This window comes from Centruroides vittatus, unplaced genomic scaffold (assembly GCF_030686945.1).
Source record: "Centruroides vittatus isolate TY-2023 unplaced genomic scaffold, ASM3068694v2 scaffold_2520, whole genome shotgun sequence".
Lineage (NCBI taxonomy): Eukaryota > Metazoa > Arthropoda > Arachnida > Scorpiones > Buthidae > Centruroides > Centruroides vittatus.
Genome location: NW_027122689.1, coordinates 1,656,209 through 1,778,104, shown reverse-complemented (window position 1 = coordinate 1,778,104; position 121,896 = coordinate 1,656,209). Strand labels below are relative to the sequence as shown.

At 32.1% G+C, this 121,896-nt stretch overlaps 2 protein-coding genes across 4 annotated transcripts in view; one reads left to right on the top strand and one right to left on the bottom strand.

The window, feature by feature from the left end:
• Positions 1-18,871: 18,871 nt before the first annotated feature.
• On the top strand, positions 18,872-88,393 carry LOC136987574 (transcription factor AP-2-beta-like). 3 transcript variants are annotated; one of them, XM_067285328.1, is made up of 7 exons: positions 18,872-19,052; positions 71,339-71,848; positions 81,178-81,241; positions 82,192-82,396; positions 85,068-85,186; positions 86,345-86,486; positions 87,232-88,393. In XM_067285328.1, exons 1-7 carry the CDS (start codon positions 19,017-19,019, stop codon positions 87,527-87,529), a joined length of 1,374 nt encoding a protein of 457 aa, XP_067141429.1. In that variant the 5' UTR covers positions 18,872-19,016; the 3' UTR covers positions 87,530-88,393. The 3 variants fall into 3 exon arrangements, with proteins under 3 accessions (XP_067141429.1, XP_067141430.1, XP_067141428.1); XM_067285329.1 differs by lacking the exon at positions 18,872-19,052 and adding an exon at positions 43,771-44,460; XM_067285327.1 differs by lacking the exon at positions 18,872-19,052 and adding an exon at positions 70,139-70,556.
• Positions 88,394-107,471: 19,078 nt separating this feature from the next.
• The window catches only part of LOC136987608 (orexin/Hypocretin receptor type 1-like), a 26,889-nt gene continuing 12,464 nt past the window's right edge, over positions 107,472-121,896 (bottom strand). The window contains exons 2-5 of the mRNA XM_067285371.1: positions 110,713-111,097; positions 108,785-108,950; positions 108,588-108,700; positions 107,472-107,659 (exon numbers count right to left, since the gene is read on the bottom strand). Of these exons, the coding sequence (XP_067141472.1) occupies positions 107,556-107,659; positions 108,588-108,700; positions 108,785-108,950; positions 110,713-111,097 (768 nt within the window). The 3' untranslated portion in view covers positions 107,472-107,555. The remainder of the gene's footprint in view (positions 107,660-108,587; positions 108,701-108,784; positions 108,951-110,712; positions 111,098-121,896) is intronic.

The following is a 121,896-nucleotide window of genomic DNA, read 5'->3' as shown; positions in this document are numbered from 1 at the left end:
GTGTTATTGTTGTTTAATTTAAATAGTTTCTATCGATTCGTTTCGTAGTTAGAAAAATATTTGTTTTATTACTTCGCTTGTATTAAATGAAGAAATAAAACTGTTAGAAAAGTTTAGAGTAAATTAGGGGCAAGTCTCCTGTTTTAACGCACCATTTACATCAGATTAAAACCTCTGTTTTAATAGAGGGATCAACAAAAAACTATAATTTAACAGAAGGCTTATCCCTGTTTAGTTTCCAAAGCCTGCAGTTTAACAAAGGATTTATCCCCGTTTAGTTTCAAACAATTTTAAACAAAAAGTATAATTTAACGGATTTATCTCTGATTTAATTCTACTTATTAAGGTGAGATTTTTGAATGTAAAAATCAGAGATAAACTTTGTGTTAACAGAGTATATATTTCTAATTTAATTCCAAACTATATTTTCGATTTAGAATAATTTGAAATTAAACAAGGATAAATCCTCGTTTAACTATAATTTCGGTTAGGAAAATTTGGAGTTTGAGTGCAGTCAGAGGTAAATCCTCTATTAAACTGCATTTTTTTGGTTGAGATAATTTGAAATTTCAAAAGGATAAATCCTTCGTAAAATGAGGAGTTTTTGTCCAGAAAACCCTGAATTAGATTATAAATCTAAATTTAGTAATATTGGTAGGAGAGTTTGGAATTATGTCAGAGATGAATCCTCTGTTAAATTGTAGTTTTATTAAGGTTATTTGGAGTTAGAAATAATTTTTCCTAAATTGAGAGTTAAAAATAGTTTGGAATTAAATTAGAGGTAAATCCCCTGTTTAACTGTAATTTTGGTCAAGATAATTTTGAATTGAACAGGGACGAATTCCTCTTAAATTCTACTTTTTGTTTAGGATGAAACCAGAGGTAAATTCCTTTGAATTGTACAATTTTGATGATAAATGTCTAGCAATTTTCAGAAATTTGAACAGTTGCTAGTATTAATCTTTTTCTGAGAGATGAAACCTTGTAAATGCTTACAAAACAGAGGAAAATCGCTCACCAGCTATAATTCTAGTAGGAAAAAGTCTGATGTTTATACTTTTCACAGTTGATACTGAAAGAGAAGTATCATTCTAGTAGCATAAAAACAGAGGAAAATCCCGTACACAATAAATTAGTTAGGAAGAGGTCTTCAATATTGTTATACTTGATCACAAAGGTAAAAGTATCATTCTAGTAGTACAAAAAACGAAGAAAATTCTCTACGATTTAGGTAGGAGGTAGTATTCGATATTTAATAACCTTTACAATAGATATCGAAGTAGAAATATCATTCTAGTAGCGTAAAAAAGAGGTTAAATCCTTTACGATTTAGATAGGAGTTAGTATGGAAAAAGAAGTATCATTCTAGTAGCGTAAAAACGGGAAAATCCTAACGAAGCTGCAAATTCAATAAGAAAAAGTTAGTCAGATTGAAGTTTGGAGGTAAGGTTACGCGTAACCATTGCGGTTAATCTGCATCTATCTCCACTTAGTTGCGAGTTTGAACGAAATTTAACATAACTAAATAACACGGATGACAAGAAGTAGGAGGGATGGGAGAGAGAGAGAGAGAGAGATTTTTCGACGCCTCAGTTAAATATTGAATCCCACGAAAAATTAACGTTCGTACAGTCAAATGAAATTTTCTGTGCAGCAAGTTTCCAAGTAGAACGTCTGTTACCATTTAGCCAGAGGCAAGATACACGGTCTAGCATGTTTGTCTTGCTGGCAGACCGGCCGTTTGATTAACAATGATTCATCTATCCATCGCACAGTTGCCTGGAGACAAGAACGTGCAGAAAAGGGTGTCCTGCAAGGAACCAATAGTCACAACCATTGGCCAACTTAATGATTCGGTGACATCACGTCAAACTACACCGGGCACGTCCCGAATTTTTCTTTTTTTTTAATTTTTTTAAATAAAAATCGAGTAAAATAAAGGTAGGTAGAGGTCAGCGAATGCTAAGTCCTCTTTAAAACTAAGTAAAAGTATTATTTATGGGCGAAAGTTTTGCTATCCTACAATAGAAAGTAAAGATACGACAGCGAAATGAAACTCGAACAAATATTGTTTCGGTGGACAAATCAATCGTTTCTATGCACTCCATTAATTTTTTAGCTGCGGGTCCTTCTGCATAATAAATGTTATTTGCTCGACAATGTTAGGATGTCCGATTGCCTCCAGCGTCATGTGTCTGGCTTTTCTGTTGGTTGACGTTTGGAAAATTTGTCCTCTCCGCCCTATATCTTGCCCTCTTAAACGTCAACGTCATCTTAGAAACAGGAACTACCCCTAGTGTAGCACCACAAAGCATTATTTAGAGAAATGCGGGAGAAATTTTCTAATGGAAGCACTAAATCAGTCGGAGGAATTAAACTCAAAAGACGAAGGTAGTAATAATGCACTACCATTCACGAACTAGTATCTTTAATGCTACACAGTTTACCTGGGTTGCAGCACTTAAGTATTATTTGAACGGACGTACGATACGTTTTGTGATATGAAACTAAACCCGAGGAAGCTTCGGCTTGAATCTGCAGTGTTTACTACCAGAAGAGTACTACCACGAAGGGTTTTATAATAAATTTTTAAATTCGGAGACGTTTCCTTTCGTTTAAATACATCTTAGAAGCAACGTGGGAGCGTAAAATCCGTTTGAACTGGGATCGTAATAAGCTAGAAATAATAGGATCTTCCCATTGAAAGTATCGTAAGTTGGCATTACGCTATAGAATTATAATTCTTCTTTACTATAGCCACTAAATTACAGTGATTAATCCTACGCAACCGAGTTAAAACACACACAGAATTTCATATGGCTCGTAGATATTATGGCGTTATACATTGAAGATAAAGATAGGGGAGGAGGAAGGAGAAAGAAGGCAATATCTAGAAAAGACATTTTACTAGCGAATAATGTATAAATCTACGAATTTCTACTTAAAAAGAATTGATAAATAAACCGAGAGAGAGAGAGAGAGAGAGAAGATAAAAACCGGAGCGATAAGAAAAGTAATAAACGATATTTAAAATGTTTAACTTTGCCCTCCAATTAAGCAGCGAGGAAAAAACCGATAACGGAGGGAAGAAGAAAGAATGAAAGTGTAAAAAAAAGGACCGTAAAACATCTAAACACGTCCAGGACGTCGTTTCATTGTTGGCAAAGAGCCTCGAGGCTCTCCCTCCATTACGAGTTCCGATTTAAATGTGAGAAATTATATTTTGAAAAGATGGCCATAAAGCAAACGATCCCGCAAGAAATAGTTAAAAAGAGAACTCTGATGCTTCTAAGAAAATAAATACATTATAATCAGTATATTAGGCAACGTTGCTTCAGGCTAAAAACAATACGCGATACCAATGACAGTTGTTACTAGTACGTGTGTTCGTCCGAGTCGCACCGGGACATATGTCACTGGTGCTATTCGTGTAACATCTGTACTTTCCCTCTGGCCTGTTTACTTTCCAGCAGTGTACATTTAGTGCAATGGAAATGCCATCATTTTTTTCTTTTTTCCCCCTTCTTCGGATGTATCTACAGAGATGCGTGCTCCGCACCTTCATCTCGCTTCCATATTCGTTCCGCCGCGCGCCGTCGTACGCGACGTTACAGATAAGACCCACTTTAAAATATAGATTAATAATTAATGATGGGAAATCATTTAATATAACTTCCGCTTGTTCGATAAAGTAGCTTTTTATTAATTTAATACGTTCGAAGGATTTGAATTTTATGTCGAATAACCGGGTTTTTTTTTGTTGTTGTACGGAGAGACGGGAATCGTTGAATTTAATTTTTAATAAAAATTATATATTTAAAAACTGGAAAATTGTATTTTTTAAAATATTATATTATATAATAAATTTTAAAAACATTTTTTGAAGAGATTCTGAGCTTTATTCATAACCAAATTCAGAGAAGTGAATTTTAAAAATGATTAATTCTTTTTTTTCCATTCAGAAAATAACTTTTTTAAAATTTAAATTGTAGATTTTTTATGCAGAATTGAATAAATAAACTGTAAAAATTAAAATATTTCATTCAAAGACATTAATTTTGTAGAAATGCGAATTTTGCAACAGCTCTTGGATATTGCAAAAGTTGCGAAATAAATTATTTTCATTGAAATTTTGTGAATTTTTCGTTAAATTTCCTTTATATTTTTTGCACTCGGAAAGGAAATTACAGTGTATTTGTTTTGTATTTAAAGAGATTCCAATATAAGGAGCGAAGGGGTCAGTTAAGTGCGAGGACCATCTGGTTCCTGAGGGTCAACCAACAGTCACGGACCTAACTAATTCTATCAAGACAAGATTCGAACGTACCAGAAGGGGTTTAGTACATAAAAGAGTTATCTTACTGCGTTGAGTATTGAATTAATTTGTCTAAACTTGATTACGTCGACTCTTAATGCCCGCTCTTAGCCCGTAAGAACTTACTTTAATAGGATGAACGGGCCCTGGCATTGTTTGATATCTACTCGGAAGGAACTTTAACCGAATTAGGCAACTGATAATAAATACCAGAATGGGTTTTAATTCTCTTAATTTCATACGCCGTATTTTGATATCAAATACGGAAACTCGTTTGAATCGTGTTTTCGCTTCCATTAACACGAGCGCGCGCGCTTTGTGCGCACTGTTTTAAATGGAAGCGAAAACACGATGCAGAAAAATGATTTTAAGGCAAACGGTGAGTTTACAATACAGGAAAGAGCGTGGAGTAGAAAGAAGCGGGGCTTTAAAAATGTAAGAGGCAGCGCGTGACGATGTGCTCTATTTTGAGAGTACAAGTGGACCAATATTTCTCGACAAAGTCAGTCACAAGCAGCGTGTCCGGAAATGATGTTTGTCATTTCCGCATGGAATTTCTTGTGCCACCTTCGGGGGACAGATTCACACCTATGCAGGCAATTCGGCGCGCCAAGGAGATATAGCCGCCGGTTCCAACCTGTCTATGTACGTTGCCCACTTCATTTCCAGCTGAATATTTACGCAGAGCGCAATTTCCCACTTAGTTTGACAAGTAAATTGATTTCGTGTCACCGATAGCCTGTCCCCGTCCGTCGCTACCCGGTTTGTATCACCTCGGGCCAGGATCCGTTTTGGCGCTGCAGTCGGCCTGGTGTGCGAACCGACGACGACGACGACGACGATCGCGGATCCGACACCATCCGCACGCGCCCAGCGCGAATTACTCCAACGAAAAAATGGCCGCCGTCCTCCGATGATGATGATGAAAAATGGTTCCCACACCGAGAACTAGTAGTTGTAATTGCCGAGTTGCTTTTCTATGCTCCTCTTTGTCCGCATTCGGGGTTGGCTGTTTTTATTCCTCCTTTGTTAACAAGGGTTTTAAAGGTTGGGACGAGCCCGAGGCAAGTGGGAAGAGCCAAATCCAGCCTGCTTCGTGTAGGGAAATCTCTTCGCACCCTTGCCACAGGCGACATTTGTCACCCGTGCTCGAACATCGACACGTGGCTCCGAGTGGCCACGCTCCGTCATCGACAAAGAGGACACGGGCGGAGCTCTTGACTGGCTGAATTTAGCCTGTGGTCAGAAGGGATCGTGTGTAGTGGTGAAAAGCTATTTCTTTTTTACCTTCCCCATCCTTCTCTCGCCTCTCCAAACATCGACTGTGAGAAAAAAATAGTTTAAAAGTAACCTTCTTTCTATCTTTAATTATACCCGTTGACGTCACAATTCCGACGCCGCGTTAAAAAAATACGTTGTATAATAATAATAAAAATAATAATAACAAATGCACAATAGTTACATATCTGCTATCGTGGACTTGAAGTGTCATTTCCTTTAGTTGAGATATCGAATTGTTCGACGTGTCAGCCATCAAGTACTTGACCTTCCTGGACAAACACTCGAAAAATGGGCGACTTAAAACAACACACGTGCCTAGAGGTGGGAATGGACGACACCTAAACTTCCCATCTATCGTCTATTGGCCACTTCGTCACTAGCAAAATTCATATAAATTTCTCTCCGAATCGTCTTCGTCGTCCCTCTCTTACATTAAAAAAACCTGCAATTTAGAAATATTCCCTAAATGATAGCCCGAACTCAATGTATGCAAATAAAGCTCTAGGCCTTTAGAAAGTATTTCGCTTATTAAATTTTTGCTAAATAATGCGAGAAGGGATAATAATTAAATTTGTAAAATAATATTTGAAATATTTTGGATCCGAATGTAAATTTTCGTTTTATATTCATCGAAATGATTGGTTATAACACACGTGTTTACTTTCACTTTGTTTGTGTAACGAAAAAATGTCCGTTTCACTTTACACGTGGTAATATTAAATCAGTTTCATTTCGTTCGTAACGATGTAAATATCCATTTCATTCCATTATTATATAAATGTCCGTTTCATTCTGCAACAATATAAAACGTCCATTTTACTACGTAACAATATAAAAATCTTGTATTTATTTCGTAACAATATAAACAACCGTTTCACTTCGTAACAGAATAATTTTTTGTTTCGCTACGTAACAACGTAAATGTCAATTTCATCTTTAACACAAGAAAAACTTTCGCCGATTTTTCTCTACTTTAAAATTCAAACTACTAGAGAAATGTCGAACGGATTTTCCAATCGATGCTAAAAACTCCATTTATAATCTAAGATCTCATTGGATAAAGGAAAAAAAATGAAAAACATCGAGGTCAGTTTATAAACTTAAATATTTAATAAATTAATTGGAACCGTCAGACACGAAAGGAAGCGAAAGAGGTGATGCAACGGAACGAAATTAACGCATTGTTAGGTGGCAGTAGCCCGCTTGAAAGCATACAAGGGCCTAAATTAGGCTGATTAAACTGGGCCGTATCAGAATAAGTATATAAAAATAAATGAAAGCAAACTATTGGACTGCTTAACTTAACTGGTTACATAAATTTACACGCAATTGATGAAGTCGAAGATAACTCGACAGTATAAACAAGAGTCCCAGAGGTGTGTTGCTTCGATTTGTAAATCATTTGACAATTTAAAAAGCGCCATCTGCTCGGATAGGATGTAATTAGTTTGCTGGGCTTACATAGCTCGTGTATTAACAGTCCATAATGGGGAGCTGTTGAAAATAGCAGGTGTTGAGCGCGCATTTCTATAATACCCAACCTCCTCTCACTCACTCTCTCCTCTTCTATATACCGCTTTGTTAACCCAACCGTCCTGTTATGCAATATAAACACCGTCTTTCGTAAGGAAACACTGTTTATTTTCTTTGGCAATATGATCTTGATAAGGCGGCTTATTTAAAAGCATGAAAACCACACACGCATATACACACGCGTGCGGGGTTATACTCGGTCTCCAAGTATGTTTATCCCTAGTGCTGCTTTCATCTAATACTAATACTACTACTCCTACTAAAAATATGATCTAAACATCTACAAAAGATGGAAAAAATTTCCTTTTTTCCCCTACCTTTTCGAGTGAACTCGAAATGTATTTAGTACAGGAAAAATGGAAGAAAGTCGCGCACATACTTTGCGGTCACCCCCTAACACCTAAGGCTATTTAGTGAATTTGTCGTAAAATTTTTTGAATAATCGAATAGGAGATAAGCTTAATGCATCGAACATGGAAAGAAACAGGGGAAAACCCCCCAAAATAGCATTAATACTTACCATTTTTAATTATAACCCCAATAGAAGGATGGCCTGGAGTGTTGCCCGGTGTCAATCTGGAAACGTAGAAAAAGAATGTGGGATATTTTTGACTTATATTTTTATTTCGAGATGTGAATAAAGATATACATCTAAGTCAGAATTTCATTTCATACACTCATCAAGATGTATTGGTTCTTTAATTTTTCGCACTGCTGTATCATAGTAGTCAGCAAATATAAAGATGGCCGCGGGGTCTTGTGGTGTTCCTCCCCCGAATTCTCTGTGGTAATGACTCTATCACGCTCCCTGCAGATTATTTGAATCCAAAATTGACGTCTATCAATTGAATTGCTGTGTTACAGTACCGGTAATAAATGAGTGTGGTGCAACTCGTAAAGGCTAGACTGATGGTGATGCATTCACTACTACACACGATTGAGTTACTATTGGGGAAAGTGCGTAACGTAGCCTAAGCCATTACGAGCTTTTGATAGAAAGAAATAGAATGAGTCTTTCGATGAAAAGAATTGGTAATTTTTAAGAAATTTGCATATATTTTCCAACCAACAAGAGCTTTGACTTTGTTAAACTATCGTAGGGTTGAAGCCGAAACCCGAAAGACTTTATTCTATTTAGGCTGCTTATATCGCAAATAAGAAATTTCATATGCAAAATATAAACAATGATTCCCTCTCTCTCTCATTCTTACTTTCACTCTCACTTTACTTCTTTCCCTTTCTGTATTCTGGAGTTAAAATCATTTGCATTTGAATTTATTAATTTCTGCTACACCCGAAAGATTCTGATTAAAAGAAAAGAAAGTGGAAATGTAATTCTTTTTTTCTTCTTCTTCTTTCCCTTTTCTTCTTTGTGATATAATGGATTTTTGACTAGTTTTTCTTGCAGATTATACAATTTAATCTTTGAGCTGTGTCTGGATATGTTTCCGCACTTAAAAACGCACTGAAAAGAATACAATGGCTGCAACTGTTAATAAATAAGTAACAATCGGGCCGAACCTTCATCTCCGAAAAGAAAAATCACTACCGTGGGTCTGGACCCTTGGTAGTGATCCGAACCCAGGTTCATTTTTTTCTGTCTACATTGTTTTTCTTCCATATTATACAATTTAACTGTGTTTCTATAGATTAAAATGCACTTAAAATTGACCGAAACGATAGAACCGTATTAAATAAACGAGTGAAGAACTGTATCTCTGCCATTAAAAACATAACTTGGACCAAACTGGTATCGAATCTCTCTCTGTACAGACACTAATTTAACTTTGCATTTCATTTAAAAATAGGATTGGGGTCGAATTCTCGGCAGTGATCCGAACCACGACCATTTTTTTTTCCTGTATTTCTTTTTTCTTTCTAATTTATACACTAGGATTTAGGCATTTGGCATTGTTTTTTTTATGAAAAAAATAATAATTTGTCGGTTTTTACGGTGGGGAACGTAGTCGAGTGAATACTTAACATTAACACTAATGAGCGTTACCAATTATTAACTCTTTAAAAATCTGTCTGCGTATTTAATGATGAAGATATTGAGATGTAAAATCTTGGATTTGCTCCGATACGTGGCGTGTAACAGCCCCCTTCTGTATTTTAATTATAATGAGCGGGAGCAATTCCCATCAGATATACGAAAGGAAATGATGTAGTTTAATGGCGAGAGGAAAGATGAATAATTTTCTTGAGAAGGTATCGAGTTGTCACCAAATCCAATTAGTTGAATTTAGTAGAAGACAGAAGCTCTGTAATCACCAGCCTCAGGTATATATAGACTGTTCGCTAAGTTTGGAACAAGAAAAAGCGCAGCGTCGAACGAACGGCAGAAGGGGGGGGGTAAAATAAGGAAAGGAGTATATGGGGAGGAAAGAATTTGTGGCAGAGCGTCGAAAAAACACCGTCCGTGCCAGAGAACTTAATCAGAGAGTTGTTATCTGTTGCCCACTGGCTAAGCCCCGGGTTGGACAGACTGCCAACTTCACCCCCCTACTCTTTCACGAACGCCCGAGGCACCGTAAGAAATAATTACCGTTCATTCAGGTGAACTATTGTGTCTTCGATAGTGCTGATAAAGACATCTTCCCGTGCAATTAGTGGAAGAGACGCGCCAGTCGAACAAACTGCTGCTCTACCTTCCGACTGTGTCTTCCAGGCACGTTCTGCCAACTGCAGAGAGTTTTTGCCATCTTCCATCACTTTTCGGGGGACAATCCGTTTGACGAACACCCCCAGGTTAGGGTTGCATTCGCTCTCTCTTTCCATCCATCCATCCCGTTATACGCTTGTCGCTAGGTGTGCAAATGCAGCAAAACTCGCTCTTGCATGCACCGTTCCCGGTTCATTTCGCGTCGCAACTTTCCCCATCTTCTCTTCCTCCCTCTCTCTCTCTTTTCCAATCCTCCTCCTCCTCCTTTGCCCTCCCCCTCCTCGCATACTGTTCCTAACAGAAGAGTTTCCTCCAAGCAATTATCGCAGCGAAAAGTTGGTAAAGGTCTGGATTTGATTGGGTGGTCTTTCTTGTTTGCTGGACTTTTGCTCAATAACGAACGAAACAGAATAAAAGGTAGGAGATAGGGAAAAAGGAAAAGAAAATCTTGATATTTGCATATTGGCAAAAGGTTCAGGTATTGACATGAGCTACGTCTTGTTTGTACAAGTTGTAAAACTAGGCGCCGTGCTCCCCTCAACTTTTTATCATTTCGGTCCATTTTTCTTTTTTTCTTCTACGCCATTTTTTCTGGAAATTTCTTCCTTCCCTCTTCCTCTTCCTCCCCCGTTCGAATTTATAACAAAACTTTTAAATCCAATCTTCATCTAGATGCGTGGAGTAACGCGCTCAAATTGCTTCAATTAAGACGACGATGGTAGAAACCACGAAGAATGGATGGCGGAAGAATAATCAAAGATGGCGACGCAACTCTTGACCCGGTTTTCCTTTACGGTCCCCTCCTAAAAAAAGGAAATATAACAATATCGCACTTAGGGAGAAGCGAGAAGCATTGTTCGTAGAGCTTTATATTCTCTTGTCTGTTCGATCACTTCTGCTTCATCAAACAGCAACTCCGGCTGCTGGCCCTGTCTTGTTATCCTACCTGTTCAATTCTCCCCTCATGCGGGAACACTTTGAATGCCTCACAAGTTTGTCACATCGTCAATTTTCTTTGTTGTAACCGAATCAAGCATTCATAGTGGAGAAGATCTCGTAGCCGCGGCTCGAAGGTACCAAAATTATACGCTTTGCAAACGTTAAAAGACTGTTTAAAAATTGATTATCTTTAACAAAATGGATACTTTATTAACAGGAGAGTAGATTTTATGAAAAACATTTTCAAAATTAAAGTTAATAAACGAGAGATAAAACTTTTAATGAGTAGTAACTTAATATCGACGATGATAAATCGACTTTTTTTTTTAAATACAAAAGACGGATTGTATCGCACGAAAACTGTAAGTTTCTGTCTGTCAGCAGATCTTTAGGAGGAAACAGAAAAAAAACCAACTAGCTAACACTAGACAGACTTATCAGCACTACCCATCATTAGTAATGATGTCTCCAGGGGGTAAGGAAAGTGCACGAGCTACCCCAATGTTCATAACATGCACACATACTACTATGATATGTCGTTGTTTGGAGCCCGGGGCAGTGACGTACTTTCTCCACTTTATTGGTCCCTGGAACACGTAAATGGTTGAGATGATGGCCTAAATAATGTGTTCTCCAGGTCTTCAACCAAGAGCACCTTCTCCCTAAACTTCCTCCCTCGCTTTTGATAGTATTTTCATTTCTACCAAATAAACCATCTAAGCGTTGTCGGTTTATCTCACTTTATATCTGATTGTTCCCCCTATCGGGGTGTTAAAACTTAGTTACAATTAAGTAAAGAAAACCTCCATTCAACGCTTTCAACCCTTATCACTCGCAGCAAAGCGAGGGGTGAAGTTTCAATTCAGGAAATTTTCTGCAGAGTAAGAAAATTTCAACCTGGTTTCTAAAGACAGATATTCAAAGTAGAGATTCGTATCTAGGGGTGAATTAAGTCACGTGCCTTATTTTTTGAATTTCAAGCAATTCTGGACGGCAAACGTCCCAACAATAGAGGTTAAACCGGGCACGACCTTTGTTCCGCGGACTTCCTGCTTAATTCTTTTAAAGGAAACGTTAGAAGCGAAGTTTTATTTAAAGTTAAAGACGTAAAAAAAACGATTTAAACTTAATTGTTTATCGGAGACGAGAGAATTTATTCTTCCTCATCCTCATTTACTTCTATAAATAGACAAATTGAATGTTGAAAGTGGAAATGAATTAAGCACTCCACCAAGGGATGGAGTCAGACACGAGATTTCTCTAAAGCAGGAGTTTTATTAGTGTTGAGAATTAATTCTTCATCTGTGACAACATGGCAACACCAGTGTCGAGTGCACATCTTACATATTTTATTGAGCTGGATCAGCTGGATGCTGTAAATGATTAAAAATTAAGCATCTTCATCAACAGGAGAAGGGAAAAATAAAGTTAAATATAAGGACTTTCTAGTATAAGAAACTTTACAGGACTCTAAAAAAATAGGACTTAGTACTCCTTTAAAGCAGTCAAAACAATAGAAAATATTACAAACACTAGAGACGAGCGCAACAGATAGCAATTTTTTATTGTGTGCATCAACTGGATGATGATGATGATGATTAAAACTTAAGCATATTTATCTGCAGGAGTGAATATAAATGACTTTCTTGAATAAGAGACTTCGTAGGACTGAATTTAGGTCCTTTAAAAAGTTAAAAATCCTACAAACCTCTTGTTAAAACACCAGAATCGAGTACAACACATAGCGTGTTTTCACTGTGTTGCATTAGCTGGATGCTGATGACAATTAAAAATGAATCATATTTATCAACAGAAGGTAAATATAAAGGACTTTCTTGAGTAAGAAATTTTATATAACAGATTTTAGATCCTTTGAAACGCCAGAAAATCTTACAAATACGCTGTTAAAATACTAAATCGAGTACATCTACTGTGTTGCACGTAATGATTAAAAACTAAGCATCTTTGTCATCAGAAGCTATTCTCTAACGAGGAACTCGATTTAGATCCTTTAAAAGAGCAAAAAACACCGCAAATCTCCCGTTAAAATACCAGAACGGAGTGCAACGTCCTGTATCAATTCAGCACTCCCGTCCTCCTCACACCTATGCACGCATCCTACAATTAAGTAGGAGCAAAATTAGAGAACTTCTAGATTAAATCAGCGTGGTAAAAGAAGAAGAAGAAAAAAAAACACGTAAATATCCCGCCACTAATTTACTGATTTGAAGAAGACATCAGAAGGGAGATCAACGTCCTTAAATATAAGTTTTTATAGAAATTCCAAGATGGAAGAACCTCAGAAAAATATATGCACGAGTTGTCAGGTGAGGGGTAGACGGTTGCAAAGTGTGTGATATTGTAGAGGCACGCCCGTAACACACTGAAAAATCGGCACTCGTAAATATTAATGTTATGTCATAGAGTAGGGCAGAGATATGTTAGAAAGAGTGAGGGGGGATTGAGATCTTTTATTCTATTCTGAAGCGAATGCCTGAGGAGATTAAGGAAAGGTTTGTTTGCTAGAAACGGAATGACAGGTTTTGGTATATTCTTGTGTATCTTGTGTTTGTCTAGAGAGGGAACAAGACGAAGAAATGTTTACATCTTGCGACTTTTGAATCATTTTTAATATCAATAGATAGTAATTAGAAATTTGCAAATATGCCCTTAAACGAAAGGATGTGATATAATATTAATCATCATCATCCTGTGTTTGAGATCATTTTCATCAAATATTTTTACTTTATTTGCCTTTAATAAATATTTAATAGAATTAAATACTGTATAATTTCTATAAAATTATTCTTCTTGTTAAATTGTATTCATATTTTAGTTTACATTTTAGAAATATTCGTTTTGTTCACTTGTAAATTGCCCGATGTTTTTGTCGCAGATTTTCGCGTTTTTCGCCTCTTATTTTTGCGCGTTTTTTTTTTGTTTTATTAATTCGTAGCCTTTGTTTTAAGAACGTTTATTACGTTTTTTTACGCCTTAATCATTATTTTACGCGTAGTTTTTGGTTAAATTGCGCATTGTTCCGGTAACTCTCGGTGGGGGTTCGTGCATTGGAAGTCGTGTTTTTTAGTGAATTATGCGTAAGATTAATAATTTTTTCGGTGTTTTTAGTGTAAGACGTGGGTAAAATTTATTTTGCGCGTGTTTTTCGGGTAGGGTACGCGTAGAATTTAATTTTTTCTGGATGTTTTTGTGCGTAAGAAAGTTATTTTGAACTCGATTTTCGAGCGGGTTATGAGTAGATACACATCGTTTTTAATGTTTTTCAAAATAGTTTATATTCAAAATTTTTATATTTTTTATGTTTGTAGAGCTAAATTTTCTCAAATTCAATTTTTTCCTATTTTCTACGCGCAAAAAAGCGATTCCGCGCTTGATTTTCGATTACATTACGTGTATAAAGACTTTATATTCGTGTTTTTTTCAATAAAATGCGCTTTTAGTTACTTACTTAGCTTAAAAATTACATTTTATCCAATTTTTTGGTAAAACATGCATAATAAAAGATTCGTGTATGCATCACTACAAACGTCACCCAAAGAAAAAGTAGTGTGTAGGTCAAGTTTAAGGCTAAAATTTCGAATAATTTAATAAATTTATGTATAAAATCTATTGGAAATTAGATAAATAAGTATGTAAACTAGTTAAAAATATATCGTTTTTAATTTTAAATCGTTAAATTGATAGATTCGGAGGGGATGAAAGAGCGAAGTTTTTGCGTGTTGTGTTTAAAATATTTAATTTCTTTTCTGGTTGTTTGATTTAATAAGCATCCGATATTCGTGGAAGGGAGAGATAAAATGATTGGTTGATAGAGAAAATTTCGATTAAGAAGCGAGTCGTTCATCAGAACAATTTAAGCAGAAACGTAAACGTCTTCAATCCACACATTATTGACTTCTGTACAAACTACTACAAACGACGACAAACTTTACTTCGTGTGTAACAAAAACTAACAAATTCTGTTCGATTGTCGAAAGTCTTTCATACAGGAACCAACCGGATTGTCAACAGCATCTGCGCTTTGTGTGCTAACCATTGGAAGCTTGAAAGAAAGAAGGGAGACAAGGGGGAAAGGAAGGACTAAAATGAAGGAGGAGAAGATGAGGAGGATTTAGAGAAGAGGAGGAGGAGGAGAAGAAGAAAAAAACCTAACCCCTCGACTCTAATTTGTCTACGTTAAAGTCGATTAGAAGGCGGTAAAAAGTGCACGTTGTCGTAACAATTAAAAGGTTGTTTCATTCAATCTGCCCCTAGTTGATTGGGATTTTTATGAAGCAGCATCACAGACAATGCTTCAATTTGTATCTTCTGTACACACCTAGAAGTCTAAGGGCTTGAGGCAATGGATCGAAACAAGTATAGGAGGAAGGAAAAGTTGTCATTGGAATCTCCGACCATCAGATCCGAAGAAGCATGATTGTTTGCATAAGAAATTTCATCAACGTTCTCGTAGCTCCAGGTGAAATACTTTCGACATTTCCATACGATTTTCTCTCTAATTACAGACTAGCTACAAGATCTCGGACACAATGTCTTAAATACACATAAGTACTGTGCCAAGCCATATAAGTGTGCCTCAAGCTATTGGACCAGACATCGAGATTCATGCAAATATCTTTAACAGTCCCCCCTTCTAAGTCTTCTAAACTCTATGAATTAACAGTATGTGTGTGTGTGTGTGTGTGTGTTTGTCTAGGAGGCAAGGAACGTAAAGAAATTATATTTTGAAGCACCCCTGCCCTGGGTTCTGTTGTAATTCGTGTGTTGCTTCAATGGGGTGCATCCCGTGTACCAATATTCAGGTTGAGTTTCTGAAAATCCGAGATTAATCTGTTACTTCTTCGTGAAGATTTTATAATTGGAACGGATGTGTAGTGATATTCTTACCTCTCCTTCAGTTTTATAGGGAAAAATCCTCTGGATTGTCGACTAAATAAGCGATAATTACCCTATTTAAACGTCGAGAAAATTATTGAGCAATTTTAGGGAAAACCCTGAAAAATTTTCCCCCGAGCGAGAAGAATTTGATTAAAATTCCTCATTTAAATAGTTTAATAAACGGAGAACATTCTTATTTAATGAACTATGAAGGAAAGTTGTTATTAATCCTTACTTTCTAGGGGAAAATTTGGGGGGAAAACCTCAAAAAATGCTTTCAAATTAAGAGATTTTTTTACTAAAATTCCTCATAAATTAATTGAGGAAAATACACTAAATTTATAGAAAATTAAGAGGATGCAACTACCCCTTCCATAAATTAAGAACAAAAAAATTGATCCGTTTTGAGCGAAAAAATCACAACCAATGAAAGAAAATCTTACAGAAATATCTTAAAAAATTATAAAAATTTGGAAATAAAATAAATTCCCATTCGTTAAATAAAAATTTCATTTAAAAAAAGCAAAAAATTACTTGATTTAAATCGTTTCTATATATCAAAGTTTTAATTAAAAATGAAATTTGTTAATAATTAATTGTAAAAAAATGGACAAGAAATAATAATAATAATAATAATAATAAAGTGTATAAAATTCTTATCTTCATTTGTTTATCGGGACGATTTTGAAAGATTAAAAACTGTTTAAATAAAAATTATTTATGTTACTACAAGATAATAAACATTTATCGAGTAAACACGACTAAAATGAATTATTTTTTCTCTTATTTTTTGTGGTTTGATGAACCTTTTACACTTTAAAAACATAAAATAAATAATAAACTCACAAAGCATCTCTTCATCTTCATCCTCATCTTTCGTCTCCAGCATCCTGTGGAGATAAAACAATTTTTACTGTTTCACACTGAAACACGTTAACCTCCTGTTTTCAAATATCAAAATTTTAGTGTTTTATACAATATATAACGTATTAATCACGAGAAATTTTATTATTTAGTTAATTATCTTCAAACATCAGCATCACAACTTCAGGTTTTTATAGATATTAAAGGGCTTGAAACGTTCCATCCTGAAACATGCTAATCTATGCGCTAGTATTGAAAATAATTATGAGTTTAAGATTTAAAATGCGCATAAATTAATTAATAGCAAATTAATTAATTAATTAATTAATTTAATTCGTTAAAAGCAGATAAGACGTTGATGCTGCATCTCTATCATCAGCATCATCCATGCTTCACACGTTCCATTATAAAATACATTAATTCATTTGTTATAAAATGTTTAAAAAATGTGAGATTTAAGTGTTAAAACTGTTAATTATGAGCGAATTTATTGTATAATGGTGGAGTTTCTTGGTACTCGACCACTATTATGTTTGTTATGGTAGGGAAGTTGACATCTATTCATTGTAAGATGTGGAAAATGGGAGAAGCTACGTCCTGTCGTGATATTGTTTACTCTGGTTAATCTGTCTGCGGTTACAAAACCCTGTCTGTGAATGGCTCCCTATTGAAAGTATAGTGGCTAGGTAACACCGCATAAGATCTCTCAATAGTCCCTCCCTTATAGTTAGCCAAGGAGGCGGTCGAGTGGAAGTAATAGCGAGGTGTCTGCCATCACACCCCTCCTGTGAAGATTCCAGATGGTTTTCCCGCTTGTGTAGTAAGTACAAGGTCGGTTAGTGGTGCCATACTAAACGAGCTTTATTCACTTCAATTGTGGATCCACAGTTTAGCCCCTCTCTAACACCGGATATCTGGTACAGTTAGACGAATTAGATTGGTGAGAAACAATCAGTAACGTTACCTCATCAAGCGGAAGATGAGGGGGATTGATCTCCAACGCCCGAATCCTTACCCCCCATAAATGGTTCCTGTCTTAGAATATTTGGGCCTTCTTTTATTAATCATGAAGATAAAAGTGACTCACAAACGAGGAAAACCTCGGGTTTTACGAGAAGAAAACCAGTGAGAGTTGTGTTTAATGTGAAGTTTTGTGTGATTCTGGAGTGATTATGCGTGAAGATTCGTCGTCGGAATCAATGAGGAGGTGCACAAGTGCATAGACGTGTAGCATTACACAAGATATGAATCTCGTACTAATGAGGACATACTTATTAATATTGCATTAGTGAGGAAATGCCTCTGGATATATTCGTTAAGAAGACGTCTACGAAGCGAGTTAACGAGGAAATGCAGCTGTTTAACCATAAATAAGAGATACGTCATTATAAATTATTGAGGAAACAAGGTAATTTAACGAGGAAAGAGGTACGAATCGAATAATTAAAAAAAATGCATAGATGGGCCGAGATAAGTGCGAATCTACACGTGTAAGATATAGGATAGATGGAGTTATGAAGAAATTCGTGAGGAAATGCGTAGATTTATATAATTATCGGAAGGAATGAATAAGGTGAATCAGCGAGAGAATGCACCGATACGGATGAAGGTAGTAATGAGATGCTGCAGATAACGAGATGCTCAGGAATCGAATTATTGAGGAAAAAACGTGAATACGAAGAGAGGTTTATTATTTAGAATTTGCGTGACATTCCACGAGTGTTTTATATACTTTAATTGGATTGACAGTATTATTGAGGAAATGAAAGAGGAAAAAATGCAGATGGAATTATGTCGGAGGTTGGAGACGAAACGATTGGATAATTGAGAGAAAGAGCCAGACTTCCGCACGTCCATTCTAATTATTTAAACTGCTAATGACTAATTATCAATGCAAACGAGATGGAAGGAAAATGTAAGAAAGCGAGAGTGGATTTTAAATGATGTAAACGAGACAATTTACCTGTTACCTTTTCTCCTGTAAATCACACATTCCCGCAGAGCAAGGAATTGAGTGTATCTTGACCGAAAACGACTCGTATGGCTGTCGTTTTAGGCCTAACTCGTCCAGCCATGTGGATAGAACCGCCCCCATTTGAGGAGAAGAGACGTTTCGTCGCCGCATCATCCAATCAGCAGTCGGCAAACGTCTGCCATCATGTAAAGGGATGCGGTGCTTCGTTGACGAAGAGGATCAAACATACATTTGCCGACAGTATCAGCTAGATCCGGAGCATCGGGGGGTGTCTGTGTTGCTTCTCGCCCACGTGATCCGGTGCACGTGTCCTCCGGGCCCCCCGAGCCACGCCCCGCACGTTAGGAGGGCCGAGGTGACAAGGCGCGTGTGCGCAAGTCCCTGCGGCGGACTGTCTGACTGGCCGACGTCACATCTTGACCACTCCAAGCCAAAATTACCCATCAGAAGGTATTGTCTACTGCCAACCCGCCGGCTTCTGTCCAAATACTCGGCCTGCGGGCTTCCTCGACACACTTCTCCTATCGTCCTGTTGTAAGTCTGTCATGTCTTTCTTGGCGTTGGAGTCTTGTTCGTGGCAGGTAAGGATGTAGCTTTAAACCTAAACCTGCTTACTTTACCTACTCTTACTAGTTGATTGTAGTGTGTATCCATTCAAATTGGTGGCATTTATATAATCCCACGCGCTGTTTTTGCCTGGAGTAAGGAAGAGGGAGGGGCGATGTCTTAAGCTGTCATGCCCGAAAGCTAGAGTCCGAAACCGAGGGGGGTGTTTGTAATAGCGACCTGTTGGCTGTCACTGTACCCCGATTACGATCCGAGCCGGGGATTAAGCTAAGGTTACCGGCCACAAGAAGAGCCCTAGAGCGCTGCCATGTCTACACTGGTGTTTACTCAACGTTCCAGTAAATGTACGTCAACAAAGTTTAGCCCCTGGCACACAGTCGGCGGCATTTGAGGAGGATATCTACAGCCGGACACGGACAGACAGACAGCCCATCGTTTCGTTATATAACACTTGGTCAAGGTTTTCTAACAAAGCAAGGTAAGGCATTCAATTGCTGGCCAAAAATGGCCTTCGTCTTCTTCGTGTAAGCTGCCTTTCCCTCCTAGCTACCGTGCTTCGCAGTCAAGCTACACGTCTCGCCTTCTTTAAATTCCTTCTTTCCGCTTATTTCTTAACTTTATCGTAATTTAATTAGCTTAAGTACTTATTTTACTAATTAGCCTTATTTATTTTCGTCGGTCATAATATAAATACGCACACGCAACCGATTAACGACGAGTTTTTAATTATCGATGAGCCAGGCTCGTCGAGGGGCACAATGCTTGTATTAATTATAATTGTTTTAAGAACCTAATTTGCGTCGATTTTATATAAATTCGCTACGGTCGAGTCGGTTAAATCACGTAAAACGTTTAAATATCAATTAGCCTAACGAGTAAATGACGTAGACTCGCCCAAGTTGGAAAAATGGGCGACGTTTAAGTCACCCTTTGATGCAAGAACAATTAAGCGAAACAATACGTATCAAACGTCATTATTAGCTAGATTTAGCTCGGTTCACCCTCCCAACAGATTTAGTGGTGTGGTTTTCATAACAGCTGCTCACTTGGGTAACATTCACATGGAAAACTGCATTTAGAATTAAGCTAGGCCGTATAAAGACCAGCTTATCTATCTTTTCATTCTATTCAATGTCGTTTAAGCTTTTGCTGGTTCCTAGCCTACACAATTTTAGCATTCAGGAAGGCCTTTTTTTATAAAGTGGACCGGATTACATGGCTACCAACAGTAGGGTCTCTCTACTTTCCCCACCATTTCTCGATCTGACAGCAGCACCTGTATTTGATGTCTTATACAGGAGTGAATATTGAATGTTAGATACGAGAAATGAGGGCTTAAAGTATATATTCTTTTGCATAACTCGACGTGAATGGGGGTGATGTATGTGTGTCAGGTAACCCGTTTTTTATATTTAAAATTTTCTTAACGTTCTTCGCGCATCTACAGCATCACTGCTCCTTCTTATCTCGGCCATTGTCGATAACTAAATTGATAGTAACCCGGAGCTTAATGGTCCTAATCACTGCATTTAGCTATGGCTATGTGATAGCCAACGAATTTCACGCTCTTCTTGCTCCCAGCGGTGCCTCCCAGCCAGTAGATTATTCTTTTGATGGTTGATTTCCTGGCTTTGCAACTAACTTCATACAAACATTGCCGACACGATGATTATTTGTGAGTAGAGTGTTTAGTTTGTCTCCAATACTTTGGCAAGTGTCAACATGGCTTGACAAGAATGACGTTTCAACATCTCAAATATTTATGGTAGCATTTTTTATGTTTTTTTATAGTTATAAAATTAAACCTATCAACGTTATCTTCCTTCATTATCCGTATAAGGATAGCCTTATTATGTCTGCGATAGGGTCGTAAATTAATAAAGATAGTTTGCTCTTAATAGGCCTTTAACTGATAAGAGTATTAACGAATAATTTGCCTTTAAATCTCTAATTATAGTTAATTTTAATCTTCCACTAACTATTTTGTACTCAATTTTTCCCTATTTTAAAGTCATTTTTTCTTCCTCCTACCTATTTGTGAAGACCTTTGTTTTTACCAATTCCCTTTTTTATTCATTTTAAAGACTATTTTACTTTTTTTTAATGTAATCCTAAAGTATTTTCCCTATTTTGATAGTTATTTTACTTATTTCTACAAGCAACTAATTAAATTTATTTATTTATAAAGACAATTTTTTTTCTTATTCACATCCAATGTGTTTGTTATAGACATTTCTTTCCTGTTTGTCAGTGCAGAGATGTTAAAAGCGAATTTAGGGATATATCGCGAGGGTTTTAGGAAATTTTCAATGTTCTCATTCAGTTTGCGAAGAAAGCCATCTTGTTTAAGTCCCTACAGTTTTTAAAAGTGATTATTTTTATCTACTTGTCCCTGAACATCCCTATTTATTTACAAAGTAAATAAAATGTGCCTTGTAGATATTCAATTCAGCTCTGAGGATAACTTTCTTTCAATAATGAAGCATTCATCTGTAAATATTCGTCTCCAATTTTACCTTTATAGCATCTCTTCAAATTGAAAACAGAGCCCTACAGAACAACAGAAATTTGAAAACAGTTACTTTCTAATATTAACAACAGTTTGAACTCAGTTACCTTTCCAGCATTACCGCAGCTTGTAACTGGTTACCTTTACAGCATCCTTCCAAATTAGAAATAGTAACTTACAGCGTTATCAACAGTTTGAATGTAATTATCTTAACTGCTTTTAAACGAAAGGATGCAATAAATTTTCTAGTGCATTAGAAAAATTTTCTACAGCATTAAGAGCAGTTTCCTTTACAGTGTCACCACGTTTTAATGGCAATTTTCTTTATAGCATTATCATAGTTTGGAAATAATTTCCTTTACAGCATCACTGTAAACGTAACTGTTTACAGCAACTTTAAAATACACTAACCTACAGAACCACTATAGTTTGAAACTTTAACAACACCACGCTGAAAAGTTAGGTATAATTCTCCTCCAACAAGGTGCAACACTACATTTGCTCATCAGAATTTGCACCCGTTACCCCAAACAACATCCCCAACGCATTTCTAAACTATTTTAAATCCCTATTTACACAGATACCCCTGCAACCAATTTAACAAAGAGACTTTTCCATATCAACAGATACCTTTACCTTACCAAAAGCTAGGCGCGTGGGTATTTATCCATCATAAATATCACCAGTTTAATAATACTCTCGAATGGCGGACATTATCTTAAATAAATAATATAAAGGGGGGAGACACAATTTACATAGGATAAAATATATCAAAGTACATTTATTGCCAAAGGCAAGTAGCAGACAACAGGTGAATTAATGACAGTTTTCTCTTCTTTTTTTTAAAGTTCTTGTGTGCCAGAATGGTAGTTAAGACGTAAATATCTTAAGTTGCAATGAGCCAAAGGCACAATGTTACGCTTCTCGCCTTTACTTTGATCAATGACCTTGAAGTATTTGGCTACCAACGTTCTTACAAGAGTAATTTAATTTCGTCGCTTCTCTTAAGTTAGCCTGTAATACCCTGGAGTACACTCTCTTGACAGAAGTAACCTTTTTTTTTTTTTTTCTTTTTTTCTAGACACTTCTAAGGCGGAAGATAATACGAGACGTCAAGTAATCAATGAACACTTGTCTACGCATAGACAGTCCATTCCGTTTTTCCGATTTTCCAGCAATTTCCACTTTGCTGTCGAATTTTTCTCCTACTCTTCTCGAGTAGTTTGTCGATAGAGTTTTTAGCGATTCGGGTTAAAGGTCATTCTTCGTGCTAAACTGGGCATTTCTCTAGGTGTTTTGCTTACGCGTTGTCGTCTTCAGGCCACCTTGCTCGAAGTTTTGTCGACTTATCTACATTGCCGTTAATGTAGGTGAACGTTTCACGCTTTCAAAATCCCTTAAAAGTAATAAATTTTCGAGTTTTTTGGGAGGAAGTTTACGGGATCGACTTAACACCTACCTAAACTTAGGCCTCTTTCGCATAGGTTAACACACTGTTGGGTTGTTTGCGCGTAGGGAAAAGCAGACTAAATATGCATAAAATTTTGAATTTTTCAGGTAATTTTCTTAAAATATTCATTAATTTATTATTCTATAAGCATTTATTGTGAATGGTGTCACGGCCTTAACGAAAATAAGCCTGACGTAACAGTAAAAATGATTAAATTTAAGTTTATTCTCCTGTTTAACCCGAGAATTAAGTCATATTTTTACGTATTTTAACTGAAGACTTACAGACTTTTAACTGAAGACTTACAGTAGAATTAGGGTCTTTCTATTTATAAAAGTGTACAATAGGCCTTACAACTTAAAAGCTTTGAATACATTTCATTTAGACTGGTTAACTGACAGATTTATTTAAATTTGCGAAGAGCGAGAAATTGCGAGAAATGAATTTAAAATGATCAATTATAACAATAGTAAACGTTAAATGTTGTCACGTTTCAATAGTTAAACGATTAACGTTTGACCGTTAATTATAAATTTGAATTTTTAAAAAATAATTCGGTTAAATCATTTATAAATTTCCGTTTCACGAATTAATAGGATTAATTCGAGTTGGTTTTGTAACATTTTTTGAGTAAAATGTAACTGTTTTCTTAGACTTAACACGAACCAAAGTAGAATGCGTAACTGATTAAAACTACATTTTAATTTTCTGCCATTTTTACAAGGTTAAGCTAACTTATAAACGAGTTACGTTTTATTAAATTCGGGCACGTAACTGGATAATTAATACGAGTTACTTTACCTCCATTCTTATAAGTCAAACCGCTACTTTTTGCTTATTTTACGCATTACTACGTAACTTATAATGATTTTGCGCCATTTAAAGCCCGAAACTCCTTTAAAAATCCACAAAAATACGAATAAAACTTTAAAAAGAACACAACTTTTACAAGAAATACAAACTTCCATTGTTAAATAACGTTTGAAATCCATTTATTGGCCATTACTTTAAGCAATTCTTTTAAAAAAATGCAAATTAAAGTTAAAGAATCGAAATTCTTAACACGAGAAAAATCAGTTAAGACGATAGAAGAGAGAGAGAGACAGAGAGAGAGAGGAGGAGGAGGAGGAGGAGGACGAACAAAATGTTTGTCGTTGACACAACAGCTGGAAGTGGATGCGATGGAAGAAGAAGAAGAAGAATAAGAAGAAGAAGAAGACAGAAATTGTGTCCGGTATATCCCGAGGCGTATTCGTCGTTCTCCTAATGCACATTGTCACATGTTGGCCTGTACTAGCTCATAGTGACGTACAGCATTCCATTTGGCTAAGTCCCAGTGTGACTTGGCGACGGTAAATGTAATTTGTCAGAGCAGAAAGTATCTATGAAGCTTTACCCTTACATATATACCTAACATGACACCAGTTCTAGCAATTTCCTCTTAACTCCCATGCCATCCATTTGTTTTATCAATGGCGACAGTTGCGTCAAACAGGGGAAGGCAAAGCTGTCATATCTAATGCTTTTCTGACAACCGACTACACTAACCCAATGGGACATAACCATTTAGTTGGAACGATCATTATGAATCTTGATTCGTTCGACCTTTCGCTTACCCAATAATGCATCACATGATTGGTGAGAATATTACTTCATTTCCATGTTAAGTAACCTTTGCTGCGACGTGTTTGTATAACATTTATTTTCCTACCCCCTCACCCCTTTCGACTTTCTACTCACGAATTACTACAATATTTTCTTTTGTCACATAATCCTTATCCATGTTTAGCTATAATTAAGTTGAGAAAAGTCGTTTATCTATTAAGATGTGTGTTTGTTGTTTTTTACGTAAAATTGATGTGTTTTTTCCGTGTTTTTCCTCCGTAAATCTACTTTGTTTCATCTTAAATTACTTTAAATTATTAAATTTTATTTTCTGTACGCGTTTTAGAGCCACGTTTATTACCATTTTTAAAGGTTTCTTTTTGATTTTTTCGTGTGAGGTAACTGATTCCTCCACACTCGGTGGGCTAAGCTTGCCTGCTTCACTGTAAACACTTGGTGTGTTCCCCAAAAAATCTCTGCACTGTAAACATATCATGCGCTTCCAGACATGTTGTGACGTCACTCTCTTCCCTCCACACACGTCGTCTTAATACTTGCAATCACTAAAACTCTTACAAATCACGATTATTCACCATGTCGTGTGCCACCCCTTTAAATGACTACCCATTCGAAAAGACGTCGTAAACAAGACACACGATATAGGTCACAAGAAACACACATTCGAACCCCAAAACAGGCGACAATTTTCTGTGTGTCAACCGAATCGACCCATTGAAATGTCGTGTATAGAATTAAGTAGAGAATCTCGAGTAAGGTCGAAAGGATCTTTCTAAGAGGGGATGACACGCACGAGACTAATCCCTCACTCAACTTCTTTGTCCGACGACCGAGTTTAATCCGAAAAGACTTAAAATTCTCATCCAGTCATCGGGATTTCTGAAGAGACGTCTTCTAAAACCAAGTCGAGACGAAGGATGGGACGTTAGGAGACTTTAAATCGTACTATAGATGTTAGGCCTAACATATTGGATTAAGGTGGGGTGAACAAAAATCTCCCGATTCCCTTCCGTTTGTTTATAAAATTATCACTGTCTTCCGGGAGATTCCGTATTCACTGACTGTCTGTGGTTACTGGCTTGTGTGTAAAACCCCCGGGAAAAGTCTCCCAGCCTGGGGCTTCCGTCACTACTGTCCACCGAAGCGTGTAACTAGGCAGATGTTGTGATACTGTCCCTCTTCTCTGTTACGTGACATAGCAACTAGGCCGGATAATTAAACACCTGTTTCGTTTTCTACTTCGTCACTTCTATTGTTATCTACTTGGCACCGCGTTAACATCGGGCGCCCATCGCCTTACCTAGAAAAAACAACCCACCCTCTCATCATCCTATGATAATTGGAGTTTGCTACGTTTTCGCTTTTGTTTCCTTACTTGGCGCCGAAATTCCTGGCTTCTTCCTTCTTTCCCTTCACCTTTAAAATATTTACTTGGCACCTGACGTTGAAGTTTAGTGCATTATACTCGGCGCCAAGTTTAATACGTTAAAATGGTGCACACTTGGCGTTAACACCAAGATGAAAACTTTTCAGCAATTCTGAAAGTTTTACCCACCTTCTAACAAAATTATGGATTTTTTTATTGTGTAGTAACTAGAAATTTAAGATAACTTTAGTTTAATATTTACTTGGCGCCGAAACGTCGCCAGAATCGACCATATTTTCCACATTGTTTACTTCTTAACTTGGCGCCGAACGTGTCAAAGTTTAACTGGCATTTTACTTGGCGCCGAAAGGTGGCAAAACGTAGCAAATTAACACACACGGAGCCAATTAGATTCATAAATGACGTTTGACGAAATGGAAATGGAATTTTCTTTTTTTGACTTGGCGCCGAAAGAGTCGGAAGAATGCTCAGTTCCTTTTTTTTTCTTTCTTTCTTTTACTGTGTAATATCAGTTGATGCGGTCTGTTATGGAGGTCGAAGTTGTCCACAAACAATAGGGTTTTCCGGCGACTAAAGTTGAGGAATTCGATCGATAGGAACGTTGTCAGTAAAGTGAAGCGAGGAACAAAAATTTCATCCAATACTACTTGTGATTTGGAAAGTCGAGTTGCATCAGCCTGGAATACAATGCCTCTTCTTCAACAATTCTCTCATCTAAGCGAAAGGGACCGTCTGAAAAATTCCCTTACAATAATTGCATTTGTTTGATATATATCTTACTTGAATATTCGATAAAATAGTTTGCATTCCCTTATTTCTATTGCGGGTTTTTTTCTCCCTCCTCCTTCTTCCTCTTCTGTATTAATCCCATACGACTTCTCGTCTACCTCTTCTTGTGTTATTAGTATAAGGCCAATTCTTGTGCTTTTTATAAGGATTTTTACCTTTCTTTTTGGGTTTATTACCGTTTTTATCTCCTTTTTTACGGTTTTGCTATTGTTTCCATCTCGAATAGCCTTTCTTTACTGTTTTTCGGTCTTCGATGTCCTTTCTTCATGCTGTTTTTTCCTATCTCTACCGATTTTTCTGTCAGGGTTTACTGATTTTTCGTGTTGAGTAATCTTTCTTTACAGATTTATACTGTTTTATTGACATTCTGCTCTTACTTCTTTACTGTTTTTCATGTAGTTCTTACTCCACACTACTCGCGCTTCATACTAATGTTCTTACCCTATCGATTTATACTGTTTTTTAATTGTTTTGTGTAGGTTTATATTGTTTTTCCAATTCTAAAAGGCGCTCTTTACAGATTTATACAGTTTTTTCAATCTTCTAAGCATTATTTTGTTATTGTACACCGTTTTTCTTCATCTCCCTGTACAAGTTTATAAGATGTTCTCGTCTCGAGCGACGTTCGTATACAACTTCACAGAACTTCTTACATTTTTACAGCACAAAAGTATAGAATTTTAATACATTTCGCCCATTTAAACATTCCTGCACCATTTTTTCTACTTGGAGTGACGGTTTTCTCCATTTTCCAACCTTCTTCGCCGCATCAACAATGGTTTATACCATTTTTTCTATGACTCATTAACAAATTTCTCGTGTAAAGAAATGCCTTCTGGCTCCATTTTTACCAAATAATTATTGTCTCAACGGAGCCAAGCGTAAGAAATAATTGAAATTCTATTAGAAAGCCGCTCATTTTCGCCAATATCTGCCAACAGTATCAGTATTTTTTGGTGAAAAGCGAATGGCAAATATCGAAACGAACAACACAAACATTCCATTTGTTTACATCTATTCAATTCTGCAGCCATTTACATGTGAATACCCCATTATTTCTTTGGTGAAGAGTGAGGAGAGAGAGGAGTATGTGGAGTAGCGTGTGAGAGAAACCCACTGTTAAATTTTCTACCATTGGAAGAAAGTAATAATCTATACAAAAGTACAATAATTTTTCCTTGAAATGTTTGCGTGTTTTTCAAATATCTTTGATTGAAACGTACACTAAAAAGCATGGATATATAACCTTAGGCTAAAACTTTATTCGCATCTCTTCATGAATATAACTCGAATGAATATTATTCTGAATAAAAGAATGTTCTCTGTAAATATATAACTAACGATAATTCTATGTAAAATCCCAATTCTCTATAACATTTTTTGTTGTTATTGTAATATTTTTCGAATGAACAAAGCATTTTCAATTTTTATCTTTACATTCTCTGATGGAGATGTTCTTGTACGAGTGTTATGTACGAAAGACGAACTCTGAGCCATCTTATACAGTTTTTATGTCGTTCTAAGGCAATTTTATGCTTCGAATAAGCTTTAAATTTAAATAATTTTATTAAAACTGCTTTATTTCTCCATACTTATCAATAGATAATGAGAATTATAATCGTTTTTACGCTTGATAAGGATGCCTTTGTTATGCAGGAAAGGCGACTTTTAAGCCGTATTATGCACTATTTAAGGCAATTTTACGCTTAAAATAAGCTGAAAATTTAAAGAATTTTATTAGTTGTTTTGTTTCTCTCGATTTATTAATAGATGGTGAGAAATATGAACTTATTTAAGGCTCAAACGTGGCTGATGAAGATGCTTTTGTCGTGCAGGAACGACGACTTTTAAGGCGTTTATGCAGCATTTTTTAATTTTAAGGTAATTTAAGGCTTAAAATATAATTAAGTTTTTAAAATTATTATTTAAACTGCCTTCTTCTTCCATATTTTTTAATAAATGGTGAGAAATTCGAGCATACTTACTATTCCAATTCGACTATAGCTATGTTCTGTCGTGCAGAAAAGACGAATTCTGAGACATTTTTTACAGTTTTTTTGTACATTTTATGCTTAAAATTTTTAAAAGTATTCCTGAAATTGTGTTATTGCTACAGATTTACTAGGATATGATGAGAAATGCAGACGTTTTTATGACTCCAACTCGACTCTTTATGACACAACTGAGAGTAAGTTCGTGACGAAGAGTGAAAAATCTATTAATTAAATCGTGATTATAAAAAAGTGAGATAATCATCTTTATCGAAGGATGATGCTACAGCATCTCTACGTATTTAGCTTATAAACGATTGGAGTTGCAGCATCTTACTGCTAGATCTGCTATTAACTATGCAACTTACTCTTAATTAATCCTTACTCTTAACTTTGGAGAAAAAAATCTAAATATAAGATAATATTACAGACATTCAAGAAGAATTTAGTTTAATTTGTATCATAAATTTTAATTATTTTTGATTATTCTAGCACATTTTAAGATAAGTTACCTTTCCTCACAAGTTAGGCAATTATAGTAGGAATAATATTCAATTAAAATACATTAGATTATATCTGTAAATCTCTGAATATTTTCGTGAAAAATAAACTTAAATGTGTTTAAAATACCAAATTTTTAGCATGTTTTAAGGCGTAATTCTTCAGATTTCCGAAGATTTTTATCAGTTTTTCTCGGTTTAGTATTGAAAACTGATGTGTTTGATCTTTAAAATGTAGAAAATGATAGAAATTTTAAGTATAATATACTAAATATAATAGTTTTATACATAAAATAGTTATTAATATGTGTTCTTAGCTAAATATAGTTGACTTTCTACTAAAAATCTGCTAAATATGGTAGATTTTCCACTAAAACGACTATGTGTATAGTAGAGTTCCAGCAAAATCTACTGATTTTCTATCAATAATTTATTAAATACATTGTTTTAAATCAAAATCCTACTAAATATATCTTCCTTTATAAAAATATCTTTCTTTGTAAACGTTTAAAAGTGATCATATTTCCCAATAAAAATCTATTGAATTTCCCTCTAAAACATACCAAATGTGGTGATTTTATGCTTTAAATGAAATACTTATTATGATAAAACCCATAAAATATAGTTCTTAGATTAAGAAAATTCGAAATTAAATCCGCTAAACAGGGCTTAGATTAGGAAATTTCGTCCATTATAGAGATGCGAATTGCAGGGATGCGGAGGATGAACTATAAACTGAGCATCATGATGTGGCTATAGGAAAGGAAAATTTGCTACAGTTCTGCTGGCAATTTTGTTATTAAGAAGGAAGAGAAAATTATATTTTAATTTACGAATTCTCTGATCTTGCTAACGAATTAAAATTATTGATCAATTCAATTGTGGTCGCTTTAATATAGGAAAATTGCCGCTAGTAGTCAGGTGATGCGGAATGACAAAATTACAATATAATTCTACTAATATGCTGCTAATAATTCAATATAAACCCAAAGCGAAATATCAGGAAAATGATCTAAACTTAATAGTGATGGTACCTTCATATCGTTTTTCATATATTTTATAAATATACAAAAGGTTCTTTTCACTTATCCTCATCATTTCGTATCGTATTCCGGTGCCGTGAAATAGGGAAAATCATCTGTTCAATCAATTTGTAGGCCTCATAAATGTTTAGTAAACTTTTATTCAACTTTTAGGATCATTTTAAGGTGTTTTGATTAATTTAAAGTATCAGAAATTGAACTTGAGAGCATCCTTTAACACGTAAGATCATTTCTAGACGTCTGGAGTGATTTTTGTATCACTCCAAACGTCTAAAAATGATCTTATAAGAAAGTATGTCTCATTTTAAGAAAATTTGCTCCTCCTCTTCATGTTTAAATCATTTTGAAGATGACGATGAGGATATCCGAAATCATTTTCTAAAACTTGCATCATTTTAGGAGCATCTACATCACATCTTCTGAAGCATCCTAAGAAAACATAAGAGGCTTCAGTATCTTCCTCATTTTAGATCATATTCAACCGCAATTTCTCACAATCTGCAGCGTCATTCTCATCATCTAAGACAATTTTCATAAGCATATGCATTATATCTTTAGCAGCATCCTCATCATTCGATCGTTTAAAAAAATAGATCAGAAAATGATAACAAGTAGCATCCTTATTAAAATCTTCAGCAACATCTTCATCAGGCGAAATTATTAAAAACAATACAAGAAATCAAAAAATGTTCTCAATTAGCACCTTCACATCATCTTTAGCATCATCCGCATCACCGGAAGACGTTTCTATGAGTTTCAGAAAGTGACGGTAAATATTAGCACTCTCATCACTCGACAATGCTTTATAGATTATTTTTTTAAATTATTTCAATTAAACTTATTTAAAAAAGTATCATTTACCCGCTGAAAAAATAAAAATAAAAAAATTCCTGATATTGTTTAGCATAATTATTTTAAAATTGGTGCAACGAGTTATTAATCCAATTCTACTCATCTCTCACTGGGAAAGGATAAATGAAGTATGACAAGGCTTTTTAGCTTAATGAAGCGAATTTGGAGCCTCACGAGCGGGATAAATGCGAAAAAATATGTATATAAAAGAGGATGTATGCCTCAAAAGAGGCATTTTATGCCCGAAAACCTCATCCAGTGCTCGGAAAGAAAGGAAAAAAATCTCAATAAGACACGTATAAACGTAATTTAAGGCAAAGTTGGGTTGAAGTGCATTATTAGGTATAGTTACCCCACGTTACACTGATTTTAATAACTGAACTGTGTGCATGTCGAGAACCTTGAAGGGGGGATAAGTGAATTGCAAAAGGGGGGTGGAGAGAAGCTTAGAGAACGCACTTTGGCGACATGTTTGGAAGCTCGCAATCGATATTCCCTTTCGTTGTTGGCGAATTGCCTGGAGGCAAGGCACGAAACTGCAACGGACCAGCAGAAAGCTTTAATCATGTGCTTCTTGTGTCTGCAACATTGGAAATACCTTGGCATCTTTGTGTAGTTCAATGGTTGCTATCGTTAGTCTTATTTTTGATACACCCAATTCTATGTCAGCAGTTTTATCCAGGGAGTTACAATTTTGCCACTCCGGTGGACGAATAGGACTTGGCTTTAGATACACGTTGATCACCCAGTCCAATAACTCCTATACGTTGCCTTCTTCTCCTTTTTTTATTTTTCAAATTCCGCCCCCTCCGACCTTCCACCCCCCGCTAGTCCCCGAACGACGCTAAAGAACGATTGGGTAATTCTATTTCCGCTCGCCGACGCTAGATGTCGCTCGCATGTTTGAACTGAAGCGCCAGGGGATGCTTCTTAAATTGTTTGTTCGTCATTATCATAGTTTCCACATTATTTTGCAAATTGAATTATTTCACGTGTCGGTGATTTGTTACATTTTATTTATGCCAAAACAACTCGTAAACAACGCGTTGTACATTTTAAACTTCCGATATATTTATTTATATTCGCTCTCGCCGCCTTTCTATTTTTAAGTATAAATGCATATTCAACAATTCTCGAAACCGGTTGTCGCGGGTTCGACTCGATAATCGAGAGTCGAACCCACTCCTTTAGGTCGAGGGTTCGGTCCCCGAGAGGATTAAACTCGCATTCTAAGTTGTGTGAGTTCAGTCCAAGTTACCTTAAAACGTGTGGCTTATGTATTAGAATGTGAACCGTAGTTTATAAATCCCACTTGTAGTTTTTCCTTTACTGAAGACTTGGTATCCTTTCGATATTTTTAAAAGTTTTCCATAAAAGAGAAGAGTTTGATCCCCGATATTCGAGTGAACTCACATTTTTATGTCGCGGGTTCGGTTCCAAATCGAATTATGATACTGTACCGGTGAAAATACCCTAAAATCGCTTCTTTGAGTAGCGGCATTGTTGGTGTACTAAAAATGTATATAAATCCCGCTTGCATTTAGACAGTTTATACGCGTTTGGTGCACCTATTTGCTCTTTCCTACACTCGACACTCGTCAGTAGCTTCGTATATGTCCTTTGCACACGTCGAACGAACACATCATTAATTAATTAGCTAAATGTTAATTAAAGGGTGCTCATACGCGTGTCGCCATCTGCTGTCTATTGGCATAACTAGCGAAAACAATTTCGTTACCGAACAAAGAGCACAAGCAAGAAAACCAATCTACGAAATTCAAATTAAGATAATTCGATAAAGATCCGCTTCAAATGATAAAATTTTCGTGTTTAGTTAAGGTTATTACATAATAATAAGAATCTTTGATGTATATTTTTGTAAAAAATATGTGTATATATATATATAATTTAAAAAATAAAATTAAAAAAAATAAATTATATATATATTACCCCGTTTGTTGATGTAAATGAAAGATATCTTTAGTTATTTGATTATCCAATTTAAATAATTTTCTTCATTCTTTCCACTCAGATAATTTCAATCGCCATCTGTAATGACGATAGGTAAATTGAATTTTAGATTTCTTTCATCCTACAACATGTCTGAGTGATCCCATAAAAGATCTATAGCAGCATCTCCAAACGACACAATTTAAGTGAAAAATTGCTAGTCTCTGAGAACTGCACTTTGATATTAGATAAATAATGCTTTGCTACATAAATAACCTTTATACTTCTGTCACCCCGTGGGGAATTGCAAAAACCATCAAAACACTTTTAAAAAAAGATGCCAACTGAAATGATAATCATTCGATTTTTAAATTAAAAAACATATAATAATATCTTCCTTTTATTACACTGACTTACGAATAAACACTTATCATTAAAAGTATATAATGTAAATATAATTCTTTTCTTTGTTACGACGACAAATAACAAGATTTTTTTTAAACAAAAAAGTCGTGGGTTCGATCCACATTCGGAGGACCGAACCCACGATTTTTTTAATATAACGAATGCGACTTCAAAAACTTGTAAACCTATAAATCCCTACTGTGTCCGTCCGCCTGTCTGTCTTTCCTTAATTTCGAGAACGGAGTTAGATAGAAGAAAGCCGAGACCAGATGTGGAAACTCTAGGGACAGAAGGCACCAACTAACTGTATACGAACTTTCGATGCAAACCGGAAGTCATGTTATTTCGATTCAAAATTTTCTCTTTAAAACAGTTATTAGATGACCGGCACGACTCTATTGTTAAAGGAAAAGTATGATGTACAGGGGCAAGCCGCTACTAATTTGAGGTCGAGAGCATATTTTAAATTAAATAAATAAAAGATATGATTAAAAATTACAACAATAAATAATTGCAAGTAATTAAATTAAATCTCCTTTCTATTTAGTTAACAAGCCTTAATTTATAACAAAATTAAATAAAATTGAGAAAATTTTTATAAATGAAAAGTCGTGGGTTCGGCTCTCGTACCAGGGACAGAACCCACGAGTTTTAATTTTTATTAAGATTATACTGTTAAATTTTATCTGTTATAATAGATATACATATTGGTAGATTTTTATTAGAACGATTAAACTTTTTATTTAAAAACAATTAAATATTTTTAAGGGGTGAGATGGGTTTATTATTAGAAATACAATACATAAGTTATTAATTTTTTACATAATTTGCACACTTAACCTAGATTTAAAGAGTTTAACACTAAAAATAGAGTATTTTCTCTTATGAAATTGTAAATAAACTGACGTTCTTTAAAAATTTTATATCGTTATTTAATATTTTACAAATGACAAAATTAAAAAATAATAATTAAATATTTTAATTAAATTTTTAAAAATATTTACTAGATTTAATAAACACGAAGTATAATTTATAAACCGGAATAAAAATAGAATAAAGTAAATAAAATCAAGATTTTGTTTCCTAAATTAGATCTGAATCAACGTTTCTGAAATCAGACACTTAAAACCCTAAATATTTAAGGTTTATTCCCCGAAAGTTTTGGGAAATTAACCTAAAATATATTAGGGAATAAAAATTCTCAAGTGTTAGGCAAATAAATAATAACCATCAATAGCACAGGCATTTAAAGAATGATAAAATTAAAATTGAAAGTCGTGGGTTCAGATCTAACAACCTGGACCGAACCCACGACTTTCAACTTTAGACCATATATTTGATTGAGTAAATGTTTTAATTTAGCATAATAAGTAGATATATTTTATTGTTAAATATTAATAAAATTTAATTTGAGGTAGATATAACTCATACACTTATACAAAAACCTTCCACGTGTTTAATGACTTATCTTTGCATCTACTTTTATATCTAATGATAACAATTTAAAAATTAAAATATAAATAAGAATTACTTATGGCCTTCAAGGTTAAAGCTATGGCCTTGTAATCATAACGTCGTAAACACATAAACAATCGTTGCTTAAACTCGGCGTAGAAAGTACTTTATAAAGATTTAAAAGCTAACAAGATAACCCTTATAAGTTAGTTTTTCCTTGAATGTTTTTGTTCATTATAAGGAAGATCACACCCCACTCTTAGTAGAGCAGTAGCAAAACTTCCTACCTGAATTCAGTAAGCTTATAAACGACCCGAGGGACTTTTTAGAAGCTTGTATCCAGATACGCAATTAGGGTATGTCCGAGTAGGGTGTGGATCACTAGTCCTGAGCTTTGCCCTATGGTCAGAGAGGCACCTTACTGTTTTAAAACGGCAGAAAGATAGCAATTATGATGAATGCCCTATATCACCTACGGAAGCAACTTAGGGTTTTTTTTTAGGAAAAAAAACTTCTGAAAACTTCAAGTGTTTTTTGAATTATCCAGGGTTCGGATCACTTAGAGAATACGTTGAAGGATTTAATGGGCAGTAGAAATTATCGTGTAAGTGGCTCAAAGAATAAAAATATCGTTAAGAATATGAAATATACATTTACTAATTAAGGCCTGTATTTAATTTCGTTCTCTTAAGGGGGGTTTATTGTACATTTTTAAATTACTTACATTAATTACAGGATACGGGATAATTCTTCTGGCAGTAATAGCTTTAGTTTTAAACAACTATTGCAGTAAAACGATGAGAAAATCGAGTTAAATTTCCATTTTTGTTCCATTACTGAAACACTTCGATGTTCCTCGGGTTGGAAAGAATTGCACAGACCTGCCCTATGTCTTCAAGGTAGGCATTAAGGAATTTCTTTGCACGCGATACAGCAGACCCTTACTTCTTATTACAATCATTAAATCTTACACACTGTGATTAAGGTAAAAGGTCGACGTGTGTAAGTACGAAGACAGGGTGAGGCAAAGTCGTGGTCGTCTGGTGTCAAATGACAATGGTTTGCAGTAGTTAACATGCCGTGTCCACGTACCTCCATTGAGTTATTTTTCTAAATGGTTTTCAGCTGTAATTAGGCTTCGTTTGCTCTCTCCTCTCTACGAAGCTAATGACTTTCTGAAGTGTAGGCCTACAGCTCCGATCCCAGGTGATTTGTCTGAAGAAGACTGAGAATAACAACATCTTGCTTGTTTCTTCTTTCAACAATGAGAAGTGCTCCTGCTATAGAAATGACGTTCTGCAACTAATGCTAGTTTATCCGGAATTTTAAGACCCAACTTGCACAAGATGCACACCCCTAAACGCAGATCACTTTAGATAAGTCTTCCAGAAGTTTGCATTGTTTTTAAGCAGAAACACTGTCAGAAAAACCAGATTTTTAAGAGTATTTTCTATAATTAAGTTAAAGGCCTAGAAATTAATTAAATTCTAGCACAAATTGTAACTTATTTATCACATTTTAGGCTACAAAGATAGCATTTTTCAAGCTTACGTCACAGAAATTAATTCAATTTTCCAATGATAAATTACAGTTTAAATTCAATAACGAGCGAATAAAGTTACGAGCCTTGAGCCTTATTTTTTTTCTTTTTCTTTTTCTTTACAGAATCTTAAATCATAAGTTTATATAAACTCCGTTATAAGAGAGGATAGTTCATCGGCACGTGAAGTATCTACGCCCCAAGCTACATACTGTATAGCCTAATGATAGTAAGCTATAGCCTTGATGGACGATCTGTCTATTCTTTGCTCTTATCTGAAAAACAATGCTTAAGCGTTGCAAACTGTCGCCTCTCTGTCCGATGAGCAAAGTATGGAATAACAAATAGCTTCTCATAACCTTGAATGTAGATTAAGCTTAACTTTATGTACGAAATATACAGGCCCATCTGTAAGTTTCCCTCCGTTAATATAGCGAGAGAACAATAAAAAAAAATCGTTACAAATTTAAATTTTGTAACGGTCTAAAATCGCAATATACGTCTTAAAATTTAAACTTTTTTATATATTATTTTGAAGTGAAGAAGAAAAAAGGGCCCATAGCAAATTCTAGAACTGTATGGCTTAACAAGTGTTTAATAACTTTACACGTTCGATTTTAATGGCGTCAGATTTTTATGTTTCTTTGTATAATACCTGAACAATTTTTACGATCGACAATAAATTTAGATCACGTAGAAAACACTTATACAAGAAAAATTCTTTCTAACACAAAAACAAACTCATGGGAGACATGAAAATTAAGTCGAAGAGAGGGGTAACCTTAGGATTTTTCTATACCACCGAAAACAAGACGTTAGATAATATGTAATTTTCTGTCAAACTAGATGCCATTAAAATTATGTCTTGCCCCATAGCTAGCAAAAGACGGTGACGACACTTCAACAACGTCACATCACATGGGGATACTATAGACGGTTAAGCAACAACACCCTTGTTTCTCATTTACCGCTCTACTTGATTGGATTTGAAATTTTATGCACGGATGGCGGTTTTCCGAAATTGTGGTGGGAAATTAATCTGTGGTAATTTAATTGTGACGACGGCCTATCAACGGGCTTGCTGCCCTAGGGATCCCTGATTAGTGGCCCGAGGCTGCTACCACTATTGGAACTTTTCTGTCCTACCTATTCGTCTGGTAGTAGATGGGTTGTTACAGAAAATTCGACAAAATTAAACTGATTGATCGATGCTACACTCTTGCCATCGTTACTTTAAATATCTAGGCCTACTATACTTAGTTGCTATGATAAAATCTCCTTTCGATTTCCTTGAATTTAGCGATTTTTCTCATCACTCAAATGCCGGCTTTGTTTTTTCTCTCTTCTTTTGCATTTCTGCAAGATTCGGGTGGAAATTTGATGGTTTTTCACCGCTTCAATCACGTTTTTGCCCGCCTTTCATTCGTATTTTCTATTTTTCTGCATCTGTGTCAAATTTTTAAGCGAATTTAATTATTTTGTGAAAGAAAATCCCTCTTAAATTAGGGATTTTTCTAATTTGGTATCAATTATTTTTGCTTTGTTACCATTCACAATTTATAACTTACTTTTACTCAGTCACCTTAAATTTTTACGTGAATTATTTTAGGGAAAAATCCCTCTTAATTTCTCGAATTGGAGATTTTCCGAGCTCTGACGAGAGTAAAACATTATTACTTTTCGATTACACCGTTACATTTCAGGATATCTTTTTAAAAATGTAAATAAATTGAGTTAGGGAAAAATCCCCAAATTCAACAATTTTTCTCCAACTCAATGAATAGGGAAAAATTCCTAAATTGAATTTTTTACAACTTCAATAATTATTTTAATATGAAATAACACATTTAAATGACTACGAATTTTGGCAACAAGATAATAATTTAATTCAATTTTTATGCTAATTTTAATGCTATTTTAATATCGCTATGAGCTAAAAATAAGAAAATTCTGACGCTATTTTTATATAAATTTTCAACTTATAATAAACACATTTGCACGCTATTTCCGCGCATAAATCGCTATTATTTTCACCCACAAACCTGTACAATAGGCTATATAATTTTAATTAAACAAATTATTAAAAATATTAATATAAAATGAATTAAAATTTAATTAATTAATACTTTTAATCATTTTTAAAACATTTATTTATTTAAATTATTTTAAAATCTTTAAAAAAATATCGCGAAAAAGTAAGACGAAAATCCAAAATGGCGACCGAATTATGTTATGTCGCTTAGAGGCATCGAAGTAATTCGTTTACTATTTACAATATATATAAATTTAATAGAAGAAAATTAAGTTTTATAATAGAAAAATAATAAATTTTTAAAAAATTAAGCTCGAAAACTTAATTTTTCTTTTTATTTTTTGCGGCTTTGTATTTGAATATTACATCTTTTCGGTTCGTAAATTTTCGGCGCATTTATAACACTTTATAAAGTAAAAATAATAATAATGACATTACAAAAAATGTACATAAAAATTAAACGAAGCACACATTTCTAGAAAATGTTATTAACTGTATATTAATTTTCTAGATTTTGCCACGAGCTATTTGAAAATGTTTTGAATGTATTAATGAAAAATGTTACGAAAATTCCTATAAATTAACGAAAAAATAAATTATACAAATTTAAATTTAAAAAAAAAAAAATTATTATTTTTAAAAATATATACAGAAAAACGTTTTTGCTGACGGTTCGAATGACGTTTACGCAAATATTATCAGTACTTTAGCTGATTTTTTACAACGTTTTCGTGTAAATATTCATGACTAAATTCGTTGAATTCTGTAAACGTTTTCGTATAAAAATCTCATAATTGAAAAAATGTAAAGAATTTTAAAAAGTAGAATGTCTTGTCTATAATAAACTTTTACGTTTATTTATAAATTTTTTGTAATGCAATTAAGAAAGCTTACCGCAATATTAAAGAAAGTATCGAGCAGACTGTGTAAACGTTTTTGTATAACAATACTCGTTAACGTGCAACGTCGCAATGATTTGAACAATTGACGATAAGTAAAAACCGGAAAAATTCTGTATAGAAAACTTTTTTTTAACATTTGTTTGTAAATATCGCCAAATAAAATCAGAAAAAACTGCCGATGATTGGAAAATTTCGTCAGACTTTTTGCCGATTATGAAAAACGTTGTCGCATAAAACTCATTAAGCGTCAATAACTAGATATGTAAATAATACAAAAAAATTCATTTACATTTTTCTTTGCCGTCAACGTTTTTTTTAAAAAAGAAATTATTATTATATAACTTATTTGTAACTCAGTAAAATTGAATTTGTCTGATTTTTGTCGGAGTTGTAGACAATCGGAAAACGTTATTCTCTTAGGATTTATTCTCTTTACGCCATTAATTCTACTTCATTTTATTACGCAATTTCTTTTTCTGTTGGAGTAGTTAGATTTTTATTTTAGTTTTTTATTTATTTTTTTATTTTTGTTCTCCCTCTCTTCATCGATCTCCGTGACGGTGGCTGCAGAAAGATCATGATATAAACCTGTTAGTAGCGGCTTCAATTTCCATATTACGCACCTTCAAGCCTTACTGAATCAACAGCTAATCTACAGGGGACCCAAATCGCCATTTTGTACCCTTATTGTGAATTCGGATTATATAGTTTGTGTCCCATCTGCGCAGGGCGTCTGGAGTGTAGATAATCCGACATCCACGTGTCTGTAATCCACTTTGCTCCCACTATTCCCCCACCTGACCGTGACACTTCATGCCTCCAATCATTCATAATATGCATCGCTAATATATGTTGTTCACTTTGAAAGATCTACTTCACTCGGGTAATTTAATTCTTCGCCAGAAATATAGAAAGTATTTTTTCAATAAACTTAAGATTACGGGCCTCTTAACTCCCAAATCCTCGCTCCTTATCATCTCTATCCTCCTTAGTTTTCGTGAATCTAGGCCTTTTATTGTTACGAACTTATGCGTTAAATCAACATGAAGATGGAGTTCTTATTCTTTGTTACCCTTATTTAAACCTGTAAATCTCTTATTTTTACTTCTTTACCATCGTTAGCATATCTTTTCTCAGTTTTCTAAATACAGTCCTTATATTTTTAATTATATTTATTAAAATTGAGGCCTGGTATTTTTAGTTACCATTTTTTAACTTTGTTTGCCCTGTAAATCCTTACCTTTTCACTTCTTCGTTATCTTTAGTATGATTTTTTTTCCTCAGAAGTAGGCCTTATATATTATTAATTAGGGCTCATATTCTTAATTACAGCTTTTAAATTTATTATCTCTCCAAATATCTACTACATATTTTATACATTTTGACTTGTTTTGCATCAGTAGTTTTGCTTAAAATTCTTGAATTCACTTATGATAGAGGCCTCATATTTTCATTTATCTTTTATATAATATTCGACTGATAGTTTTAAATAGCCCATATTTTCTGTTTCCAAATATATTTGAACACTGTACTTGTAGTTTAAGCTGATAGTTTAAAAGTTTTCTGGGGTTATAGATTCCATATTTTGCTTATAATTGATATATTTTCTCATTTATTGAATGTTACACAAATTATAAACGTTATCCAGGATTAATTTTACAAGATTTTTATTATAAATTTTTGTAAATAATGTGATTTATAGTAAGTTTATGATAGACAGGATTAAACGTATGAAACAAAGATATACGTTACACGTAATTATAATTAATGTAGAGCATACACCTCATAGGCCTTAATTCACTTATAATGCCTCTAGCATGTCATAAAGCGCCTCAAATGTAGCATATTTGTTCCACTTTTAACATCTGGGTAACTTTTCATTTCTAACAACTTCCAGAAAGCCTTTCCTGTTACCTTAGGATCCTATAGGATACATTTATCACACGTACCACTTAAAACATATTTTTAGCGCTTTTAACACCTTTAAAATATATCTACAGCATAATATTTATGGTATAGCCTACTATAATTATTCCTAAGTATAACTAGGACTAAGTTATCCACTCATAGACTCCTGCAAACGTATTCAAAGATTTTCTAGGATACACTTGTTATTTCTGAATCTCTAGAATGCATTCCTTAGCTCTAGTATAATCATAGGATAAGTATTGCATTCTTAACAATCTCCAGACATTCCTAGGGTCTTCTATAACAAATTTTTCACTGTTTGAATCCTTTAAACATGTTAATTAAACTCTAAGATTTCTAAATCTCTAGAATGCATTCATTAGCACCTATACAACACAGAGTAAGTATTGCATTTCTAGCAACCTCTAGCACAAGTTTATAAGTTCTGGTATCCTTTATTACACTTCTACAAATGTCTAGAATATATTTTCTAATTTAAAAAATACTCTAGAATATATTTTTCTGACAGGAAAGACTGGTAACATTATCAAGCTAAAGTAAAGGGCGATGATCGAATTATCCAACTGTAAAAATCCATTAATTTTAATTCTGATTAAGTTGGCCATTTGGTCATATGTCAAATTAAAAATCTTATTAGATTTTACTTCCGTTTCGATAGATTTGTGTAAATTATTTTAGCACTTTTCCCTGACCACTTACTTAATTCTGCTTCGTTACATCCAAATTTAACTGAAGGTATTTAAATTTTATTTTTATTTTATTTTTTCCTTCTCCCTCGCTCATTTTATTTTTCTATTCCGCTTCGTTAATAATTTAAAAATAACTATTAGAAAAATAATTAAAGTTTAATAAAGATTTTTCTCTCCCCCATTTTTACTTAACGAAAATTAAAAAGTTGAATTTCTGATAATTACAAACGTTTCATCAAATATTGGAAAAGTTGATTATGTTTGCGTTTAAAAATTACTTAAATATATATTAAAAAATTATTTTATTTTTTATTAATTATTAATTAATAATTTTATCCTTAAAAAATAAATTTTAATTAATTTTTATTAGCTCTTGTAATATATTCCAGTAATAAAAATCATTAAATTGATATCAAAATATTCAAATTATCATTTAAGTACGATAAAAATTAAAATTTTATATTGTTTTTAAAATAATAATTAAAAAATTTATTTAAAAATCTAAAAAAATCAGCGAATTTTTGGGATTTTTTTGAATTTTTTAAGTGCCGAAAACGAATTTTGTTTTGGATACCGAAAGACTCAAAATTGGATTAAATTAAATCAATTTATAAAAAAAATATTTAAGAAATAAATAAGAATTTAGTATAAAAACGAATACATTTATTTAAATTTCATTTATATTTAATAAAAAAAATTTAGCGAATTTTTAAAAAATAAACAAACTTCTTAATACAATATTTTAAAGTTTTTCGTTAATTGCTAAATATTTAATTTTTATATTTTTAATTTTGAATAATTAATTATTTACATTAACTCTTACTTAATTATAATAAATATTTATAAAATTCGTTTTAATTTCGAGTAAATAGAAAAATAAATTATTCTATTTAATTAAATTTTTTTGAAATTAAAATGCGTAAATTTGCTGTTAAAAACAATTTTTTAAAGCCATTAAACTTTAAAAATGGCATTAAAAAGCGTTTAAATTACTTGTTAATTATTAAAATAACGTAATTTGAAAGTATATTCTACTTGATTGATTAAACCCCTGAGCGCTAGATGGCGTTAGTGGAGCACCCCCCTGAAAAATGGGATTCGATGACTCAATTGTGGTTAATTGCTGAATAAAAATTTGTCGTGGAATTGGTTAGAAATTAAGATCTTAACGGGAGAGCTCGTATCGTAAAATATTTTTTAAAAAATAATATAATTTTTATAACTCTCATTACCGTATCCAAGATAGGAGTAGGAGGCTTACAAATAGCCTCTCCGACGTGTCATTTTTGGAACAATAGGCAATCCTGAAACCACCCCGGTTTGATAACATTGTCTTTAACCCCTCCACTATGACATTATTTTTAATATCAACAGGAAGCGACGATTTAAACGCGTAAGGAGAGTGTTTGAAGAAAAAAAAGTATGGCACCCGTCCGAAAAAAGCCTTCAAACTGAGAAGAAAACGAGATTTAACACGTGATCCTCCCTCTAGTTAGTTGCGGATTTACTTAATCTAGAAGAGGTTTAAGAAATCAAGTGCAGAAAAGTAGTGAAGGGCCGCTTGTTGCTGTCGAGTGGCCACTTTAAGCAAACTATTGGACGAATCCGCTTCCATTGAATCAGTCAAGCGGCGCGCAAACAACTTGGGGTGGAGTTGGATCTGTACCTTGTCAGTCGGTATTAAACAGGTTGGCAAGCTTCTCTGCCCAAAGGAACATCGTGAGCTAATCGTAGCTACCGTTGGGGATCCTACCTGTTTCCCTTTTTTTCTTGACGTCACACGGGGACCGTTGTTCACATAGTGTCGACAGTGTCCACCAGGGGATGAACTTCCGGTAAATTTATCACACGACCAGACTGATGGATTATCCGTGGAAGTTACGGAGATAAGCGTACTTCAGAACGGAAGTTATTCGGGGAGTAACCGTTTCACCAATCAGATGCCATCCGTGGGGGAAGAAAGGGGTCCGTTGTCACGTGCTCGTGGTCGTGGGGGAAGACGAGTTATTAAATCAAAGCATGCAGAACAATTTCTATCGTGGAGTGAGCAAGGAATTTAGGAGACCGACTTTGGTCGTGTGACAAGGGTGGGTTTTTCACCTGTGTATCGCCATTCATCGGGACTAGTGAAAAAATAAAAAATAAAAAAAATTCCCGCTAGCAATTGGTCGACCATTTCTGCCACTACACAGCTACGATACGTTACCTGACCAGGGGGCATCTGGGTCGTCGGCGCTAAAAACAATCCACTAGTTCCCCCATACCTGTGCCTTCAGTTCACGGGACTGCTCAGGGACAATGGGGGACCCCAGCTGTTAGTAGAGTGCCTTGCATCGTCTTCACAACTTTGCGCTTACATTGCTTGTCTTCACAATGGTAAGTACATGTCCGTATTTAATAATTATAGTTTTATCTAGTGTATCAGTTTCTCGCCATCCCGATCTTCTAGACGTTATTAGCTTTTGTGTACGTATAAAAAAAAGCCATATACCAGTTTTGGCACAGACACTTCTTCCCCGTTTCGATTAGCTGCAGACAGAATTTTCTACCATTTGTAAAAGACCTATAATTTTGTGGGGACATTGTTAATACTGAAAGCACAGTAGGTCTGTCAATAGATCCGGTGACAGATTCCTATCTTTACGTTCCCATGTGTCACACCTCCTCTGAATTTTTTTCCTCCTTCCTTCGTTATTGTCCGTTAGTTTGAATTCTTGGCAGACACGATTATAAGGAACTTCTTTAAAGGTTTTACGGCTAGGTTTTACACGAGAATTACAGAAATATTTAGCTAATTAATGTATTTTTTGTACTTCTTACGCTACGATCCAACCTGTCAAACCGATTTCTTCATAAACTTATCAAACTGCGAATCTCGATTCGCGCCACGAGGAAGAATAGTGCCTTTCTTCAAAGGTAATTGGGATCAAGATATGTGTTATGTGTTGAATTTCTTCTATTTTTTTCTCTTTTAAACGCGTATTAAAGTTAGTGAGGTAAACATGTAACTAATACATCCACTTTTGAAGAAGTGCAGAGGATACAATTACAAGAAGGCCTAGAGGCCAAGTTAGTTGATCTGAACCGTCAGCTCGATTTGGTGGGCAGCGTGTGAACTGTGGACCAACGAGAGGTCATCTGACATCTTTGACGTCAGGTGAGATTTGCTCTTATGCTTTAGTCAGCCGTGGGACATGCAACTATCCGGTAACTTCACCCCGCTAAAGATACGAATCGAACAGTGTCAAATGGCCACAAAAGAATAAGTGGTGATGTTTATTCCGAAAAGTAAGCACTTCTGCTTATAAAAACACCAGGAAAATTAATCGAATTTTCTTTCAATAGTCCTTCTTTTTTCTTGTTTTAAAGTCCATTGGAATATAGGAGGAAAGAGGATTTCTTCTTTTTAAATGATTAGAACCGGTGTATTAACAAGCACAAAACATCCTGCAACAACAAAAACGAATGTAGTTAGCTGAAATTACCGGACCGGTCATTCCAAGAACGGTTTTTGTCTATTGTAGGGTTGAAAAGGGCGGATTTACCTGACCAGCAGTCTAGTTTAATTGTCGTGTGGAGAAGGAAGAAGCGAACCCACACGGCACCTACATTGTTTCCAGGGATGACGAAGTGGTCGGAGTCACCAGTTCTTTGTTCCTTTTCTAATTTCGTACCAGTTGATAAATGAAAGCAAAGCGAGCATTCTAGATCCCAATTCTCATAAGTGAAAAATGAAAAAGGGGGCAAAATATCCCCTGTATGAGCTACATTCGATTGCATTGTATTCGGCCATACGGCTCCTTAAAATTCTACTTTTTAAAACTCCATTATAATGAATCTACACTGCAAATTACCTTTTCTACGTCGAATAATTCTTGTTAAATTTATGATAAAAGGTATTTGATTCGTCCTTTAGTATTGTTTCCTCTCAAATGTGTCGATGGAATTTATTAAGTAGCGTGACAATAGTGTAATAATTTTCAAAACCAATTCATATGCATATCAAACGTATTCTCATGTATCTGTCAATTGTTAAATGATAATAAACGGGATAGTAATTTAAAATGTTAAATTATCGCTTCAAAATGGCCGAAATTACATTATCAAATTTGAAAAATTGTTCTTTATTTATCAAAAATACCGGCCATTTTACACGTATATTTATTGTTAAATTTATCTAATGTTTTCCATTTAAGTAAATTAAATAATAAAAAGTTATTATTTTTATCATTTTTTTAGATTTTTTCAGGTGTTTATCTAATTGATTTTTTTAAAAAATGATTTCGGTTAACCGTTTGAAATTGACTCGTTCTTATCCAATTAAAGAAGCGAATGTCAAAATACAGTTGTAAATTTCAAATTTAAACAAGAAAAATATAATTTTTTGTGCTAAAAATATTAAAATAAAATCAAAATAACCGACTTTTTTATTATTATTAAGAAGTGAAATGATTATTTTTCTTATTTTTCCCACACTCCTTACTTGATTTAATGATAGAGTAGACAAACATCTGGAAGTAGCGTAACATAGGATTAAAAGGACATTATCATAGTTATAAAATTTTATTCAAGGTAAAGGGTTAAAAAATATTATATCCTTACCTTAAAACCAATTTTTATTAAATATTTTAAAGAAAATAAAATTTAAAATGACGCTTTAACGCATCGTTCATTTTATCACTACTTTTTAAATATTTTTTAAAATTATTTTTATTAAAAACGATAGAAAATATATTAAAAAATTAAAATAAAATTTATTTAATTATTTAATTTATTTAAATTTATATAATATATATATATATATATTTAAAAAAACCCCAAAGTTACTTTCGCTGTTTAATTTCGATAATGTATTTGATTCGTTAGAAAAATGCCATTTAAAATGCCACAAAAAACACAAATTTAATTGAGTGCACGAAGATTTTTTACAATGAAAAAAAGATTTTTATTTAATTTTTTTCTGAATTAGGAACCAATTTTTTTTCTCCTTTAATTCACTTCAAAAAATTAAATAATTTAAACAGATGCTAAAGGATGAAAGTTGAATTCTTTTTTAAATTTCTTCTTATTCTGGGAAATTTTTGAGGAGATTTTTTATTGGCATTTAATGAAGAGAATTAACGAAAATAAAATTCAATAGTAGTAGATCCGTATCACAATTGTAGTCATTAGTGGGGTTGTATAATTCTAAGCTGTTAGACCACGATATGCTTGGCTTAAGCATTTTAATCAATAGGGGAACCAAGATCAGGAATCTGTGAGGATAATTGAATATCATAATTAAGCTAGATTATTATCTTTATAATAATTTATTCTAATGAAACTTGCTTATTTTTAGTAACATATTTAATCAATATCCACCGTTAATATCGTGGAAATTCTAATAAAATTATTCTCGTAAATGCAATTTTTCGAAAAAAATTTATTAATTTTATTTATTTATTATTCATTTTTTAAAAGAAATTTATGTTTTATCGAAAAGAAATTAATTATTTTATAATTGATTTTTTTAAATTTTACCACGTGGTTTGAAATTGATCACTTGTTTTTAGACTGATTCATTTATAACTCACGTGGTTGGAAATGGATTATTTTTTACAGTTGGCTCATTTCTAACCACGTGATAATGTTTGTAAAATATTGTTATGTTTTTTATTTAAATTAATATAATTTTAAATTTTTAGTATAAATATATTTTATCTTCAGTTTTTAAATTTAAATACTGTTTTTAATAAATTACATCGTTAATTTCTTATATTAAATCAATTTTTTCTTAAAAACTCCAGTTTTCTCTGGTAAAATTTCTTAAACTTTTTTATTATAACACATTGAAACCTTTAATTTTTGATGTTAAATACATTTTTTAAGTATAATATGATTAATTTTTATAGTTTGAACAGCTATTTGAGAACAAAAGTCATTACTTTTCAACCTGAAAACAATTTTTATAAACACTTGCTAGCATTTTACACAATAAATACTTTGATAACGTATTATTTTGAATATTTTCCACAAAATTTTGATGTTTAAAATGTATTTTTCGTGCATTTATTTTTAATTTTTTAAAGTTAAATATGAGTTTTTTAGTAAATTACTACTTCATTCTTTCATATAAGAATTTTTTTTATTAATAATATCTTAAAATCTAATATATTACTCACTTTTTTCGCTGAATTAAGCATAAATTTTGTAGTTTTAGTGGGCTAAAATGGAAAATTGATGCTGAAGAGTGATTTTTCTAATCCAACTTCTTTGTTTGAATTTCTATAAATACTTGTTTTTTTATTAAAACTAAGTAATTCTACTCACTTAAGTTTGTATAAATTAAGTAATTTATTAAACTTTTTAAATGATTTATACTTATTAAATAAGTTTAAAAATTAAAGTTAAATTTGTGAAGATATTTCTCGAAAAGTTTCATTTTTATATAATTAATTATAAATATTCTATTGAAATTTATAAAAAAAATAATCTAAAATGTTAAAAAAAATAATTTTTAATAAAATTATGCTTAAATTCTTGAATTTATAAATTATTTTCTTCATTTTTGTATGCTGTGTTCCTTGTCGTATCTTGGTTAAAATAATAATTTTTTAGAAGATTTAATATTAAATATTTATATTTTAACATTAAAACTTTAATTAAAAAATATATTTTTAACAATTTATCCTAATAATTCGAGAATTTTGGGGATTATTTGTATGCGGCATTTTAACTTTTTAACGTGTTTAAAAAACGTTTCTTAACCTTTTCTCGTGACTGTTTTAGCTTGTAAATATATTTAGGAACGTTATAAATAATATTTTAAGTATTTAACTATGCTTTAATGTCTAAAGTACAGGGAAAAAACACATATTATGTATTATTTAAAACGTTCTTGAGGTTTTGTCTTGAAAAAACGTTGAATTAAAGATTATAAACATTAGCAAACGTTTTTAATTTATTATTAAATACGTTTAATAGCCTTTAATACAATTAATAATTTAAAATTATTGAATAGAAACACTTCAAGACTACATGGAAAAATGAATAATGAATGAGAACTTAAATCAGATAAGTTTTATAGCATCGAATTTATAGCTTCGTTTCACTTTAAATTACATAAATTTTTAATAATTTATAATATTTTTAAAAAGAAAATAAGTTAATTTTGTTTACTTTATGTAATTTTGATGAGTGAATTTATAATTTTTATCGAAAAATCTTTCGTTCTAGGCCAAAATTCTCTACTTGTATTCTCATATATCCCTTTGTAATCCTATCAAGTTAATTTAGTTTCAAGATAAATTGGAAGTAAATTATATAAAATTAATTTTAAGCATCTCTTTTAACGTTTTTATAATAATTTTGAGGGTTTTTGTAATAGTTCATCCGGACAGAAGGAACTAGTTTAGTATGACAATGTCTTAGGTGTATTAACGTTTCTAAAACGTTGACACACGTTGATATAGTTATATGTAAATTTAGCTATGTCAACGTTTATAAAAAGTGTTATGAACGTTTTATAAACGTTGACACGAATAGCATAGAGCTTAAACTTTGTTAATCTTTATCAAACGTTGATTCGAGTTGGTGTAGTTAAGAGGACTTTTTTTACGTTTATAAAACGTTGAAGATAAACGTTAATAAGTATTTTGATCTGGAATAATAGAAAAGAATTTGGACTTTGTTCGACGTGTGAGAATATTTAGACCTTGTATCCTAATTATAAATGACTCTAAACGAATTCTCAAGTCAATCATTCATCCATTTAACAATCTAAAAAAATCATCAAAAAATAATCCTCTTGTTAAGAACGTTTTTGATAAGTTAATATAATAATAAGATGAGAATATGACGATAAAATTCCAATTAATATCTCTTTAATCCTTGCAAACAATGATTAACAAGATGAGCATCAATGTTAACCATTGATAAGTTTAACGTTACCTTTCCAAAAAAATGTGATTTTTAATAAGAATTCCGAATTAAAAAACCAAAAAACGAAGGATTTTATAAAAAAAAACTCATCTAGAATTTATTACATATTATAATTTTTAGTAAAGAATGCAAACGTTTATCTAAAAATCACCAAAAAACACGCAACATCTACACGTTATCAATCGTATCAGAGATAAAATTTATCGAAGTGCATCATGCTTATTAATGTTATAGAATTAATGAGCAATAAATTGTTAATATTTATTAACTGGTCATTGCTACTCAAGTTCTTTGATGATTCAACATTCCATTTTTTGAAGTACAATCGTCTGTTATCACGTTAAGTGGCCCTAAAAACGTTTAAGATCTGTAAGAGATGACGATTCTACTCCACGTTTCCGATGTTATACACGTTGAAAAAAAGTGAATACATTTAATTTATTTTATTAATTTCGAATTAATTTTTAATTAAATCTTGTATTTAAGACAATAAAAAAGATTTTTAGTGCATAAACTTATCAAATTATTCATATTTTAGTAAAGAAAATCGCAGTTTTTATCGAAGTTAATCTGCTTGCTCTTCCTGAAAATAGACGAGTTTGCTGCTGATTTATGAGTTAAAATAAAGGTTTTAATGGTTTAAAAGTAGGTTTTAATGGTTATAAATATAGAAGTAAATTTTAAAATGTATAAATAATTCGTTAAATGGTTTAAAAATCAGGTTTTAACGTTAGAGTGTCGTCACGGTTTAGTGAAATCTTTAATCTACTTATAATAGATTAGTTTACTTTTATCTTCAAAAGAAAAAACGTTTGAGTTTAACGTTTTTGGAGGTTGGTAACGACATTTTAACGTTTTCATTTTGCCTAGAAATTTAAATAAATTACGTATAAAAATTTAATTTTGTTACGTTTTTCTTGTAGCGATTGTTAATGTTAAAAATCTTCGAAAACGTTTATTATAATTCGTATAAATAGTTTAAAATCATGGAAAATTAAAAACGTTAAACAACTAAGCAATATAAAAGCGCTGAAACGTCGATTCGAAGCTACAAAATGACACTTTAAATCATCAAAAATACAATTAAAAATTTGAAAAAAAAGCACGATAAATTTATCCCTGTTAATTATTTACGATGTTAAAGTGTATTATATATTATTTTTAATTTAAATTAAAGGTATAAGATATAAATCATGTCAACGTTTTTCTTATTAATAAGGCTTTATATATGACCTCGAAGGTTTTCTTTGAAAGGAGCGAGGAAGTTTTAAGTGAGTTAAGAAAGTAGGCTAATGATGAATTCATATTACTTACCCGCATTTACTGCTACTTAGTTTTTTTTCTCTCCCCCCTTTTGAGTTCTATTAAATTGTGTCAAAATAAAGAAAAGAAGAAGTAACGTTCTTCTATAGGTTACTTATATAAAATTTAGGGTAGAATTATAAAATTTGTGGCTTGTGTGCTTTGCACGTGTTCTTTAATTTTAATGTCTAGTGTTTTCGTTTGTGTTATGTTCGAAAACGTTAAATTGTTGCTCGTTAAATAATGTCACGTGGTTGGCTTTAAGTAACGGTGAAAAACGTCGAATTTTTAGCATTATTGATGCTGAAAAACCTTGATTAGTTGACTTTGCTTTAAATGCATCTTCGTAAACTTAGCATTCTTAAAAACGTTAAATAACGTTTATTGTTAGCATTAATTAATATTTATAAACGTTTTTAGCACTAAAAAATGCTCGGAAATATATACATTTAGTGTTAGATAATGTATAAAACGTTAAATTCTTAACACCTAGTTGAATTGTTAACACTTAAACTGTTCGTTGAATAGTTTGCTTTAAATTATTACAAACGTTAGAAATATTAGATATAGATGTTATAGGGTTCAATAATCAACGTTAGCGACACTCAAAAATGTGTTAGTCACAGTTATACATCTTAAAAATACTAAGTAGAACGTCCAGAAATGTCGAACGGTTTCAATTAAAGGATATTGTATTTGCAATTCTCATTTTAAGAAGTACTCGTGTGTCATATTTACATATAAAAATCAATAGTTATAACTACATTTATACCCCATAAACTATTTATAACAATACACACACACACACACGTATATATATATATATATATATATATATATATATATATGGAGTAAAGGACAATCGAAGACGAAGTTAGTAGAGGGGTCAGTCAGTGGCCGTGTGAACATTAGAGAGAATTATTCAGGAAGGATGTGTGATTACACTGAAGGTGGCTTGTGTGTCCCGCGTGCTCTACAGTCTCTTGCCTAAAGGTACGGCGCGTCAGGTCCTCGAACTTCTTCCCTCGGGCGCCACTGACAAGAAAATTGAAGGCTATGGTCTGAGAGAAATATGAAGCACTGTCCATCCCGGGCCAGTCCTTCCCCACGGCTACAAAGATGTGGGGGATGAAAATCTAATCCCGAAAAAGTGGGTAACAGTTTTCTCGGGTCTGCCACATTCTCTTAAGTCTGTGCGTACCGACTCCAAAAACAATATAAATGTTCACTATTCTATTCAATGGAACCCTCCTTTTTTCCCTTATAAGTCTCTAAAAAATTCTAATTTTTCTTCTTTTATTTGATTTTTTGGACACGCAAGCTGATATTTTAATGCGTTGAACGTTTTTTTAGATCCGTACAACGTTTTTTGGTCTATGTAACTTCGAATATTCGATGATAATTCTTCAAATTCCGGCTCGATAATTCAACGTTTTCGAAGATTTAAAGCGTTAATTAGTCATTGCTTTTGATAAAAATTTATAAAAATAACGTTTCTAGATTTAATTTTAACGTTTTTTTCACGTTATATAGCGTTAAATATTCAATACTTGTAACGAGTGATACACACGTTCGAAATTGTTACTTAATACCTGTAATTAGTAAACGTTTTTAAGAATTTACAGCATCGGTTGATCAACGTTTTTTAAAAAAGTCTGTAGAATTTTTTCGGAATTTAACGTTTATTGTAAATCTGTAACGTTAATAACCGAGAATTGTGGGTTAAACATCTTCAAAAATCTTACCTTATCATTGGATATAACAAAGTTTTATAGCAGTAGATGTCAACGTTTTTCTTAATTAACGTTTATTTAAGAACAACAACATTAAGAATTAGGTTTTTATAACGTTTATGGATGAATTTTTAACGTTTTCTTGCATCTCTACCAGTTATAAGGTTTATTGCATTCGTGCATATATCGATTTTGACACTCATATTTTATTGTATTGTATTGCGTCTATTGATCTTCCAAGATATAAACTCTACACATATCGAATTTTAGTACTCACCAACTGATTTTTAGGGCTTATAAAAAGCAATTTCTAGTACTTATACCTAACAAATTTTTTGTAATTGCTAATTTTAGCTCTTACAATAACTAATTTTTGGTTCGTACAGTAACAAATTTTTAATCCTTCCATCTTTTTAATTGTAGTCCTTACATTAATCAATCTAATCCTTGCAACAACTAATATTTAGTCTTTACACGTGAAAAATATTTTTGTCTTAACACAAATCAAGTTTGAGTCCTGACACCAGCCAATTTACATCGTTACCCCAACCATATTTCACCCCTTACACCAATTATATTTTAGTCGTTGCATAAAGCATAAATTATTCTAATCCTCACCCAAATCCTACTCTTCTATCTAAAATTTGATTGGTATATGGGTATACGTTAATTAATATAAGGTTGGGTGGTGTGAGTCCTTATTAAATGGCAGATTACCCTATAAGCAAACAAAGCTTTAGTTTGGGGTCTCGGCTTAAGAACCTCAATAAAAACGCAATTATATACCAAACGCAACGTTCAGGAGGCCCCAAAATTAGCCGTAAAGACCTCTACGCGCGGTAATTCCTCACTGCTTTTACTCTGTAAGAGTAAGAGTAACTTTATTTACAGTTGTTGTTTTAATGTTTACACATTCCATAGGAATTCCCAATTTGAATATCCGCGTGTTTATTGAATTTTGCAGCACCAATTGTAAACAGAGAAAATCTAAGATAAATGTTCTTAAAACAAATATATTAACTCCATTGAGACAATCATCTTAAAGTAACGTTTCTCTTAAACTCCATCAACTAAAACACGAGATTGCACATATTTAATGCAGATATTTATTCAATTTTAATGATGTGGATAAAATTCAAGTTGGATTCCCCGAAACCGAAGAGGAAAAAATTTATTTTTAACCTTCCCTCACAAGTAAACAAACGTATTTAAGTGGTTCATAAAGAAGTCAACATGAAAGACGAAGAAGAAGAATGGATAAAAAAGAAAGAAGACGACGAAGAAAAGTTTTAAAAATTTACATTTTTTAAATGTTAAAATGTTAACATTTTATATATATTTAAATGTGTATATATTAAATTTTTAACGTGTTATTTATTTTTTTAAAGTTGACAAAAAGACAAAGTTACATAAAATTTCTTCTTCTTCCTGCCTTCATCTTCTTGTTTACTTAAATTCTAAAAACGGAGGATTCTCGGAAACATAACTGGGGTCTTAGTCACCATCCGTTTAAACGGACACAATCAGTGATAATCATACCCAAAGGCTCATCTACTAGGACCTGTCCTTTACTTGAGCATTGCCTAGAGAGACAGAAAAACTTAAAAAACTGGTTTAAAAGCAATTTTTTATTAGAGTTGTATGACCGAAAATTACAAGTAGAAGGTTACGATTATTAGAATCTAGAATTATTCGCATCGTTTATTTTCCGGATCTATTGGTTTTTTATACCTTAACCTGTTTCGTTAAAGATATATTGTTTTTATTTCAAACGTCTTTCAAACTTTCTCCTTTCAACTTTTGTTGTAAGTCGCATCGGTAATGTTTATACCATCGCCTGATTTTTTTGCGATTTATCTGCATTTTACAGTGTCTTATTTGTAAAAATGCTAGCCATTATCGATTATTTTAAAGTGATATACTAGATGGAAGGATCAGTTATCGATTTATGTACTTTTCCAATGATGGAAAATCATGTTTAATTGATGATTAGTCGCGTAAGAAAATTCTAATTTGAAAAATTTACTAAATTTATTTCTGTGTTTTTTTTTTTTTTTTAATTGTTACGCTTAGAAATCGTAGACGAAAGTTACTTTTCCAGCTCGATACGCCTTTATTTTACGTTTGCTGATTATTCCAGCCATGCAGAAAAAGTGTGGTGTGATTACAAGTTAATGGTTTCAGTCCCACATGCGAGCGGTTCCTTTGTACTTCCCCTTGTTGGCAGATGACGTTCTACAAGCCTCGTTGTCACCACTGGCATGCGGAGGTGGCAAAGGTGATTATTCATGGATTTGACTTGCTAATCGCACGGTCCCCTACCCATTTATTAAGATCCATTTAGAGCCGAGTCTGTTAGCCAGCGCATTGCATAAGCAACAAAATGGAGATATCTTGCTAATTTAAAAAAAAAGATAAGTATCGTTCGGCTCCACTTTAAGAAGTCGACTAGATCCTTCACTCTAAGACATTTTTAGTACCTCAATTGTCCGCAGGGAGCGTTAACATCCGATTTACTGTCTGCCGAAAGAGCGGATCGGATCGGAAGAGCGCTTATGTAAGTCTGCTGATAGTTTTATGTAGACATAAGTCAGGGCAATGTGCTTGTTGGCGCTTTGTTTGGGAAGACGTAACCTCTTATTTCCATTTTTGAAATTCTGATCGCTTCTAAACATCTTAAGCAACGATTAAATTCAACCATCCTCGAAGATATAAATAAAGCACAGAATAAATGCGAGAAACAATCAATACGCCCCTGTTACTGACGCGCAAGAAAGCTTAACTATCGCTCTTATGAGGGGGGACAATATAAAGCATTCAGCGCAACTTTGGTGCCATCTGTTGGCGATTTTTTCGCGCACTCATAACACAGAAATCATCACTTTAATACAGAAAGCAACGAGCATTTTCGAAGACCACTAAGTGCAATGATTACGTTTATGGCAAATTAACACAAAATATCGATCGTATTTTTGGAATTTCCGAAATGATTTTTGTAAACATAGATTTAGGGAATTGAATAAGACAGTAATTAGGTTCGCACAAACTTACCATAAATTATATTTTGATTAATTTTTCCATGTTAATCACAGCTTCAGGCAATTTTCCTGATGTGAGAAGCGGACACACGATCTTCATTTGGGTGTGGCTATCCCTTTTCTTCAGGGACAAGATTCTTTACTGAACCCTGCTTAAGGGGCGGAGTAACGCGTGCGGTTCCACATCATAACTTTTCCCCTATCTTAAGTTTTTAATTTACTTTTTCAAAATTTCGTTCTTAAAATTTACTTTCTTCCATTAATGAAGGGCATAAATTATGCTTTTACTTAGAAAAATAATAAAATATTTATTAAATTCTTAAAAATATAAATATTTAAGTAAATTCCCTTAAAAATATATTTTATAGCATTTTTACCTGTTCCGTCGCGCCGCGCCGCATCGCGTATACCACAACGCTCCAGTTTAAATAGTTTCTTTCTTCGCTTTTTTGCTTTCGCTGAAAATTTACCAAGTATAATAAAATATAAATATTTATATAGTGTTTTGTTTTAACGTAGGCGAACATTTTAGATAGATATGGATTTAAGTAAATCGCGCGCGGCGCTTGCGACACGCCACGCGCGAATGTAGTATACTTAAAAATTACTGTTTTAAATGGTATAATTGCCAAAATAATTGATATTTAAGTAGTTAAAGCGACAGAAATTAAAGTCAAAACTGATTTATTTAGATATATACTTCGAATTAAAGGCATAAAATCGAGAAAATTAAGTTAGCTACAAGATACTTTCGCGTGCTTGTAAAATACTTTAAAAATACAGAAATCCCTTCTGAAAAGAGTTATTTTACTTATTATTTATAAAAATTCTTTTAATTTTAATAAAAAAATGAATTAGAGGACCGAAACTCAGATAAATCATCATCATTAGCGGTCATTCAGCATCACACTTCATCCAAATCATTCGAACTTCTCTTGAAATTTATTAAATAAGAAAATCGTTTAAAATTACTTTAAAAGTTAAAAAAACAATTAAATTAGTTAATTAAAAACAAGTTTAAGTAGCTCTAAACTTGTCAAATTGAATAATTTCGCGATTTATCCCAAGCAATTGCAGCTATTATTAAGGCGTGTTCCCATCAAGTTTTGCGAGTGATTTTACGTGATTTAATGTGATTTTTCCATATTTAAAACGTTAAATAACCCAATTAAAAGGCTGTGTCAATTATAGTTCATTCATTAATAGGATAAAAAGAAGGTTTTTTGTGCGTACGCGCGTGCGAACGTCATGAATAGACGGAGTAATGTATGGCTAGTAGGAAACTTTGTAAGGTAGGAAGGGAATAAAGAAAAAAAAAGAAAAAAGTTTTGTAGGCGGAGGGAGAGAATGGCATCGTTAATAGCTTTGTGGGTCGAGAACGTACCTTTGGAATAATGGGTCATTAAGAGACTAGTGATAGGCGACTAGTGAAAAACTCCAGGGATGTCCCAAAAACACAATACAAGTTTGGGACGATAAGATGCACCATGGCTTCAAGGTGTAGCTTAATGTCTTCTGCCCCAAAGCCAAAACATTAAGTCGGAAAATGTACATTTTTCATTGTTTGTTGGATTTCATAAATGGGGGATTCCAGTTCCTAGTTACATTGGTTACAACCATTAATGTAGAGTCGATTTCTTTTGTCCCCACCCCCAACATAAGCTATAAAAAGTCATCCCCGTACCCACACGGCAATACTTCCGTCCCCCTACTGATAGTGACAGCTCGCACCCACTTTTCCATGCAGATGGAAACTTTCTCATTTCCGGACATGCAGTGTTAACGAGTTCTCTCTCACTGCTTATCTGCTTTGGTCTCCGTCAAATAGAAAACCGCCAAAGAGAGAAAACTGACTAAAAACTGCCCTATCTTCTCTCTACCGAGCCACTTCTGTGTCAACTATATCGCTGGATTTCTAGCTAAGAATCCACATTTCTTCTCCCTCGCTCTACTTTTTCTATGGGCCGGAAGCTTTATGAGCCAAAATATTAATATTTTTCCACAAGATTTCGCATTTTTATTTCTGTTTTTTGCCAAAATTTCGCATTTTTATTAACAATCTTTTACAAAACTTTTCATCAGACGACCAATCATTTTCTAAATTGAAATTCATTTTAATTACGACTTATTTCGGTTTATTAAACACTGGTTTTGCTTGATTTAAAACACAATTTTGATGAATTTAAAAAGTTTTAAACTTCAAAATTTCTGATTTTCGAACGAGAAACTTTAAAATTATTATTAGTTTTTTAAAGTGTGCTTTTAATTAAGTTAAACTTGTTAATTGTTTTGATTCGAGCGAATTATTGAGCCCAAATTCACAATTCAAAATCATTTCTAGCTTAAATCTGGAAAAATTCCTCAAATTTGATCCTAATTTCCTATAGAATTTAAACAACGCCGATTTAACCGCAAATATCCGACAACCAACTAAATTACAATTATTACAATAGGAAGTTTTTAAAACGAACGTATTAATTACCTGACAATTACTAGAAAATTTGACATTAAATATTAAGAAAAAAATGGAATCTCACATATCCGAAAGCTAATTACTTAATTAAACAATAAAATTATTAAAGTAAAAGAATCAAACCAACATTAAATAACTGGAGGCGAAAGAGACGATTGGAAAAAATAATTTTGGGGGGAATTTTTATATTAAAATTTATATATTTGATAAAAAACAATTGAAGGGGATTCATTATCTTTGCATCGAGAAGAGATGCGAGTGCTCTTTTCACGCGTTGTTATCTTATCAAGTAGATTATCATTACTCTTTGTTGGCAAAAGTCTTTAATCACTTTTGTTCACCGCCAAACATTATCAGCATCAATCATAAAACGAAAATGTTCATCATCATCATTCCCCCTCCCTCGAAACATTCCTTAAATCAGCCACTCACCCTACACAAGACATTTTCTGAAGTACTGCAACAATCTCTCCTTTGGAAACAAGTGAGGGGGAGTAATTTATAAGCTAATTAAGTCAAAATCGCATCCCTTTTATGTCACCGAAAGATGGGTTTCTTCTCGTGTAATTTTCTCAAACACGGGGGATGGGGAGTGAGAGCATCAGCGTATCCATAATATAAAACTTACGGGTACTTATCGGCTAACGTCATAATGGCCCCCCAATTAGTATACTATATTTCAATGCGAGCGTGTACTCTCTCTTCTGTATCTATCGAATATTGTAAAAAGGAGGGTGTTGTACAATAAACGAACTTGCGCTTCGTCTTATGGCATCTTTATGGCACCTCGATCTTGCTGCCATTTAACGATACGTTTGTTCTTAAAGGAATTGCAACCGGGTTGCTTCGCTTCGGGCATTCGTTAAAATTCCATAGAGGCTATCCGATGACATCTTGTGCCTCTGAAGACCACTAAGTGTTGCCAGTTACAGATCGTAAACGCACCACTTTGTTTGATACCTTGTCAACAAGAAGGACCATTCCGATATATTGTTCTTTTTACACTTATCTTGATAACTTTTTTAAAATGATTGTTCTCTTTTGTTAAGCTGCACCCACTGCAAATTTACACTTCGTGTGCTCCAAATTTTGTTTTCTGCTTCTGTTTCTGTTTGGCTTCTCTCAGTTGAGCTCTTTTCTGTGTTGGGTTGTTTCCCTTTGAGCTGTTTTCTGTTGGGTTGTTTCCCTTTGAGCTGTTTTCTGTTGGGTTGTTTCCCTTTGAGCTGTTTTCTGTTGGGTTGTTTCCCTTTGAGCTGTTTTCTGTTGGGTTGTTTCCCTTTGAGCTGTTTTCTGTTGGGTTGTTTCCCTTTGAGCTGTTTTCTGTTGGGTTGTTTCCCTTTGAGCTGTTTTCTGTTGGGTTGTTTCCCTTTGAGCTGTTTTCTGTTGGGTTGTTTCCCTTTGAGCTGTTTTCTGTTGGGTTGTTTCCCTTTGAGCTGTTTTCTGTTGGGTTGTTTCCCTTTGAGCTGTTTTCTGTTGGGTTGTTTCCCTTTGAGCTGTTTTCTGTTGGGTTGTTTCCCTTTGAGCTGTTTTCTGTTGGGTTGTTTCCCTTTGAGCTGTTTTCTGTTGGGTTGTTTCCCTTTGAGCTGTTTTCTGTTGGGTTGTTTCCCTTTGAGCTGTTTTCTGTTGGGTTGTTTCCCTTTGAGCTGTTTTCTGTTAGACTGTATTCTATTAGGCTGCTCTCTTATAAGCTGTTTTCTGATTGGCGTCACTTTTGAGCTGTTTTTATATTGAACTACGCTCTTTTGCTCTGTTTTCTAACAGGGTACTCTCTTTTCATCTGCTTTCTAAGCAGTTTCTATTGATATTCCCGTGTTTCTACCGAGCAGAATCTCAACAAGACAATCGAACCGAAGCACAAAATTTCAATTTTCGAGTGTCATGTTTGCAGCGAAACAAAAAAGAAAAAAAAAGAATCTTAAGTATGTACCAATACAGTACCCATAATAAACAATAGGAACAAAGACCACCGGAGAAGACCAGATTTTCAACCATTTAAATATCCCTGTCATGCATTCCCTGAACAATATCGCCATTATGTTTGTTACTGTACAAGCCAGACAGATTGTTTAGCATTTGTTAATTGCATTCCACCCTTTTTTTCTAACTTTTTTCTCATCTAGTTTTAGTTTGACACAAACTATATGACTGTTAGAAGTGTCCCGGAACCGAAACAATTTACTCCACGTTTTTTTATTTTTATTAATTTAATCATTATGCTGCTTTAAATAGGAAATTATAAGGTATAACATGCGAACTAAAATTCTTTTTCAGTAGATTTAACTTATGTGAGTCCTGTAGCACAGTTTTTTAGACCTTGTTTGAAGGGAAAAACACTTGGAAGAAGACAAAAAATTCGTTTCTATAATAATTTTGCTGAATTTTACTAATTTAAAGTGTAATTTATTATTATTTTTCCAGTTTAGCCCTTTATAAATTAAATTGAAAATGTTAAAATTTGGCTAGAAATATCTCTAACTTCTCATTAGAGGGTTGAACGTTGTCGTGTTTTCAGCTCGATTTTATCGATTTTAAACCCCGTAAAAGCTTAATTATGCCAAAAATAAAAATAAAATAGATAAGGCCAGCCTATAGGCCACAAATTTCTTAATTAAAACGTCATTTCTGCCGTCAGAGATAGGTAACATTTCACAAATTTTACTCGATTCTTTGTTAGAAGAAATTGTTTTTAACTCGTCCACCCCCGACTTGAACCGTTTGTTATTGTATTTAACAATGTAGGAAAGAGAAAATTTTTGTCTGAAGTCTCTCCATTGGGGGGTTAAATTAACTTTCCATCTTTCTCGCTCGTCTCGTGCCGGTTCAACATAAAGAGTCCCGTGTTCGGGAAGGTCTCGAGAACCGTCTGTCATCCAGGCAGGGTTTAGTTGTGCAGACCACCTGTTATCTTGCTTCCCTTTGTGCAGTATGATCGCCATGAACGAACAAATTAATCCTGATGTACCGTATACAGTATACAACTAAGAATTGAATGCTTCGTGTTTTCCTTCTCAAGTTTTCTAAACTAAATCCCCCCTTTGAAAATTAAAATGTAAATAATTTAATTGAATTTTTATAAGAAAAAATTATCTATTTTATTTTATTTTATGTAAAAGTTGCGGTTTTGGTTCCTGTTGGAATAAAAACGCAATATAATGTTTTCTTTTCTTAGTGTTATTTTGAATTATCACACTTTTTTGATCAGTTTTGGTAGACGTAGGTTCGGTTCCTGTTTATATGAAAGCACACAATTCACGTTTCTATCCTTATTTTTAGTTCACGCTAAAGGAATAACACAAAGCTTTGGCTTTTATACTTCGATTATTGAACTACATTCAGATAGTCGTTGGTTCGGTTCCTGCTCATAAAATCGCACAAGATTCTGGTTCCTATACTCGGTTTCTTAATTTTGATTTAGGGAAGTTTACTCAGAAAGACGTGGGTTCAGTCCCAGCCGGAAGAAAAGTCTACAAACCCTTGTTTTCTTTCCTTACTTGGGTTACGCTTCGCTTATTATTTTATTAACGAGAACACGGAATCAATTGTTTTTAAAACAATTAAAAGACCACGAAGTAAACAGGATGAACGTAATTCATTTAGGTGTGGGTTCGGTCCCCAATCACCTGTTCGAATGTAGCCAGTCACTCGTCCATTTTTATGAGATTATATAAAGCATTTTAAAATGAAAAAAATAAAATAATTTAACAAGAGTTTATCGTAGAAGTACACATAAGACGGGTGCGTAAATTTAATCACAATTCACTTAACCGAATTAGTTCAACGAATTAATAATCTTAAGAATGTAATTAGTAGTCTACATTTGGTTAATGTTTAGTTATAATGAAGTGGAGAGAAAAATTTGCCTTCAGCCATTTTTGGTAGGAGGCATAAAAACAATGTCACTGGAGTGTGGGTTCGTATCTAAAAAAGTGGCTGAAAAAACGCCGCTAACGTCTTTTTAATCAAATAAATTGTAAGTAAACTCTACACCCTTCAATTGATCTTTTTCTAAGTTAAATTAATTGTAAAATGTATAAAAATTCTAAAAACACTGGACTTAAATATCCCATAATCATTATTGAATGTCTTCCATCCTTCAATAATGTTCTATTTTATAGGGAGATAATAAATTAATGGGTAAACAGTGAGGAACCGTAGGTCGGTGTCTCAGGAGGGTTGCTTGTATACTCAAGGCAGCATGGTGTCTTTCCCGCAGGCAGTGATTCCTCGCTGTCTGTCTGTTACTTCCTTTGCTACAGGTGTCACACAGATCACCTTACAGAAGCAAAATGTCATACATGATTGCACACGGGGTAGGGTGTTCTGATGTAATGATACTGTACCTCAGTATACTGTAAAATCATTTCTTAATGATCATTTACGATGATCAAAATGACTACGCTATCGTTTTTGATTAATACGCTAAGTTCGGATGGTCGTGGGTTCGGTTCCTCGCTGAAGGGAAAACGTGTAATCCTAGTTTCCTTTCTTTACGTACTAGTAGAGTGCTTTCAGGGATGTGGGTTCGGTTCTTGACAAAGAGAAAACACATAAAAGTCTTATTTATTAGATTACATTCAGCAAGAGTTTATTACCGGAAAACGAACCCAGGACTGGGATATTGTTTCCTTTATTAATCAAGAACCGAACCTTTACTCCTCGTTTCTTTTCCTTACGTGTTAATTTTGATTAGAAAAGTACTTTCGGATAGACGTGGGTTCGATTATCGCCGCAGGAAAAGCGCATAAAATCCATGTTTTAGTTTTCATTATTAGATCACATTCGTCAAGAGAGAGTTTTTCCTTCACCAGGAAATGAAACCTAAATCCTAATTTCCCTAGATTTTAGTTTTGATTATTAAACTATATTCAGAAAGACGTGGGTTCGGTTCCGGCGAGAGGGGGGAAGAAAATAGATACTAGTTTCGATTATTAGGAAGATTTTCTTTCTTTTTTTTCAAAGAGAAAACACAATTGAAAACGACTCGTCCTCGAAGATCGAACGGAGATTATAATGGAATTTACCGGCCTGACTCCCCACTTCACCCCACATCTCATCACTTTTAAATTGACATATCTAAAAATCACGTTACATTATTGTGAAATTTATAAAGGGGGAGGTTAAAAGACCCCGAAATTACGTTGTTTACGCCATTGGAATGGAAGATTTTCAGCAGCACTTCAATTAAACAAAAGTGCTAGAGAATGTGAAAATGCTCATCCAATTGTGTTGGAGATAAAGTCAGTATGATGAATGTTCGAAAACGGAAAGAATCCAGCCATGTAATGAGGAGAGAACGAGAGGGGGGATTGCAACGTTTGTAGGACCCGGTATAATCCGGTCAGGAAGTAACGACGAGGATGCCACGTTTAGATTAAAGTAATTAGTGTCAATTAAAATGCTAGCTTAATTAATATCGACTTTACCTTCCCCCTCGCTTCCCTTTTTAATACTCGAAAATCGTCAAAGTTCGATAAATTTTATTGAGTTAATTAGCCTTTTCCCTTCCAAACAAAAGAGCCTTTCTATATACAATACGTCTCAACCCTTTTGTTTATATACACTCTCATAAAAGCCTAATACACTTCTCCTCTGTTTATACATAAAATAACGCGTGCATATAATATATTATATATTACAACACACACACACACACACACACACACACACATCCTTTATATAAGTGTATATAAGGTGTTTAATACATACACACATAAGCTATAAGACTTTAGATGTTGTGGTGTGTATAGTGTTATGTATACTAGGTTACATTATGTTGTATATATGTTAGGTTATTATATACATAATACTCACATAAACCTTGCTGACAAAGCCCTTTGTATCTATGTAACCCTATACAAGGCTTCTACACATCTCACCCCTTTACACACGTGTACAATTTTAATACACATAATAACACACCTTCGATGCATCTCACACTTACAACACACTAAAAATAATTCGATTTTAATTATTTTAAACTCGCGATGTGTGTCGTAACACACACAAAAAGAATCATCTCGGTTTTCTTAGTCATAAAAACAAAACAAAGAAGATACGTAACAATGAAAAGTATTGTTTTTGAAACAGAAATTACAAGTTACGCCAAGTGAGAAATTAAAAAATAAACAAATAAATAAGCGACTTTTATGGGTCAAAACGATTATTAAATTATCAAAAAAAATGAATTCGAGTCTGGCAACACTGTTAACGAAGCGTGAAGTAAAATCTCTTGTACCCTAATCTTCCAAATTGGGGTCAAGTCTAGTCAAGCAGGGCACGGGTTACCTCGTAGTCCACCTGTTGTCTTTGAAAACTGGCTCAGTACTTGGCCATACACCTTTAAAGGAAGGTGGCTATGGCTTCTAGTATGGATGTCCTTATCTCTATACAGGTAAGCTTAGTGTTTTTACCTACCTACAGCGGTCACGTGACTGCTCCGAATCCAGTTTTTAAGCCCTTAGTTCTTTGGCTTTTTTTTTGTTTACAAAAAAAGTAATCATTTTAAAATTTCACGTGACGAATTTTTAATAGAAGAGGAGTCGTTAGTGTTAGTGTTTAATTAACACGGGAGATGTGAATTCTTTTTTTTCTTTTTTGTTGAAGAAAGTGACGAAACAGGAACTGCGAAAACCGCACTAAAATTCAGGTCTTGGGGATGAAGTAGGCGTTTCTCTACACGCGTCGTCACGTGATCTGCCGGCGTGCGTTTATTGGTGGAAGATTTGCTTAGGTTACCACCCCTGCGGACTAGCTTTCTTGAGTGTCCATTCACCGCACTTGTCATAAATTCTCTCCGAATGCAATCGTCTCGCTCATGCTCTTACGTCGGTTAACATAAGTACCCCTGCAAATCTACTAAATGTCTCATTTTCCAATTCGTTCCCGACTTTCTAATTGGTCGGAGTTTCACCCCCTTATGACGTACTTTCGAAAAAAATTTTTCCGTCTATGACGTCGACAATTTTATCAATTGGAAAATTCTTTCGACTGTGAAGTAATGCACTCCAATTTTGTAATTATGACGTGATAAAATTCGTTAATTCGAAATTTCTTCTGTGCCTTAAAAATGAAAAATACGTCATTAATCGATGATTTTTCGATTATGACGTAAACAAAACTTTTAAACAGAACATTTTCTCAGTCACGACGTAAACAATTACACGAATTTCTCTTAATTGTTACGTAGGCAGAAACAATCGTCCAGGAAAAACAATTATTTGTAAGTGAAATGCCCATCATTCCCCGTTTAATAACAGTGAATCTAAACACAAGAGTGATGAATTAGAGAGGGATATTGCTTAATTTTTAACGAGGATACGGAATATTTAACGAAGCGTACTCTTAAAATCCCACACGTTCGTCCATATTAGGTGCATCCTATTAAAGTTCTGATCTATCAGACAATGCACTTCGCAGGCGATCACGCTTAAGTCATTTATTGATATAACTTTACTGTGATTTATGTAAGTGGTTACGCCTTAGATATAATCAATACCTAAAGACATAGTCAACTGGTAACGATTAGTAACCGCTGCACGAATAGAAAATCATCCATGTTGATTTTTTTCTCGTGCCATGCTCTATCGATACACCACTGCAACACGACAGTTTTTCTCTTTTTTTCTCCCCCTTCATCAACTACACCTTATATCAGGGATGATAACATGTTAATGCAGCTTACAAATTATAATTTCGGTCAATATATACACCCACTCTCATGCTTTACGCTCTTACAAAGGGGGGGGGATCGTCGTGTTTTCTCATAATGGCTCTCGTCCTCCCCTAAAAAAGATGCTTGATTAAGCAAATCGTGAGCACATTTTTGATGAATTTAAATAAATTACTCGCATTAATGCAATAAATTCTTTAAAATCTTCTCAGTTACATTCGTCTTAACGTTTTATTATCGCTATAAGCGGGTCTCCTTGTATACGTTGAAATATGTTTGTTTTATTAAAATTTTTTTCGGGGATTTTTTTTTCAGCGGTGACTTTCTAATACGTTTATTTGTATTAGTAATTTGTATTATTTATGTTTGTAATTTAAATAGTTTATTCGATGCAAAAATAGTAATTTATAGAAATAAACTCGTATTAATTATTACATATTTTAGCATTAAAACGTCGTTACAGAAGCATTCCCAGCTGCCGTAGTGTGTGCATTTTTATGATCTATGTGACAGGAAAGCAATTTTTCTTTCTTTAGAAAGTCATTTTAATCACTTTAGATTTCAATTTTCTTAATTTTTACACAAGTTTTTATGGATTATTTGTGTTTACAGTAGCGGAGATTAGGAGAGACAAACAGTAGTGTAACTTCTGAGTGTGTAAGAAACAGTAGAAAGTGTTTTTGTGGTGTTATATGAATAAATTTATTGTATTTTTATGGCAAGTAGGAGCATAGAATAGGAGAACAAAGAGTAGAGAGACAATTTATACACTTCTGAGTGTATAAAAAATGTTATAAAGTGACAATTTCAGTGTTTTTGTAGTGTTTAGGAATAAATTTCTTGTATTTTACATACTTAGAAGCTTAGAATAGGAGAAACAAACAGTAGAATGATAATTTGTGTTTTTGTACCGCCGTAGGAATAAATTGACTTTATTTTTATGCACATTATGAATATTTATACATTTATAATAACACATTACATTTAAAACATTTTGAATTACAGATGTATGAAAGTTTGCTCCATTAAAGAGGATTAAAAAAACTTTTCGACATTCTTATCTACCTGTCTCGATCTGCCATAGTAGATTATGTCATATCATCAATACATCTTTAACATTATGTTCTCAAAATACCAGTTTGGTATCATGTATATTTATTACGTGATTGCCAGTTAGAAAAGGCACCACCCAAACTCCCTACCGTAAAGAAATGCGTTGTAAGAAGCATTTTGCACACCAGAAAATTACGGTTATTGCCGTTTCTTCGATTCATTTACTTAGAAAAACACGGGAGAAAAATCGAATATTTTTCTTAGATACGACCTCGTAATTTATCTTTTTTTTCCACGTTAATTCCAGTAGATTTGGAGTAAAAAAAAGACCCGTTTGATGTCATTAATATAAATTAAAACCATCGAGGGGCCTTTCTAGTACATAAAACTTACTTCGCAACGTTATCCCATGACAATGACAGATTGCGTAAGTTGTCACCGTGTACCACATGTCCCGCTAGATTATTATATAAAATAATTGGTAAGCTATACGATAGTTTGTTCTTCTGTCTTTATACGTCGAGAGGGATAAACTTTACTACCACATTAGCAATAATAAGCCAGAATAATACACCTAAATTATGAGTAATACACACGAATTAGTATGAACAATATGAATAATAGTCATACACCTTACATGGTTCTGGGTAGTAATATTTATTATCATTTCTTGAATAGTATAAACTTTGTGTATTTAATACACATAGAATGTATACTACATAAGGAATAAATACAGTTTAACACTAGTACATATACAAAGAATAATACACATACGTGGATTCCTTTTGACAATAATACATACACGTCTTATACAATTCTGTGTATTAATATTTATTGAGTATTATCTTTTTGTATGTAAGCTCTATGTGTGTAACACATAGAGCTTTATGTTACATATAGAGCTTAACGAGAGTAAACACAGACATACAACAAGGATAATATACGTAAATTTAAATCGTACGCAAGAAGTACAGTACTGTACAGTACATATATCGAGAATGATGTACTGTACGTTAATGTTAACAATATTACACCAAGTGACAAGAATTATATAATATATACAAAAGCGAGAGTAGTTTCTGTGTACTACTTTCACTTTTGTACGTATTATTCTTGATAAAGATACTAAGTTAGTGGAAAAATTTAAAAATATATTAATAGTAGTATACGTATCAATAATAATATATCGATACATAATAGTGTTACACTTAAATTGCTTTTAAGGGTATAGCAACATACAAGTAAATATATGTACAAACGTTAATTTTCGTAAGTAATACACGTGGTCTAGGTGTAACATATAACCGAGTAATTGATAAGCTAGGGAAAATACTTAGAAGAATTAATAGGTTTTTACGCACGAATTACCAACGAAGTATCGTTGAAAGAGCTTTAATTCTACGTCCTTTTGTAAGTAGAATTAACAAAGCATCTTTAGTGTATTTGCGGAAATAATTTTAGAAATGAAAGTGCTCATGCATTCATCTTTTGTAATGTTTTATCGCAGTAGATTATGAATTACTCCCTTGGATCGATTTAGAAACCGAGTGAATTACTCGAAAAAAATGCCATTAAAAAATCCGGCGTATAAAAAATAATTAGAAAGTATGCAGCCTTCGTGCAAATTGACATCATTTTTTGCTGTTTTTCTCAATGATTCTGTACTTAAATTACTCTCGAGAGCCGGAGTGATACACAAATAAAGAGTAAAGTAATAGAAGAAATTACAATTTAATACACTTGAAAGTTAAAAATGACATACTACACTTCTAGGAACACGTGAATTACGAGGGCGCGTAACGTAGAAATATTCTTAACTGTATACAGTTATACTCAGCGTAACACCCGAACCTCCCGTGCAAAATAATCAAGCGTTACGCTTAATAAAATGCACCTTTAATAATTAATGCGTGTATACGTTCTGTTACCCTTGATAGGTAATAATAATCAGTAATAAATTACTTCTGATTAATATGTATATAATAAATCACAAGTGCACGATATACATACGTGGATATATTACCCTTTAATAATCACACGTATTAAAATAATTTACAGTTTATAAGTAACAGAATCGATAACACAATCAGGAATAATGTGTATTGCCCCCGTTCTTGATAAATAATATAATAATGGAGGGTTTGTAAGCTTTAACAAGTTTATAGATTTATTAAGAGTGTTAGTGTATGCAGAATTAATAATTATTCCCGATAAATCGTGCCGGTAAGCGCATGTGTTTCGTCACGAGTTCTATGTAGATTTATACACAGTATAAGTAAGTTTACGAGCAACGTTGCCCCTGTTACATGTTTATATAGAGACGTATAAATGATAAATTGATATATTTTTTATATAAATAATCGGAATGTTTTTATAAGTCATACGAAGATCTATATTAATTAAAGGTATGAATCACGTTACGCACACGCTTAGGTGCACAAAACGTGACGAATTTCCTCGGCTGTACGTGTGTGTGTGAAAGAAAGAATTTAGCGCCATTCTTTAACACGCGAGGGCGCTGTGGACAGGTAGACGAGAAAGGTATAAGAGGGAGGAGGAGTCAGATGACGAGCGTGTTCGACGTTTAGCCCACACTTTTTTTGACAAATACTCCAAGTATTCCATAAAAGAATGCATTGACTACCAGGTCCCGTCTTAACGGACGAAAGGGGGGTCGGAAAATTCTGGAATCGGACACTAAGACGGGACAGTCCGTCAACAGGTGTCGTAGGAAAATAACCAATAAACGAAATGGTTTTCATTCCCTCCCAGTCGAAAATCTTGTTTGAAGGACAGGTTGGCAACAATGATTATTCTAGTTCGCTCCCATATTACTACATCCAGGGGTGGATAGGTATACGAACAGGGTGAAGAACAGGTAGTAAGCAGGTAGACAAGATGGGCTACAGGTTTCCTAATGTATGCAACAAACAGGCTCGGTGAGGCCCAGACCCCACCGACACAAAAGGACGAGTCCAGGTACCGGGGCGTCAGTGGCCCGTGAGGTTTCCCCCCTCTTACACCGTATTCAGTTTTGCCTGCAGGCGCCTTTGACTTTTTCCTTCTGTGTACGCCATAACCCTGGAGCAAGCCTCCGGGACCAACAGTCTATGTAACGTTAAAGTATGGCCCAGTTAAGTCCCATGTCACAGACGGGGAGTCCTACTTCGCAGAAAAGACAAGCCAACGAAGATGGCGACGAAGTGACGAACCAATTATCACCTGGCGAAGGAGTGAAGACGCCTGATATACCTTCGGCATTCGGTCTGATAGAATCCACAGAGGTGAATCGTCTAACCTTTTATTTTTTTACCCTTTATTTTATTCGTTTTATTGGCAAATTAGCAAAGGAAACTTTTGCTGCCACCTGGCAACTATTTTCTTTTGCTCGACTGACTTATTCTTTGCCTAGTAAAATTTGATTTTTCCTATCCCAGAACCTTATATACTGGAGTGTGTGTGTAGCTGGGGGGCTAACGGCAACCCACACTATTTACTAGCAACCAGCTGATAGATTCACAGGTGAAAGCCTTAGGCATGCAGCTGTATGCACTTGTGCCAAATATTTCCATCTTACATTAATGCCATATTTCCTATCGGCATTAATGCCTATCCACAAATTCCACTCTCGTTCAAATTAGTGCCTTACTCGCCAAATTTCTCTTCGTTTCGTTCTTTTGCCACCAATTTGAACGATACTTTTAGTCTTTAATATTTATAAATACTGTATAATTAACTTAGTGTTTTCTTCTGTTTATATATACTTTAACACCGGTTCTTTCTATGTATGTTGGTTTATAATTTCTAAAAATATCGAAAGTATTTAATATTTTCGATAGATTTCGGTGTTTTATCGGGTAGAAATTTAAACTTTTAGTTAAAAAATTCTCTTTATTTTGTATTATAAGTGTAAGGAATTTTTCTGTATTGTTAACTGTACTTTACTTTTTTATTGTTTATTTACATCCGCGTGTTGTGGGCGTGTTTAATGACCATGTAAGGAGTAATTTAGTGTTTTTTCGGTGTGAATATTGTAAAGGAATTAACACTGCATCTTTGTTTGCAGGAGAGGAGGGACTTGGTGAGTGGCCACACAGCCAGCTTAGGACCCATCACGAGTATCGGTTCGGTAGGTTCGACGGCAACTTTCAGCACAACTCCGCGTCTGACACACACACCGACATCAGCAGATTTCCAGCCTCCTTATTTTCCTCCACCTTACAATTTACCGCAGCAACAAATCGACTTTCATCATCCTCACGTCAATGCAGATCCATACAGTCATCTCAATAGCCTGACTGCACAGCATCCACAACAGTATCATCAACTGCACCCTCCTCAACGCACTCACAATGTCTTGGGGGGTAGAAGAGACGATGATCCTCTACACATCCAAGCTAACATGCATCCGGGTTTACCCGGTGCTTACGGTGATTCCGGAAGAAGAACGGAATCGGCTTACGCAGCCATACGAAGACCCGATGTCTTGATGACAGGTGGACATCATGGACTTAGTGAACAAGATCTGCTCAATTTGCAAAACGCGGGAGCATTACCTGCATTAGAGGACGGTCAGGTAAGATTTAACAATGCTCAGTAATCGTAAATTATTAATAGTTTACCCATTTTAAACACGCCAAACAATAGAAGCGATAACGATCGAACAGCGAAATGGTGACGAAAACTTAAAATAGAGCTTCAATTTAAAAAGAAAAATAAAAATGACCAACTTTTGAAAATGGCAACTTCTATTTTATATATATATATATATATAGAGTTTTCTTTCACATTTGATATCTGTAGTATAAGGATACAACTTTGACCGAATCGTTGGTACGTCTTTTTTTTTGGCCCTAAGCTAAAAACTTGGGGTTGGCCAGATGGTGAAAAGTCAATGTTGACATAACTCTGTGTCCAGTAAAGGTCGCTGTTTGACTCGCCGAGTTGTCCGAGTTTATTTTTTTGTGATCTTTTCCGTTTTTTCTTTTGCTTTCTACTCCCCTCTTGCTGTCAATTTTACGTCTTTTAACTGCCGTGATGTCTTCTCTTTCAGGTCTACATCTACCAACACCAACTTCTAAACTTGTATTTTCCCAATTGACTATTTACTGATAAGAAACTAACTTTATATAGTAGCATTTATAGCTCCAAATATATATTTTTTTAAACAATTTTTCTTTGGTGTAACGGACGACCCGAATGCTCGACTTTTTTAAAAATGTCTTTACGATTGTCCATTTTGAAACGATTATAGAGAATTTTTAAATCATTTTTTTCAAATTCTGTCTGAAAATTATGATTCGGAAATTTGTTTAAAAAAACCTACAAACAATAGGAATTTTGATCAAACAATTTCATTCCTCGCGCAAAGAGCTTGAGTGTAAACATATCATTTTATTAAAAATCTTCTGAATAAATAAACTGTAAAATTACTTTAAAATAAATATTATTCGAAAGGAAATATTTGATAAAAATTTCATTAATTTGAGTGAATTTTTTTGTAAATTTTTTACAAAATATTTGAAAAAATCTACAACGTTCCGTGTTTAACTTAGCCATTTTTTCCCCTCGCTTTCTTCCTCCTCCTCCTCCTCTGACAAGGGTCACGCATCAAAGAAATAAACAGCATTTGGTATTAAATAAAGAATACACCATCTTAATAATTTGGCAAAGACCACGTGTTATAAATGTACACTGTACATTGATCTCACGTGACGGAAGTAGATGTCGCAAAAGTCGTATTGACACAACAGCTGAGAACGTCAACAGCCAGAGGCTCAGAAAATACTTTTCAACAGTAATATGAAGGAAGTACTTTCTTTCGATCTGTTCAAAGTAATTTATCCATGTCTTTGGTTAATGTTCCATTTAATACCTTAATAACAATTTTTTTTATTTTTGTTTTATCAGCGTATGTAAATAACATTCTGTATTCTTAAGCGGTCGCCATATTGATTTTTTCTCTTCCAAAAATTTGCTTTTTTTTCCAATTTTTATCTCTATCGAATTAGTTTTTTCGCCTGTTTTTTCCCCACAAATTTTAACTAATATTTGTTTCCTTAAAGGATGTACACACGGCGAATTAAGTGTTACGTTATCCGTTCCTTTGTGACACCTCTAAAGAGACGTACGTATATCGTCCATACTCGGTTTTAAATTTAAATTTTCGTGGGTGAAGGGTCATAAATTACTGGTTTAATTCGTCACGAAACAATACTTGGCATTTGAGTGTTCCTAAAGCGAATTCTATACGTAACCTACTGTGTTTAAAAGAATGTACTGTTACGAGCTTGGTACGAGCGATTTAACTCCTGTTAATTCATCAGAATGGCGCGTAACAAACAGTTTTCGGTATCCATCCGTGGATCACTAATTGGGGATCAAAATGGCTACCGAAGCGTAACAATCTAAACGTGGCAAACGTATCTTTCGATTGCTTCATTGTTTAGAAATGTGTTACGCGAAACTTTCCAGGAAGGGTAACAATTTTACTCAAGCTCACGTTACGTTGTTTATGAAGCAGACGGGAAATTCGATTATGGGGCAGATATTTCCCCAAAAAACTTTTGGCATATTCTTCTCTATTGACATTGTAAGAGAAGTTTGGTCAGTGACCTTGCAAAGATGTTGGATGTGTCAAAAATAGAATCTCGCTACCAGCTTGAACTATTCGCTTCAACGATTCAAATCGAGTTTTGCTGATTTTTTCCCCCTTCACGTCGATCATCCTGTATACATTTCACAGTGTGATGGTTCTTCGATGATAAGATTGATGATAGGGAAAATCAAACCATGCGGTAACTCAAAAGCTTCCAAGTTGTTTCGTCGCCCGTGACTAAATTTACCATATTTTGGTTGTCCCATCCTCGGAAAATTTTTAAATATAATACAATTATTTATCTGATAAAAACCCGATAATTAGTTGAAACTCAAATCACGGTTGTGCGCCGTCTTATCTGGTGATAAGTCTTGTCCAACATGCGATCTGTCGACACACCACTCGCAGGATGTTTCTTGTTTTTTAATCCGATTTTTTTTATTAAATAGTTCTTTTTAGTTCTAATTTTATTATTTAAATCTCTTTTTAGTGTTGTTTTTATTAAATTATTAATTCCTTTATTCAATTCTGTTTCAGTCCTAATTTTTACTCCTTTTATTGTCTAGTCCTATTTGTTACTGCTATCTTCTATAACACAGTCCTATTCTTAGTACAGTTATGTCCTGTGCAATCCTATTTTCTGTTTGCTTTCTTCAGTCCCGTTTACTGTAAGATTTTTTCCATTTGAAACCAGTTTTTTTTACAATTTTTTCAACGTTCAGCTTTTTGTGATGCTCTCTCTTTGTACATTTCACTTTTCTGTAGGATTTTTTTTTATAATAAAATCCTACTTTTGTAGGAAATTTTGTTTTCTCTATTAATTAAAATAATCTCATTTAGTTCTACTCCTACTCCTACATACCATTACTTTTCGTTATCAGTGTTATATATATAGTGTTATATAATTTGATATATAGGTTCTATATATCAAATTTTCTTTGTTGTGTATTATTTTATTACGGTGTGCTTTATGTTTTTATATTGTTTAAAGTGCTTCTTGTATATTTATGTCTTTTCGTAATGTTTTCAATACATTTCCTTGTCTTTTTTTACGCTTCCCTGGTGTTCTTCGATCGTATTTTTCACCTGGTGATCTTATTTTTGTCGCAAATTTTTAGACATTTCCCCACGCATCAACTTTTTTAATAAGCAAAAACGATAGAAAATACTTCCTAGAGTATACAAAATATCAAATTTGTACCGAGTAAAACCAGTTTATAAGTTAAAAAAAGGTTAAAATTAAAAAAAACACACACACACGAAACGATGTCTGGTACTGATATAAAAATCACGTATTACCCCGTAGACGTATCCATTGTTCGTGGTGAAGTGCAGATTGCCCTCTGTGTGATGCTACATTTAGCAACCTATCCCTCCTCTTGCAAAAGTGGGTCGTCAATTGAACGCAAGCACCCATTGTATTCCTCGTCTGGATACGTTCAGGAGAAAGAAGACATCTGCAAAAGCATTATCGATATGTCATATACAGTGCACTATCATACAATTTTCCAGCCAATTTCTGTTAAAATAAAAGAAATAATTAAAAAGTCGAACCCTTCTTTCGTTTCTGCTCGCTTTAATTTATCATTTTGCGAAATTACCTTTACTAGAATTTGTAGAGGAGTTACAAAATTACGCTTGACAAGTGAAGCATTGAATGGAAAACGTCCCCTTAATCACTTGAAAAGTGTCAAATTCACAAAATTTCTATTTTTACGCTTAATTTAACTTTTAAAAAAAGTGTAAAAAAGTTTAAAGGAATTTGTGTAAATAACACCAGAAAAACGCTGTAAGAAAGACAAGAAATGCTACAGAATATTGGAAGAAATACACAAACATAGATAAGAAACACTAGGAAAAAACTGTACGAGAAACACTAAAAGAACACATAAACACTACACACGAAATACTGAGAATACATAAACAATACACAAGAACACAGACACAAATACTACAGAAAACACAACACTGTACAAGAAACACTAGAAAAGACCTATAATAAAACTGAAAAACATAGAATTTATATACACATAACACTACAAAAACATCACATAATAAAGAAAATTGTATGTAATTCGAAAACGTAATTAAAATGATATGTTTGACTGGCATAAAACCCAAGTTTATCGGTGATATCTCCTTTCTAATTATATAAATGATATGGAATTTTTATGATATTTCGATATGACTCATAGTTTTCGAGACATTTTCGACTCGGTGTTTACCCAATTTCTAAGAAAGTTATGTAGGCCGATCCACTTTTTTGTTATTTGAATTAGATCAATAGTTTCGAACCGAGGAAGGAGGAATGTTTAAGCTTTATACTGACATATTTTGCTCCTTGATTCTACACTTTTAAAGGAAGTTTAAATCCTGGAATTTTCTTTTTTTACGTGTCTTAGCCTACATAAATTTGACTTATTGTGTAATTCCATGTACTCCGCATTATGACAACAGTTATAAGAGTATCTCTTAATTACATTTTTCCTATTATTAAGTCCTATTTTTGTCAATATCTTATTTATAGTCCTAATTTTTTCGATTGTCTTCTACTGTATAATCATACTTTCGTTCGATTTTTTCCCATTTTACACTTTAATTTTTCGGTTTTTATTTACATAATCTTACTTTTTTGTTAGCATTCGGTTTAGTTTTTTATCAAATTTGGTTCCGTTTCGTCAAAATCCTTCTGTAACAGTTGCCTTTTTCTTCTTGTAGTCCTATTTCTTCTAATAGATTTTCTCATTCTTATTTTTAAAAATCCAGTTTCTTTCTTCAAATAGTCCTTTTCTTTGTCCTATTTCTTTTACATACTTTTTCTTTAATATATGTCTCATTAACTCTTTAACAATTCAAACTTTTTCTCTAGTTTATTAGGCTTTTTAACAGTATAGTCATCGATATAGTCCTAATATCTCAAATTTACATCTTCAATCTTTCTGCTTTATAGTCCTATTTTTGTTAAATATTCCGTTTTCTACATTTAGATCCTAATTTTTAATATTTTCACTCTTAAGGATTCTATTTTATCCACGAATTCTTTAGTAATTTAACACAAACACTCTATACTTTCTCTAGTTTCGACAGAAATTTCAGACTAAATAGTCCTGTTTTTATTCAATTAAAAGTCCTAAAGATTAGAGAATAAAATGCAAAATGTTTTCTTTAGGAAAAGAAATTAATTTTTGGCACAAGAAAAGGTCCTAAAAACTTGGATAACCGCGCGATGCCGAAAGAATGCAAGATTCTATTTAAGTGTCAGATGATGCGTGTTTATTTAATTAAATATATATTAAATTTTTTTAAGAGGGGGACATTTTAAGTACGGTAAAAACACGATAAACATCGTGTAAATGTCTTTTTTTTAATCACGATTTTTTAATGGAGGAAGTATAGTACTCAATGACGAGTATGCGGCCTTAGTTAGTGAAGAACCGTGACAATAACAGGAAAAATACGAAGAGCTATAGTGTATAAGATGCAGTAGAGATGTCTGGCCACGGTTGTAAAATTGACACGGAGGTTAAAGGTCACCTTTTCTGTTGTCCCTGAACCTCTATGGCTAGGGAAACAGGTCTTTTGCCAGAGGGTCTTCCAGCGCCGAAAGTGACAGCTCCTATTGTTGATGTTGCAAACTGGACGCCATTCCAAAAACCCAAATGACTCGAACACATTCTTGTTTGTGCTTAATACCTTCTTTTAAAAGCCATAAAACGGTTTAAAAGTTATAATTATCCATCGATATATTTGTGTATTTATATACATAAAAAAAGGAAGATCTTTTATCGATACGGCTCTGAGTTAACCGCGCATTGCAAGTTAATTAGGTACTTGAAAAAATCGATTATTTTTCTTTTATCGAGTTTATAAAATTGTGTTTTTTAAACAATTGCTTGGTTAAATTCAACAAACGACGTCCACAGTCAGGTAAACAGCAGGCTATCCAGGGTAATGGCACCTATGGTATGCTGTAGCTTGATATGTAGCTGAGCCTCGGGGTATATGCTAGACATTGCTGGAAGGGTAGCTTTTATCTAGCTGTTTAAAGAGTTTCTATATGCGGAACTCGGCGAATTTTCCCGCTTTCTCGTATAGAAGTGTTTAATATACAAATATAAAAATAATTTCTGTAAAAAAACACGTCACTCGCAACGTTCCTCTTAAGCGAATCCACTTTTTGAATTTTTCACAATGAATAATTAACAATCGATTAGTTTAGATAAAGATAAAGAAATTCTTCTATATTTTTATATTGATTAATTATGCGAGGAAATTAATTTTACCAAAAGAAAACCAAACAAAACTTAAAGTAATCGAAAGAGCAGTTGGATTCTAATTATATTGGATGTGTCATTGATTTTGTTCAAGTATTTTTGTATTAGTGGTCGTAGGTAGAATTTAATGACTAAGGAAGACATTGTCAATAGTCATCTTTCTAGCAGAAGAAGCGGCTTAGTGGCCTGAAGCAACCATTATAACATCGTAACCATATATCGATTACATGGTCGTTGGAATATTCTGTACAATTGTAATTTTATGTGTGGAATTGATTATATGGCTGTTTAAATCTTAGAACAGGCAAAATTTTTATATGTTTCTCTATATAAATCTAGTAAATTTAATCCTTTTTCTGCATCACCAATTCTAAAAATCTCAACTGGAGCCGGGAAGGTGCCAACAACACCAGCATCTACGATGTTTCAAGCACGATTCGCTTCCGAAAAAAACACATATATTTATACAAAAACGATAACTGTAAACACAATTTCCTAACCATTTGAATTCTAAAAAAATCCTTTATTCTACAACCTAAGAGGCAAATCTAAATAGAAACATTGTTCTGTATATGGCCGCGCGTGTGTATTTTTTTTTTTTTTTTTGAAGTATAGTTCTTGAACGACCCCAACAAAATATGGAAGCTGTGAAAACAGATTTATTCAAGCATCTTTTCGCCTACTCGATTCCCTGCATCGTGACTTGAATGCTGACCCATGTGCGAACACGTGGGACTACTGCAAAGTCTTGTTGGATGCATTGGGAGTGAATGCCCTCACACACAATCGTGACTTCACGTTTAAAACTTCGACGTTTTTGATGTTCTAAAAAATCAAAAAAATAAAAAAATTTTTTTGACATCCACTGAAGAACTTTATAAAATAAATTTTATTTTATTTTTTACAATATAATTTTAAAAGTTTAACTCGCCCGCTTCGCCTGTATACGTGACGATCTTTACGTGCTTCTTGTGTATTTGTATACGTGTCTATACGATTTATAGAGCAAATTATACTTTATTTTCGTCTTGAAGTGGGTGAAGAATTGTGACATTGGCCTAAATCTGTTAAGAAAAATGGAAATAATTGATGGGTTGCAGATTGATAAGACGTTTGGGACAGAAACATTTTTATTATTGTCTCGAATTAAATAAAATTACAACCATATAAAAACTCATGAATATATTACAAAGTTAAATTTTCACACTTCACGATTTTTATAATTGGAAACTAGATTTTCGTGATAACAAAGTGGAGGAAGCTCTCTCTCTCTCTCTCTACTTATCTGTGTAGATAAGGGGGTTTTTCTGTTTCCCTTTAAAATTTTTATAAAGATAAAAATAAATATTTATTTTAAAATTTTACTAACTTTCATTTCCGTTATATATTATATTTTTTATTCAAAAAAATAAGGGAAAAAATCATCTTCTGTTACAACGTCCACTTAGAACGTTCGCATGTATAGTGGATGGCATGGTGCCCTCCAGCAAGGGGTGGAGATAGGGCGGAGTTCCTCCAACGATATCAACTCTCCAAGGTTTTACTGCCTCTCGCAGATCTTCTTCACTCGTCTCCAAAACACTTCAGGAATGTTTACTGCCCTAAAAAAAATAAAAAAAAGTCTTTTAGTCATTCTTGTTCGACAACTAAATTGCTCCAATAATCACCAAATGAATCCGATTCAGGATCCTAATCTTGTTTTTATTTTGAAGGAAAAAATCATATTTGCAAACTAATTCGTTTCTGCCTACAAAATTCGCCTCTCTCGTATCCAAAAATACAATTTTTCTTACTTTACAACACTACAAAATCGAAGATTCCACCCGAAGAAAAGGTGTATATAAATCAAGAATCTACGGCTGAAAAGTGTATAAAAATAGTGACGACACAAAGTGCTAGTGTGAAAATATCCAACACCTGTGACCGTACATACCAGGTGACATAGATAAGGGGGGGAATTCGTTGGAGAACGAAGATAAGTGGCACTTGAACCTACCAATCATCAACCGACCGCCATTATTGGAAGCATTCCCTACTAGGCCACACCTAGTAAGGCTCTTAAGTAGACAGGGACGTTATAAAAAAGGGCATATCAGAGGGAAAGGGTAGTTATCAGTTTCCTCGATCAGAAGTAGTGGTATATATCGTGAAGTGTAATTAAGATCAGATATCAGCCTTTAATATAGGTGCTGATGCCGTTCTAAACCGAATACAGCACTTTTCGATTAGAAAAAATACACCAATTAACACCGCAGACTCGGTTATAAATTTATTTACTGTCGCAATGTTTAATGAAGTATGTAAATAAAAGTGCTTTTTTACGTTCTCCCCTCTGTATAAATTACTGTATAAAGTTGGGGACGTGCACAGATAACTTCATTCTGCCTTCTGCAAGTATTACACTTTCGTACTGTAAACTGCTACTCTTATACTTTCACTTTACCGTACAGACTTATGCAACCGTATAATTTGATTATATACAAAAATACCTGCATTATACTATACTTTAATCTTAACTGTATAATTTACTGAAGGTAGTTTTAAGAGTGTTACGCAGTAATTTTACCGAATGCAGGCTATAATACACTTAGAAACACTTAGTTTTAGTAATTAAAAAACAATACTGCATGATTGAGTAGTTATAACGCTAATTATACACGATTTACAGCTATAAAGTAGTGAGATATAGTATGCTTATGCAAGACAAATTGTAACAATTATCAAGGACTTGGTTATAATAATCATATGCTAATTAGAATCCTTATACAGTAATTTGAAGAGTCAAAAGTTTGGTTTTAAACGACCCCCTGTACACAGGACTTGAATGTATTGGTTTTTACCGTTCGGTAGACTCGAGAGTTGTAAGGATCTTACAGTATTTTATACAGGATCTGTTGGTCATATACCAAATATACAGTAAAGAGTAATCATGTAGATTAATAGAGCTTACACTAATAAGTTAAGAGTTCGATTTTAATAAAGATAAAAGTAATTAAAGGAGCTAAAATCAGATAAAAATTTGTAAATTTGCAGGCAACAGGAGTGGACGAAGCAAATAGTCTCTTCTCAGGGGATCATAACAGTGTCATCAGAAAAGGTGAGTGTGTATTTTTTCTACACAATACATTAATTAAAAACTAAAATAAAATAAAAAAAAGGCCCAGCAAAATTGACTCGGCGTGGTATCGATAGATGTCGATAAGTAGGATAATTCTAATCGAAAAAATGATTGATAATTTACCAATTAATCTCATTATTGACAAAGTAATAAGAGGAATTTCTTGATTTTTTTGATCTTCGTGACATTTTTTTATGTCAACAGATTTGACACGAAGCTTTCTAATTAAGCTAAACACGCAACAATATTTAAAGTAATGGAGGGAATGATGTAAAGAGGAATAGAAAAACTGTTCGTATCGAACACCTGTTTCACTAACTAAAACTGGTCTTGCTTCCTGTAAAACATCTGTTCTATGTAAGATAGATAAGGAAGTATTTACTTATATTAAAAACTAGAATTTATTTGATACTATGGCAAAAATAATTTCAACTGATCTTATTATATTCACCCTCTACCCAACGCTACTATCGATCATCTAGGCGTGATTCCATGATATACAACTTAACTTTACTAACTAAATTGCCTTATTATCGTCCTCTTTCGGGTATATCTTTTAATACGGAGCATCTCTCCCACTATAAGACCCGTACTAAGATCTAAACGAGCCTATATGCCCTTTTTAAAAGGGGTATACGGAGAGTTTAGTGTGGTTTCTATGATAAATAAAGTAAATTATTTCAATAAATTTTAGTCGAATATACGGTATAAGCCCTAAATAATTAAGAGTCAAAGCCTCTTGAGTTCTAATTAAGATTCTAAGTAAAATCTCTGTACAAATAAATTCTTATGTAAGATTTATATAAATAGAATTCTTAGAAGTAGGCTATATAAAACGAACGAGACAGGAGTTAATGCGTGATGAATTGTAATGTGTTTTTCTCTTGAAATTCGTAGCAATGGGTTTGAAATATCAAAATTCTTGACAGGTATCAAGCCAAGGAACAGTGACAATCACAAGGAAATGGTGATCACAGGTGTGACGTCGCCAACCGATGTGTTTTGTTCCGTGCCTGGACGCCTTTCGCTGCTCAGTTCAACATCCAAGTACAAAGTTACTGTGGGAGAAGTGCAAAGAAGGCTATCACCGCCCGAATGTTTAAACGCTTCTTTATTAGGAGGTGTGCTTAGAAGGTAATTCCTAGCTTTATATTTGATAAGTCGGATTTCGAACTCAACGTAGCGCTTTAAAAAGGTGCAAATTTTCTTCGTTTTCTCGGCCATTTCGGCCAATAAACCGACAAAAAAGGAAAAAAAATGTATATTTTACATTAATTATATGCAAAAATAATTATTCTTTAAATTAATTTTCATTTTTTTCCAAGGAAAACCTGTTGGAATAACGATAGTATAAATCACGAAGGACTAAAATCATCCTTCTAAGTTATTAATTTATCAATTAAAAATTGGAAAAATATTCATTCTAAACACGTAAATATTAACAAAACTAAGCAAAATTCGACTCGGCATTTATTATAAAATTAGAAAATGGCAAAAATAAAGGACAGTTTCTGGCTGGTGAATACGTAGGACGAATGAAAGATTGGCGATTTTTTATTGCGATTTTCTTAAAATTCAATGCGTTTTTTGGTACTTATAATATATGATAATATAGGTTATAGGTCGTAGAAGAAGTGCACCAAAAACCAGTTCCATCAATACCAGACCAATTGCGAGAAAATTGTTTTTGAAAGTAATACCCCCATCGCTCGTTACGAGTTCCACCACATATGATCAAAGAAGAAATTATAGTTATCGTGTATCATTACTGACAATAGAAAATTCCTTACCTCTAGTATTTAGATAGGAGTTTTTTAAATAACCATTTTAATTACTACTTGGATTTTAATATTAAGATATTGAACGATTTATAGTTTAAGATGTATTCCTCTGCATACCATTCTTCGTTGGAGTTGTTGAGAAACCGGTTGGTTTTCAAATTATTAATTGAAGATTCTGTAAAAAGTAATTAAATGCCAGGGAAGATATTAATAATTTCGTAATATTTAGTGACAAAATTCTCTTCTACAAAGTTGTATCGAAGGAGAAATTCCTTTACAAATGTGTACGATAGAGTTGTAATAGCGAAACCAATTAGCCAAATGCTTAGAGACACGAGTATTGAAAATTTTCGGGGAATCTACGGCGAAATTTGTCCAAAATTAATTTTGTGCCTGTAGGAATTAAAAAGATTTCATGCTGTAGTGCACATGTTTCATTCGACAACAGCGAGAATCATTGGCCAATCATGCAGGACAAGTGATATGAGTGTGGATCCTTTATTAATGCATTTCTTCGGTTTAGTTTCCGTCTTGCTAACCACACGATATGATTAAAAGATTAAAATATAACAAGAATTCAAATTTTAGAGATAAATTAATACAAGTTTGTGAAATTTCATTCGATATTCTACAAACCCTCAGGACTTTTCACCAAATTGCCTTTACAAACTTCCAATAAATTACGATTATTTAATAGAAAATCTTCCATTTTCTCTTCTCTCTTCCAATGCGCTCCCCCGCTCTCGACCCCAGGCCGATGCCGTGTTTTTAACGTGTCGTTTATTGCTAAACAAATCTTCACTTCTCGATACGTCCACCACACATATATACTGTATATACGGGGATGGTTATATAGGGGGATAGGTATATAGTGTTGTTGTTCGGGTATTTTTAGAAACAGCGTAGTAAAACTGACTATCCAGGCATGACCATTTTCAGAACCAGTTTTCAGAAGTCGTTAGAAGAGGTTATTATATAGGACGGGCCGTATACTCGCTACTCTCAATGCAAAGAGCTACAGAGCTGTAGAATGAGAATAAATCGCCGCTTGGAATACGGGATAAAAGTTTGGTTAAAATGATAAAATCCGTGGACAATTCATACATGAAAATTGCACTTTTAATCGCAGAAGTGGTGCTTCAAAATATATATAAACTGTTTGTTAGTTGGTGAACTGACAACGTGCAATCGGTGCAGTCAACTATTATCTTTCTCTCTCTCTCTCGCTCTCTCGATTGACACGCTTGTTTAAATTTGTGGACCCACCCATTCTGTGATGATAGCCTTCTGCTGAGAAAACAGTCTGGAATGCGACACTCCTTGAACAAGTAGTAGCTACTACGTTATCTCTCAGCAAAACACGGTGCTTTATTAGTGCATTTGATGAAGAGATGATGTGCAAATATTTACAAATTGATCTCTCGGAATTTGTTAGCCGCGCTTTTATGTATATTTTATTGCTTAATCTAACAAAACCTAAAATATATCTCGTGTCTTAGGTTATTTAAGGCTTTCCCTTCGATTTTTACACCACTCGCGCCAACCTCCCTCACACTCTTCCACGGTGAATATTTCGCTTTTATATCGAAAAATATTCATTAGCATTTATTAGAAAATACGTCTGTTAGGTCGGTTTTAAGGAAAGAATTAAATTCTGTCCAAGTAATAAGTCTGGATAACAAACTAAACAAAAAAAGAAATATCTCGAGTCTGACAAGACAAGTGACGTCGTTGCTGCTGCACTAGTTATCCCAGGTAAAGCTAGCAGGTGTGGCTGGAGGAAAAGTAGCCCGAGGCGAATTCCTCTGCGGCGTCCTTTGGCCTGCAGCTTTTTCTTTAGATTTGAGTACACGTAGAGAAACCGTGGGCGTACTAAGAGGCCTTCAGGCCAATTCAAATTACCTGAGGTTACTTGTGTCAGAATGTTGCCTGTAACAAATTAAAGTGTAATAGCAAAGTTAAACCTTGTTTTCTTTTTTGTTTTTCTTACACTTAACTACATTTTCCTCTTCTTTTGTACGTAGAGCCAAATCCAAAAATGGTGGAAGGTCTTTACGAGAGAAACTCGAGAAAATTGGCCTCAATTTACCTGCTGGAAGGCGGAAAGCTGCCAATGTTACATTATTAACATCTTTAGTCGAAGGTAATTTTTTGAATTTTTAATTTAATTGATATTATTGATAATTTTACCAACAATAGACTCGTTGCACGCTCGAGTGCCGTTACTTATCGCGCTTTGCAATCGATAAAAACGAATAAAAATTGAAGACATTTTATTGTAAAATGTTTTAAAAACGTGTAGAATTTCTATTTAAAGCAATTGCTTTCAGAGAAAATGTGGGAAAATAATATAAAAGTGCGTTGTCTTTCTCGGTTTCCTATAATAGAAAATGTTAAAATAAGTAATTTCGAAAGGAAGAGAAGAAAAGAAAAGAAAAAATAATGATAATAAAATCCCGAGTAAAGCTTTGAAAAGTAATTTCTTCCGTATCTCGTAAATGGAATATCCGAGAATCTCTTCCAACATTTCCGGAAAATAATGGAAACTATTATGTGGTAATTGAAAACAATCGTCAGAAAAATAGGATTGTTGGTTTGTCGTACGTTGAAAAATAGAAAAGAGTTAAAGTAAAGAACAGCTTCTTTACAGCTTTACGTCAATATTTATAAGCATATTTTAATAGTCTGTTGTTTTTATATTCTCTTTTTCCCCCTCTGTTCTCTAAACTCCAAGATGATAGGTTATGTCGGAAACTAAAGCTCAAACAGTTCTTCTATCGATCGAAAAGCTAACCTATCTCTACTTTACTGATGACAAAGACGGGAAATTCAATTTCCTACAGCCGTCATATTTACGTCACAGAAATCGTTTTTTTCCAACACCGTCACTCGCGCCGTGTCCACTGCAATCGAAAAGACTCGTAGTTTCCTGCAGTTTGTCGTCTTCTAGTTGGCTGCCGCATAATGCTCTTACCATTGTGGTAGACCATTGACCGGCCAAGAACTAAATACATACAAATATGGCACAAACGTAGCCGGTCGAATGTATAAAACCATCCGCAACACTCTTTATCCTCGCTGCTAACAATGGCCAGCGACCTTGAAGTTATTCAGACATTACAAACTTGCTCTGAAATCAAGGTAGCACCTACTTATAAGAACCATATTCGTCCTTGGTTACAATGGAAGTTTCTACCGCACACTCACACGCCGATATTTTCAACACGCATTCTTTTTCTAAGAATATACTGTATTGTGTAATTTACTTTATTCTGAATTGTAGTTTTTGGCATATTTATAGGGGAAGCAATACACTTGGCAAGAGATTTTGGTTACGTGTGCGAGACGGAATTCCCTGCTCGGCAAATGGCAGAATATCTATGTCGAAATCATAGTGATCCAACCGATATGTATAGAAGAAAAGAATTGCTCTTAGCCACGAAGTAAGTAATTATTAAATTACCGCAAAATTAATTATTTAAATTCATTTTATTATGTTAATTATATCCTCAATTCAAAAAACAAGAAAAAAATTAATCAAAGAATCGGATTACCTCCATCCCTCATCCAGTTAGTAGCGTGGCTCCATCTGGCGTTAAAAAAATAACATTTTTAAAAATATATTACCGGTTATAAATCACTAGATGTTTCATTAAAATATCTATCAGGCTTCTATCTAATATCAAATATATAAGTAGACAGCGTGTCAAATATTTTTGATTATGCAGAATGCAAAATGGTAAATGGACGTACAAACGTATGTCTTGACAGTTAGTTATAGCTCGAGGCAAGCAATTAGAGAATGACAACTACGGAACAACAGTTTGACGTACGGTTAAAGTTTTAATCGAGTTTTATTAGATTTAAACCATTCCAATAGACAAATGCAATATGCCACGTACCTTAAGACGAATGTTTTTTTCCTTCGCACTCTTTTTGCTCTGTGACCACTAAAAGAGCCTTTTTTAATAAATACCATGGGTCCAGCCGAGCCCAAAATTGGGTGATGAGTGAAAGGTCCCGATGTATTTGAGGATAGAGCCATAAAAAAATTCCCGAGCTCGAACTCAGCAACAGGCTGATGCTTTGGCTGAATGTACCCAACTTGTAACTTTATATCTTAATTTTTAGATTTAATAACTTAATATAATTTCTGTTTGTTGATAAATTTTATTATTTCTTTCACAGGCAAATGATGAAAGAATTCATAGACTTGTTGAACCAAGATCGTTCTCCATTGTGCAATACCAGGCCACAGATTATCTTGGAACCCAATATTCAACGTCAACTTACTCATTTCTCATTGATAACTCATGGATTCGGTAGTCCTGCGATAGTAGCTGCGTTAACAGCAGTACAGAACTTTTTAAACGAATCACTGAAATACCTCGAAAAACAACTGTCCAATTATCAGACTCCAACATCAGCGCACGTCACCAATGCAACTGGTAATGTAGACACGAAGAAGGAAGATCAGAAGAAATAAAAAAAAAGTACACAATTGTAATGAAGATAGTCGAAAATCACGATGTGCTCAAAAATATTTCATCGATTCGACTCTCATTTGCACACTCCCACAGACAAAAAATAATAATGTTTCATGACATGATTAAGAGATGCGCACATGTGGTCGTGTGTTGTGAATTTCTTCGATTTCAGGCACTTAAAAGAAGCTCAAAAATATACTAAAAAATGGACATTCCTTAAGGTTTTGGTGCTTGATATAATCGAAGACTTTATAAAAAAAACAAAAAAATAATAAAATATTGTGAAGATCTTTCTTCACGGATGGTATTGTTGCAATACAAATGTTGCCAAACTTACAACTGGAGTATTTTTTGGTTGCCAAATCTTTTAAGCAATTTGTCTTCATCTGTTTCGTTGTTCCATGATATAGGCCTTTTGTAGTATGGTGTAGAAAAGAAGTGGCCAAAAAAATTTACTAAAATTTACTGTTTTCTCCGTTTCTTGTTACAATAGAACGGAATCCTGTACTTAAACGAGAGTACAAATATCAGAATTGTAAAAAATATCAGAGAAAAAAAAATTTATCTTTTGCCAAACTGCAGTTATAAATGCCATACTCTGTATTTAAAGACTGGATGAGCCTACCTCGTAAAAGGAACAGCTCTGTTGTTTGTGCCACAACGGAATAGCTTTATAAAGAAGGCAGCTTGTACTTATATAGTATATAAATATAAATATAAATATACATGTATACACACAAAAAAAAACCATAGCTGAAGTGGACGAGTCACTCAATAATACTCGTCGATGATGTGTTTTTAATTTCTATTTTTTCTGTTTCAGTTCCAACAAATAATAAAACAACCCGCGAATTTGTGTCAAATGTTTTTGGTGGAGTGAACCTAGATTACGTTTTTCCCCCTAGGGTCTGGATTAATAGATAGCTTGGTAAGCTGGTGTTGTGTAGTGGTATCGTAGGCAATTTTCTAGAAGGTTCTTAATGGTCCATTAGTTGACTGGAAAAAAAAGGATATATTAACGTCATATTGAAATCAATAATTTCTGGTCAGTCTTCGATCAAATCCAGTTTTATGAATTGAAGAATGTCAGCTGATGAACAAAAAATAATACAAAAAGTATGTTCTCTTAGTACCGTGTTTCCCTCATCCAGTTGTCCAAAAATATTAAAGAATTAAAGCTATCTATGGAAATGGGAAATGGGGATCTCCCAGTAATCGTCCAAACTGTTCTAGTCCTCTTTCCGAAATGGTCAGTGCATTTATTTCTTCTATAATCAACACTACAATGTACGCCAGTATTAATTTCATCATTTTCCTTGGCTTTTTTTTTTTAATTATTAACTGCTGTTGATTTTTTGGAACGGGAGTATCGAGCCAGCTGATTGGTTGCCAGTGTTAATCTCTCGTTTTACATGTTGACGTCTTCCTCATAGGCGGCCCTCTTTGCTGGAGCTTTCAAACTCCTGCTGCCATACATGTTGTACCATGGAGATTCTTACAGATTTGTTTTATTATTATTATTATTTTTTTAAAAACATATCGCCATTATTTTTATTTTTTTAAAAAAACGTGTGTTATATTTAATTTTTCGTAAGTTATCTCCATGATTTAAAAAATATTAAAAAATAAAAAAAAATTAAATAAAAAAGAAGGAAAAACGAATGAATAAAAGTGGTTCCCTACAGTATAATAGTGTATGGTTTTTTTATTTAAGATATAGGAAATTTATTAATTTATTTAATAAATAAACGTTCTGTTTCAAATCCGAATCATTTTCATAAATTGATCATTTAAAAATTTTAAGTATTTTGTGGCATTATTTAAACTTTTTTATTAATTATGTTAATTTCTGAAACAGATTAATAAAAATTCACGTGGTAAAATAATTTGCATATTTCTGAAATAGATTATTTTATTATGCAAATTTTTATTAATCCATTGTTTGAAACAGATTACTTTAATCCATATCTATTTTTAAATTCGTTAATTTCTGAAACAGATGACTAAATCATTCAAAATAGAATAATTGTTAAACAATTAGATTCAAATATTTAATCCGTTTCAGAAATTAATTAATTCACAGTCACGATTTTATAAATTGTTTCAAAGATGAAAGATAAGTTCGGAATGAAAATAAATTTAATAAAAAAAATAAGAGGCGGAAATTCTTTCTGTTTAAACAGCCAAATTACTTAGATAATGGGGTCTAAATGCCATGGATGCATGAGTATAATGCTCTGGTTATAGGTAGCGTAAATACCATTCTATTTTCTAACATTTCCTCGCGTTATATCGAGCTTATAACAGCGTTAAAAGCAGTTTACGATATAGAAATATAAAGGCAGAGAATATATAGAATAGTATAAATGAACACATCCCAGAATATAATCATTTCGAGAGTTATAAAATTTTGACACCAATGGACATTTGAACAAGAGAAACCTGTCTAAATCTCAGCAGGTGTTCTGACAGAGGCAAAACGTAAATCTTACCTTTTACGGTTTAAACACAGTAAAATATGACCGACCCCATCCTTAGCTACTCACAAGAAAGACATATTTACGACTACAAGTTAATATAACAGCGATAGAATCTAAAAGTTCAAACTACAATATCTGACAATTAATTAAAATTTGCGTTATTTAAGAGGGGGACAATGATCTAATATATATATATGTATGTATGTATTTATCTAAAATAATGGAATATATGGTAAAGATTATGATTTATTGTTAAGAAATTTTAATTAAAAAGGGAAAAATAATTACAGGAAGAAAATAGAGTGAAAATTTTTTATTTTGATCACTTGTCAAATGTGATTTTAAGCGACAATTGTATATTAATTTTCTACGACCTTTCACCAAAGTAAACAATTCTTCGAAAGTTGCTCAAGGCGTGTTGATGATGTCCTTGAGATAGTCTACTTTGTCCCTGTTTTGATAGAAATAGTTCTACTGACAAGTAGTTTTTTTGGATAGAAGAAGTTTGAGCCAATTCGTCTATTGTTAACTTTGTTTGCTTCATGCCGACAACAAAGAAATACAGGAAAACGAGCGGATATTATTGACAGCTCCATAACAAAAACTATATAAAGAATACATCGATGTAGTTGACAATATAAAAAGAGCAAACCTATACCTAAGAAGAGCGTCATTCGCTTAATCTTTTAAGAAATTTTTGAAAAGATAGATCAAAAAAACTTACATAAAATGGTCATTTGAATCTTTTTTAACGTTTAAAAAAATTAAATAAATCAATTTAGTTAGAATCAAGTGTGAATCCAGAAAATGCTCTTATACTAAGAAACGTGTCATTTTTAAACATAGAATTCTTTTAAAAAACAATTTTAAAGTTAAAAAATTAAATTCTTAAAGTACTTTTATTATCAAATCTTAAAATTTATACAAATAAAATTATTAAAATAAAAGAATTGATGAAATTTCTATAGTTACAGCTGAGTGATGTGATTTTTTAAAATTAAATATAAAATTTTTAATGCCTAAAAACCACAAAAATTATATTTTATAATTTAAATAAGTTAAAAGAGCATTTCAATAATTATTTCTTAAAATATTTTACAAATTATAAGTACTTATTGAAGAAATTTCAAGAATTAAAGATGAAAATCAATGATAAGTTGATACTAAACTTTAAAATATAAAAATCCTCTTTTATTAAATAAACTTATCAATAGATCTCGATTAACCTTGAGAAGGAATTGAACAAAAAGTAATTGAGGAAATGATTAAATTAATTATATATATATATACATATATATATATTTAATTTTATATTAAAATAATTCCTAAAACTTGCCATCGTTACTCGAGAATGACTAAATGCGCGATAAAAATGTATTTTTAAAATATATAAATAAGTCGAGTGGATTTTTAAAAAAGTACTTCTAATCCTTGACAGATATATTTTTAATTAATTGCATTTTTTAAAGCAAATAACTCGTAAACTTTTCATAGTTACAGTCGAATGCTAACGTCTTTACAGATATTCAGCTTTAAATTCAATTTTACAATATGAAATTACATCTCAACTTAGTCTTAATGTTAAAAAAATACAAATAAATTAAAAACTAATTAAATTAATTACTTTTTTTGAGTAATGATTAAAAGTAATTGTTACAAAGTCAACGTTTACGTCATTTTTTGAAGTTAAATACTAAATTTAAAATACATAAAATCTTTGATTAATATTATTAAAAAAACTGGAGAATTTTTTGAGCAATTTTTCAATAAAAAATTGAAAAAATTAATTAAAGAAACTACAAAAATTAATTACCTTCTCTTGCTCGAATTACACGAAAGTGTATGGTTAAAAACTAACGATCATAAACATCGTTTATTAGTGTTTTAGTATAATTTTCATTTAGAAAACCCCGAAGAAATATCATTTATTTTTAATAATTAAAATTCTAAGTGGTTATAAAACCAGAAATGCTAGATGCAAATGAATATATATGATGAGATCAATTTGCTAGTCGATGAAAGCTCTCATTAACTTTAATAATACCTTTAGAGAGAACTAAACAGAGTTGAACTGAGATAAGATACAACCTGAATAAGGTACATCCACTAAAACAATTACTTGTTTTAATCAGATACTGTAGGTTAGGGTGATGCCTGTGGCATCTTCAAAGAGGAAAACCTGAACCGAGACTACTTGTCCTGACTTAATTTTCCGAACCATCATCTGGTCGACGTTCTTCATTAAAATAATTTGTGGCAATTAGTTGCCTCTTTTGTATAGAAACATCATAAGATTCGAAGAAAGAAATCGTCGGACGACGTTAAAATTAGTTAGAAATTTAGCATATTCATCTCTGAATAATTTCAATTTAATTAATTCCATTGATATCAATGATATCGCTTAATGATGTTAATTCATTTTGGCACCGATAAATCGCCAAAATATAAACAATTTTACGCATCCAAAATAAGAATTTCCTGCCGTATTTACTCCTAATCAATAGCGCAATATATCTATCATTTTTTTAAAAAAAATTGTAAAATAAATAATCTAAAATATCCTATATTTTATCATATAAATATATTTATAACTCATTTATAACAATAACATTAAGATAGTTAGTTACAAATTTACTAACTTATATCATGCGAGCGGCTCTGTATAGAATTTATACTAAAGCCGGAGAGTGGTTTATATCTTCCGAACTTCAGTATATAGCATGACAAGGGGGGTAAAAAAACCCGTAAAGATATACGAAATAACTTGGATTATACGCTGAGTTATAAAAAAATTTGACAGGTGTAATGAGAGGTTTTTGGTAGTGCCTTTGTGTAGGCCGACAACTCTCGACATCTGGTAATACCTTCAATTCCAACAAGTCCTTTACATCTTACAGCTGGAGTGATATACCTTGCAGTGTCGGTAATATATTTTGGGTAATACCAGAGGTATGTGCTATTGTTGCTTGTATTTTTCGATATATTACATAAATATATTTATTCATTTTTATGAACAAGTAGTTTGAATGCCACATTTTTATCGATATAATACGGAAAAAAAGGCTATTTTATAAAAAAACAGCGCACGATACAGATAATTAATGACACCATTCTGAATAGCCGATATGTTTACACAGCGATAAAAAAATAATGAAATTTCTTCGATTTTTTTTTTGATTAATAACTTATTATATTATAAAATATCATAAATCATTTAAATTATGTTTATTTTGAGCTTACATAATTTTAAAATTAAACATTTAAAATACTTAATAAATTACAAACACGTGCGAATATGTCCAAAAAGTTATTTTAAATGTTTAATCGACTGGCAACACTTTTATGAATTTTTAAATTCGAAATAATGAAAAACGTTTATAACTATTAATTAAATATTCTAAATATTTATAATAATAACCATGTTTTAATTATATACTTTTATTACTTATTATTATCTTTAATAATTTAATTAAGATGGCAACATTTATTAAATTAAATTTAAAAATTTTTAAATGTTTAGGTAGCTGGCAACATTTAAAGTTAAATACAAGGATTTGAATATTTAAAGATTAATAGCGTTAAATAGATATAAATTTAAATATTTAAATTTAAATCTTTAAATGTTTTTTAAAATAAAGATTTTAATATATTTAATAAAAAGCTAGCAACTTAAAAAAAATTAAAAATTTAAATATTTATTTAAGTGTTGCCAGTTAATTAGATTTAAAAATTTGCATAATTTTAATAATAATAAATTTATAATAATTATAAATTATTATAATTTGACTCAATTAATATGAAATAGTATATCAATTTATCAATATAAGCACGCCTTATGTAAACAGGTTGAAATCGTTTGCATCAAAGTGGAGGGAATTCGACCCTAATAAAATGTCTATTTTTTCCGTTTAAGGATATCAAAAGATATCCTTAAACGGAAAAAAATAAAGACATTATTGTATAAAAAAAAAAGATTGCAATTTTGTTTGGGGAAGAAAGATTGTTTGTAAAAACATCGTAAAAATACTCAAGATCTACTATCGCCACTTCGAAATCGTAAAAGTGAACCTTTGGTTCAGAACTTTATAGACCAGATAGGGTGGATAATAATGACTTGTCAATTACTGCACAATTTACTGGTAATAAAATAGACTAAGTGCAGAGTTTCAAAGGTGGACGCCAAAGAGGATTTTTAAGAACTACCAGACATCTTTAAGTATTCTTTAAGACTGAAATAAACTTTTTCTTCTTTTCCAATTAGCGATCTCTCGCCGAATAGTCTTCTAAACCAATCAATTCATTACGTCTTATCTTTAGAATTAAAAGTTTATTTTCGGTTAGAGTTCCTCATCACGTCTCTAAAGAGTCTAACTGTTATAAAAATACACAATATTCTTAATAGGTCTATCCAGAGTGGAAACGTATCTTGGATTCTTCGCTTGGTTTCTTCTTCTATTAATTTTACAATGACCATAATCTAACAATTTTTTAAATAATTAGAAACAAGTTCGTTAGCGATTGAAGAAAGAAAAATTTGGGTAAAATTCAATATAATTTTTTAAACTAATTTTTTTGTATCTTATAGCAACGAGCGTGCCGATAACATATTAGTTATTGTCTATTGTTACGTGATTAAATGTATTGTTTGAGAGAAAGTAATGACGTGTATATAAAACGAGGATAATTAATTATAAATTCAAGAAATAAAATAAAACAAGAAATTAAAAATTCAAGGAATAAATCAAAACCGGATATTATAAATTAAAGAAACAAATTGGAGCCTATATACAGTGTACTTGGGAGAAATAATGCCAAATGAATAAAAAATCAAAGAGTAAACCAAGAACCAAGCATTTAAACTTGATATTATGGATAGATAAATTAATTAATCATTGCTATGAAATAAAATCAAGGAATAAAACTAAAACTGGCGAATCTATAAATTATAAAATCAGGAAATTAATTAAAAATCTTGTTATAGAACGAAGAAATAGAATAAAAATGAGATAAATCAAAGATAAAATCAAATTAGTGTGTTATAAAACCAAGGAATAAATTAAAATAAATTAATTAAATAAAGCAAACTAGAAGTTAATAAGGAACAATATATTTATTCAATTACATTCCACGTGTTTATTACAACACATTTAATCCACGTGCTTACTTGAAAATTGATTAATTTTGTAATTTTTAATTGAAAGAAATAAATTAAAATAATTAAAAAATAATTTATTAATTTTAAAAACCAATTGAATAAATTAATTTGTGGCAGTTAAAAACAGAGAAATAAACTAAATACGAGCAATTACAAACTGATTTTTATTGTGAGATATAAATTACCAATAAACCTACTTTTTTAAAACTATAAAATACCCATAAAAATCTTAAATTTAGGGCCATTAATAGGCCAACATCCTCGCCAAATCGGCACGGACTTTTTATGCAATTACAATATTTAAATTTGGCAAAAACACCCTCTCTAAAACTCTAATTTTTGAGCAGGCTTCCCGTTTAAAACGAACACTTTTTGCATCGATAAAAACGTTATTACGGGGGTAGGAAGATTTATTAATAAAAAAGAGACATTATACATCCGACACTTTATTTTTTATATCGATTAATCAAGTAGAGCAGCAAAAGTTGATCGGTGATCGGCGATTAAAGACTACATTCAGTCATCAACATCTTTCAACTACAGTCATTCCAAAGATGATTGAGAGACATCTCACCAAACTGTCCTTAGAATATGCCAGAAGGGTGTGCCACGTATCTCCTACAGTGATGGAGAACTATTTTAAAGAATGTATAGCCACATTATATAGCTCATTTCGAATTTTTTCCCCGCATATAACTCGAAGTTTCTTAAATATTTTAACCTACACCTTAATTTTCAATTGATACACGCTTATAAAACCTAAAAAATAGGTTGCCGAATAGCTTCAAAACGTCTACGATTCACTAAAAATAAAAGTAATTAATATATTTGCCCATCGTATTTCCGCCATTTGCAATCTAAGCGCGACGCGTCGCGTCTCGGATAATATTTAAATAAAGTTGCGCGCGCGTCGAGATGACTTGTTTATACATTTATATTTTATATTGTTTTATTAAAAATATTTATAGTTTTATAGTTTTTTAAGAATTTATTAACTTATTCTAGATATTTCTTATGCTAAAGAATTAATTTTTCAACAATTTTTTTAATGATTTTCTTACTTTTCGACTCTATTCTCACGCATCGCTTCTGATTAATTTTCCTTTAAAATAATATTAAATTATTTATTTACGTGTAAGAAACTTTTAAAATATGCAAATTATCAATTTATAAATATTTTTCATCGCCATTATCTAATTATTTTAAAAGGTATTACATTAATACATTCCACCTTCATGAACAAATTAAAATTACAAGATTATAATCTAAAATAAATAAATAACAATATTAACTAAAAATAATTCTAGTGTACATGTTTAAAAAGTAAATATAAAGAAGAATTTACTTTTAAGAAAACAACAAAATCGACTATTTAATAAATAACGCAGGAGCGACACGTCGCGCCGAACATTTCGTCACTTTTTTATGGCAAAAAAAAACCCCATTAAATATATGAAACTATAAATAAATACATTTTTATATTATATTAGGTCTTTAAAACGTCGAAACCAATGCGATAAGGTATTCAAGAAATTCAATGAAAGTGAGGGAAAAATATTTGGTCCTTCTTCACTAAAAAATCAATAGAACAAGTAAAAGCTAAATTGGTTAAAACGTTAAAAAAAGCTTTCGTATCAACTAAATTGATAATAGCAAAAAATCTAAATTAATTCTAAATAAAATTGTTTAATAAAAGAATGATTTTTAATCTTTTAGAATCCTTTTCTTCTTCGTCCTCTTCCTGTGTTTATAAACACAAACTTCAATCTTGAAAGTAAAAGCTATTTTCAAATGTTAGCCTACACTCTAGACTCAACAATACATAAAATTTTTATCAGGTAATTTATTTTATATAAAATCCAGACTCAGCACTATATGTAGACTATAGTTTTTCCTATTCAATCATTTAAAATATATCTATTTTATGAAAATAATGTATTATTTTTAAAAACTTTTTAAAATACTAAATTTTCATTCAATTAATTTTCTAAAAAGTGAGCATTTTGAACGATTTTATAATTCATTTTTGCATATTTTTTAAATTCACTTAAGAAGACATAATAATTAATGAGTGACGAAACCGTCTTTTAGCTTCATCTTTATGAGCCACGCGTAGCGACGCCACGCGCTTGTATTGTTTTCGGCCTTTCTGTGTTTTCATTCGTTCTTATTTATGAATATTTGAAATACCCAATCAAAATGTGTATAAGGTATTTAAATATAAAACTAGATTTGAAAATAGTTTAAGGACTGACATTGGCTTGTGTACTTTGGCTGTTATGTAGACTATAACAGAAGGAAATTATGGTGATGGGTCGGAAAATGACTCCTTAAAGTTTTTTTTACGTTTTTGGACTCGGAACCTCGAAATGCAAAATCGCTGGGGGATTTTTCTGTGTGTATTGATGTTAGTGTGTGTGGAGGGCACGATTTTGTTCACCCACTTTTAAGCTTAACTCCTGTCCGTTTGTCGAAAATTTCTGAAATTTTACAGAGAGGTTTGTGTATCAGGGGGATATGCTACTAAATTTTAGTGGTTATATATCGACGGGGTGGGGAGACAGAGAGGATCGCGTATCTCCAATGGAGTCAGACTTAATGAAGATTTTACTCGCTATTAGCATTTACAATACTTTATAAAATTCATCTCTACACTCAAAATTAAGCTTTTTTTTCATTTTATAATAATTAATGATATAAATTGTTAAAAATAAAATTGTATAATAGAGGGTGCAACACAATGTTAACTTTAATACCAGGAAAGTTACACAATTCGTTGATGGCTTTTTTTTCAGTGAGCGACACAAAGCGAAGCGAGGCACAAACTATTTAATCCGCAATTTTAAGCTTTTATTTAATGTTTTTATTTAGTAAATCATTCAAATGCTTCGAAACTCGCGTTACATTCCTAAAATAACTGTTACTTATTAATGTGTTCTTGCGTGTTTATTAACGTTAAACACGCGACGCGCTAGATCGTAGCGCATCGCGTCGCGTGACAAGTTAACCTCAATTCTTCTGGTAACCCTCAAACCAGAGATGTATCTATTATTTTGCGCTTTATATACGCAATAAAAGAGAAATTACATCATTATTATTGTTAATTATAATTAGTTTACATGCGACGTTACACGTATCGCATATCGTTGCGTATATAACACGCAGCACATTATCCCCAAAAAACTTAATATTAAAGAATTTTTCTTGATAAATTTATATTTATTACTCAAAGAACAATAAATATTCGAGAATCGTGACTATTTAACAAACAATTTGCATGAAATACGATTAAAATAAGTGAAGGTTAGCGTAACGCGGTAGGTAATATGCAAATATCTTCATGTAAATTTACTTTCATTGCAATATTTACAATCATTTACAATTAAAAATACAAAAGAGAAAGTCTTACATTCATAATAGAGGGTCTTTACAACTCTAGAGGGCTTCAATCTTCATAAATTCCAAGTACAGTAAACACGATTTTTATATAGGGTGTTCTATAATTTAACGCCACAAAGCCTTACGTAAATAGTTCTTTCATAAATTATAAATAGAAAATTTAATTATTTATAATGTAAAAGATCGATTTTTTTTAGTAAAACCAGAGAATTAACATTTTTAACATAAACTTTTCCATTTCTTTCCAGTTACCAATTGTAAAAAAATCTTATAATATTTAAAAAAATTAAGAAAATCAGCTTAAAATCAACACTTTTAAATATTAAATACTCAAAAGTTTATCCTAAAATCATCCTATAGAAACAATACTTGCATGGTATTGATCCTGCTCATCGGTACGCTCCTATTGCACCCTATTTAGTTCAACGGAAACATACCAATGGGTTTTGCTACTCGGAAATTAGATTTATGAAATGTTTAGAAATGACTTAATATAAAATAATCTGTAACAGAAAATCTACCACAGTAATTCCAGTTTATAAAATTGTAATGTTACCAAGAAAACTGGAACCTTGCAAGGTGCCGGTTTTCTTGGTAACATTACAATACGCTTAATTTACACGTTACTCATGCTTTAGGTAACTTATAAGTAATACAGGTATTGCATAGCCATAGAGTCATCAACATAGCTACCAAGAACTTGCAGAATGGGCCCCTTTGCCATTTTTGAACAAATGGAATAGAATATCTAAGCCAAGAAAAATCCCCCTCTCCCCCACTCGACGGCCCTGGTTACCAAAATACTTCTTAACATAATTTGGGTATTTTAATCTTACTAAAATACCATATATAATGGGTATGAGATACAGTATGTATTACAATAAATTTTTAATAAATATGTAATTATGGACACTGAAGATTATTAAAACTGGCGCCTCTTGTAAGGGGTGCCAGTTTTCGAGATAACTTTACAATGTACGTTATTTAGTTTCGAAATCTTGTGACTAACCCTTATAAAGTAATCTGTATATTGCTTATTTTAATGTGTTATTAAGAAAACTGTACCACAAACCACACAACTGATATTGCATAACGGTTTGTATCACAGATTCATCATACATACTTCATACAACAATTTGAGAATTCCATCACGTTTTATGTACGTTTAAAACACATGCAATGCAGTATGAGGTTTACAGTGCAATAGATATGTAATTACGGGCACGAGACCTTACGCACCTCATCAGTAAGGAGTTTAAAGTCTTAAGATTCGGGCATGAAAAAGGCATCGCGTGTATTAAATACATTGAAATGTTTCTAAGAAGAGTGGCAGTGAAAAAGGATTTTCTTTTATAAATTCTTCTGTAAATTCTGTAGAAGGTAAAGGCTAAATATACAGTCTATGTATTGTAAAGACCGGAATCTTAACCTTATGATTGGTAGGCGTGGTTTGAACGCAGGAGTGCCGGTATTTTCTTCAATTATCCTGACTGTCATAGCATCTACCGTCTCCATTGTAGACAGATGCGTTACATATTTATTGTTACTTAGGTGTGAATTCACCATCTCTGTAATGAAATTATTACTTGTTGTGCACCGCCCAATACACTAGACGAGTGTCAAAGAAAAATTCATTCACTTTAATTGAAATAGCGGTTAAAAAGTTAATAACTTCTCTAGTGGTTTAATTACTTACGTATAGAATTAAAATTTCTGTGATAACGAGAATAATTTTTATGACGCTCCCTTCACGTGATTTTTTTCAAATTTTTTTTTCCTTCTGTCCTCCTCCTCCTCCTCCTCCTCCTCCTCTCTTTCTTCTTATCTTCTTTTCAGCATTTATTCTTTTGTTTTACTTGATGTTGTCAGGTAATCATTAGTGGTCACTAAAAATGAATAGCGACCTTGCGTAACTATTGCCATCTGGTGGCCATCGGGATAACTAACGATCTGTTTCGATACTCGCACACGTCCGTAAGACAATATTTAAACAGTTTATAACGTTTTGAACCTACATATTTAAAATAACAAGCATTAAAACACCTTGATGATTATATATTTATCATTTTTAATTATATTTTTGCAAGTTTTATGTCTGTAATTTTTCTTTTTTTTATTAAATTAATATATACAAAGCGTTTGTAAAGTGTTTTTTGGGCCAGATTTTAAAATATTTTTTAGATAAAATGCGGGAAAATCTGTGACGATTAACCTTTTATTATGAGTAATTATAATTAATAGCCTTTGTTAGTCAAGCCAGCAACATGTTATAGCCGAAGGGACATACAAGATGGATGAGACTTTTTATATGATCTTTGACCTTTCTTCTTTTGTCCGATATAAGCATATCCTATATACTTCAGTATATATCAGTTGCATTTATTACATATTGATGTATTTTTCTATTGAATGCTTAACATCTTTTCTCCAGTCAATGTCTCGTAATTAACATACTGTATTTATCTAAATGCTAATGAGGTATAATGATAAATATTACAAATAATTAGGTCTAGAAACATAATTGCTACTAAGAGTACAAAAAAGAAAAAAATAATAATAAGAAAATGGGGCTGACTACATTGGGCTCGCTTTCCGGATCCACTTAAGGAAAGCCATAGAAATGGCGCAAGAGTAATCGTCTTACCACGTTCATTTTTATTAAAAATGAATAAATTTTACAGCTTTTAAAGGATATTTTAATAAAAAAATATCAATAAATGAAGGTCATAACATTAATATTGGAGGTGAAAAATCACATGTCAGTGAGTAATGTAAGCTGTCGAAAAAATTATCCCAATTAACAAATCATTCATTAGAAAATTAACTCGAATTTTATTCCTATTACAACATCTAGTTTTAGACGAATCACGCTCGTGACAAATCGTAACATTTGGGTGGAGTGGCCCTGTCTTATCATCATCAGATATAACTGAAAGATGTTAATCGTTTAATTGGAATGGTCAAATGGCATGTGTCATAGCGCGGCCCGCATTTAGCTACATTTGCATCTCCATGTGTCATGTACGTAGCACTCACGATGACTAACGACTCTTTGCCGATTTAAACAATCTTTTTTTTCCCTTCCTTCTTCTTCTTTAAATACTTATTTATTTATTAATACTAGCGATGACTTTGTAGCGATGTCGTTGACCGTGAAATGAAGCCAAGGTAAGGAAATAGCATGTGGCACACCTGAGATTAAAGACCACCCAGCTACAGCGGGATTACTACTTGACTCCGCCCAAATGGTATAAATAGAGCTGCTAAAATTAGAGTTTTTCGAATGGCATTACTAAATAGGGCATTAATTAAGGTTATGAGATTTTCATAACTATCAGTTTTCAATATCAGTAAATGTTGGTATCTCGAATACATTACGTTATTTACATAAGGTTATAACCATACCACGTTAGTTATCGCGGTTTTACCCAGTTTTATTTCAAAGATAACCACATTTTTAAGACGTATTTGTCAACTGGCTTTCACAATTAATCATAATTACACCTGTAATTTTATCACAATCTTATCCAACATTGGATTATGAAGATGGATGTTCTGTCAAAACTTATCAAACTATTCATGTTTTGAAATTTTATTTACTATAATTGTGATATTTTCTACACGATATTTAACCAACGTTTGACCTTAATTCTACTTACGGGTGAATAAATTCTCTCTTGACTAGTGATAGCGTTATTAAAAGTATAACCTTTCTTATACCTTTAGGGATGGGTGTAAGGTTAAAAAAATAATGTAAGCTAAAATTATCAAAAATACCAGCGATTAAAACTCGTTATCATAATTCTACTTTCAATAATTTATTCGGGGAAGGTTATTAATAAAAGTATAGTTTCAAATTTCGGCGATAGATGGCGATGCGCGATGCTCCCTTATCTTGATTGATAGCACCTTTGGAAACAATCAGGTTGTCTGCAGATTTCAATAGGCTATTGAGTGGGTTCTTCTTATCTGAAGATGTGACAGATGCCCACTGACTGCTAGAGATGCTTCTTTTTATTAATATTTTTTTCCTTTCTCTGTCTAACACTTATTCCTATCTGCCGACTGCTACTTCATCAATGTCACCACTGCTCTCACAATGTAGGCTTGTCCGCGCAGGTAGCGCTGTGTGATATTGATTTTTCTTTCCTCGAAACTTGCGTAATTTAAGAATTATATACAACGGAAAGTTTTCTTCCTATCCCATTTAACAAGCCCCAATTCAGTTTTAAGATAATGACAGGTTGTTGGAGAAGTTTCGTTATAAACAAAAATGGTGTAATTTGAACAAGGTTTACTGTATTTTAAACAAAGGAAAGCAGGTGGCTCCATCTGGTAGATGGAGCCACCTGCTTTCCTTTGTTTATAACCCAATAAACATAACTGTATGAAATACCTTTCTGAACTAAGTAATACATTAAGGAAAAATTATTAAAAGTATGTGCAATTAATAAAAAACAACAAGTTTTAAATAAAATTAAATTTTGGAAATATTTCTCACGCTTTTAAATTTCTATAGAAATAGTATTAGCGAGGTTAATAGAGATTATTAGCCATAATCTGTATTGAAACGGGTTACATGGCCACATGATAATGGTTATCCATCATCACATGAGGGGCATCTTGCATCTAGTACAGTACATCAAGGATGGATGATGCTCCTCCCAAATGTACAAAATACCCTTCGTGTGATGATTCTTCTCAAATCCTTCGGATAAGGATCACACCAGATGGCAAAGTCATGTAAATTCAACATCCAACAATGCGACGATGAAGAAGAAGAGAAACATTTGATTGTTTTATCCATAAATGAATGTGTTAATTCAACATGCCCGGCCATGTTTAAATATTTTAAAGACAGCAGCTTATAGTTTCGTGTTATCAGATTATAGCTGAGGCCTTAGATATTCGTTTGATAGAAAAGGGCCTGATATATGTTGCAGCTTAGCTTAGAACAAATTTAAAAATTTTAAACTTGCATACACACTGTACGGCATTAATGTAGAAATCGAGTTGCCATCATTAATATTCTTAGCAATGCCTTTATATATTAACTAGGTCGTTGTATATTGTTTCTATAAAATTAATTATCTTTGAAAAATTGAATTTTAATTGAATATTAAAGCCTCTGGGATTATGTCATTATTCTCGATATTTGTTAAAATATTTATAGCAATATCAAAATATGTATGACATACGTGAAATATGTTGTAATTATTGAAGCTAAAGATTTATTACTTCATTTGATTTACATTAAAATAATTTACAAGTTCTATTTGGCCAATGGTTTAATGACTGCCAACTTCATGTTTTATTTATCTGATGAGGTTAATATATTTTCTATTTTTTATTTTTTTTTAACTATTCGATGCCTTTGTTTTATCTTTCTACAAACTAATTTTCTGTTCGTTTGTCTGTACGAATTTTTATTTATTAATGTATCCAGGTTAATTGTTTGAAACTTTTAATTTATGTTTTAATTACGAAGCGTTGTGATAAAGCAAACGACCGCCATTTTGAGACAAAAATGGCGGATGTATTTAACAGTGTGAAATATTTTTGAATTAATTTTAATAAAATTGAATTATTTTTATATATTTAACAGGATATTTATCCCGTATTAATTATTTCAACATGTTTGTCAATATCGTTAATATTATAATTTTTCGGAGTTAAAAATCCGAATTTTAATTACACAATCTATTAAAATTTATTAATTTAGCTCTACAGAATATGTTAAAATTTAATACAGTTAATTTTACAAGCTATCGAATTGTATACAAATTGTAAAACCCATTAAATCCAGTTAGTGATTTAAAGTGTGGTCACGAGAAGTAACATTAAATTTTTATTTTAAATTCTGTTTAGAATATTAAGTAAGTACCTGTTAATTAACAGATAGTGAAGGTATGGCTCTTATAATTTAAACAAAATTAAAAAATAAATTATATTTATTCTCCTAAGTTCCGTATCCTGAAGAGAAAATTAAAGATTAATTCGATAGAATTATTGTATATAAATATAATATAAGTAAAAAAACAAAAGAAAATCATGCTAAAGGTCGGATCTGAGACAGAACTCTCACGATTTTTTTATAGTTGATCTGTTTCAAATATTCCTCATCATCTGACCACCCCTATCGTGGGTTATTATCAAGCACTATACACTACATATAATCCTTGATATATTTAAGTAATAGTCCTTGGGTTATTATGAGTGATGTCAAGCTCACAATTGGCATAATTACAACCACGATAGCGACTCCTGGTTGAACTCTTGATAAGTGTGATTAAATGGCCTTCCTTGATGATGTCCCCAGGGCTAGAAGAGGAGAAAAAAGGGCATAGAAAATAGAATATTTGTATGATTATCGATTTTGGACAGGTGTTAAGTTATGAGGACACAATAATATTTTCGTTCCATTTCTATATTGGTATAGACTTTGTCAATCGAGTGTGGCAAACACTCGGTGTTTGATGTCTAGAGGAAAAAAATAAATATTAAACTCTTATTATTTGTCCATCTTCCTGCATTATTATAATTTTATTTTCTTCTCTTAAAATGACAAAATGAATTTTTAGTTTAAAGACTAAATTTAAAAAATAAATAATAAAGAAAACCATTTTAATAATTCTTTAGTTACTTAACCTCGGATTAATTCTTTTGTAAGTGAAATATATATATATATTTATACTACTTTATTACAAAATACAAATATTTAACAATATAGATGAGATTTTATGTTTTTTGAAATTAAATCCTATTTAAAATATATTAAAAGTTAAAATTGGTATATTTTTTAGTTTTTTTTTTCAAAGTCACTTGCTAAACATTATAAAATTTTTCGTAAGTAATTATAATAAATTTATATAATTTATATTTGTCACGTTTATTTGTTTTTAATTATAGTTAACAGATGGAGCCACGTGTAAAATGTTTAAAATTATAATGTAAATCGCGATCACCCATTTTGAAATGTGTTCCATGACAAAGAAAATTGCACGTAATAATTAGAAAGAGAATAATATGTATAGTTATAAAATAATTGTACGATTCTTCACATTACATTCTTCGTACTTGAACGTATTCTCCCACTTAACCAGTAATCGTCAGTTTACGAAAATGATTAAAATCTATTTAATTTTTTGAAATTGTAATCAAATAGTAACTTATATTATGATTAATATACGTTAGACTAACGTCTTTAGTGTGGAATAAAGAAGTATTAAACACAGCATCTGGTTAATTGTAAGAATAAATCACTATTGTGGCAGGATGACATTTTGATAGACTGCCAGTGGGAGGGACCTCTTCGATTCTTGTCCTTCCCCCTACGGGGTTAGACTCTCGTTTTTAGTATTCAAACAAGGTTTAAAAAATGGAATTTAAAGGAGAAAAAACTAAGTAAGCGCTTAATTTATCTGGAAATGAACAATGTCTCTCTCGAGATAGTTGAATAATTTTTTGAATAAAGAGAATCGAGTAATCCGAATATTTAAATATTTGTAATGAACAATAAGTGTTCTTTAGGCAATTACTTAAGAAATATTTCTTACTAATAAAATTGTATTAATTAAACAATTTATTAAATCTAAATTAGAATTAAATAAAGAAAATTTGTTTTGAAATTTTTTCAATCATCGAACTCATTATAATTAGAATAATTAAAAGTCTAAAAGAAACGTTAACACAGAAAGAATTGTTGATAACCATTCAGCTATCAGCAGTTGAATTGTAAACGTGACATTCTTTTGACACTTAAAATTAATTGTCAGTTCTTACTGAATCACCAAAGCTGTACCCACCAACATTTGGTCGAAGTTACACTTGTTTTGCCTAATGTATTGATTTATCTAAAAATAGCAAGTAGAAAAGGGATTTATGAAAATCAAAGATTTCGGATGGTTTAAGAAACGATTTTCGATTACCAAAAACCAATTCGGGATATATTTAGTAGGTGATTTAGTAATACACAAGTGCTTCTCTTATAAAATATTAATCATAATTTATAAAGTATATATTTAAAGAACTTTTCAAATTAGGTTCGTATAGAAAACATTGTTTTACATGAATTGTGAATGTTCTGGGTTTTATATGAACTCAGTCATATGTCTTAAGTGTGTTGACCGGATACTCCCATAATAAAGTAAATTAGGATCCTGTAAAGTGGTAGCTTTACAGGATCCAAATTCGGATTATGTCCAGATCCCTATAATTTATATTGAGCATCATTTCGAATCCATCAATCACTTTGGTCGAACCCATTGCAGGTCTGGCTACTCGGCAGGATTGAAAATTGGGCATTGAAAATACTCATTTTGACTTAGCCCATTGCAAATTCGTCCAACTAAAATAAGCGAAAATTGTGTTTATAGTGTGAATTAAAATTGTACATAACAAAAATTAAGCTGTAGGTGTGCTGAATGTCACGTGTCAGACAATAAGCAATTTATACAATTAATTCAACAATTAGGCGCCATGTTTGTTCTGTTTCTTAGCGTACATTTATTTAATTAATTATTTACTTCAGTAAATATTTTTCAAGATGAAAATTTATAGTACGAGTCTAACGAAAAGAAAGTTAAAAATTAACTTACTGCGTTATTTATAATTAATTTTGACTTTTAAAATTATTTTTAAAATAAAATAAATTTTAAAGTACAATAAAAAATTTTATTAATCCAAATATAAATCTATTTTTCCATTATATTTTAGTTACGTATCAAATAAATATTAACTTTTAATTCTTCGAGGTAGAAAAATATTAATTAATTAAATTTTTAATGTTATAAACGTGTTAAAATAAATATTTATTTATTATTTTAATATATTTACTAAGCGATCCCGAAATTACAATTATTATATATAATTACTTTTAATTGTATTTTTATTATTATTATACTTGGAACATGAATGAAATAAGTAACATTTTTACACACGTGTTTACAAAAAGAAAAAGAATCACCAAAAATTCGGAATTATATTTTCAAATTACTTCTTCAGAGATCTGAAAGTCGGTGTTTGACTATTGATTTCAGATTCTTGAATAGTGAATAACATACAAAATGATTTCCTGAATTCTCTTCGAAATTTTCCTGGAAAAAATTAATTAAAATTAAATTCATTTCTTAGAAATTACAATTAAAAAACATTATTTTTCTCATTAATTTCTACATAAAGTTTGACATTTGAGAGAAATTTGAATGACATGAAACAATAATTTCTGATATTTCTTGTTGAGATGATGAATAATTATTGAAAAGTGAATGAAGAGCATTAATTACTTATGTAAATTTTAGTATAGTTTGTCTCAAATAATTTATTTTTTGTATCAACGAGCAGACATTCAGACTATCCAATTGTAAAATATCACTTCAATGCTTATAAAGCTGTAATTTTTTTTTGTTTTGCAAAGTGTCGTGCCTCTTGTCTTTTTTTGAAAAGCAAATTATGGCCTTCGCATCACGTCAGTCAACCGAGTTTCCAGGAGATAATCTTGGTGGTCCGTCCGTAAATTGACTTTTAAATAGCATACACCATAATTAAAACACGCTGTAAAAAATCGCATAATTAATTATTATATTGACAAATTCATGAAGCGTAATATCTTATGCAAATTTAAGCATACAATTACGTTTTAGGGCGTTAACCGTGTTATTAAGTTGCTACCATCGTTTGCGGCTTCCTCATTTGAGGACCATCAAGAGGGGTGCTTACAAATAAAGATATTTGAAATAGCTTCATCTGTTTAATACCACTTGACGCTACATTTATTTTTCTATCCATTTTAAGTATCTACTTTCCCGCGTTACATGCCCAAGAGAGATGTTTGACGTCGAGGGAAACGGTACAAAGGAAATCGATAATTTACCAACAAAAATTGCCTAGGGTAGCTTCAAGTAGATAATAATAATAAAGAAATAATTTCACTTTCAACACGTTGCAAATTGCCATCCGAAATAGTCCACAACCTTCAACTTTTCAAAAATCTTATTAAAGTTACTATCTCGTGAATATACTTACCACTCATAAAGTTATAAATAACGGGATTCACAGCACTGTTGGCGTAACACAGCCAATGCGATATAAGAGATGCTGCTGCTGTGGCGTGTGTCTGTGGCAACCCTATTGTATACCTGTTAATAAATTATAAATCTGTCAAAAATATGATAGGACCTACTAAAAATGGAATAATTTATGTGTTTGTTTCTCTGACTTACCTTAAAGTGTTTATGAGATGAACTGGGAGATAACATAATCCAAACATGACTATGACAGCGATTAGCATCTTTGCAGCTTTTCTTCGCGAACGAATTTGACTTTCTATTGAATCTTGGTTTGTTGTGCATCTAGTGGTTCCTTTCTTCGTATTTTGCGTTACTGTAACTGTATAATATTATTAATTTTTAAGTTAACGAGGTTCATACTTGCTATATACTGTACATCTAGCGCGGTAGCTCTCAGTCTTTTCGAGCTAGTGGTACATTACATAATAATGTCCTTAGTTAACAGATTGAAGATTCTCAATTTTTTATATAAAAATATATAAACAATATTAAAAATTGGGAAGAAAATTTGCATTTTAAAACAGCTTTTTGAAACTTTTATGGCTTATCTATGAGGTGTTCGTGGCACATCGATTGAGAACCACCGATCTACTGAGACTAGTAGGTCCGTATCTAGAATATATATAAAGATTTATTTAAAAAATAAATAGTTTTCTCTGTAGAATTGCTAAGATATAAACTTAGATCCAGAAAACTATTGATTTTTTAAGCAAAATTAATATTGTTTAGTAATAATTGTTTTAAAATCGCGATTTTAAATCGATTTATATCGTTTCTCGCAAATCGCTTTAAATTATAAACGAATTTATATTTAATTATTAACATTAATAAATAACAATTAATTAAATTAAAAATATATAGGCCTATGTTTATTAAACTACAAACAGTCTTCACAGAGTTGAATCGATTCTCAAAAACTGCTTGCAAATTTTTTCATTAAAATCTAGTGTTGCCGAAAAGTTAGTCAACCGAGGTAATTTTTTTTTATAAATTTATTTAAAACCGAGTTTTGGGCCATCCTGTATATTTTAGGCTGCCAGATTACTAATTATAAATTAAATGAATTCAAACCAAAATTGACTTGGAAGCATACTTTTAATTACGGTTTCAGCAAGTACTAATTGATAACTTTAATTCCAATTCGTGAAATAATAATTAGTGACAACCTGTAGTTTATGTCAAGTCTTCGAGAAACACGTCTGTCGGATTTAAAATACATAATTTATGGAACTTTATAAGGAAAAAAGCTGTCAAAAACTGTATGTAAATGACTTAGAGCAGCATCGATATATATGTATAGTGTGGCATTTTCTACTTGAAATATAACCCTTTCGAACTTTAACTTCACGTAATGTATATTTCTATTAATGTAGCTTGCATATATACGCTATGCATACTCAAAATACGCATAATTTAAACTATATATTATTAATTATGTATATTATAATTAGAAGAGATTGTGTGTCTGTACGTATGTATACATACTTAACATTAATAGCATATGTACAGGCGATATTACTTGTTTTATATTGGCATACATGGTATACACATATCTGCATTATGTAGGATCGTTTAGGGCCGAAATATACTCATTGTGGCTCTGAGCTCATTAAATAATAATAAAAGCAAAAACCCGAGGCCCTAAGCCATAGCTTTCCTAACTTATGGGTAAATCAGACCCTGTACACGAGGATAACATGCATAGATGTTATTGTCAGAATGTATGCTGCTACGTATGCTTTAAATAATAGAAATTTACAGCAAGTTCATTGTTCATATTCGGGGTGGACTTGCCAGAAAACACTCAATATTCTGGCAAGTGATTCTACTTTACACTTAAAAATTGCTATATTATAATAAATATAAAATATTTTCGAGCTTTAAACACAAATTAAGGTTATAGAATAAAAAAAAAATTGATTAAACAACATTAAATTCCTCACAACGCTGAAGTTCCGCTTAGTTAAATACGATATAAATCAGGTAACCTCTCGAATTATTGCACTGTATTTATTGTAATTATAGAATTTTACATTGAAAATTATAAACATAGTTAGTTAAAGTTATAAATTATAACTTACCAGTACGCTTGACATTTCGATTTCCGGGGATATTTTTATTCCAAAGAACACGAGCAATCTGATAATAGGTGACAGACATGAGAGCGAAGGGTGCCACATACAATATCAGAACAATAACTAATTGATAAATTTGGGTGTTATCATCGCTCCACGTGTAAGCACAATCAGTCAAGTAGTGCGTTTCTACTTTTAAACCCGGGTGTAACTTCGTATCCAATACAATGACGTCCGGTAATACCAAGAGCATAGAAGTAATCCAAATGATTAATATGGCCACCTTGGCTCTTCCAGATGTGCTCTTGAACTTGAGAGGATAACAGATGGCATACCACCGGTCGATAGATATGAAAGTGAGAGTGAGGACAGACACCGAGACAGACACGCTCTGGCAAGAGAAAAATTCTTATTGTTTATTTATTTATTGTGATTATTAAATGAAAAAAATCGAGATATTCAAGTATATTTTCGATTATAATTTAAATTTCTTAAATAAATAACGTTTTTAAAAATTAACTTAAATTATGTAAAAATTCTTTACCTGTTTTTATACACTTTAACTAAAATATGAAATTAAAAATTATAAGCTATATTTTATTACAAAAATAATGTTAAAGTATATTGTATATTTATTTTTTCAAGGGGGTTTGTTGCAGTTTTGAACATTTATATTTTTCGTAAATACAGTCAAACCTGTTTTTATGCGCTCTTTTTATGTGCGATTTTTATTTGTGCGATTTTTTTAATGCGAATTTTTAATTTGTGCGGTATAGTTGGCGACTAGTTTCGTGCGATTCGTCATGTCTCACGTTGACTTATTATAGCTAAATAAACTTATTATAGCATAAATGCACTTATTATAGTAATATTATTGCATGAATATGCGAAAAATGAAATAATTTACTTTTTAAGTCAACAAAACACCACCTGGACAAAAATATGTAAAACAGACGATAGACCAGACGATGCAGTCAAGTGCTGACATCTGTTGTCAATAAATTCTATTTCGTACGGTTTTGAGTTATTTTCTATGTGAGACTTTTTTTATGCGGTCCCTGTTGACCGCATAAAAAAAATATTTTTTAATTGTGTTGCGAAAACTATTATTTACAGCCATTCGTGAAGTTTTGTGAGATTTTTTTTAAATGCGTTTTTTTTAATGCGGTCCCTATCCCCCGCATAAAAACAGGTTTGACTGTAGTCATTTTAATTTTTAAAGATTTTAAACAACACATTTATTATTTTCTGAAAATTGCATTTTTGCACTCAGAGGACCTTCAAATCTCCAGAATTACGAAAAAAATTGGGGCTTTTCTCTGTGTGGAATGACGTTTGTGTATGCGGGGTCTTGATTTCTTCACCCTCTTTCAAGCTTAATAACTTCTACGTTTTTTTTTTTGTCAAAAATTTCTGTAATTTCGCAGGGAGATTAGTGTATTTGAAGAGTCTATGCTATTAAATTTTGATGGTTAAAGGTCGAGGGGGTGGAGAGATAGAGAAAGGTCACGCGTCGTATCTGGAATGGGGTTGGACTTTGAAGATTTTTAGTTCGTAACATTTACAATTTTTCATAAAACTCGTCTCTACTCTCAAAATCAAGCTTTTGGCCATTGTATAAAAATTAATAATATAATAAAAATTTAAAAATAAAATCTAGTAAAAGATGGCGCCACACGCAATTTTAACTCTCACCGGGAAAGTTACTCAACTCATTTCTGGTTTTTTTTGAAAACGTGATTTATATTTTTTACAAAAAATCTTTTTTAAAAAAATGCAATTTATCGGAAACTAAAATTTTGTGGAAAAAAAAACAAATTTTAAAACGAGTTACATTTTCTATAAAAAGCAAGTTTGAAGTGTATTTAATTTTTATTTTTAACAGTGCAGTTTATGAAAGAACAATTCTCATTTTTACTTTTTTTTTGAGGGAAAAAATGTAATTTTTAATTTTTTAAAAAAGTATTTTTCGGACAATCAAACAATGTGAAAGATTCGCAGAACATTTTCTAGGAAATTTATATTATTTTAAGCGAGAAATAAATAAAATTTTGGAAAAAATTGTCTTTTTTTTGACGAATTGTATTTAAGCAAATGGACAGACAGATCGATGTTCTATTGGTTCAATGCGCAATTGTTCCAAGTCGGAGTTAATCGAAACGTGAAATGAGTTATTCTGATTTCATTTTCTTCTCAAAAGAATTTCCTTCCATCATATTCGCTCCAAAATAAATTCACTAATCATTCTCTCTCCATTTACTTCTCAAATTTCTTAAATATTTATTTAAACATTGCTTTCTTTTTATTGTGCCAGTGTTTAATAGGATAAAAACAAGCTTAAAACGTGCATTTAAACCTGACTTTTTGCACTCTCTATCAAAAAATGTAAAAAAATAAATAAATTTATTGTGACATCGTCATAATGCCGGGGTGCAATTTTGAATCACGTTTTTAATTTATTTAATTTAAAATATATGCTCTCCACCTCAAATTAGTAGTGATTTGCCCCTGTACGTAATACCTTTTCTCTAACAATAGAGTCGTGCCGGGCATCTATCTAACATCTTTCAGGAGGGAGAGATTTGAATTAATATAACATGACTTCCGATGGAAACTGGAAGTTTGTATATAGTTAATCGGAGCCTTCTGCCCCAAAGGTTTTCACATCTGGTTTCCACTTTTATATATCTGAAACCATTCTCGAGATTAAGAAACGACAGACGAACGGACAAACGAACAGACCACAGTGGGAATTTATAGGTCTACAATTTTTCAAATTGCAGCCTAAATAAGATTTCTTTTTGTGTTTTATTTACATAAAATTAAAAAAGATTTGTTTCTTAAATAGAAACAGAGAATTTTTGTACTTTTAAATAAAATATTTATAATTTATTGTTTTTTAAACAAAATTGTAAAAATTGATTATTTTTTAAAAAGTAGAATTAAATATAATTTCCGCATTTCAAAAATGTAAAAAAAACAGACATTTATGCATTTTTTGACCCATCAAAAAAGTAATTCTTTTTTTTAAATTACAAACTTCCAATAAATTTTTATTAACTCGTTTAAAATAAATTTAAATGACTTTTAAATTAATTTGTATTAAAATTAATATTTAATAAATTTTTTTAATGTGCAATTTGAAAAATTAAAAAAGTTGACATTTGGAAGATAAAAATTTCAATTTTAATTTAAAATTATTTTCAAAAAACTTAATTAATGGAAAGCAGTAATAAAATTTATAATTTTATATAATTTTGTTTAATAAAATATAAAAAAATTTTAATAGAAAATAAATATTTTGCGATTGGATGAAGTTACCGAGCAAGAGTATGATATTTCTAAAAACCAGATTTTATGACAAAAATAGCATTTTTAATAATTAAATAATTTTTAATTTTAAAACATAATCAAATAAACTTATTAGATTATTAATTATTTTTAATTTAAAACGAAATTTTAGAGATTTATCATGTTTAAAATCGTGTGAACCGGTAACAAATTCGAAAAAATCTCATTAAATTCTTAATAAAAAAAAATTACAAATTTTTAAAATTAAATTTTATATACTGCCTTATGACGTAATTAGTCAAAGAAATTTCCGGATTTTTGATTTAATCACTCTTCTTTAAAAAAAATAAAGTAATTATTCTTCTTTATTTCTGCGATTCTCATTAATTACTTCTTGATTAATGATAATAAACTTTAATGGCGTTGAAACCATTTTAATTATTAAAAACTAACTAAGTTCGATTTTTAATTAAATAATTAATTACTTTTTAAATTTTGTTCATTTTTTTTTCTAGAATTCTTAGTTTGCATTGAGAATTGTTTAGTAGAATGATTTATAAATTTTACACACTGAAGTGAGTGTATTTAAATTTATGTTTGTGTATAATGTTTGAACAGTGATATAAAAGCATATTTTTCATGAATTTCAACAGTCAGGTCTAGCAAACTTATATAAGACTGTATTCTGGTGCATTTATCTATAGCTGTTCCACAAAGATGTGCATCATCTACGAGTAAACCATGTCTCAGCAAATGATGCAGCACCTGAACTGTGTCTTTAGTCGATATATAACACTTAAACTGCCTCAGTAGAGTGAGGGGGCATTTAATAATGTCCTAGTAAAATGATGTGCCAACTACGTCTTAGTTGCGAATTAAAGTGTAAAACACCTAAACAACGAGACAATAGAGTAAAAAATGCCTAAAGCAAGTAGTCCCAGTAGAGTAAATACACATAACCACTCCTAGTAGAGTGAAAAACACCTAAACTACTCAGTGCAGTGATATGGCATTTAATCCGTGTCTCATTAGAGATAATTATGTATCACCTATTACACACAAACCAATATTTCATCATGTTACTAAACTGTTTTAGCCCTTCATTGAACGATATATTACTTCACTGAAACATAGTTTAAACGTTTATATCATTAATTACTACATATGTATTACTTATTAATTATTATTAATAATTAATTATTATTATTAATTACTACATATATTATATATATATATAAAACTTATATATTAAAATTATATGAAACACGATTATTCATAGAGAGTCGTTATCCCCGGTTATCCGAATCGCCGGTAATCGGAACGATTGTCAGTCGGACTGTGTCGTGCTGAATCGAACGTTTTTGATACTAGATTTACTTCTAAAGTATAATTTTCATGTTTTTTATATTCTTCAATATATTTATTTTGTTTGTACAAAATGCAGAAATAATTTTTAACGATACGATAGCCTCGATTATTATTATAAAAATTTTCGTTAGGCTTAAAATCGACGAAAATTCAACACGAAGCGACACGCAACGGAGAAAAATTTGAACATCGGACAGGTTAATATATTTTTTCGTTCATGATCGGTTATCCGAACAAATCACTAATCCGAACAACCCCAGTCCCCAATTGATTCGGATTACGACACTCTACTGTAATTATAAATCTGTGTTCTATGGGAGCATAGCAAGATATAATGGTGCATAGGTATGTTTTTAGTGAGGTAGAGCGCAAGAAGATTTTAACGATAGACAACTCTTCACATAGCAATTCATAACAAGAGACTGCACTCAATCGATAGAGCCGTAAAGTAGAGCGAGAGAAACTGTTGCACTTTCTAGTCGATAGAAATTACAAGTAAATGCTATTTTGTCACAAAGCTACTTGATTAACGTTATGCTATTAAATATGTAAATAGCTTAAGAATATTCCCCTTAAGCATTTTTCTCATCTAATGTACGAAAGGAATTAAATTTTAATATTAATCAAGTGATACAAATAAATATTTAAATTTTTTTATAAACTAAATGATCTCGTTAATATAAAGATAAAGAAATAATAAGATTTAAATTGTAAAAAATCTACTTATTTATTTGCTTTTTATTCTAATTTTAATAATTTATATGTAAATATATATCCTTTCAGGCATTTTAACTATTTACTACTTTAATTTAAAAAATAAAAATAATAATGTAAATTGAATTTTTAAATTATTTTAGAATTTTTTCTGTGGCTTCATTTTCAACAAAATATTTCTCTTTTCATTTTTAAATATAAGAATATTTATATGAAAAAAACTAACTGTGGCTACATCAACCATTATTTTAATCATATATATAAAAACTGCAATGTCCAGTCTAATTTTTCTATAGAAATTGTACTTGTGTGTGCAACTTTTCTACAGAAATTCCAGTGTTCTGTGCGATTTTCTAAACAGAAGTAGCACTGCTGTGTTCAATTTTTCGATATAAACTGCACTGCTGTGTACAATGTTTCTGTATAAATTGCACTGCTCTACATCTAAAAAGAAAAATTGTTTTTCAAATACAGAACAGAACAATTTTTGTAGAAAGTTTATTATTGTGGTTTAAAATCTGATCCAATTTCTTCCCACGGTTTTACTCTTAATAACATTATAAAATTAAAAAGATAATTAATACCAATTAATTGATAATTCTTTACTTTTTTAAAAATATTGAAAAAAAGTTTTAATTTTTCTTCTTAAGAATTTTTATTTTATTTTTTTTAAATTTGATTTTCTAAAAAATGAAACGTTTTTGAGTTTAATTTAACTTAACAGAAAAATGAAATCAAAAAGAAAAATTATTTTAATTTTTTATTTTACGAAATTTTCTTCTCGGTTTACTTTAAAAAAATTGAATGTTGATATTTTAATAAAATTCGTTATGTGGAATTTATTTAGTGAGTTTTAAAAATTTTTAAAAAGTATTAAATAAGATTAAAACACTTTTTTAAAATAAATTTTTATAATTTCACTTATCTACAATGCGAATTATTCAATATGAAAATAAGATTTTGAATTGAATTTGAAATCAACCAATTAGCGTTAAGACAATCGAACTTCCGACCAATCACCTTTAAAAGTACATAAAATTTTTCAACCATTGTATCTTACATATTTAACGTGTTAGACCTCAAGAGAATTTAAGTTAATATCATTTTTCTTGACAGTTTCTAAAGTTTCTGTGTGTCTGTCCTAGAATAAATACTTATTATTAATGTAATTATTCTTGTATTACTGACTTATTGTTTTAATGAACTGCATTATAAATCAAATACTTTCCTTTTCTTTGTAATGTCTGCATTTTGACCGAGTATATTAAATTAATTACAATTTCCTGAATTGTGGACAAATTATTCGCCTTATTGATTAAGCACAGGAAATTCGTTTAAGACTGAATAAGGTTAATACAAATTTGATTATTGAGTGAAAGAAGCAATTATGAAATGTTTAATTCAGTAAAAATCAACACGCGATCGCTATTTGTAATTAATATTGAACGTATCTGTTAGCTTTAACGTATACATGTAGCCTTAATCGATTAAACTAGGTATATTTTGCATTAATCGATTAAAATGGATATACCTAACCTTAATCATATTTGTATGCGTCCTTACAGTGAAAATTTGTATAAAGCCTTAATCGAGTCAAATATCTGTATAGAGCCTCAATCAATCTAAATATCTGTCTAAAGACTTAAATTCAAATATCTGTACCTAGTTATAATCACAATACTAGAAAGAATCATCAATTAATAAAATCTATACGGGGCCTTAATCGATTTAAATATTTCTACATAGTCTTAATTACAATACAATTCAGTTTTACTTCTCTGAGTATTAAACACTAAACCTTACTTAAATTACATATGGTACTTAGTCTTATTTGTATCTAATAAAACTTACAAGGAGCCTTAATCAATTTGAATAATTTATACGAACTTAATCGAAATACCAACAATGCCTTAATCTAAATAAAGCATTTAGAATTAGCCTTAGTCAATAACGATATACTTAATTAAATGCATACGCAGTTTTAATCAACGAGTGTGTCTTAATTAATGTCTAAAAATTAATCTAATTAATTACTAAAATGTAAAGTATTTATGTAGGTCTTTTACAATCGAACATTGCCTGTAAATAGCCTTAATAAAATGATTACTTGTAGCCTTAATAAATTAAACATTTAGAGCTTTCTCTGTAGAATAAAAGCCAAATGTTAAAGCTTGAAAAAGTAACAATGAGTCTTTAGATTTTAATTCTAAAATAATTGAAGAATTTTAGCTAAAATCCTTTGATTTAAAAATGAAACAAGCACATGTTCAAAATATATATGTGGCTCAGAATAGGGTCATCTTATGAGACATCACATTTGGGGCTTTAAAAGATGTGTGTTATGTGTTATAAATTATTCATTCTGTCGACATTCTTCTGCATTAAGCAAAAATTTTTGTTTAATTATTTATTTTTATTTTATTTTATTTTTTTTGAAAATGTGAGGAGGCCCTGGGAATGATCCGGGTTTCTGTCGAGACAGCTGTAAGGCCCTACTTAACCACTCGCAAAATTCTAAGATTTATGTCAATAAAAACAAGTAAAATAACTACATTTTATTTGGAAATTTTGAAAATTTCATTAAATTAAAAAGATAGTTTGTTTACATGTTTTTTACACCAAAAATGACAATTAATTCTTCCTTATTATTATATAGTAATTACCTTTAAAGTACCATCAAAAACACTTAAAATAGAATTAAAAGGTGAGAAAATTGTGTTTAGTCAAGCCGAACACTTTAATGATGAACCATTGAGGAAAATCCAAAGTTGATGTGGTAAATAAACTAGTATCAAATAGCCTAAATACTAATTTAAAAAGTTATTTACTTTAAAATTTTCAATTTTAAATTTTACACAATTACCGCGCTTTAAAAAAATTTACCGTAGCTTGTTCGAAAGATTCACACAGTTAATTGATTTATCGGCCACCACGCACATAAAATTAAAAGTAAAGAATTAAAGAAATGGGATTGGTCACTACAGGTCTTGTTTCATTGTGACGAAAGTATCAATGTCAAGAATCGTAACAGAGCGCAAAATTTTAACTCAAATTTGCATCCTTAAGATTAAAATATTGGGATCAAATTCAAAATGGCGTCCAGGAAAAACTACTGTATTTAACATTCGCTAATGATAATTATATCAAATTTTGAAAATTTGACACTAATAATGCTACAGATTTAGCTATAAAGTCTCATTAAGACATAAACAATTAGAAAATTAAAAAAAACTTAAAATATTTGAATAAAATTGGCATTCTGATGATTATTTTACAGGTGTTTATGCTTGGGAATTACATATATTTTTCAGAAATTATAATTCTAAGCTTTAGAAGATGAAAACACGGATTTGTAAACAAGAAAAATAGTCAGACAAACGAACGGACTGAGTAAAAATGCGAAAAAATCTGACGAAAATGGCTAAATTTATTGTAAGAATGACTATTGAAGATCGATGGTGAATAGAAAATCCCGTGACAAAATGAGTAAATCAATACAGAAATAAGTTAATTAAGTTAACATCATATTCGATTCGCATTAAATCAATTGATTTAATTATTTTAAAATTATTACATCATATAAATTAATTAAATTCAACGAAAGGGGAGGGAAACACTGTATAATTTGTAGTTTTAAAATTTCGCTGGATGAAAATATTTTTTTATGAAATAAAAAGACAGTCGCCTCCAAAAAATAATTTTTAGTGGATCACCATTTATTTCCTTACATTGTTCAAGAATAAAAACTTTAGGACGACCCGACCTTCCTTTTTAGGCTTCACGGCCGTCCAGGAAACAATTCTAAAAACACAGGAAAAACTCCAACTGTATAATTTGTGTTTACTAAATTTAGATTTTAATTGAATTCAATTTTATTTAAAATTTATAAAAGCTTTAATTATAATAATACGGAGAATTAATAAGTTATTATTTATATAAGAATCATGAAATTAGTATTAAGAATGAAGAGGGAGGCAGTTGTGAGAGGTTGTCAAGTGAGACGTGTTTGAAATTAAACTCTTTAAAGAGATTGACAACTTATAGACTTGAAGAATCTTTAAACACTCATTTAGATGATTTTTTTGATAAGGAATTTAGAGAATTTTTTAATTTTTAAGAAACTTATGAGTTATAAATTATACAGATTTATATACAAAGAAGTGTATTAAATAATATACCCAACAAATTAAATGCTTGAAATATATAATAAATCGATTTTATTTAAATTTCTATGTGGGGTGGCCTAAAAGTCAGTTAATCTCGCATCACATAAGACCTCACTTTCTACACTTGATAAGTTATTAAGAGGGTAGAGCCGTATATAAGTCTAGTGGTGAGAAGTAATTTACAAAATACTTGAAATACTTGAATAAGTCAGCAATTTAGACCTTAAAACGGTTAAATGATTTTTGGTCAATCCTTTATTATATTTAATTATAGTAGTTATAACCGTTTGAGTGAGTTCAAATTGATAAATTGATTTTTTGAAACGGGTAATTTGCCATTTTTTTGCCATTTTTAAAGCTTGAATTTATTCAAAACTCATAAATCAATGTCAAATTGTTTTAAATAATTCACTCATTTTGTTTTATTCTAGAGAAATTTTTAGGTAATATGTTATATATAAGTTGCATATAAAATTGAAATATCATTCAGCTTGGTCCAAAACTATTGAAACACATCTGCACTTTATGAACTGTACAGTTATTAAATTTAGATCAAATTATAGTAGATTTTGGCATATAACTTGGATATATAAGCGAACAGACATACAAACAGATATAAAATTTAACGAATTTATCTTAATAAAGATTATATATAATAGAATTTCGATATAAAACTAGGCTAAATTATTCACTGCATTAACGATCACTACACGCATAATGAATAACAAGGCCCAGCAACACTGTTCACTATATCAACTAATTACCATATCAAATATATACATAAGAGAAAGCCAAAAACAAGAAAATTCTTCACAACATCGAAATTGCAGCCTAAGAAATACGAATAAAATTATTCACTATATCGAATCTAACTGAATTCATATTTTAAGAATATTTAATAGTAGAAGAGTTAAAATATTCCAATAATTTGGGATAAAATGGTGCTTTTAGAAAAAAAAAAAATTCCAGCGACGAGTTGCGTAACTTTCCCGGAAAAAACATTTAAAATTACGTGTGGCGCCATCTGTTACGATATTTTATTAAAAGCTTTGTTATATTATTAATTAAGAAATGACAAAAAGTTTAATTTTGAGAGTAGAGACTAAACTCGTCTCTACCTCAAAATTAAACTTTTTGTCATTTCTTAATTCTTAATTCTTAACAAATAAAATCTTTATTAAATCTGACTCCACTGGAAATAAAACACCTGAGTCCTTCTACCTTCCCACCCTCTTGACCATTAACTATAGAAATTTAACAGCATCAATCCCTCTAACACATAAATCTCCAGGCAGAATTTCAGAAATTTTTGACAAAAGACACAGAAGTTATTAAGCTTTAAGATTGGTGGACAAAATCGCGCCACTATATACAGTAACTTCCATACACAGAAAAAATCCCAAATTTTTTTTCCAATTCTCGACATTCGAAGGTCCTCCGAATCCAAAACTGTGAAAATTTTTTTGGGGGGGGAATTCTTTTGACCTTGAGGCAAAATGAGGCAAATTATCGTCATATGTTCAGTATGACGTCACATTAAATATTTCAACAAATAGCTTCTTTATATAATACTAATAAAAAGGATTAAAGACAAATGATTAAGTAAGAAGATTATCTTTTCATTAATTTTTTGGAATAAATTCATTTTTAT

Excerpts from the sequence above, each read along its gene's own strand:
- LOC136987574 (XM_067285327.1), top strand. The coding sequence starts at position 70,398 with ATGGCCCAGTTAAGTCCCATGTCACAGACGGGGAGTCCTACTTCGCAG. Across the intron at positions 70,557-71,338 it reads GTCTGATAGAATCCACAGAG|GAGAGGAGGGACTTGGTGAG; the intron begins GTGAATCGTCTA and ends CTTTGTTTGCAG. Across the intron at positions 71,849-81,177 it reads CTGCATTAGAGGACGGTCAG|GCAACAGGAGTGGACGAAGC; the intron begins GTAAGATTTAAC and ends GTAAATTTGCAG.